Consider the following 138,447-nt stretch of genomic DNA (forward strand, 5'->3'; position numbering starts at 1 on the left):
CGCCGCAGCCACTCCGGCGACAAGCCGTACCGGTGCGGCGAGTGTGGGAAGCGTTTCGCCCGGTCCGACCACCTCGCCAAGCACGGCCGAGTGCACGCACGCCGCGCTGCCGCTGCCGCCGCTGCTGCCGCTGCCGCGGCGGCCAACGTGGCCAGAAGACCTGCCTCTTACGGATATCGGACGCGAAGACTTGTGTGATTAAACTAACTAACGAATCTCCTAGGATATGGACCTACAAGTATTTTTTTTGCGCGGGCGCTAAATATTTATGTGAACTGTCAGATGTCGTTTTAAAATGTGTTTCTTGACTGATATTTGATTTAGACTTAAAAAGATAAGTAGCTTAATAACAACACATCTTAATGGATAGGTAGGTATATGAGATTGAAGTACCTATCGTCTGGTTGGCTATGTACCTAGAACTGTATGGACATAATGATAAGATTCAACTCATACCTATTTAGTTATATTATAGTTATGGTATGTGCTAAAATTACAGATGTTTAATTGATATTTTATTTCCATGTTAACATGGAACAAAACAAATGACTGATGGATTATTATGTCAAGAAGGCAAAAAAAAACTGGTTCTCATTGTAGTTAGGTACCTATGTGAATGTGATATATTACATACCTATGCCGAACATGAAAGCTCATGTCTAAATTCGGTCAAAATATTTCAAAGTTTGTTGTTGAAAAAATAATTTGGTATCTTAGATATAGGAAAGTAGATAGGTACTATATAGTTTTTATTTTTAATATTATTTTACGCGTCCCGTACCGGCGTAGGTAGGTACCTACTTCTATTAAAATGTAAAATAAACAAAAAAAAAATTGTTAATTTTTAATTGTATATATAATATCTATGTATGTACATAAATCTAGATTTTTTAAATCAAATTGATATAATGTAGTATTTTTTATCCATCAAATAGTCTAGATTCAGGGGTGTTAAGGTGAGGTGGATTTGAAATAACTTATTCTCGGAGATATTTACACTTTACAGACAGACAGCTAAAATAGTCATATCATAGTACTTATGCAAGGTTAACTGTATTAGGTATATGATCTATCTATAGGAATAATCCGATTAATACTTAATACTAATATGTGCAGATAATAGCGCACGTAGAGATAGAGAATTGTGCGTGAGGAGAAATTAATGATAAAAACCAAAATATCAAAAATTGTTTATGCAATAAGAAGATAACGCAAGGTGCCATGTTTAATAATACCTAGGTACCTAGTAAGGGCAACGTACTCCAATCAACAAAGTCATAGAGACTTGCTCAATAACATTAAAGTTAATTACATACTAAGTAAATCACAGTTCTTTATATAAACGATAATAAGTAAATGAAGACTGTTTTGATGCAGATTTAAAAGCAATAAAGTCGTGAGCCGGGGAGCGGGCGTCGGCAAGAAACTCCCGCAATCAATCAATTACCAACATTATCTACTAACGGCCCTTCCGCTTCATTCATGGATATGTGACGAAAACAACGCGTCTCACGCTCATGTTCCTTTCCTTTACAGTACACATTAACATATAGATATATGCCTATAATAAAGAAAGCGGGAAGTTTTTAAATTTGACGCGGTTATCAGTGTTATCACACTCTCATGCGAATCTGTGCACCGTTTCGGTGCGTGTGGACTAGCGAAAGACTGTACGCTTGTTTGCCACCGACTGACTACGAATAGGTAAGCCTATTACTTATAACATAAATTTATTTAAGTATAGAATAATGCGACTCCACAGTCAAACAAATGTAGTTTTGTGGAGCTTTGTCCTTAACAAAAAAGTTGTAACTATTGTGTAATAAATAACTAAAATAATAATAATAAGGTATTATAAAGTGCCCTTGCTTTTTGAAACAAATAAAATGGAAAATTTTCAACTTATTTGGCCTCCTGTTTGGCCTATTGTTAACTGGTAGATACTGCTTTATTAAAGCATTTAATCCACCGTTTGTACTTATTTGTATTATAATATTGTATAAAACCTTACCTTAATAAGTTAAAGTTAATACTACTATACTTGCGTGATTTAGTAACAACCCACGAATGTTAATAGGTAGGTACATAGTTTGTTATGTTAGGTAAACACGAAAGCCACAATAATTAACCTGTGTACAAAATATTCCAAAGAAATATGGTGATATTTTAGTTTATTTAATGATGAAGATGGTGAAAGGTCATGTTTTGGCCTAAATCGGTAAAAGCATATAGTATATTACGCACTGTTTATTTATTGTAGATAAAAATGTTCTTTATGTCATTGGTCTTCAAAATGGAAGAGTTGTCTTAATTGTTCGAATATAGCCTGTGTTCGTTTTTTGATAAAAATGAGAGATGAACTCAAATGTGTTTGACTGGGCCTATTTATCAATTTAGCTTATTTAATAGAGGACGGCACACACCCTTATCTCATAAGTTATTAAAATCTATCCTTTTTTGAACACTAAGCAACAAGATATCAGAAAGTGTTCACGAAAGAATAAATGTATTAATTCGTACCTATACGTATACCAACAGACTAGTAACAGACCCTACAGTCCTGCAGCAATCCGAAAGCTCTGGCGTCTGCTAACGGACTATATCAAGAACATAACAGTTATAGCACGCCCAGGGCGCCTAGCCAAGATGCCAATCGTTTGCGCTACGACGTCGAAACGCTATCAGTCTCTCTATCGCACTAATATGTAAGAGTGACAGAGAGGCAGAAAGCGTTTCGTTATCTTAGCGCAAACGATGTATGCGTTTAACCCACGTTTAACCTTTATAACGGCAGAGGCGATTTAGCGACCACATACAATTACTTAGAAACTGAGTCTTAGTTTCTTTGTATCAAAGTTAAAACTCAGAAGAGTTTATTGAAAATATGGCTTACTTTAATGTATTCCCCAGTATACTACAAATTTAAGTGAGTGTATTTAACTTTCATGTAGCATATCTATAAGACTGGGGCTTTCCTAAGGGTTAAACCACGTCTTCGCGGCGGCGGCGCCCTTTGGCCAACATAGATAGAGAACGGTAAGTAAGTACAGTCAGCAGCAGAAGTAGCTAAACGGGCGAGGTGTTCAAAATTACCTTGACGCCTTATTCTCTTAACAATTAAGTCGCCTCAAGATCATTTTGAACACCTCGCCCGCTTAGCAACTATTGCTGCTGACTGAGTGTGCTCGTATAATCAACTTATACCTCTATCTATAATCAACTCGGTTGATTTAGGGATAATAAAAGAGATGGCGCTGCCATCCATATAACTAGAAAACAAATAATGATTGAATACTTACCTACCCAAATTATAAAATTATAAATTAGATGCCCCTGGCCTAAAAAACATAACAATAGCAGCTTTTTTGTACATAGTATATATAATTTTTCGAAATGCTTAAAAAAAGAAAAATTAACCCTCAACCATGGAGGGACACGAACTCACCGCTCTGGAAACCGGCCCACTGGTTAATACCAAAAACCTACTAACATAGCTATCAAACCTTATTCGATTTCCATTATATATTGTATGTAGTACCTAGTACCTACTCAAGTAGGCGCCTATTGAAATCTTATTAACTTTGTAACGTCGTCGTGAGCATATTATAGCGTCGCCGTGAGCATATTATAGCGTCGCCTCCAGGTTTCAAATTTACAATTAATTCTATGAGAGCGTGGTAATTTAAGTACATATCGGTATACTTACCTATCTTTATTATTTTCATAGCCAAACATCCATCTGCGTCCCTTCTATTAGACGTTTGTGAGACGTTTAGAACACAAATATCTATGTTTAAAACCAGTCCGGTGAATTCAATATTGTACCATCTTCGATACAGTTACCACACTACACTAAAACCGCTTGAACACTGACGAATGGCTCAAAGAGAATTTACTACTAGAATTCCCAATGGAGTTTAATCTGATTTGGTTGAATTTATTCTTTTATTATAATAAAAAGAGAATATAAATATCCGTACGGATTGTGCTTTAAAATGGAGTCTGCTTCGCGCGCTTGCGCTGTACATTATACATAGGTGTTGCCATGTATGAAAATGGTATGAAGCGAATACACCATAGAAGGTAAATATACTTGGTCAACCAGATCTTGACAGTAGAAAAAGGCGGCAAATTTTAAAAATGTAGGCGCGAAGGATATCTTCCCATAGAAAATTTGAATTTCGCGCCTTTTTTACTGACAAGATTTGGTTGACCAGCTATACACACTGATACACACACTTGGAAGACGACAAACAATTTCAATGATAATGATAATATTATAATGAGAACTTGAAAACAAGCAAGTTGAATTATAGATGGTCAAGCAGATCTTGTCAGTAGAAAAAGGCGGCAAATTTGAAAAATGTAGGCGCGAAGGGATATCGTCCCATAGAAAATTTGAATTTCCCGCCTTTTTTTACTGACAAGATTTGGTTGACCAGCTATACTTTAAATGTTCAATGTTCATTTATTTGCGCATTTATTCAAAACAAAGCTTGAAAGAACTTTTGATATATATAGACGGTTAAAAGCTTTGGATTCCTCCGAAAACGGTGCCGTCATATTACGGCCGCTATATAGCGTTGACTGACGTCACTAGAACGTTGTCTATGTAAACAAGATGGCGCGGTTTCCTAGACGGCGTTACGTTACGTTGATTGTCAACGTAAAGCTTTGGATTCCTCCGAAAACGGTGCCGTCATATTACGGCCGCTATATAGCGTTGACTGACGTCACTAGAACGTTGTCTATGTAAACAAGATGGCGCGGTTTCCTAGACGGCGTTACGTTACGTTGACTGTCAACGTAACGTAAGATGACGGCCGTCATGACCTTGTCGATAGTTTCGTGAACGTTTTATTAGATAGTGGTGACGCCATTTTGAATAAATGACACGAGATTTGAATAAATGATTCCGTACTACGATTATTTTCCTCTTCTGATGATATTTCATCCTCCAAGTAAATTATAGATGATCAAGCAAATCTTGTCAGTAGGAAAAGGCGCGAAATTCAAATTTTCTATGGGACGTTATCCCATCGCGCCTACATTTTTCAAATTTGCCGCTTTGACCTTGGTGGATGACGGTGTGTTATGACGCCGTGGTACTTTCCACATGTCGCCACCGTAAAGACGGCCGTCTTTTGCTGCCGCTATATGACGGCCGTCATATGACGGCACCGTTTTCGGAGGAATCCAAAGCTTTAACGTAAGATGACGGCCGTCATGACCTTGTCGATAGTTTCGTGAACGTTTTATTAGATAGCGGTGACGCCATTTTGAATAAATGACACGAGATTTGAATAAATGATTCCGTACTACGATTATTTTCCTCTTCTGATGATATTTTATCCTCCAAGTAAATTATAGATGATCAAGCAAATCTTGTCAGTAGGAAAAGGCGCGAAATTCAAATTTTCTATGGGACGTTATCCCATCGCCCTACATTTTTCAAATTTGCCGCTTTGACCTTGGTGGATGACGGTGTGTTATGACGCCGTGGTACTTTCCACATGTCGCCACCGTAAAGACGGCCGTCTTTTGCTGCCGCTATATGACGGCCGTCATATGACGGCACCGTTTTCGGAGGAATCCATAGCTACCAAATCTTGTCAGTACAAAAAGGCGCGAAATTCAAATTTTTTATGAGACGATATCCCTTCGCGCCTACATTTTTCAAATGTGGTTGACCAGCTATAAAATAAAATGTATATTATAGCTGGTCAACCAAATCTTGTCAGTAAAAAAAGGCGCGAAATTCAAATTTTCTATGGGACGATATCCCTTCGCACCTACATTTTTCAAATTTGCCGCCTTTTTCTACTGTCAAGATCTGGTTGACCAAGCATATAAATAAAGTAGTGTAAAACTCCCTACACACTCTCGTTCGTGTCTTCGTGCCGTGATCAAAGAGTAGTATAATATATATAGATGGTCAAGCAGATTTTGTCAGTAGAAAAAGGCGGCAAATTTGAAAAATGTAGGCGCGAAGGGATATCGTCCCATAGAAAATTTGAATTTCGCGCCTTTTTTTACTGACAAGATTTGGTTGACCAGCTTTATACAGTTTTATATATGACAGCCGTGATTCGCGCACGAGTGTGGAGGCGGCTTAAGTGTAGCGTGTAGTAGTAGCATTACAGATACAGTAAAATATTTAAAAACATTTAACTCTATTTTACGTAGTCTATGCTTGACTCTATGTAGTATTGTCTATGCTATAATACTACCAAGTACGAATGCTAAAACAATGTGACGAATGCCATACATTTCAAATGCACTTTGAAATAATAACATTTAGGATACACGATTCAATTCTACCAGACACAAATAAAAATGGTGGTTCTGTAGTTTTAGATTGGTCCAAGAAAACAATTTCTGCAACTTGGAGTATAATATTAATGATAACTGAAGCTTTATAAAGTGAAAAACGTTTTCATGGTCATAAAAATTGCAGAAGTTCAACGGGTGCGATTACGTGGTGTGTTAACAAAAGTCGTGTTTGACAAATAACAGGTTGTTGGAGACACCGATTTCGCTGCACTTTTATATGGTGTTATTTTTATCTGTAATGCGATTATTTTATTTGCATTAACGTGTGCTTACCAGTGGCTAATTCGTCCTTTGAAGCGTTTACCGAGGAGCTACACTCTAGAAACAAGAAGAGAGTTCCAAGAGACCATTCCAATCAGCATGTGACCCAAATCTAAGATTTCTCTTCTTTGTGTTCTACGGGTCCGAGCATTTTACAAACTGAGAAGCACCAGGAGATCAGACAAAGCGTAGCAACGCCGCACGAGGCCAGTATTTGTCGGGATATGACATTTTATGGACCTGTCACGGTTGAGTTCAGCTCTCTGGGGGTCAGGTGCACTAGACCCGCTTTTCAGCAATATTGTCTAAATATAACATAAATGCACGCTCCGACTTTACTGCAGTCAACCTTTTTGCGATAATAAGTGCTCATACCAGGAAAATAAATACCTTGTGTTGTTTGAATGCCCATTCTCATGTTTGTGTGTGCTCAACAAGTGTACAGTGGAAGTGCAACATGAGGATCAAGGATTCACCGCTGACATCAAGCTGCCAGCATTAGGATGCCACAGGATGGCTCACGCAGAAAATCACAGATACATTGTGCAGGTCAGTGACATGACATTTTCAAGGCTAGCTGCCACAGGATGCTCAAACAACATTTTGATAAGGTTTTTGTGATATTGCTAACAGTGGTATGAAAATTTGCTCTCTAATCAAGGACTAATATGTTAAATTGTAATTTCTAAAGTATTTATTTGACAGACAAATCTTTGTCAAAATACCAAAACTATTTTGAGCTATGAAAATACAATGCCCATATGCATATTTTAACCTTTTAACCGCTAGCAATTTTTGATCGAGCATTCTCGTGTCGTCACCAACAGTAATTGTACCACACAGAGTAAGGTTGGCATAGTTACGGGAGTTATAAATGTGCTGTAAAAACCAAATCAGATCTTTGTCTTATTTATCAGACTGTGGCGAAATGACCTGGATATGTAATGTCTTATATATCAGACTCTGGCAGTTAAAGGGTTAAACAATATAAATCATTCTATAAAAAGGCTTAAAAAAAATTTCAATGTACAGTTAGTAATACTGGGCATTTTCCACAAATCAACAATCAATGGCCTATTTTTAGGCCATTGGGCTTATTTAATTATATAGTTCTGTGTATTTAATATTTTAGTGTCTCAAAATATTATTTAAAAAAATCTAAAAAGCGAGTAGTTTTTGCTTGCTACCGTCGCTATCATATATCTAATACCTTTAAACGAGCAATTCTTGTTTATTTATTTATTTATATATATATATTTCGGCGATCTCGGAAACGGCTCTAACGATTTCGATGAAATTTGGTATATGGGGGTTTTCGGGGGCAAAAAATCGATCTAGCTAGGTCTTATCTCTGGGAAAACGCTTATTTTTGAGTTTTTATATGTTTACCTTCGCTCGGTCTACCAGATATTATATAAATAAAACAAGCTGATGCTATGCTAGTCTAAAGCCCGTCACAGCAAGGCATCTTATGATATATTTTACATACTAATTGAGAGACTCCACACACTCCATAATTTGGCATATTACGATATCTTATAGCAAGGCATCTTAAGATAATATAGCTCGGTATATTACGATATATTTTGTTATATTTCGTCTCTCTCACAATGTAGATGCTAGTAGACACTAGACAGACAGCGATAAATTTTGGTATTGTTGTTATGTGTGATGCTTAGCTATACTATAAGGTTATAAGATATATTTCAGTATCTTATGGTATATTAATAAATATTATTGCTCTGTCTGTGACAGGCTTAAGAGTCACAAAATAGTAATAAAAATAATCTACTAATATTGGAAAGATGAAGAAAAGGCAGGATCCTGGTGTACTTTGACTGGTGTACCTCATATCTGTGTATGAAACTTGTCTATAGGGCACAGAAATCTAAGCTAACTGCTGATAACTGTTGATCAGTCCGGTAAACGTGGTTGGTGAATGGTGCAACTAGAAATCATGTAACTAATCCAGTGTAGCACACTCTGCCTGGCTACCCCAAGTTTTACCCGAGTTGGATGCTTTGAAATGGCCATGGTAGAAAATGCTAAGTAGCACACAGTCAAAGAGAGTATTTTAATATTTCTTTTTGTAGAATTATATGTATAACTAGCGACCCCCAACTTCGCACGGTTTAACAAATTATATGTAAACCTTCCTCTTGTATCTATTAAAAAAACCACGTCAAAATCCGTTGCGTAGATTTAAAGATCTAAGCATACATACAGACAGACAGACAGCGGGAAGCGACTTTGTTTTATACTATGTAGTGATAATGTATTATGAATTTGTTTTTATTGTTTAGGTGTTTGTGGGTGCACTCTCAGCACAATATGAGGCTCTGTCAGTAGAAGCGTCCAAACAGACCAGCTCCGATGAGATAGTTTGTTGCATTGCTGACAAACTAAACCTAAACAATGGCTCGGGAGGACCATTTGAACTGGCAGAGGTATGTAACCATCATTTAGTAAGTTAATAGGATTATTGTATTTCAGACATAATGCCAATTATTTTTCTTATTTATAAGAAGACTTTTACAAAACTTCTCAAAAATGCTGCTTGATTTTCCAAGAAACTTGAAGAATGATACATCTGCAGTCAGATAAAGAGAAACTTAATAGCCCAGCAATAACAACACCCAGAAAAATTTCAACTATTAGAACTGATCCAATTACTTTTGCTGCAAACAAAAGTTATCTTTCCCATTAAATAAAATCCATTATTATCCATTTTCGAATGTTATCTTTCCCATTAAGTAAAATCCATTATTATCCATTTTCGAATGTTATCTTTCCCATTAAGTAAAATCCAATATTGGACAGACAGAGTCTCACCATAAGGCTTCCTTTTGTACCTTCTTGGTAGGGAACCCTAAAAACTATGGATGCGTGATTGTACTCCAATACACCGGACACTCTAGCATGATATAGTACTCACGCACGACTCCATACTTGAAGTTGCGCTAGATGTATTTAGGGTCTGATATGTTTCAGCAGATTTGTTAAGGTGTAACAGGAAACAATGATAAACTTTTTTGTCTTAGTCACTCTAATAGACATCCTTATTGTTTGTCATATTACATCATTAGTCACATTAGATTCCGAGATGCATTCCTCGCTGCACCTGTGCCGTGGGCTGAGTATGGCCTTAATTATTAAATGTAACACTTGACTCTCTAGCTTGTAGGTGTTATTTTGTTATGCAAAACGTGTTGATTAGTTTATTTGCTATTGTAGTGCTACTTAGAAAATTTCCATGTTCAATGCAGTGCCAATACATACATACGTAATATTGAAAAGGGATGAGTGGTTAATCATTTGGAGCTACGATACCACAGAGCAGACAGATACACATATAAATGATATCAATTAAACGTAAATAGATAAACGGATATATTTTCGTCAAAATACCAAGTATCACCTGAAATTAAAAGTTATGTATATTGTATAGGTATAGTTAGGTATGTAAAATTGTAATTCATACATATCACGAGTACATTATGATGTAAACTTTTCGGTGGAAGAAACTATCGTGAGAAGGCCAGCCTGATTCCAAGAAGGCGTGTCTAGGTCCTTTTCCGAGTTAAATGGATCGACTACGAAACGAGCAACTGTTGATACCTTTATATTGAACACTTATGTACCTTACACAGTTTACAATAAATAAATTACTTGCTTACTACAATCGCATTCGTAAATATTTGCATGAGTACAAACGGAAGGGGCTAAGATGAGGGTTATTTATGTGATGTATACCATCCAGGTGGTGGGAGACGTGGTCAGCGGCGAGTGCAAGGAGCGCCGGCTCGGGCCTAACGAGTCGCCCGTGGCCGTCATGCTGCTGTGGCCCAACAGCACCTCCGGACAGTACTATAGGTAAGCCTTCGATATATAAAAGAGTCCCGTAAAACTAACAACGCCTAAATTCTTGCAGACAAGACAGGATTTCATTTAAATTTATCTTTAAGGGGGTGAAAATAGGGTTGAAAGTTGCCAATGACTTCTATGCGTACCATCCCTTGTATACCTAGTACATCTTGTAGTCCTTCATGGCAAATAATAATATTATAAGATGAGATGATATTTGCTCAAATTCTAATACACTCCATAACAGTTCAGATTCGTTATTATCATTTTAATTTGTTTCCTAAATTCGCAAGAAGCACGTAACACACTAAATTAGAGCTAATACATTGTTGAGAGATTACCAGTTTATCTGTAAGGTCAAGCTAAATTCTCAAGTACATATTTAAATTAGACCCTCAGTGGGTGGGAGCCAGCTATATGTGTTGCTTTATTCAGGAAATCCTAGTTTATGATATGATATTTATATTTATTTATTTCGGAGTTAACACAGAAACAGTCATTGAACACACATGCGATACGTTGATACGATATAAAGCCGCCAACTCTCGTCGTAGTTTGTTATTGTGTTGCGTCACTTTCGTTTAACATATTGAGAAAAATAATACAAATAATGCAACCCGAATCTAACCCATGAATTGAGCCAGCGATAACTATGATTTTATTTGTCTTTTTTCTCCGCATGCCGAATATTTAATACATACTAGTCATATTATATAGGTTACCTACTAGGGTTTTGAGTGTATGTATTTTTATATTCGATCTACAGCCTAAAGGAACTTAAGGATATTAACTCGTTAGGCGTCATTTGATTCGGCACTATTTAAACAAGTGACTTAAACTGAAATGTAATATGTAACCCATCGTGGTTTCCATATATTCTTTTATATTTGTTTTACGTGTAACTTGTAGTTTTTTAACATTGCAATATGTACTTAACTTTAACTACACGAAGGGTATACAGAAACGTTGTAGACAGCCCGGTTCATTATTGTTAGCCTTGATATTTCTTGCAACGCGTAATGACACTAGAAAGGTAATTGCGGCCCATATGACTCAGTCATATTTTTATTATTATCCTACTACATTGTCCCACTGTTGGGCAAAGGTCAGATCACTTCTACATCTATATTTACTTAACTGATGAATCTTATGAAAGGCGTGAAAATGCAACTTCATACCTGAGTCATCTCGACTGGGATTTGGTTATAGTTTCCCGAAATTGTCGTCACATGGGGATTAACTCGGAATGCTCGCACCGTATTAGTCATCTACCCATCATGGTTGCCGTCATAAAACTAATTGAGCCATGAGAGGAATTTATTTAGTAGGCAACCTAATTTGTTAATTATTCAGGGACCAACGGATTGCTTAGATGCCGAGACCTTTTCCCACGTTATTTTGAAAATGTTCATTCACATCATCTTCTATAAAGGCGCTTGCGGTATTTATTTTGCTCCTATGTTATGTTAAGTATGTTTTGCTAATCACAAATTAGGTAGTCCTTTGTGACAACTAATGCACTTCCGAATATTTCTTTTCCGTGGCAACAGTTCCGGAATCGTTCTTTGAAAGGTGTAACGGAGTTTTCATTAGGTATGCCATCCATCTCAACGTGACATTCGATCGTATTCATTGATTATTAATACATATCAGTCTATACCTACGCAAACGTTTATTTACAAATCTAACGTACACGCGCGATCGCATGCCTAACAGAGTACCGAGAGAAGTAAGGAATAATAAATTCCATTATAAATAATTCCATGCTTAATAGCTATTTGTCCTGAAGTTAGTAAAATGTGAACATTTTCCCCATTAACGCGGTGTAACTGCAGTGGCGCCGGAGCCGCGCACAATCATGGCCCTCAATAATTACCGCGCAAGTGCGTGCGTTCAAGAGACCTTGCTTACACGCTTTTGCATAACTACAGTTTTGTTTATGTATCTGTTTGTTTAATCGCTTTGTTGCCGCGACACTATTTATACCGGAGCAATGTCGACAATGTCTAGGTATGAATCATACTCGCTAATTATAGTAATTAATCTCTGTATATGGTCTCTATGAGTATGAGCATATTAATTAAGCCTAATAATTAAGCGCTCTTTTAAACTCGCACAGGGTTTTAAAGGAACAAGTCGAACAGTGATTTGAGGATAATTTAATGTCAGGCGGTGACGCATGTATCCTGCTCCGCGCCGATAACGCGTACTCCTTCCTGCCCGAGCGGCCGCGACTGAAAGTCGCCGCCAAACGACTAAAAATATTCTGCAACACAAATGTTTACATTTCATCCCGCTCTTATGACTCATAAGTAAATAAAATCTATATATCAGCCTTTGATGATCACTCAATTGAGATAACTAATATTTTATATATCTATTTTTAGGTTCTACCTGCGTGAGAAAATACCAGACGAACCGTGGATGGAGAACTTTTCGGTCGACCCGCAGCTAATAAAAGACTACTTCCAGAGGTTTCTGTATCAGCCGAAAGACCGTGAATATCCAGACCTATGCCAGCTACCGGAACTAAATGAACAGACGCTATTGGACAACTTGAGAGCGAGATTCGCGGCCGGATACATTTACACATATGTCGGTTCTATATTAATAGCTCTGAACCCTTTCAAATTCTATCCTATCTACAACCCGAAGTATGTGAAGCTATACCAGAATAAGAGGATAGGGTCGAGTCTTCCGCCGCACATATTCGCGGTCGCCGACGCAGCTTACCATCATATGGTCCGCGAGAGAAACAACCAGTGCATAGTGATCAGTGGCGAAAGTGGTTCCGGGAAAACAGAGAGCACGAATTTCCTGCTGCATCATTTGACGGCGCTCAGTCAGAAGGGTTCGCACGGTAGCGGCGTCGAACAAACGATACTAAGCGCGGGGCCGGTGTTAGAAGCGTTCGGAAACGCGAAGACTGCCCACAACAACAACTCCAGTCGTTTCGGGAAGTTCATCCAAGTGAATTACAAGGAGAATGGCATGGTTCACGGTGCCGTCGTGCAAAAGTATCTGCTGGAGAAGTCGAGGATATGCAGTCAGGGGCGCAACGAGCGGAACTACCATGTGTTTTACTACTTGTTGGCGGGTGCTTCGGAGCAGGAGAGGGAGCAACTGCATTTGCTCAGTGTGGACAAGTACCACTACTTGTCGCGCACGGGCTGCAGCGTGGTGCCGGGTGTGGACGAGCAGTACGAGTTCTCGCGGCTCAAGCAGTCCATGGAGATGGTTGGCTTCACCCTGGACAAGCAGCGGAGGCTTTTCGCTGTCCTGTCTGCGGTTCTACTTCTAGGTATGTTTCCAGTTTAGTTTTTCTTGAATTATAAGACGTCGACAATTTTAACCTAATAATGACAAAGTTAACTTTACGGTTATGTATTTAGCAGCCTATGTATTTATTGTCCACTAGATATAGGGGTGGGGGGGGGTATAACGATAGTTGAAGGGGGCTATTCATAAATTACGTCATTTCAAATTAGGGGGGGGGGGTCTGGACATCGGATGATGGTAGCATGACGTAGGAGGAAACGGGGTCATTCGAAGCATGATTTTTGGATGATTGTAGTGAGGGGGGGGGGGGTCAAAAATCGTCTAAAATAGATGACGTAATTTATGAACAGCCCCAAGGTATGAAGCCCATTTTGATGATTGAGGTGGCAATCCTTTCGTACGAAGTGTAACCTTCTAAACGTAAGAAAACATGATGTATACCAAAAACAATTCCTTATAAAAAAAATTGTGTCAATCGTATTCAACATGACGAATTTAATGTTTCTTTATCCACGCGCGTTTTGCCTATCTGTGAGATAAACATGATAACTCCTTCGATAATCACTTACTCGTATATACTTACCAATGATATCTACAATGAGTTCAAGGTATCATTATACAAACGAATTAGTTTATTGACCCGTGATTTATCACTTAATTACTTAATATTTATTATAATAAAGGTAATTATAATTAGTTAATGCTTTAGTATGAAATTACTAAATAAGGCTCGATAATATCATTATATCATTTAATAATGCATTTTTTAAGCTTGTTACATATATCTTGAATAAATGTTGCATTATGATGACATTTGCAATTGGAATGAGATAATTACTATGCGAATTATAAATATTTAGTTGAAATATTTGGTTCAAAGTCACTTCAAGGTGTTTTGGCATTGTACATAATAATAAACCGACTATTTTTATCACTTTCCGAGGAAAATACGCTTCAGCGAAACTAAAATGTAAATAGAAAAGAGGTCAAGAAATTTATGTGTTCCATCCATTATTCTAACGGATTTATTCCCAGAACAACAAGTCACAAATGTTCCGTTTAATTTGATCTGATCTTCAAGGTCGCGGATAAGACACAGTCAATTTAATCCCCTTTGTTAAGAAGCCTTCTTACTGCTAAGCCGGCAGTACAAGTATTACAAGTTACATATTGCTTATATCTGTAAAAAACATTCAAGGATGTATGTAAAATTCCATTGGTAATATCACATAGTTCTCCAATACTGATGTATGATTTAGCAACCTACACTTTACTGTTCTCTGGTGAAACCACGATTATCTATTCCTGTAATATTACTGTCAGAAACCATAAATTAAATACTGTGAACCAGATGTAATTCCAAACTTAAGTTATCACTTTCCTTGTCAACTAAGTGGTAGGGTTGTAGCTTCCATCCCATCAACAGTAGCATGGAATACCACTTTTACTGGTTCTTAACTGAGTACTTTGGATGGTACTGAACCATTGAAGTCTGTTATTACTATGTTATTATTACTAAATTCAACGATCTCCTTGCTGGCTGTCTGGCTGGAGACGGGGCACGACTTACAAGTGTCGAAGAGATTTGAACCTTCTGGAGGGTAGTTACAATCCATATTTAAATGACCATGAATGATGATCGTTTAATGTTTCCAGGCAACGTCGAGTTCCAACCTCAACGGAAATCATATCACCACGACGAGGCGGTGGGCGTGCGCAATCCCGAGGTCGTGTCGCTCATTTCGTCGCTGCTGCGCGTCAAGCAGGAGACGCTGCTGGCCGCGCTTACGTCCAAGCGCGCGCGCGCCTCGGGCGAGACACTAGTTATCAACTACAGGTGCAGTAGCAGAGATGAAACAGTTCCCTTATCTGTTATATCAGCACTGACCCTGGCAGCTGTTACAGACAAGAGTGTAACTTAAAAAATCTTTTAAACCTTTTAGTATTTCAGTAGTTACCGTAACCACAGAATAAATAATAGTACTAGGCTAGCAGAGATGAAACAGTTCCCTTATCTGTTATATCAGCACTGACCCTGGCAGCTGTTACAGACAAGAGTGTAACTTAAAAAATCTTTTAAAGCTACTTTTAGTATTTCAGTAGTTACCATAACCACAGAATAAATAATAGTACTAGGTACAGAAGACTCACTCTCTAACAAAACGCGTCTGTTACGATCAGCACAGATATGGCCGCTAGGTGGCGACAGCGCCACGCGCGGCTCATGGCTTTCCCCAGAATTGGGGTCGAACGGATGTACTTTTAGCTACCTGTAGCAAAGCGACGAAATCGCGGAGTGAGACACGCCTGCCGTAACTACGACATTAGAACTTAATATCTCTAGATGGAAACCGAATGCTGTCTTCTTTCATTCTTTTCACTCTGGGATGTAGGGCTCGCACACTATCTGAAAAAACAATATTGTTTCGTTACAGAATGGGGGAAGCTATAGCGACTCGCGATGCAATGGCCAAGTGCCTGTACGGCGCGCTGTTCGACTGGATCGTCATGCAGGTCAACCACGCGCTGCTCTCCAAGAAGGATACGCTGCGGGACCACCAGGGCCACAGCATCGGTATGTAGCAATTGTCTCCCTGTTTCTATGAAACAAATACGCCCAATTGGCATATTTCTAGTCGTGGCAGGAGTGGTACAGAGAGCGTAGCGTACTCAGTTTAGTTCAATTGATTCCAATGCTAGCTGTGGTCTTGTTCTTCTGTTTGCGAATATCCATACAATATTAATTCGTCGTCGCCATATCTGCCAACTCACCACCACACGCTGTATAAAAACGTTCCCCAAAGAGGTAGGCTCTGCATGTTGGGATAAAACTGCTATTATTTTCTTATACATAGCTGTTTTAAGTTACGCTCGACGCGCGCGGTGTGTGTTCAAGAGCTACACGAGCTTATTCCACCGTCCCCATTCTACCATCGGACTTTTAGACGCACGGCCGGTTTCCATCCTCACTTGGTAGATATTCCACGAATCCGCACGAAGCGCTTTGCTTCCTCTTTCCTTATGCGCGCAGTGCGCATATAGGAATGGAATTCCTTGCCGGGGTCTATATTTCCGAGCTCATATAACCCGGCAACCTTCAAATCAAGGGTGAACGGGCACCTTCTGGGCAGACTCGCTCCATCGTAGGCCACGTATTCGCCTCGGCTAGTCTGTGGCCATGAGTAAGCCCATTTTTAATAAAAAAAAAAACGATTTGATCTGACCATTAAACTGTAACCATTCAAGGCGTGCTGGACATATTCGGTTTCGAAGACTTCGGCCCCAGTAACAGCTTCGAGCAGCTCTGCATCAACTACGCGAACGAGCACCTGCAGTACTACTTCAACCAGCACGTGTTCAAGTACGAGCAGGAGGAGTACCGGCGCGAGGGAATCCGGTGGACGGACATCGGCTTCTCGGACAACACGGGCTGCCTGCAGCTCATCGAGGGCAAGCCGGGCGGCCTGCTGTGCGTGCTGGACGACCAGTGCAAGTCAGTGTTCACTAATCACTACATAGTATAAAACAAAGTCCCCTGCCGCGTCTGTCTGTCTGTATGTTCGCGATAAACTCAAAAACGACTGAACGGATTTTCATGCGGTTATCGCCTATTAATAGAGCGATTCTTGAGGAAGGTTTTGGTGTATAATTTGTAAAGGCTTTGTGTAAATTCATTGAACTACCCGTGCGAAGCCGGGGCGGGTCGTTAAAGTCTATTTTTTTATTCGGTAGACTAAAATGACATTTCATAGTATGGAATGACAGATGATGTTCATACTATGAAATGTCATTTTAGTCTACCGAATAAAAAAATAGACTTTAGTTACCTATAAGTGGCGGGGTGTTAAACTAATCATTTTGTACACCGCGTCGATTGCCAACAAATATACGGCTCGCTTACCTTAGGGTAAGGGTTTACCGCCTATGAATGCCTACAACTCCAGAGGTGGTCGAATAATTATAGATGATTTTGTCACCTTTTTTTAAGAAGCTATGCTTTCATTTTATTCGTGTATTTAGGTTAATTGTAATACGGCGTTGATTAAAAATAAGGGAAGAGTTTATCTCGTCTATAAGTGACGAATTGTACAAACTGTTCGCACACTGCACTACGCTTATGTCAGTGTTATGACAAAATCTACATAGTTTTATTTTCAACACGTTTGACAGATGCTACTGACAAAGTATACAAATTGTATAACAAAATAATCAAAGCCTTGTATTTTTTTATTTCCAGTTTCCCCTGGGCGACGAACGACACGCTACTGCAAAAGTTCAACTCCGTGCACGAAGACAACCCGTTCTATGAGAAGCCGCAGCGGCGGGAACCGGCGTTCGTAGTGCGGCATTACGCCGGCAGAGTTAAATACCAGGTAACTTTACTTCCACTGATATTTTAAGGCTCATAGGCTTTTAGGATTCAACCGCGGATAATCAAAACAGTTAACCGCTAACTTACAGTATGGAACAACGCAACAACGCGGTTGCAGCTTAAAATATAAGGGGGGATTTGTTAACCTCTGTATTGTTGTTTACAACCCCACGGGTCCCGGCCACAGATAATGTCGACAACTTCTAAAACCCAGGAGATTTGGGCTATTGATTCATTTTTGTGTGCGATGTCACCTATGAATGCCTATAACTCCAGAGGTGGCAGAGGTGGTTGCATAAAGAAGCTGTAGATGAATTTGTCATCCTTTTTAAGAAGCTTGGTTTTGGGTAATTCATTCATTTTTGTGTGCGATGTCGCGTCTGTGAGGTCTGTTTACGGACAATGATTTATAACTCAAGATAGGTTATAGGCGGTCCAAAATTGAAGCGGTTACCTTGTGACAAATTGTACAAGTTGCCTTTAGTCGCGACTGGACAAGCGAAAAATGTGCACGTGCTAGCGAGCTTCCGCACACAGAAAGAGAAAGAGACGAGCTTATGTTTAACGAGTGTGACAAAGATGGGTGGAATGAGAAAATTAATCAAAAATAACAGATTTCTTCGTAGGCACAGAAATAAATATGGAAGTGTTTTTTGTGCTCCTCAAGTATGAGTATAACCTATCTATGGTTATATAATATCATTGTTTACGGAACTGTAGGGGTTAAATATTATCTGACAAACTTCAAAATGAAGAATGAATTTTCGCCGAATTAGAACCACTCTAACAGTCAATTTTCCTTCAATACTCAAGCATGAATATTTGCAGGCGACAGCGATGCGCGAAAAGAACTTGGATTTAATGCGGCAGGATATCGTGAGCGTGTTAAAGAACTCATCCCTCGCGTTCGTTCGTGAGCTGGTCGGTGTGGACCCGGTCGCCGTGTTCCGATGGGCCATCGTTCGTGCCTTTTTCAGGTCTGTACTAACTACGTAGATTTTAATTAAAGGAAGATTTTACTGCTTCGGGCAAGGATACGTTCGAATCTTGCCTGAAGTGGTGAAGTTTGTAAAATATTGTACTCGAATTCTACACTTCTTTATTGTAATAACTAGCGACCCACCCCGGCTTCGCACGGGTTAACAAATTATACATAAACGTTGCTCTTGAATCACTCTATTTTAAAAAACCGCATCAAAATCCGTTGCGTAGTTTTAAAGATCTAAGCATACATACAAACAGCGGGAAGCGACTTTGTTTTATACTACATAATATGTAGTGATGTATTTTCTTTATAATTGATTTGAAATTTTTGAAGGATATGTTGGTATTCTTAAAATTTTCCATAACTACAGAGACGATCTCGTCGTCATCGGGGTACGATCTGACGAAGGGATCGCGGAACGAGGAGTATTAAGATAACTTTTCAAATATTATACCACACCTACTGCGATATGGTTATATTTATAGTAAGTTGCTCATTCGCTATCGGGAAGCGAAATTACATAAAGCAGGAGTGTTGATGAAATAGTTGTAAGAGATTTTGTCGACACGTGTATAAGGGTCGGTTGCACCAAACTGTCATCGTCGAAGCGTTCGCAAAATTTTATTGCATAGGAAGTTTCATAGTTGACTGCGGCGTGACGTTGATCAATCCGCTAAATGAGGTTGGTGCAACTGGCCCTAAAGTTGCCGTCATTAGAACTTACGAACTATGTAAACAAACAATGTAACTTTGTTTTGTGACTGTTTCTCCTTGAATTTTCACACTACCCCATCAAACACAATTCAAACTATACACTATTGAAACGGTCCGTTCCGTAAAATACATAAATATATAACTGTATCTTGGATATTTAATTAAAAGTTAAAAATGGTTTCATAAGTTAGGTTATTAGGACCTGATGGAATGACGTTTTTGTTTTTTTTAAATTCTACAATTGTCTATGATAGGTAGTGTTGTGACTAAAGTTTGTGATATAAACCCGTTACACACTACCCAACTCACGCTCTGTACCTACCGCCGCGGTTGTAAAATACATCAATACATCATTCTTAAGTACCAATTTGTCTTCTGATCGTGATTAAACAAATTAAAAATAAGTAACTACTTGTTTTTTAGTTTTGGTATTTTATTACTCAATATGGTTTGACATTAGTAAAGTAGTAAGTAAGAGTCTTGCCCATCACTAGTAAATTCATCATTCAGAGACAATTTCAATATGGCGGTTTGTTTACATAGTTCGCAAGTTGTAATGACGGCGAGTTTAAGTATGTGTTCGTGTTGGGTCCCGCAGAGGGTACTTCGCGTTTATGGAGGCGGGGCGTCGGCACCGCGGGCTGCGCGGCGACGGCGTCGCGCGCGCGCGCGGCTCGCTGCACCACAACGACGGCCTGCTGGGGTCAGTACACTCACCACACCACACAACACCATCCATCACTCAATCTTATCATCACGCACTAAGGTTCATCAATTGTCAAAGTGTGGAAACGCCTAACGCTAAATTCGACATGTGTTACGTAACAAAACTCTAAAGCTTTGGATTCCTCTGAAAACGGCCGTCTTTACGGTGGCGATATGTGGAAAGTACCACGGCGTCATAACACACCGTCATCCACCAAGGTCAAAGCGGCAAATTTGAAAAATGTAGGCGCGATGGGATAACGTCCCATAGAAAATTTGAATTTCGCGCCTTTTCCTACTGACAAGATTTGCTTGATCATCTATAATTTACTTGGAGGATGAAATATCATCAGAAGAGGAAAATAATCGTAGTACGGAATCATTTATTCAAATCTCGTGTCATTTATTCAAAATGGCGTCACCGCTATCTAATAAAACGTTCACGAAACTATCGACACCGTCATGACGGCCGTCATCTTACGTTACGTTGACAATCAACGTAACGTAACGCTGTCTAGGAAACCGCGCCATCTTGTTTACATAGACAACGTTCTAGTGACGTCAGTCAACGCTATATAGCGGCCGTAATATGACGGCACCGTTTTCGGAGGAATCCAAAGCTTAATCGGAACGGCCGCGAATACCGCGCTCGACGGCGTGCTACGATATACGACGTGTAACTAAAATAACTAAAAACCTGATCGATCTCACTGAGACTAGGCTATACTATGTTTTTGTTTCTCGGCGTAGTTTTAATATGTTTAAAAATAAATAAACTTACGAATAGAGTTGATAATTCAGATTTAAAATGAATTTATTAATTTGATTTCATTATTTAAACAAAAAAAAACTAACTATAATTCATAACATCCCATTAAACTGATAAAAACAAGTAAGAATCAGGTTTAGTTATTTCCCTTACACGTTGTATGCACTTGCAGAAGCAACCTCACGTCACTCGAGGCGGGGAAGCACAGGCGAGACTCGCGGCCGCGCGGCTCGCTCGCCTCCTCTGACCTTCTGGGGTGAGTTTAGTGGGACCAGTGGCCGGTATAACTATCCCCATAGGCCATAAGCTTGCCGAAACGACACTCTTTTTTCACCCGTAATTCCTCAAGTACCGCGGATATCGAGTTGTCAGAAAAGTTAACTCCAATTCCTACGGACTCGATTTCATACAATAGGTATGAAAAGTCAGAACACCCGTGAGTCAAGAGGTTAAAAAAGTTAATTCCAGCTTGCTTTCACATTGGTGTGACTTCCCGCCGCTGAGAGATACCCTCCCTAGCCTTCATAGTCCTTGGGTTTAATTGCTTCCGTTATTGTAAAAAAAATACCAGTCAAAATAATAAAGATAGATTCAGAGCTAGAGCTGTATTGAAACTTATCATTTTTTAAATCTATGATAATCTTAATATGGACATGAGTTTTTGAATAATTTATAAAATAATAAATTAAAAATTGAAAACGTTTCCGCAACCTAAGTTACGGCGAAATAATCGAATAGTCACTCAAAGTAACATTGTAAGTACATTATTGTAATATGATGTTCAGCTTAAAAACGAAGGACTATAACATTGTGACTGTTATGAGGCTACAGGAGCATCAAATATCCAACACTAACCTATTAATTATACCCCCTATTTATTATTTATTTATTTATGTCTAACATGATAACATTTTAACTGGTGGCTAAAATGATCTATTTAAATATCATATTTAGGTGTTCGTTCCCCATTTAAAGTGTTATAAGCATGTCTGAAACCCCATGAATATAATTGTTCCCGAATATATCGTGTAATTTTTATGTAAGTATTGTAAGCTTATGCAATATTGTGACGTAATGAAATGTGTCTTGTTGATCAGCCAACTGGCGACAGTGTCGTCAATCAATCTAGCAATCAACCGCATTGCGTAAGTGACCGACCGAGGCATGCTTATATTATTTTGTTCTATGTGCACTCTAAACGCATGGACGTCGTTTTTACCTCCGGTAAACCTAGTCATAGTCACCCCTTTTATCTTTATCTAGATAGAATAGGCTGTGTTTAGATAGTATTCACATTTTATCCCGAAAATATCCTACGAGTGCGTCAGCTTAATGCTTCTACGCAGACCCATTGTAAATCTCGACGCTTTAAACACAGCCTGACGCTCTAACGTCCATTCGGATCGACTTTCCAGTACCATAATCACCACACCCGTAGATCCTGCGCATATATCACTCTAAACGGCACCAGTAATGCATGCGCGAAGCAATCTACTCACACTTTAACCAGATTTTAATTTGTATAGATTTTCTGTTTCATTAATTTTGTAATCGTCATTTCCTTTCCCACCGTCACCGCGCGCAGGACGCCGCGCGCGGCCGCCGTCGCTCGCGCCGAGCCTCCGCCGAGACTCGGGGGGAAAGGGACAAAACATTACAGACTCGCCGAAACCCGTACGCGCCGCCTCGAGCGCGAGCGGGACGAGCGCACGTTTGACGACACCGACGTCATGCAGCGCGCCAGCCAGATCGTTATGTACGTGCGGTGTCTCCGACTTTATGCCCGCTCTCTGTCTGTCTCGCACTTCAGCGTTCATCAAACAAACGTCCGGCGGCCGAGGGACGAATTCTATAATTTACGATTTCCTTACACATTCACATTCAGCCATTTACTATTAAATTTTGCTTACCGCATGAATAGAGAGTTATATTTTTTTGACAAAGCCTCTGTAGTACTTTAGTACTTGTATCTCGTTTTATCTTAGAATAGAACGTCGTATTTACTTTTAACTTGTTACAAACTTTAATACTGGCATCCATTAAATTTGACGGTTTTGTTTGATGAATTCGCAGCTATTGGTTGGGGGATCTACACTTGCTCTTGTTTTCCGGTGTCGGCTATGGGTTTTAATTTTCCGTGCATTTTGTGTTTCAATGTGATAACTCGTTTCTATCCAGGGTATCAGCGGATTTGTGTAAACAAATTTTGGGTATTATTAAGCTGAATAAATGTGTTTTCAAAGTAATTTTATCCTGCATTTATTAATTGGAATTATAGGATAATAAGACTCATAAGACAGTCAAGGGCTGATTTATACGGGGCCCGAACTAGTAGGTATACGATTTTAGTTACATTGCGGACCATTGAGGTTACGTCAATTCAGCCGACCGATCAAATGACGCAATGTAATGAAACTCGCATGCGAGTTCTTGCATCGTCTAAATGAGCCCTAAACTGTTGTTTTGTTACGCCTTTGAAAACTTTTCTTGGTAATGCAAATTTGGCACAAACTATTGAAGTAAAAATGAAATTCAAGCAATGTTTACAGTGTCATTTTCATTCATACAATTAGCATAATACAAAGGCATAGCTACCCTATATTCCAGCCGTAACCATTTTCAAAACACACTTATTCCTCACTGACCTTCAATGTATATTCGACACGGGGTCCCGTTGTTTCCCATAAAGTTTTAAGTCATAATGAATTGTTTGTCATATTATCATTAGTCATAAAACTGAAACCGTTATCATTTCAGGATTTTCGTTAGGTTATCCTATAGATAGGTTAGGTTAGGTTTGTTTTATGGGCCATAAATTATGGCAATCCTGAAAAGTGACGCGTTTCTGAATTAAATGAATTATGACTAACGAAAATTCGGGCAAACATAACATTATGGCTTAAAACTATTTGGGAAACAATAGAGACCCATTCGACACACTATCACTGCATGCGCTCGTACTCCGACACCCGTTCTGAATTGGCATAGCGTTGCAGGAAATACAAGTCGTTCAGGCCGCGCGAGCGCGCCAAGAAGGGGCTCAAGAACCTGCAGTCCGTGAAGACGGTCGCGGGCCGCACGGCCGCGCTGGCCGGCAAGCGCAAGCAGCCGCTCACCGTGGCCGCGCAGTTCCAGCACTCGCTCGCCGCGCTCATGGAGACGCTCAACCAGGCCAACCCCTTCTTCATCAGGTAATGTCCGCCTGATCTGAGGAACTAACCCTACCCTGCCAGGAAAACTTGGACAGAAGGGGCTCGAGAACCTGCAGTCCGTGAAGACGGTCGCGGGCCGCACGGCCGCGCTGGCCGGCAAGCGCAAGCAGCCGCTCACCGTGGCCGCGCAGTTCCAGCACTCGCTCGCCGCGCTCATGGAGACGCTCAACCAGGCCAACCCCTTCTTCATCAGGTAATGTCCGCCCGATCTACTATCCCGGAACTAGAGCAGTGGTTCCTAACCTTTTCAGTCCGGTCACCCCTATGACCAGTGATCGGGGATTTCTATGCCACTTGGGGTGAATGACCTCAATCATTATGCTAGTATGGATATGCCGCGGGATTCTGGGATTCGTGTGCGATATAGGAGAGTGTTTTGGCATGTTACTGTTAATCAATTAATCATGCATTGCATATATTATTAATAATAATAATTGAAAATTTGATTACAGATCAATTGAATATATCAATAAAACCACTAAGCTCGCATTACCTTATCAGTTTTGCATTGCCTTTCAACGACCGAGTCGAGACCCATGTTTTTTACAGTCCTTTATTTTATAAACGAATTACCAACACCGAAATAGCGTTTACTTTTCGAACAGTTTTGTTCCTATCGCGGGCCAAGTGGCGTATCCATATTACCATTTCGACTTGATATCCCGCGGTGTGGCATAGAAATCCCCGATCACTGCCTATGACTAACTAGGGAACCTGATTTTACCCCTCCTCCCAATGGTAATAAAAAAATAAAACGTGTACGTTTGTTGTATTGTTATATTAGGTTAGCTTATTACCCCCGTAAAATACCAGTTTTACCCCCACGAGGGTAATTACCCCCAGGTTAGGAACCACTGAACTAGAGTGTAGGTTCGTACATGGCGACCCCGCCAGGAAAACTTGGACAGTTCTAATATTTAAAAATGTACATATTTCACAAGGCTGAAGGTATAAATCATAAAAGGCTAGGACTTTGTAGGCTTGTCCTCACAGGGTCGCCATGTAGACACGAGAAAATTGAAACACCTCTTTCGTTACATATCTTATTGCATTGTTCTTGTGACAATACAAAACGTACCATGTGTTTGAATTTCTTAAATCGTGTCTGATGAGAGTAAATATAATATTAATTAATTATTTATAATGTATTTTAAAATTAGTATCTCTACGTACCGTAGAGGATTGCAAATTGATACATTATTTGTTATCGAATACTGGCAGACGTCTTAACTTATTCAAAAAACACTACAAAAGTTGTAATCGAACCATTTTTGAAAACAATATCTACTAAAATCGCCACACCACATCTTAATTTACCCTTTACCCCACAGATGCATAAAGTCAAACAGCGACAAAGTCCCAAACGTGTTCGACGAGGAAACCGTCCAGCGTCAACTTCGATACACGGGCATGCTGGAGACGGTCCGGATCCGGCAGGCCGGATACAACGTCCGGCTCACCTATGAGGAGTTCATACAATTGTACCGGATACTGCTGCCGAAGGGGCTGCTCAGCTCGCAGATTGATGTTAGGCATTTTCTGGCCAAGTTGAACTTGGATAGGGATAATTATCAGCTCGGTAAGTTGTTTGTTCGGTAATTCATTGTATTATTTAATATCGAAATATCGTTTGTAATAAAACATATTCTGGTTTTAAAATACCGTTGGTCATGGATCCTATGCTGCTACGCGAAAATGGTCTTAGCATCAATCAATTATTTTCTCTTTGTTTTCATTTTTAACAAGCTTTTATTAGGTCGACCTGTATGTAACTAACTATGTAATGGAATCTTGCAAGTTAAATCCATTGCTTGTTAGTTAGATCCACTTCCCGGTTTCCGATTGAGCTGAAATTTTGCACACATGGACAATGCAATATTATGGTACCATCGAGCTGATCTGATGATGGAAAAAGGAGGTGGCCATAGGAACTCTGTGATGAAACAACGCAACCTAATTGTGTTAGGGGTTTTTAGAATTGTCTCGATGAGTATTAGTTGTCTGTCGTAAGAAAAGTACAGTCAGCCATAAAAGCTTGTACCAAAAATGAAATTTTTGCCAAAAACTTATTAACATTTCAAACAAATTTGTCTCTGACTCAGGCGCGACCAAGATCTTCATGCGCGAGAGCGAGCAGACGAAGCTGGAGTACAAGCTGCACCAGCAGATCATGGCGTCCATCATCACCATCCAGCGCTGGTTCCGCGCCGTGCTGGAGCGCCACCGCTTCCTCGCGCTGCGCCGCGCCAGCCTACTCATCCAGGGCGCCTGCAGGTATACCGAACAGCAAAAAATTTACAGTATAAGGGTCGGTTGCACCAAACCGTATCGTACCGGTTGTTCGTATCGCTAAAGAGTTCGCTAAATTTGTATGTATGGAAAGTTTAATAGTAAAGCGCCGGGGCGCACTGGCTGACGTTGATCAGTCTGTCAAATGTGGTTGGTGCAACAGGCCCTAATACGAAAGGTTAATGGTGACAGGCAACCGACTGGTATACTGCACACCCTAAGGGCTGATTTAGACGGAGCGCGAACTCGCATGCGGACTGTTGGTTACGTCCAATTCAACCGACCGATCAAAACCCGCAATGTAATGAAACTCGCATGCGAGTTCTCGCATCGTCTAAATGGGCCCTAACACAGTATTTGTTCCCAGACAATGGCTCCAAGCGCGGCACGAGGCCGCGACGAAGGTGCAAGCGTTCTTCCGCGGCAGCCTCGTGCGGCGCTGGTACGTGCGGCTGCGCGGCGCCGTGGTGGCGTTCCAGGCCGCCTCGCGCGGCTACCTGCTGCGCCGGCGCCTGCCCGCGCCCAAGCCCAAGAGTGAGGTACGAGGCGTGGGGTATTGCCTGACGGGTTTCCACTTGCCAATCGATAAAGCGAGTACTATTCAATATTTTTCTTACGCATGAAACGTGCAGATGCATTCAGCGCCGCGATGGGCGGAGCATTTGTTTAACACGCGCTTCCCGCTGATGGTTCCGCTCGAGCGTCCACTCAGTTTGCAGACTTCTATATTCACACTGCCGGTTAGTGTTTTTTCAAAGAATATCTCGCTAAAGAATAAATTCTCAACAATGCTTTTCCTTATCGTCTTTGTCCGGGTTAGCCGACTGTTATATTTGACTAAAGCTTTGGTTTCCTCCGATAGCGGTGCCGTCATATAGCGGCCGTCTACATACAAATACTACGACATCCATATTTAGCCGTATTATTTAGTATGGAGACGGCCGCTATATGACGGCACCGCTATCCTAGGAAAACCGATCTTAACCGCCACTGTGAAATGTGATGTTTAAAAGACAAAAAAAAAACATTGGTTGTAATGGAAAGCCGTCAGGACGTATTGAACGTGTGCGAATATGTGGAATGGTTGTATGTACATGAGTTTGAGATGTATCAATATTGGAACAGCTAGTAATTGTAAATATGAAATTTTAACAGTTTGATTTGAAATTGTCTTCGTTATTTATTTTAAGATCAATATTTTAACATTTGAGTTCAATTCTAGATTTAGTTAAATCAAAGTATGCAACTTTTAATATAGGCCTATTCACCAAAGCTACATAAATTTAGTACATAGATTTACAATATCATCTATCGTAAATATAATTATTTAAAACGCGTATGATACCAATTTGAAAATTAGCGTTTCCTTAATGTATGGAAATCGTGAAACTTTAAATCCATATCTATCGTTGTCAGTGCCGTTGTAGTGTATTAACTTATTGTCGTGTATGTTGACATGTATTACTTCATTCATTCATGTTTGCTTCGGTGAATCGACCTGCATCTACATTGTGACTAAATCTCCATCTCATAACGCCTTCTAAAATTTCTGTAACTAATAGTAAATGAAATTCATACGAAAGTGAACTTTATGTGTTTGATTGTATGGCATATATTTGTATATACACCGTCGTGATCCATGTGTTGACAGCATGACAGAAAAGCGCCAATCGTGTCGGAGACCGACGGCTTCAGCAAACGGCAAAGCATCGACCAAATTAGGAATATTATTGATTTACAATTGTAAGTATTTCATACCAATATAAGCCTTACTTTGCTTCTATGTACGATATAAATAGCTTTCTGCCTCTCCAAACTGGTCCTAACGTAGTTTTGGGCGTTACCAAAATAGGCTATACTAATTTTTTTTTTATATTTATTAATGTTCGTAAAGCTTTGATAGCCAACTGGTATTTTTATTTCCTGAAAACAATATTACTATATGCAAAGAAAATTTGTTGAAATTTAAACGATAAATGTTCGCGCCTAAAAGGCAGCCGCTATTCTTGTGACGTCATCATAGCACAGTGCCGAAACGTCAAATGTGCAGTGCAATTTTTTCGCCGTTATTACAAATTGAACACTTGTTTTTGCTATAGTGACGTCACGCACGAGAAAAAAATGGTGGTTGGCATTTTCGGTTACGTAACATACAGATAATCAAACTACGACTTTAATTTTGAAATTAACAATAAAACTCATGTTTTTATAACAAAATAGTATTAATTATTATATTAGGTATGCCTAAATATAAGTATGACCCAAACTTCAAATATCAGTGAGTCGGCGTCTGACATTTACGACTGACATTAACTCGGAGCTCTACAACTTTGTTGGTATTCATTCACTCATAAACCCTGCCAGTAACTAACCTAGAATATATCTCACGTTCTCTGTTGCGTTTTAGGAACAGGCTAATACAGGAAGAGGCGGAGAGAAAAGAAACAAGAGAAAAACTAAGAGTGACGCAATCACTGCCCATTCCGAGGTAAATCATTTCGTGTGGTATAATAATAAATAATAATAATTCAGCCTATATACGTCCCACTGCTGGGCACAGGCCTCTCATGCGCGAGAGGGCTCGGGCTATAGTCCCCACGCTAGCCCAATGCGGATTGGGGACTTCACATACACCTTTGAATTTCTTCGCAGATGTATGCAGGTTTCCTCACGATGTTTTCCTTCGAAAAGCTAGTGGTAAATATCAAATGATATTTCGTACATAAGTTCCGAAAAACTCATTGGTACGAGCCAGGATTTGAACCCGCGACCTCCGGATTGTCGATTAATGTCGGAAAAATATGATTCAACACACATCTAAAGTAAGGACGCTGAACACGAAGAATTTATTATATTGACCCGCGATGACCCGGTCCCGCTCGCACGGTGACATCGACCACTGGCATCATGGGCGGGACAGCAATAGAATTACACACGTGCGACAGAGATGGGAAATGGCGGGACAATGTACGAGTTTCTTTGTGCTTAGCGTCCTTACAATATAAATAGTGATTAGCGCTATGGGGCACTACCGAGCCTGAACTGTAGGGGCCCCGTTTGAAAAGTTTGAACTGTCAATGTCAGGTTATTAATTACGATTTATGCCACAAGATGGCAGACCCTAAAACAAAGAGAAATCTAGCTACTAACTTTTTGTTTTGTGATTCTGTTCAAAGATAATAAATTTCGTCTAAAAATATTTCGTTTAAACTTTTAAAGGAATCAAAGACTATATATAGCACAATTTCATTTTGTTTTTTCGGCAGTTTGGAGAAAAAGCGCGAGATCCTAATCACAGACGCTACTACCACACAAGTGACTTACGGAAAGCGAAGAGTCTCCAAAACGCAGAATATCACAGAGCAGCCGTTAAAACAAAGTAACTCGAGGTAAGACAATCCTAATAAAAAAAAATCACACCGCCTATCCTATGATGTTCAACCATGCCATAGTTAACCATAACAACTTCTTACCAACCGTCATGAGTTTGTAGATTTATATTTTTGAAATATCCAAAATGAACTGTCAAGATAAGTATGTGTAAACAAATTTTACTGGATAATTGACTTGTAAAGAACCAACTACGCAATTGAGTCATGACCCTAAAACACAGTCAATAAATCATGTCAGCGCGTCACAGGAAACACACCTACATCACAACAATAGAATCGCGTCACTGGCGCCCGACTACTATAAATCCAATGCTGTACGAATTTAGTACCTATGTTTACGAGCTTAGGGTTCATTTTACTTGTCGGTTGCAGCGTCAACCAGTCGGAGGCGAACGAATCGTCCCCAGATGAGAGTTGGAGCGTGACCACGAACAAGTTTCCGCAGGGGGTCATCCCTCCCAACAAGATTACTCCCGAAGACCTGGCCAATGAGCTCCTCTGGCTTAGGATAGACCAGAATTATCTCATGGCCGAAAAGAATAAGGTATGTAATTTGTGCATCCTTTTTGTGTGTGCATTTACAACAAAGTAAAAAAAAATATCGTAAGAATTCTTAAATTTTAACGAGGAACGCTACTGTAGGAATCTTCTAAGACCCAGGCAAATTTTTGTGTTTTTGAATTTGGAACATTCTTTTATTTCTATGAAAGTTCAAAACTAGAATTTGTACTTGTACAAGTATGCGGGGACTTGCGAGGACTGCATGTGAACCCTATTGCATTTCAACGTAATCAGGTAAGATATAGTTTGACTCAATCTGCGCTGTAAGGAATCATAACTAATACACCCTTGCATAAATTAGATTAAGTATATACCTATACATTTACGTAGTATGCAGTGGTCGGGGATTAGTGCAGACGAGTGCACGCAGCGTCATTCCTTGACTGTCGGCCTTCTATAGTGGTCTCGTTCGCGTTTATTTTGATACATATTATTTGAGATGGTGCACATATCTTTGCGGACTTACGGACGTATTATACACTATGAAGACTACGCCAAACGTGTACAAGTGTGTTGTGTATATTTTAGCGTCATCTTCCTTATTCTTGTGTATATATTTATTGCGATTTTGCTGTAATTTTGATTGACATTTCCGATTATTTGGTAGAGGTCCTAAACTACTAGGTATCCGAAAACGCTATCAAATTTACTTAGTCAACCACAGTCTTGCATAAAAATGTGTTAACTAATGCGGTTGGAACAAACATTCAAATAATGAGCCGTTTAGATTAGAGTTTTGTTTTCAGTGTTGCTAAACTGCAATAGGGTGCAGCTTACTTACAATATTGAGGTTTTATAATTAAAATAACAGTTTTATTTGAAGCTAATAATATGTAATTGCCGCCGAGTTTCTTTTGCCGGTATTTTCTCGGGGCTTGTAGGGTAGAACCCGTGTTAGTTTCTGACATTCATAAGTACAATGTCATAGATATAGATTTGAACCCCTTTACCGCCGCGACAGTATTTCGTCACCTTCATATTCCCTTTGGTCCCTAGATTCGAGAAAGAGAATTAGCAGAATCGATAGCGAGCAGTAGTGAAGAGTACCTGAGGCACGCCGGCGACTGGAGTCCCGCGGACAGCTCCGACACCAACAGGAGCGGGTCCAGGTAAACTATAATACACATTACAGTAGTAGTAGTAGTAAACACTTTATTGCACAAAACAAGTACATAACACAGAGATCATCCAGTAAATGTGTACAAAGGCGAACTTATCCCGTTAAGGGATCTCTTCCAGCTAACCTTTAAGTAACTGAGAGATACATTATGAAATGGTAGTCAAACTAAGATAAATTGTACATGACGGCGAGACTTAAAAGAAGTAGCTAACCCTAGAAACGTAACTAAATACGATGCGATGCATTAGGTGCAAAGGCATATACATGTATAAATATACAAAACAATTATATATCCATAAAAATATTAATACATACATATAAATAAATAAATATGTATATATAAATACCTACAAATATATTAATATATATAACAGTATGGTTTAATGTGTACCATCTCCATCTCCCTTGAGGAAAACCTCTTTCTCAAGCATTTACTGCAGGACTGATTTTCTTAACCGACAAGTGAACCAATCACCTGTATTGCTTTGTTTCTGGTCTCGAATAGGCATTTATTTTAAACCAAATGCCTGGTGTCGGCCATCAATTTAGAAAGAAGACTGAGCTGGTGTTGGGCGTTTTTAGGGTTCCGTACCCAAAGGGTAAAAACGGGACCCTATTACTAAGACTTCGCTGTCCGTCCGTCCGTCCGTCTGTCGCCAGGCTGTATCTTACGAACCGTGATAGCTAGACAGTTGAAATTTTCACAGATGATGTATGCATAACAACAAATACTAAAAACGATCGAATATTTATGGTTTAATGGCTCCACACGATGGCAGGGGAACACACAGAGTGTAACCGAGCTTGTTTTTCTCCAAATGTTTGTATCACTCGATCGGGCATAGGTTTTGCGCCCGCATGAGAAGCGTGTGGCCTACCAATGATATTATATAACCATAGATAGGTTATACTCATACTAGAGGAGCACAAAAAATACTTCCATATTTATGTCTGTGCCTACGAAGAAATCTGTTATTTTCGATTAATTTTCTCATTCCGTCCATCTTTGTCACACTCGTTGTTAAACATAAGGTCGTCTCTTTCTCTTTCGGTGTGCAGGAGCTCGTTAGCACGTGCACATTTCTCGCTTGTCCAGCCGCGTCTAAAGGCAACTTGTCCAATTTGTCACAAGTTAAGCGCTTCAATTTTGGAACGCCTATAACGTATCTTGAGTTATAAATCATTGTGGCCTACACGATATGTTGACGTCGGCCGTTGTCCCCAGCAGAGGTTCCCCGGCGGTGTACCAGCGCAGCCTGTCGAGCACGACGCTGGAGCCGCCGGCCGCGGCGCCGCGCGCGCTGCTCAGCCTGCCGCCCGTACGCCGCGAGCCCCGGGACCCCGCGAGAGCGCGCCAGCCCACACAGACTAATGGTAACTACACGACACCCACACACCTCCTTCATACACACTCGCACACCTTTTAGAGCCCGTTTCATATTTCGCCCTGGTCATATAAGAAGCCCTAATTGCTGATAATGCCGTACCGTCAGGTGACAAACAAAACTCACTAGATGCAAACACTGACTTAATATAAAAGAAATAGACACACAAAGCAGAACAAAAACGTCAAGAAATGCCCACACAGGCTAATGGTAACTACACGACACCCACACACCTCCTTCATACACACTCGCACACCTTTTAGAGCCCGTTTCATATTTCGCCCTGGTCATATAAGAAGCCCTAATTGCTGATAATGCCGTACCGTCAGGTGACAAACAAAACTCACTAGATGCAAACACTGACTTAATATAAAAGAAATAGACACACAAAGCAGAACAAAAACGTCAAGAAATGCCCACACAGGCTAATGGTAACTACACGACACCCACACACCTCCTTCATACACACTCGCACACCTTTTAGAGCCCGTTTCATATTTCGCCCTGGTCATATAAGAAGCCCTAATTGCTGATAATGCCGTACCGTCAGGTTACAAACAAAACTCACTAGATGCAAACACTGACTTAATATAAAAGAAATAGACACACAAAGCAGAACAAAAACGTCAAGAAATGCCCACACAGGCTAATGGTAACTACACGACACCCACACACCTCCTTCATACACACTCGCACACCTTTTAGAGCCCGTTTCATATTTCGCCCTGGTCATATAAGAAGCCCTAATTGCTGATAATGCCGTACCGTCAGGTTACAAACAAAACTCACTAGATGCAAACACTGACTTAATATAAAAGAAATAGACACACAAAGCAGAACAAAAACGTCAAGAAATGCCCACACAGGCTAATGGTAACTACACGACACCCACACACCTCCTTCATACACACTCGCACACCTTTTAGAGCCCGTTTCATATTTCGCCCTGGTCATATAAGAAGCCCTAATTGCTGATAATGCCGTACCGTCAGGTTACAAACAAAACTCACTAGATGCAAACACTGACTTAATATAAAAGAAATAGACACACAAAGCAGAACAAAAACGTCAAGAAATGCCCACACAGGCTAATGGTAACTACACGACACCCACACACCTCCTTCATACACACTCGCACACCTTTTAGAGCCCGTTTCATATTTCGCCCTGGTCATATAAGAAGCCCTCATTGCTGATAATGCCGTACCGTCAGGTTACAAACAAAACTCACTAGATGCAAAACATAATTAAACAAAAATCAACCTTGTTTCATTACTAATACACAGCACTCTGAACTAATGGTAGTAATTAGACAACTTTGGTTATCACCTTACGACCCACTCTGGAGTACCGTAAAACAAAAACTTTTTTATTGAAAGAATTGTCACTGTATAACAAAACATCGTTGACATTGGGTGACCATAAATCATGTTATCCCTTCCTAATGTTATCACTTTCTATTTCTCAATCGAAGCAATCGCGAATCTATCGCTCTCAAACTTTCGTGTGGTATGCCAAGTATTGACCTATAGATTTCAAATTAGATTTATATCTATGATCTAACTCACTAAACTAAAGCGTAAAACAACAGAAACCCGTAATTACGAGCTGTCTTTTGAATAACACAACAGATTTCCCGTTCAAGTTAATTAGCAAATTTTGTTTTGCATTAAACTCATTAAACAGTCTTATCATCTGCAACTGGAAGTCAATCTTTAATAGATCCCTTTGCTAATGTGTTTACGCTCTACTGTTTTTTTTTTATGTTTTCTTATAATAGGTAATGCCAATATTCGGTCAGTATAGTAAATATTACGATGACAGAATGTCAGTGCGAGTAGTGCCAACGGACAAACCCACACCTGTTGAGAAATGTTTTGCATATATCGTGTTGTTCTCCGTGATTCTACTCTCGATGGGATATGTGAACGTGTGTATTAAGTTGCTACTTTATTACTTCGGTAAGTTGTGCACGCTACACGTTTTTGGCATAAGCTTTATGCCCTTATTCATAAACGTCGTCCACTTGTTTGTCGTCGTCTGTAATTTTGATGAAATGAAATGCTTTCATTGGTTGATCGATGTCAACGATTCTCCGTCCTTCTAAAAAGATTTTATGAATTTATTGAGCTAGCTAATGTTTGTTGCATAATCGCTTTGTCTCGCACGAAGTTTCACCCTCATTTTACTCTCGAGTCTAAGATAACGCCTAAAGAGACTGATTTCGGAGATAATTAGAAATGTGCCATCCTCTGCTGATGGATATTGAAATTTTTCCGCGAAACGACATCGTTATCAAAAGAAATTCTTGCTAATCTATCGCAGTGGCGTGCCTAGGGTTTTTTAGTAAGGCAAGCCGAAAGATATGTTTTCATAATAACTGTAATAACTCTTTGGACTCAAAGGAATGTGCTAGCTGCTAGCGTAAGTATCACGGCGAGCTATCATAGCGCACAGGGCATACTACTACTAGAATTCTATCGTAATAGACATTCAATGTCGTTCTAGATATCGACGTATTCATTTTGCCATTGAAGCTTTACTCGTCAGGTATCAACATGATCGTATATGTAGTGTATGTATGTGTGGGTGTTGCAGCGTGCGCGACGCTGACGCGGCCGGCGGGGGCGGAGGCGGCGCCCGGGCCGCCCGCAGTGCCCGCGCGCGCCGCGCGCCGCTCGCCGCGCCGCGCGCCCGACCTGCCCCAAGCTGACCACAACGACCACCACGACATCAAGCGGTAACTAACGAGACACATTACTTACCTATACGGGACACGACGTATTCACCAAGCGAGTGTTTCTAAACTTTCCAATAGGTCCAACTGTCCAGTCGTAAAACAGTCCAACTGTCCAGTCATAAAACCAAAAAAAGAAATAAGGTAGCAAAAATTTGTATTAGGCACCTAAGTACTCATACTGATACATAGACTAGGAATCCTCTAGACGGAGTTTAGAGCAATTGTTTCATGAAACCGATGCTGCCAAAAATACGGGGGTGCGGGGGGACGAGGTGAGCGAATCCCGTGCCGCGATTGGTCCGTTCAAAAACACGGACCAATCACGGCACGGGATTCTGACACTTTGACTCGAAGATGGAGTAAAACTACCGTATATAGTGGCAGAGGGGGTAGCGTTACTGTGCTCAGTCTAGAGGATGTCTTGTCTGTGTACTGATGTAAACATTTGTTATTTGTAACAACAGGGCGGCGTCAGAGATGATGGGTCCGCTGCTGGAGGCGCCCCCGCTGCGCGGCGAGGTGCGGCGCCGCAACTCCGACCCCGAGCCGCGCCCCGCCGACCCGCGCGACACAGACTACATCGGCCAGACCACCAACGGCCTCTTCCGGATCGCGGGGCACAGGTACGCTGATACCGTATTGGTAAACCGTGTGGCAAACTTTTATAAGGTCTCCTCCTGATCAGTGTGACAAATTAGCTGGCGCAATCGACCCTTTGAAAACGCAAACTGAGCTTGGCTCCCAGCGAGGCGTCTACGTTAAATAACAAGCAAAGAACTTGACGCCTCGCTACCTGCTCCGCCTAAGTGTAAGGCCTGAATGGACGCTTGGAGCGGAGCGTTCGGCGGGGCGTGCAGCGGGGCGTCGGGCTCACGAGTGATGTGAGCAACGTGCACTAAGACTGCTACTATACGTTTGCATTTGTTTAACATGCACGCCGCACGCCCCGCCCCGCTGCACGCCCAACTTGAGCGTCCACTCAGGCCTTACACTAAGGAGTGGACGCTCGAAGCGGAGCGTTCGGCGGAGCGTGCAGCGTGGCATCGGGCTCACGCGTAATGTGAGCAGCGTGCACTAAGGCCGCTCCTAAATATACGTTTGCATTTGTTTGTGTTTACCGCCCCGCTGCACGCCCAACTCGAGCGTCCACTCGGGCCTTACACTAACGGGCCGCTAGACGCTGACCCTGAAACCGTATGCATATATTTTGCTCGGCGCTATACGCCTGTCAGCTTTTTTTTCTGATGTGCCTGGCCGTTTCCAGAGACGCCCAAAAACTGACCACTTTCTCCATCTTCCAGGTTTCGGAAAGGCACCCGGTTCGCGAAAGGCGACAAGTGCGTGTACTGCCACCAGGCGATCGACGCGTTCGTGACGCAGGGCCAGCGCTGCATCGACTGCAAGCAGCTGTACCACACCAAGTGCATCCAGAACAAGGGAGTCATTACCATGCCCTGCTCCAGCCCCGTCGCCGCGCCCGGCCGGGGCAGGCACAAATACAGGTACGGGTGTGTACGCTGCATATAGCGCCAAAGAGAGAGTCGAATCGTATAGATTACTGGTCTATAGTCTTTACTAGAGACTTATGTTAATATTTTATTTACTTATTTAGAAATTTAAATCAGGCAACAATGCCCAGGATATTACAAATACCTAATATTGTCAGTGGCAGTTCAAGTCAGTGCAGATTTAGCATAGACGGGCAGAAAATTATTATTTTCACATTATTGTTTCTCTCAACTTGCGCGTCTCGAATATTCTATGTTGCTAGAAATTTTCTTCAAATCAGAATTAGTGTTTTTTGAATTAAAACAATTTTGCCGTATTGCTATCGTCTTCAAGTATCTATAGAAGGCAACATGTGAATGTGTTTAAAAATGTAATACTATTATTTCATACCACAGACAAGACATCTTCCAGACTGAGCATAGTAGCGCTACCCCCTCTGCCACAAATATACGGTAGTTTTACTCCATTTTCGAGTCTAAAGCTTTGGATTCCTCCGAAAGCGGTGCCGTCTTAAAGCGGCCGCAAAAGACGGCCGTCTTTACGGTGACGACATGTGGAAAGTACCACGGCGTCATAACACACCGTCAGCCACCAAGGTCAAAGCGGCAAATTTGAAAAATGTAGGCGCGATCATGGGGCGATGGGATATCGTCCCATAGAAAATTTGAATTTCGCGCCTTTTTCTACTGACAGGATGTGCTTGACCATCTATAATTTACTTGGAGGATGAAATATCATCAGAAGTGGAAAATAATCGTAGTACGGAATCATTTATTCAAATCTCGTGTCATTTATTCAAAATGGCGTCACCGCTATCTAATAAAACGTTCACGAAACTATCGACAAGGTCATGGCGGCCGTCATCCAAATGACGGCACCGCTTTATTACGTTACGTTGACAATCAACGCCGTCTAGGAAACCGCGCCATCTTATTTACATAGACAACGTTCTAGTGACGTCATTCACCGCTATATTACGGCCGTAATATGACGGCACCGTTTTCGGAGGAATCCAAAGCTTAAGTGTCTTTGTGTGACGCCCGTGTCTTTGAACGGACCAATCACGGCACGGGACTCGCTCACCTCGTCCTCCGCACCCCAGTATTTTTGGCAGCATCGGTTTCATGAAATAATTGCTCTAAACTCCGTCTAAAGGATTCCTAGTCTATGTTTCATACACAAGACCACAACATATACCTACATAACTAAAATCTATAAATCGTCACAGGAAACCACACATGGGCGCCGACCACAAGAGTTCGTCGAGCACGAACTTCAACCTCACCGGCACGTCCGAGTTCATGGACCGGACGGACAAGATCATCTCGGACGCCAACGAGCTGCACGCCATGCAGAACTTCATCACCAAGAAGATCTTCCAGATGGAGTCGAGCGAGAATGAGAAGCAATCAGAGGCGAGTACCTTTTTTTTTTTGTCGATGTGGGAATGCTGTTACGCATCGTCCCCCTGGCCCCGAAACGTGGGCCCATAATGGGGGGTATGTGGGACTCTCACCTCCCAGCTCTTTTCAGTTATGAAAAAAGGGGAGGAGCCTACCCACTCAATCCACACCGGCGTTTCCCACAATATGCCGTTTGGGGAGGCGTCCAGCCAGCCTATTATGGATAGCTTTATCCATCTTTATCCACGTGATAAAATAACTGTCACTGTTTAACACCGTGGGAAAGAAAGTGACGGACACCGTTTTATCACGCTGTCACGTAGACAAGAACGACCATCATATCCGTACTGGGATCGCGAACATTCTACCAGGACGCCCCCCCCCCCCCCCCGGTACCCCTGGCTGGCTTCCGCCGGGGCACCCGCATCTGAGGGGGAGGGTCAGAAACGCTTTGACTCTCCCCCCACTGGCCCTACGGCGGAAGTTGACGCGTAGCAGCTGCATACTGCGCTCTTCCTCTACGTCTGCGCCTTAGCGGATGCGCAGCTACGTCTTGTCAGAGGTGAGTACCTAAGTAATAAGTAGAGAAACGAATAGAACGCGTCGGAGGGTGGGTGTTAGTTAGTGCTTCTGGGCATTTTTCCGCAAATCGACAACCATTGTGCCTATAAAGGCCTAAATAGGCACAATGGAGGGTGGGTGTTAGAATTTATCTGCCCGCCGATAGCACTCTCACGCTCCCTTGAGCGTTTTAAAGGTCTTTGTGGCCTAAATCCGAATTAACAACTTGACATTGAAACGAAGCTTTGAAAATGTATACTGTACTGCACGTATGAAACGTATACTTTAGTCTTGGTCTTCGATAAATCTACAATTCACATTAAACTACTGAATTCGGAGCTATAGCTATAGCTGTATAGTTAGAAATCTAATCTTTCCGTGAGTGTGGCAACAATAAATACTTCTTGTTATGTATACTTGTATAGAGTTAGTCGATGGCCTTCTTGACAGTTCTGTTAGTGTCTCAGTTTGTGGTTTATGTTATGCAAAATAAAAGGTCTTGTGTTTTTCATGATGGTGTTTTAATTACACAAAAGTACAAATACAACAATAACTCACTCAATCCTAATGCTAAAACGTGACATCCGCAGGTGGACAGGGTATTCAAGCACGCGCTGCGCGAGTTCAAAGACAACCTGGTGGCGACGTACAGCGTGGTGGAGACGCGCGGCTCCGCGCTCAAGTACAAGGACCTGATCGGGAACTTCCTGCACGTGATGGAGACGGTGTGCGCGCGCGAGGGCTCCACGCTGTCCATCACCATGGGCGTCAACGCCTTCCGAGGGTTCATGGACGAGTTCATGAGCCAGCACGACGTAGACAAGGGCAGGACGAAGCGGAAAAAGGATAAGAAGAGAAAAGTGAGTACACTTAGCGAAAAGTTCAGACAACCTCCTACAAGTGTATAGAAATAGCAGCGCGGTTTGTTAACCTTTTCAACGCCAAGAGCCACTAAAGTGGTCGAGTGCTGTCGTGCCCATGACGCCAACAGCCACTAAAAAGGCTATGACGGACGCTGTCAAAGCAATTTTCCTGCTGACAGATAAGGTTTATTTTCGCTCCTCATATTGCAACCATTTGGCGTATAAGCCACATTTTAGCATGGGACGAAAAGCGTTGAAAAGGTTAAAATACATTCCAATAAACATCGTGACATCGAAGAGAAGTTAACTACGGCAACGAGTTACGACGGATTTTACGACTTAAGATCGGTTTTCCTAGGATAGCGGGGCCGTCATATAGCGGCCTTCTCCATACTAAATAATACGGCTAAATATGGATGTCGTAGTATTTGTATGGAGACGGCACCGCTTTCGAAGGAAACCAAAGCTTTACCTCAGCTTTCGGCGATTTTACTTATGTACTAAAACGTGTTTTTTTAGGTGGACGATCCAATACAGTACAAAGGGCATACGTTTATTCTCTCAATGATAAACATTCCCACGGAGTGCGAGATCTGCAAGACGTTCTTCATGTGGCCCATTGAACGGTCGCTGATCTGCCAGACGTGTAGGCTGGCGTCGCACAAGAAGTGCTACATGAAGGTAAACATCCCTTACATTTTTATTTAATATTCTCAAGCAATGAAAAGCACGATCGGTTCCTACAATAACAACATAGACGGCATCCATTCTTGAAAATAACACTTTTTTTGATCTTCCTTTTTGAGATCCAGTCGTGTCCATACATTACCCGTTTTCTTTGTAATAAAAAGCAACACAATAGGCTAGTTTACTTCCTAGCAAGTAACTATCAAAGTTACCTTTTATTTGTTTATTTTAAACGTGTTTTTATAACTTGTGGCTAGAGTCCACCGCCCGGCGAGCACGGCAAATCATTCGGTGTGCTCGCCCGGCGGTGCGCGAACATCTACCCTGCAGCAAATCATTTACTTACTTGGACTCTATTGCCTAGGTAATAAGGGTGACGACATTTTGGCTAAAATACCAATATCTCAGTTCTGCAATGGAATTCCGCTTGGTGCCCATAGAACAAAATGAAGTACATAGAAATACCTATCTAATGACCTTACTCTCATTTCTGGGTCCAGGCTCCATACAAAGTTGCCCATGATCCTTTGGGCATTTTCTAATAATAATCTTGTTTCGTCCTAGTTTGCTAACAGTGAACTTCATTTCTATATTTCGTTTTAGTTTTATAATATTATACTTTATTTAGAGTTCATTGTATGTATATTCATGTGATAATAAGTAAACCCACGAGCACGATTCGCGAACGCGCATCATCAACCCCCTTTGATCAGCATTGGTGTTTAGAGTAGTGTTTGTGTCGCAGGTGTTGCAGTGCCGCAAGGAGGCGGGCGCGGCGTCGGCCGCCATCGTGGGCGCCGTGGACGCCGGCGGTCGAGAGCAGCTCGGCGTCTGCAAGCGGGGAAAGGTCATTGAAAAATATTCATATATACTGGGCAGGGTCGCCATGTAACGAGCGGATTAAGTGAAACGCGTACTTGCTATATAAGTTGAGCGAGTAGCTGTAAATTATGCTATTTGTACAGAACCAGCTGTTCCCAAACTAAGCAACACCAGGGGCCCATTTCTCGAACGGTATTAGACTAATATTATTAGCCCACGAACTGTCAAATTGTATGGGTTACCATGGCAACACACTAATAATATTAGACTAATACCGTTCGAGGAATGGGCCCCAACTAGGCGCGCATCAGAACTTATTTACAAGTAATATTACACGCTTTTGCGCCAATCAGTTAAAACCTACGATTAGAAGATATTTAAAAAATGCTAATAATAATTTGTTTGTAGGTGTTCGGTGTCCCTCTAAGCGAATTACCGACGGGCGACAGCAACATCCCGATAGTGGTGGACCGCCTCATCACCACCATCGAGATGACCGGCCTCTACACCGAGGGGCTCTACAGGAAAAGCGGCCTCAGTTCCAAGGTACACGCTCATTTAATCGTTGAATGTGACCACAATTTGGGTAAAAGTGCTAATAATTGGGTATTATTAGCACTGTAAGTTACCCAATTCGTCTCAACATTTATTGACATAAGGTATTTAATTTAGGGTATTTGTTAAGATCTCAACAGGAAAAGTAAATGTGCAAAAAGTATTTTTTTTGTCTGTCAGTCGATGTCATTTTGGCTACTTTACTCTTTTTCACTCGTGACTTGAGTGGCATTAACTAGTTGGGCAAAACCGCTACTTGGACCGTCGCCAGTCAGACACTTGCCTTGGATATCAATTTATCGTCAACGTCTGCCGTTATTAACCTAGATCCACTTCGCTGGTCTCTCGGTTTAAAATTTCGTTTCGGGGATGCTATTAAATATCATCGATACTACTACTCAATGAAACAAAACAAAACAGCCAGTAGGTAATAAGGAGGTGTGTGATACCAGGTGTGGCTCACTCCGCGATTTCGTCGCGTCGCTACAAGTACATGCGGCCCACACCAATTTTGGTGTCTAGCCATAGAAGTTGCCGCGCACTGCTACGGAACGGACGGCTGCTCGCGCTTGCGCTTGCCACCTAGCGGTCATATCTGTCGTAACAGACGCGATTTGTTAGAGAGTGAACATTCTGTACCTAGTAGTATTATTGACCGAAGCGTAGCGAAGGTCTACGTTTTGACTCGGGCATTTTGCTTTTGTATGTTCGGATGTTCTCCTCTACAGGTCGCAATTGTTAACCGATTTTCGTGAAATTTTGTGACCGAATTCTATGACTAAATAAATTTTTTTTGTCGATCCGGTTTTTGGAAATTTTTCAAAATGGCGGAGTCGTGATAGCTCCCGCCTAAACAAATAGTCGTATCGGTATCATAAGAGTTTTTTCTTTTTGAGACATATTTACATAGTAAATGGCAAAAAATGCAGAAAAATTGTATTGCTGGTTTAGGCGGTATTTAGATATTTAGTTTGTACTCGAGAATGAGTAGCCGAATTTCGTCAGCTTAGCTAAGAACTATCATGGCGCATTTTGTAAACGTTCGCTTTTTTTGTTTGCACACAGAACCAAACCCAGACTTTTGATCCCCAGTAAGACATATAGCTTTTTGTATTTTTTTTTTCACTTAAACTTCGTATTTTTTTTTTTAAATATATTAAAATCTTTGTATTGTTGATTGATCAAACCGCTGTGTGGCGCTGTCATCGTGCACGGTCCCAATAAGCTCTGCTCGCGAGGTCTACAGCTCACAGAGCCACTAGTTTACTCTGTGGTGACCCGCAGGTGCGCGAGCTGCGGCGGCTGCTGGACGAGCGGCCCGAGGAGGGCGTGGAGCGGCTGGAGCTGTACGCGGTGCACGTGCGCGCCTCCGTGCTCAAGGGCTTCTTCCGCGACCTGCCCGAGCCGCTGCTCACCTTCGACCTCTACGACGACTTCATCATCGCGGCCGACATCTCCGACCCCGCGGTATGTCACTACACAAGGCTAGCCCTCTGTTTCACCGACAGACAGAGAAAAGGGTCGAGCCGGCAAGTCGTTTTACAAGCTATGTTTTAAAGCTATATGACAACAATTTTTCCTGCTCAATAAAGATCGGTTTTCCTAGGATAGCGATGCCATCATATAGGGACCGTCTCCATAGTAAATAATACGGCTAAATATGGATGTCGTAGTATTTGTATCGAGACGGCCGCTATATGACGGCACCGCTATCCTAGGAAACCAGAGCATAAAGCTTTGGTTTCCTCCGAAAGCGGTGCCGGAAGGAAACCAAAGCTTTAAATGGCGGAATTGAAATTTGTTGGCGCGACTTTTTTATTTACCGTCTTTCTATATTTTGATTCATCCCTCTTATCAAACTCTATGATTCGCCGTACATGTCTGGCTCAATAAGGTGGAATTATCAAACATGACTTAAAAATAACAAATGTCCAAAAGAGTGTTTACTTCCAACTCTTATTGAAGTATCTCTCTTTATATAATCTGCTGTGTTGTATTTTTACAATAATGATTTTATTTACAGGAACGAGTATCCAGTATATTTACGATTCTAAGAAAGCTACCCAAGCCTAATTTCGACCTGGTGGAGAGGCTAATATTCCACTTGGCGAGGGTAGCTTTAGGGGAAGAAAATAACAGGTATTCAATAGTTATTTCCTAATAAAAATAGATAAACATTTGTGAAGGAAGGGGAGGCCTAATGTCGAGAAAAACAATTTTAGGAAAAATAGACATTGATTCAAATCAGTTGTCAACCTTAAGCGGGTATTCGATTATGATGCGCCGTGTGATGAGCGAGAAACGCCATTCTGGCACGTCTTGTGTGTGCATTAGCGACGGTATGACACATTATCGCATTATCTGAGGCTATACCGCGAAAATCGAAGTTCGCATATTTCGGGCATTTTTCTCTGTCACTCTAATTACGCCTTCATTGGAGTAAAAGAGAAAGATCCCCGCAATTTGCGAAAAACGATTTTCACGGTAACCCCTCTGGGTCGCTCAAGCTTGGCGTGCGGCGTTATACGGGCGGGCCGAATGCACGCTGCACGGAGCAACTTGCCGCTGCCCGCCGGTCGCTCCACTACATGCTTGCCACTCAGGCCATACTCTTAGTGTAAGGCCTGAGTGGACGCTCGGAGCGGAGCGTTCGGCGGGGCGTGCAGCGTGGTGTCGGGCTCACAAGTGATGTGAGCAGCGTGCACTAAGGCCGCTCCTATACGTTTGCATTTGTTTAACATGCACGCCGCACGCCCCGCCCCACTGCACGCTCAACTGGAGCGTCCACTCAGGCCTTACATTTACCCAAATATGTATGTATGTAGGATGGGCCCGAACGCGCTGGCGATCGTGTTCGCGCCGTGCATCCTGCGCACGCACAAGGTGCAGCCCGCGCAGGACTCGCTGCACGACATCGCGCGCCAGACCGCCTGCCTCGAGGCCATCCTGTCCGACAAGATCCGCACCGTGAGTACACTCCACTGTAGAGATGGGTAACTCAGGAGTGATAGATAAAAAAGATATATATCTTTCTCTTTTCATGAATCACTCTTCTTGTCTTTACGAATCCGAATGTATCAGTATATCCGTACAGCTCTCACTCCCTCAGCAACAATTTACTAAAGCGATAAGCGATGTCTCGGTCGCGCGTTGACCGAAGTAACACGAACGAGCGACAGCGGTCGTTCGGGCGAGTTCGGACGCGTCATGCGCTATATATTCCGCGAGAAGTAGATACAGTAAGTATAGTCTTTCTCGCTCGCTACTACTACTACTACTCTCTCTCTCTCTCTCACTGATAAGATGCCGCGTAGTCAGCAAGTGCCGATACAGTTGCGAGCGGGACAACTGCGGATATAAAGATATAAAAGAGTGATACATATCCCAGTGACAGAAAGATATATATCACTCTTTTCTTTTTACTGACACATTTCGCCCATCCCTACTCCACTGGACACGTACAGGCAACTAAACGCGCCTACTAATACGTCACGTCCGACCTAATTAAATTTCCTGTAAGAGTGGGCGCGAACAACTCAAAAAATTATCTGTTCTTCCTATACGGCAGTGGTTCCTAACCTTTTCAGTCCGGTCACCCCTATGACTAACTAGGGAACCTGATTTTACCCCTCCTCCCAATGGTAAAAAATAAATAAACGTGTACGTTTGTTGTGTTGTTATATTAGGTTAGCTATTACCCCCGTAAAATACCAGTTTTACCCCCACGAGGGTAATTACCCCCAGGTTAGGAACCACTGCTATACGGGTTAAAAACGTTATAGTAATTAGTTTAATTTTGAAATTTTAATTACTTAGTAATTTTCTGGATAAAAATATTAAATTTGTTTAAATACTAATGCTTAAAAGATAAACAATGCCTTATTATTATAATATAGAAATGGTGGCCCCTAGGGCCCTTGTTGGAATCAGTTAGGTGTAGAGAATTGCAGTAAAATTTGTTATAAAACGTTGTGACCTCCCAAGATGATTGCTTCGCCATTGATTAGGAAAAGTTTGTCTAGAGATTTTTCTGGCTTCTTAATTTTAGGAAATTGCGGCGTTCATGTCAAACCAATCAAATGTAAACGTTTACAAGTGCATGCTGCTCAGATTACTTGGACGCTGTTCACTTGCCACTGAAGTACTCTTAGGCCCACTTGCACCATCCCTCTAACCCGGGGTTAAGCGGTTAAACCATTAACCTAGTGTCAAATTGTACTGGTAACCATAGTAACGCCAGATTTAACCGGTTAACTCCGGGTTAGTGGAATGATGCAAGTGGGCCTTAGTCTTCCGGATTGACGGCAACCGATTGAACATTGTCAGGTCCGCGGCATGCTGCAAGACATCGCGACGCTGGACACGGCGTGCCACACGGCCACGGACCGGCTGTCGTCGCTGCGGAGCGCGCAGCCCGACGAGCGCCGCGAGGAGCGCCTGCTCGTCGGGCACATCTGCGAGATACAGAAGGAGAAGGCCATACTCACCTCCAACCTGCCCACGCTTATCAGGTGAGGCTGCTTTTGTACGCCTAGTTTGCCTTTTGAACGCCACTAATAAGGTGATCCGTAACAATGTATGTAGATCAGGGGCCCGTTTCTCGGTACCTTGTAACTGGTTATACGAGCGGATGTCACTTTTTGATAGCTTTTGTTAGAAAGGGACTTCCACTTGTATTACAAGTTACCATGAATCTAGTATTAAACTGGATTGGGCATGAGTGGTGGGGATAACTGACAGAACGGGGTAGTCTTATGTATCTTTCAGTAGGAATAGCAGCGAAAGCGCTATTGGGCGTTTTTTTTTTTTTAAAGTTGTCCCCTACACTTTTTTTTTCAAATTTGGGATTTTTTATGTTATTTCTACTCAGAATCACGAGCTCTTTCTATCCTAATAGGAGAAAAAAGTGTCCCAAGGTTTTTATTTCCATTCCCTCACCATTTTTCATAGACTTTGTATGGCGGTCGCGGAATGGAAAGACCGAAAAATTTATGGAAATTTTGGGACACTTTTTTTCTTCTATTAGGATAGAAAGAGCTCGTGATTCTGAGTAGAAATAACATAAAAAATCCCAAATTTGAAAAAAAAGTGTAGGGGACAACTTAAAAAAAAACGCCCTATTATTGTTTGCCCTTGTCACAGTCTCACATTTTTTTTATTCCCCACCATAAATTAGTATAGATTATGGTGGGCAACAAATAAATTCGACAATTCGACCAATCATAGCGTCGCATTGCGTATGTTTTGTCCCTCACGGAGGCACGCGTACTTCTATAGAATGCTACCTTCTATGCAAGTTACAAGCTTTTGAGAAACGGGCCCCTGGCGAATAAACAGCTCGTACGCCAGTCGCGAATCGTTCGCGCGCTGCACTTCAGTCAAGGTATTAAAGTGTCCAAAATATGTACACCTTAATGTAAGAGTAATAAGGTCGTGTAAACGTATTTTTGGAGCTTTTCCCGTGTCTATATTTAATACCTTGAATGTACGAAAGAAAAGTTAGCGATCCTTTCGAAAATGGGTCGCGATTGGCACGCTATTAGCGGCGCATTCGCTAGATCAGGATTTGATTAAACATTGAGCTAATTTTGTTTCTAGCTCTCGCTTATTCATTCATGGCGTTCAAAGAGTTTATAATAGAAATAGTTATTTTGGCCGTCAATATGAAAACACATATTTAAAAGAAACGGAGTGGATAAGTGTTGGCATATTAATTGATGGCCGCTGGCTATTTCTAGCTTTGTAAATAACCACAAATAATATAAATATTTTTGCTTTTACAGGTTGAACGTCACATACATATTTTATACGTTTATCGTACTAGTGTTTATGTATAATATGCGATTGATCTGCGGATGCCTCATAAACTGTAGGTGTCGCCTCTAAACCCGTGTCGCTTCGTGTCGCCGTTATCTTGCATGACAGCTCCGACTAGCTATACGCTGCTGCCCGCGCCCGCCTTATAAGCTTTTAAATCGTACTAAAACCTCGTCTTATATTTAAAAGAAAATTAAGCCTTGTATAGGCTTTAAAGTTTAAATGATGCCTACTTGAAAAAGTTTCAACCCAAGCTAAATTTCTCCAGAAATTATGCCTCAGAAATTAATCAGCATTTACTTTCCTAAAATTACCTACTAAATGTTGCAATAGGGATGTTTCCTGTACTTAAAATAAATTATTTCAAACCGTGCACGAAATAAAGCACCAGATAATTATTAGAAAAACATAGACAACAGCTATTTTTATTTATAAATCGGATTGAAATATAAAAAGTAGGTGAGTTTACCGTGACGTCGCTACATTCGTTTTCATATAAATTCCATATTAGCAAATCGTTTTGACAGTTCTAAAAAAGAAGCTGATTTGACTAGTAGGAATGTAGCCTATTGTGCAAAGAATGATTTGATTACAAAAAAAACTGGCAAAGTCTAAAGCTTTGGTTTCCTCCGAAAGCGGTGCCGTCTCCATACAAATACTACGATATCCATATTTAGCCGTATTATTTAGTATGGAGACGGCCGCTATACGACGGCACCGCTTTCGGAGGAATCCAAAGCTTAATGGCGTAATTCATAAACGCATTACAAGCACGAATCAGCTGTGAATCGTTTGTCTTATCTGTAATTTTGACTTATATATTTGTAAAAAAGGGATAAAATGTAATTAACTAACTCAGGCTCGTAAAGTTTTATGAATATAATTTTATCATACTTTCCCAGTCAAGTAGCAGAAAAATTAAGTTTAATTTTCTAATCTCAATAGGTGAAATAAAATACACGTTTATCTTCCATAGTTACAAGATTGGCTTACATTGTAACTGTAAGCCTTACAGTGTTATAAGGCGACACCTTTCCTAAATACGACTAATTTCAGGACTATTTGGGAATGCGATCCCGAGCCCTCTCACGTGCTCGGCGCCACGTCGATCCCTGTCTGCTGTTACCGAAGATTGTCCTCGCAGGATTCCTCCGAGTGTCTAGTCGTTCAGAAGTCGCCGACCAAATATATCGACGAAGATTCCGAGTGTCTAGTCGATCAGAGGACAGAGACCAAATATATCGATGAAGATTCCGAGTGTCTAGTCGATCAGAGGACAGAGACCAAATATATCGATGAAGATTCCGAGTGTCTGGTCGATCAGAGGACATCGACCAAATATATCGAAGAATAAGGTTCCTCCGAGTAGACTAGACAGTCGGTCAGAAGACGGCGACCGAATATATCGACGAACTAACAAACTGTCTCATGTAATATCCCAATTGAATTTTACCCGGCGAGGCATTCACGGTATCTGAGGCTTTTTCCGATTGATCGTATATGTACAGATTCGCTAGTACTTTTACCTAAGTATATGGAATTATGATTACCATTAATTAAATAATTGTATATTTTAGTCAAACTTTCTCAGTCAATAGTTTACATCGTTTTTAATTATAATCGCTGATCGCCGCCGTAGAAATTATTTAAAATGTCCGATTCTGTTATTAAATGGTTATTGGGTTTTGAATCTTCTATTAAGGTCGGCAAAGTCGCTTTTTGCACGTTATACTTTGATGCAATTCGGACATTTTAGATAATCTCAAGTACATATATGTATTATTGTTTGTTGAACGCACGGTGACGTATTTGGTATGCAGGGCGACGTCGGACGACGACCTGCTGTCGGCCACGGAGCAAGACGGCGAGTTCGGCAGCACGGACGACCTGAGCGGGCTGTCGGCGCGGTCGCAGCGGCTGCTGCAGCGCCAGCTGTCATCAGACGACCCCATCATGGTGTAGCGGCCCGGCGCGCCGGACCCCGGCCGGACGCACCGCGTGATACACATGAGACTATACGACTTCCAGCTGAGTGCACATGAGCGTCGTAAAACCGCCTCTTGCCCGCGCAAGGCGCTATTATGACAAATAAACCTGCCGCTACAGCGAGGGGCGGGGGCTGTCAGGTTACATTTAGGTAAATATTTAAAAAACTTTATTTAGAGCAGGCAGGACGCTGACCTCGCTATTGTATTCGGAATGTACTTAGGCCTACTTGCACCATCCACCGGGGTTAAGCGGTTAAACCGTTAACCCGGTGTCAAATTGTACTGGTAACCGTGATAACGCCAGGTTTTACCGGTTAACCCCGGGTTAGTGAATGGTGCAAGTGGCCCTTAATGTCCGACGACTTTAATGTCGTTACATTGCAATGACAAAACTGTTCTTACTGTTGGTTGTTATTTCATAAAATGGGGTGACTTTACAAAATACCGGAATGCTTTGATAGAGACAAATTATATCTTATTTAGAAAATTATTAAGTAATCCACTGGATCAATTTTAATGGGCAGAAGAATATTGATAAATATTTATTTACACTGGTGCTGCAAGTAAAATAATTTTGGCCTAATAATAATTGTCATAGTCACCCAATTTTATGGTACACGACTGTTCAAATTTTATGTCAAGGTCTATAAGAATAACCCTAAAAAGGATCAGTCGATGGAGCTATAAAACTATTTTGAAAACTTGAGTTTTCAAGCTACTCGTCATTTAACTTGTTTTTAGGGGTTATATGGTGCGAAAAGCAATCTTTAGTTGTATCGTAGGGGTTGACGCCCAAAAGTGTACTATTTGAAATGAAGCCTATTAGGAGGTTGTGTACAAAACTCATCCGACCAGTTGCATCGATATTCTTGCCGTGGTACCTTACGCTATGGTAAGGGGATGTGTTAGTCATTAGTGTTGATGTTTACTAGTACGGTGAAATGTGATCATTGTGTCTTTATTACGTTAATGTTCAAAGGGCGTTCAGGTCCCGAACGGACGCGCCATGTTCAGTTCCTCGGTTTGTTAGTATATTGACATGAGAATGTCTTCATGTTCGGTTCTGTTATTCCTACAAGATGTTGATGTTTCTCTCGTTATTGAAGTTACTATATTCTTGCCAGTAGTCGAGCCACGAGCAGTCAAGGCCGAAGGCAATCTAGACGAGTACTTAAATAGTTACAGTGATCTCATACAATAATTTAAAAGTGTATGGTAAGACTTTGACATTCCGTTGTGCATTGACCACACGCGAACATTCCAAATTTCACATATTAGAGATTTGAGGCGAAATGTATCCACATAACTAAGTGGAAGGAAACGAATTAATAGTTTGTCTCCGGCCGGCAGCGAGCTGAGCTCTGCGGTGAACGTTCTCGAGTGATTCTTTATTTTTTTTAGTATAAAACTCTTACAGGACTTTATACGTGCATTGGGAGTTTTTTGTTCTTCAAAATTGTTATCATATTTGAAGACGAAACGCACTAAAACAACAAATACAAATTAAAAACTATTTGTTAAAACGCTGAGTTCACTCGCGTTGTCGACTGCCCCCGTGTCGCTGCGGCTGACGTAGAAAGAGCTTACTCGGGGCGGCGCGCACGTCGTCCCGCGCGTCCAAATGATAATTATGAAAAGTATTTTTCATACAAACTTTATCTTTGCTTATATTTTAAGATATATTTTCTGGCTGTACATATGTAAACCTTTACCGATTAGCAATATTGAGTTATAGTTCGATGCGAGTATGTTGGGAAATGTTCAATTGAGATTTTTCTTTATTTAGGCGATAGTGTTTCGATTGTGATTTAAATTCAGTAATCGTTATAAGAAATAACTATTTTTATCAAATACTACAGTCATTATATTTTTTTACTCTAAAACTTGTTTTAACTGTGCCGTTTCCATTTTTAACATGATCATGCTTATATTAACCATTTTAGTTCTGTATTTCCGCCATGACATACGAAGTCAGGTTGCCATATACTTACAAACAGATTACAATAACTAGTAAATGTACCTACTTCGCTTTATACTTTTAATTTCACTTCATTATCTAAAGACTGTCTATTAATAAGCTATTGAATTTATTATTAAGTCACAAATATTTTACCTGCTTTCTATTATTACTTAGTCAACTATTATACAACGAATATCTGAGAAATTTATCATTTAACTATATATTTATATATTCATGTTGTACCTTTGACCAAGACGAGGTATGTCGCTCAATTATATACAAGATGGCGCTTTCTATTAAGTTTAATTTGCATCTGTAATACAACGTATATTATGCCATAATATCCGTTTAGAATCTCAAAAGGGCAATGATTTTTTTTTTATAAATTAGTAGAAAATAATTCTTCAGACACTTGTGTTAAAAATTAAGTGCAAAGCATTGGGGTCCGTCCTACGTTGCCAGGGCGACGCCGTCGAAATTGCGTGTATTTTCTGTGCCTTTTATTATTATGTGAGAATTGCAATCATTTTTGTTGTTGGTGCTCGCTGTGGTGTCGATACTCTCAGTAAAATTCTATTTTATCGCTACCCTGTTAAATGGATATTAAGTTTGATTTCTAGATATTTTGTAGGTTTTCCCCAATTTTCAAACTACCTTGAGCAATGGGAACATAATCTACTCATAGGTCTTTTTAACATAAGTTATGCGTTTTGTATAGAATTATAACTGTACGATTAAAACCTATGGACACTTTAGAAGTGTGTGTAAATTAAGTTTCTTTTAGCATTTTTTAATTATGTAAATATTTTTATTAGTTTTAAAACAATTTTAGCAAAGTACCACATTTTATCTAAGAAACTGCTAAAACTCTTTATTACGTAAACAATTTAGTTTCTAAAAGTGCCTACCAATTTTATTGTTTCAATATGTATATGCCCTTCAGGTACCTAAAATATAAAAATATTACAAAATTATATCAGAATATAGTCATTAACGAATGTATTGAAAAGGCATGTTCGGAGGCGTTACGTCGTTGATCCTGTTGCTGTAGTGTTACGTATGGTCTGTGAATGTCTACTACGAACTTATCATGTCTAATGTAAATTTAAAACACGCTTTGGCCATTCTATCGTGTCTATCGCTTTCGGCAAATATCATTACATATATTTAAACAAATATATGACATGATATTACTTTGATATTTTACCAATTATAAATATGATCTAGAGACGTTCGTTTAGTATGATTAGTGTGCTAAGGACCAATACTATGCCGTTCAAGTTTGGTTAGATCATATTTATGTATGCTATTTGACTGTGAACATCCTATGTAATTGTTAATCTTGTAATATACGAAAAGCATGTATATTGTTCAATTTATTATTAGGGATCCTATAATGTGTCAATATAATGAATGTAACCAAAATGTTATACTGTATACAAACTATGAAAAAATAAAAATTGCTGTGGAATCAAATGTTTTATTCAGTATCCAAAATTAGAGGATCCTATTGATTAACACGTATTTGCCAAGGCAAAATTCCAACAGGACATAGGGACCAATTGTAATTTGAGGAAGCTCTTTGCCAAATACCTGTTTGAAACTCTTCTTCACAAACTGTGGTATTATCCAATATTTCTTCCTCACATATTTCCATGCAGTCAGAGTCTGGATCCTGAGCCACTACTCTGCTAGTTTGACCTGACTGCAAGTCTTCAATGGTGTATACTTTAGTTGAATGTGCAGGACCAGACTCTGGTGTTGAGATGATTTTAGCTAAATTACAAATTTTGTCAATATTTATTTTGGGAACACCTGGCTCCACCAAATCAAGTAGGGGTTTTATAAAGTAAATCAGATATGGGTTGTATGCTGATATGATGGGTTGAATGAATTTTATATCCATCCATTCACTGGGGACACCTTTGTGGAGGTCCAACAACAGTCCACTTTGTTTCTCATTCGGGAACCAATGTTTATATAAGAGTTTCAACTCTTTACTCTTCTTATTTCTGGTTTGATCAGGATCAGATCTGAAAGTGAAAGTAGCTTTGTTTGAAATTGTAGACATAGAGTGGATTTTAGTGATGACCCTCTTGTATACATTATGGAATTGCAATACTGTTTATACATGTCGGCGGCCGATCGTAAGATCAGGCAGATCGTAATGTTCCTGTGTAATGTTTTGACGATAGTGACATTAAACCGATATATAGGTAGGATAGGTTCATTAGGTTGCTTTAGATGCCCGAAGGGCAAACTGCCCCGAAATAGGAGCCCCGCTCCGTCAACTCGGGGAACGGGTCAAAGATTTTCACGTTTCACGATATGCCTAGGAATTTCACGATATGCCTGATCTTACGATCGCCAGCCTACATACATATAAGACCACACAAAATCAATTTATTTTGTTACAATAATGACCCAACTTGTACAGGAAACCATGGAATACACCTAAACATGATAAATTGATTATATTTCAAAATGCAAGAATTTACTCACCCATTTATTTTATGACTGAATAACACTGATTTTTTCAGTGCTTGTAATATTTCTGAAACCCACAGAGCTGCAAGCTTGCGTTTTTCACTATCATTTTCTTCATTAGTAAATTTAATTAAATCTTGGACTAAGTCCATTAGCAAATCATTTGTTTGTAAGAATGTGAGCAATACTTCAAAACACTGTACATACTGAAAACTGAGCTTGCTTTTGACATAAAAATCAGTTTCACACAAATAATGTAACAGGTCCGAAGAAAGGAAGAGTGAGTCCTCACTAGTCAAAGCTTTGTTCACTAAAGCAGGAGTATTTTTAGATTTTAGCAACCTCTTAGCATTGATATTTAGAGTGTTGACTAAGGATGCAATAGATACAGTTTTGAGGTTGGAAAAGTCCATACTATTAGTAAATAAATCCCTTGCATCATTTATTATTGCTTCCTTCATGTTGTTGTCAGCAATGTCGCTTACATTCTTTATTTTACAACTGGGGCTTGCACATATGCTCAATGTAGTACAGAAATTAATTAGAACTGATATTTTATTTTCATCTGTACTATTTATTTCCTTATGGCCGGATACAAAATCTTTTATATATTCTCTATGTTTTGACCAATAATTATTGTTTAACCATTCCAGGCCTATTAATGATGCTTCTCTGAGTATCTCAATTGATGGTAGAACATTATTATGTGCGGTGTCATGTCTCAAATCTATGATCCAATCCGGAACATCAGAAACTCTGGCCGCCTGATGTAAACTAGTGCCTTTGGCTATTTCTGCGTCAAGCATGTGATTCACAAACCGCATCATTGCAGTGGCATATGCCAAGCGAAGCAGTTTTTCATTTCCTTGCGTAGAATCCTGAATGTGAACTTCCAGTAGACCAAGGGTTGACTCGATGCCAGCCGGGAGAGAGGGACATCTAGCTTTCCACACTAATAATATTTCAAGTGCTTCTTGTTTAGTTTTTAACGAAGGCGCAGAATAAATCTTTTCATACACCTCAAACCACTCTTTGCTATCAAACCAGGGTACAATTTGACAAGACTGACTCATTTTTTTTAAACTTAATTGTATGTAATTAATAATGAAGGCGCCTGTAAGTATATTACGACTTTCTGAGCAATCCAAATTATCCAGAAGCCAGCATTTTGAGCATATATTTTGAGGTTAGTTTATCTTCATCTGTCATTTATTTTTATGTCAAATAGAATACGTTCAGAAACCTTTGCGATATCGATATACGCCAGCCCATCGACACCATATACGCTTCATTAGAAAATATATTTTGATCAATAACATGAAGCCCCCTCCACACTCGTGCGCGAATTGCGGTTTCGGCACAGTCTGGAGGGCCTTGAGGAAAAAACAAAAAACACGCAAACCCTACATACCCTTTCTTAAAGTGTAACACATTACCGCACCGCACCGAAAAAGATTTCTCGCTCTCGCGTGACCTTGAACGGTGCGGTAATGTGTTGCGGCTTTTACTTGACAATAGACAAAGGATTAGCCATTCGGGGCTTTGAGTATATAGCCTAAGGAGATGTGATACACGGGCGACCCCCTCCGGCAAAGTACATTGGTCAACTGTTCAAACACGTTATATAAAACTACTTGAAGTCGCTTCACCGCCATTTTGCATCGTTCCCTGTCGCGAGACGTTTCTCTTAAAAAATTGTGACTTGTGCAGTATTATCGTGTAAAAGGCGATCTGATAGCTCAAATTCGCAACAAGATCGTGTTTCCTATCATAAATAAGTATTTATACTAACTATTAAATGTATATTGAAGTACAATCTCCATTTAAAGAAAAAACCGTTGCGATACATAAACGACAGAAAAATGTAAACATGAATACAGTGGTACGGGGACGAATCGGTCTTAAGGGATGTGACAAAGTCAAAAAAGCGACTCAACATTTGAATGATTGAATGAATCATTCATTCATTCAATCACTGCAGTTTGTTTAATATAGCTAATCAAGCAAATAATGTCAGTAAAAAAAGGCGCGAAATTCAAATTTTCTATGGGACGATATCCCTATGTATCAGCCCGGAAAACCCGCGGGCGACAGTTCATTCCACAGTTTAGCCATACATACAAACAATCATTTTATTGGCTACCTAATATCTTCAATGTACAGAATTTTCATTTTTACAATAAATAGTATAAGACAATTCAGTTCATTCATCAAACTGATTTAACTCATTCTTTAGATGTGACCCATCACTATCATGTTCGTATGTATGCTGGATAGTTATGTAAAACTCTGTCTGTGTGCGTGTAATTTTTGACGTGTTGAAATTTTTTGTAGTGTGCGTTTGTCGCAACAGCAAAATCTGTGTCTGTTGAGTTACTTATCTTTTGGTGGTGTGCTGTAGGTGTTTACCTCGCCCCCCGCTTAAAGTGGTGAAAAAATTTGTTCGAAGAGTTTACGTTATCACATCTCCTTAGGCTATATACTCAAAGATTCGGGGCCAGCTACAAATCGAAAGAATAATTATACCAAAAAGTAACTATACCCACAACACAGCCTCTGCCTTTTACTATTTATTTATTTAGCCATCTGCCATCTGTCTCTTCATCTGTTCATGATTTCATGATGTGAGCCCCTGTCCCCTAATATCTTTCTATTCTAGGAACGGGTCTGGCACGTAGATGAGAAAATAAAAACGCAGTCCATAAGAATTATATTTTTTATTAAAAAATCGATTCCAAAGCAAATTCATGTTTCAATTCGCATGCAGTTAAAATGCAACATCCAAATTTATATGATATTAAGGCATGTGGCGCGCTCTCGAGCGTACTCGATCAACAGTTTCATTCTCGGCATGGATAAATCATTTACACGGATCGGTTACTACTATAGGACGACAGCTTAGTTTTCAACTGTACAGCTTATAAATACCTACTTCAATTGGTACTTTTTCATTATCGACCAAACAGTGAATAATTATTAATTGATTACACTTAGGCTACAATGTTGTTGGCACAACAATAACAAATTGATGTCTTAAATTTTAAATGAATGTGGCGTTTTCACTGCTTGCGAAATTGGACAGTTCAGTTTAAATGCACATTTTACTAAGTTTTCGGACACATAGACGACAATTAAATATCATTTGAAAACATTAAGCTCTTAAGGGAAATTAACAGACAAGAGATGTAACAAAGTTCAATGAAATTAGTAGAAAACAACAAATGCAAAAAGAAAGAATAAGAAGCCGATTCGAGGAATTATCATCGAGATTATAGAAGGTATCGTGACACTACGACTAATATTGTTCTAATGGATTGCGACCGGTCACCGGGACCGGAACTAATGAAACGATACCGAACGATCGGGAGTGCTGCGGAACGGAACTAGGTCGTCTAACACGTAAACAAATATTACGAAATACTACGCTTTCCGATATAAAAGAGTAATCTTAGCACGTACCATAATAAATATCTATCAATATATACTCTCGATCAACAAATATAATTTAATATAGGTAATAATATAATACGAAATTTAATTCTAGTAACGTTATCACAATATGAGTCGCGACGACATTATGCCGTCTATTTAAAAAATTATGGTTCGTTCGTAACCCTCTCAGTATTTACAAACTTTACTCTCGATATTATATTGTACATTTCGTCTTTTTAAGGAAATCACGGCCGCCCCGGGCCGAATAAATATTAAAGTACAAAAGGGGCCCTCGGCCCCGAGATCGCACGGGTCGCGTACACGTACAGCCCGCGACGTTACTCGCACACACGGGCACTAGCGAACTACAGTCCCGCGGGTCGGCGGCGGCGGCGCTCATAAGTCGACGGAGTCGAGGTCCTGCTTGGGCGCCCTGGGGCTGGGCGGCGTGCCGGGGGAGTTGGGGGAAGTGGGGGAGGTGGGGGAGGCGGGGGAAGTGGGATCGGGCTCGGCGGGCGGCGTGCCGGGCCGCGCGCTGAACTTGCCAGGCAGCGCGGCCAGCGCGTGCAGCGCCGCGTCCGCGTGCGGGATGCGCCGCATGATCTTGCCTGACGTGATGAGGCGCCCGAAGCCCTCCTGCACGATACAACGTATTTCCGCATTAGTAAAGGATAAAAAATGTATAAATGTTTTTATTATGCCATAAAGTATATTTATTATACTGCCCTCCTAAGGTAAAAGGCCGTATTTTCAAAGAACACTATATGAAAATACGGCCTTTTACCTTAGGACGGCAGTATAGTATTTTATGCAACCGTTGTTTAAGAGAGGTCAAAAAAGGCGAGTGGCGTGAGTAAAGTAAAGACGCCACGAGTATTTTTTGACTCAGTTAAACAACGTTGCATACAATACTTTTTCTACGACCAAGCACTTATTTTGAAATAAAATTGTAAATTTAACAAATATTTTTCATTCATATTTTTGAATGAATGAAATAAAAAAACATGTCTATGGTTCCCTCATCTGTCAGAGATGACAATTAAAATTAGGTTGGCGACAATGTATTTCATACAATATTTTTCAAGTGGTGATTACACGAAGTATCGTAAAAGTGCCAAATAGATACTGCGTGTGTATGCACAAATACTCTTTTGGGGAATAGACTAAAGACTTGTCTTAACAACTATAAGATAGGGGTTTAAAGATGTGTGCACAACCTTTTAAATGACAAATAAAAGTACGGGAGTAGAAAAAAAATTATATAATAGATGTTATATCTTGTGTGTGTGTACCTGGTGCGCGAAGGCGTACCCGGAGCGCATGGAGCGGCGCACTCGGCGCGCGGAGGGCGTGCGCGGCGCGGGCGCCGCCTCGCGCCAGCGCTGCCGCGCGCGCAGCCGCTCCGCCAGCGTGGGCCGCGTCACCGACCACGCCAGCCGCCACGACACCACCGGCACCATCAGGATTATCATCTGCGACCAAACCCGACACGAGTTAACGGTCGCCTCGAGGATCGTTGCCAAAATGACAATCGACAAGTAAACATGTATCCGTACGACAGATGCGACAAAAAGTGACGAGTTCGTTCCCATATTACGATGACGTTTTCTACAAACGATAGTTACTCGGCTAGGCCGAGCCCCGTAGACGACATGCCGATCGCTAACGCTCCGTAGCGAATGAAACGCGACTGTCCCTGTCACACTGATATAGAAGAGTGATAGAGAGACACGAAGCTATTCGAAGGCGAAGCGCAAGTAATCGTCACCTTGGCTAGGCCGCCAAGTGTCTTATGTATCGGTATAACTGCACTCCCAGGTCGTGGGTATTTAAAATTTAAAATCTTGGTGCACTTAGTACTAATTTTTAACCCCTTCCATGATCGAAAGAAATAGAGAAACTGACCTTAATTTATGTGCAATACAAAACTATGAGGAGCGGAAATATAATGTGGGTATTCATGCCGTGATTCATATCTTATTGACTAATATCACAAAAATGACTCCGCAAGGAGAAACATCATATTACAACTTCTGCACATTGTCCGGTAATATCTATGTAAAGATCGGTTTTCCTAAGATAGCGGTGCCGTCATATAGCGGCCGTCTCCATACTAAATAATACGGCTAAATATGGATGTCGTAGTATTTGTATGGAGACGGCCGCTATATGACGGCACCGCTATCGGAGGAAACCAAAGCTTAACAGGACTGTTTTAGAATATGTATGTATAGTTTCACAATACAGTAAAACCCGCTTAAGACGATTCCGAAGGGACCTAGCAAAAAAACGTCTTAAACGGGAAATCGTATTAAACGTGAATTTTTTTTTAGTATTATTTCATGTAATTTGTTTATTTAGAATGGAACTCACAACAAAGATTATAAATCAACATTAGGCTGTCAAGGAGATGGCATCGCATTCTCAGGCCGCTAAAGCTTTGGATTCCTCCGAAAACGGTGCCGTCATATTACGGCCGCTATATAGCGTTGACTGACGTCACTAGAACGTTGTCTATGTAAACAAGATGGCGCGGTTTCCTAGACGGCGTTACGTTACGTTGATTGTCAACGTAACGTAAGATGACGGCCGTCATGACCTTGTCGATAGTTTCGTGAACGTTTTATTAGATAGCGGTGACGCCATTTTGAATAAATGACACGAGATTTGAATAAATGATTCCGTACTACGATTATTTTCCTCTTCTGATGATATTTCATCCTCCAAGTAAATTATAGATGATCAAGCAAATCTTGTCAGTAGGAAAAGGCGCGAAATTCAAATTTTCTATGGGACGTTACCCCATCGCGCCTACATTTTTCAAATTTGCCGCTTTGACCTTGGTGGATGACGGTGTGTTATGACGCCGTGGTACTTTCCACATGTCGCCACCGTAAAGACGGCCGTCTTTTGCTGCCGCTATATGACGGCCGTCATATGACGGCACCGTTTTCGGAGGAATCCAAAGCTTAAGGACCCGACAAAAGATATTAGCCAAAACAAAAAACTTTAAGGTAGGTAATAAACATTGTACTTACAGTGAGCACAGCCGTGAACCAGAAGGTGGCCTGCGTGAGCGCGACCGTGAGCGAGCCGACGTACGGCCCGCCGATGGCGTAGTTGTAGAAGTAGTCCAGCACGAAGTAGGACACCAGCGAGCCCCAGATGGTCACGTGGTTGCACACCGTCCAGTACGTCGTGTCCAGGGCGATCTACATACCAACCAAATTATTAAAAACATTTTTTTTTCAACAACTAATTTAATAAATAAACAACAAAAAATAATTGTACACTAAAGCTTTGGTTTCCTCCGAAAGCGGTGCCGTCATATAGCGGCCGTCTCCGTATGGTAATAATACGGCTAAATATGGATTTGTATAAATACTACGACATCCATATTTAGCCGTATTATTTAGTATGGAGACGGCCGCTATATGACGGCACCGCTATCCTAGGAAAACCGATCTTTATCGACGTACTTCCTAACAACTATTTTCATAAATTGTAGTGATAAACATAATTTGAGTGACAAGGAGTGAAGAAGAATAGTCGTTTTTTTAATTCCTCGGGGCGTTCCAGGGTCCGAGACATAGACCACAGATTACAGTCGCTTTCGTGGTTAAAGATCGGTTTTCCTAGGATAGCGGTGCCGTCATATAGCGGCCGTCTCCATACTAAATAATACGGCTAAATATGGATGTCGTAGTATTTGTATGGAGACGGCCGCTATATGACGGCACCGCTTTCGGAGGAAACCAAAGCATAAGCGAACTCTTGACATTGGGTATTCGAAAGGCCTTTAGGAAACCCCAAAAGATTGAAAAAGTAAGTCGGTTAACTTTATAATATGCTATGGGTAAACCTTCTTACCTGTGTCGTGTTGTCTATGATTAGTATCGTAGCCACGACGCTTCCCAACAGCATGTGGTCGGAGAGGATCTTGCCGTCGGGCGCCAGTCCATCCTTGTAAGTACCTGTGGAGGAAAACCACTATTCAAATACATCTAATGGAAAAAAATAATTCTAATTTGTGATACAATACGACACGTGAGTATGAATATTGTTCATTAATAGAGAAAGTGGTGAATCTGGGTCTCTATTATTGTTTCCCAAATCGTTTTAAGCCATAATGTATTGTTTGCCCGCATTTTCGTTAGTCATAATCCATTTGGTTCAGAAACGCGTCACTTTTCAGGAATGCCATAAAACAAACCTAACCTATCTTTAGGATAACCTAACGAAAATCCTGAAATGTAAACAGTTTCAGTTTTATGAGTAATGATAATATGACAAACAATACATTATGACTTAAAACTTATGGGAAACAACGGGACCCCGGTGAATCTTCCTTACTCTCAAATATTTCCAACTTTTAGAATAAACATTGTTAAGGAACCCTAATCTCACGGACATCCGAGGGGAGTGCACCGCGCGGGAGGGGCAGCCGCATCTAATTTGCATATCACTCTTCGACGTTCGCTGTTGACGGGCGCACATATACTTACGCCCTTTTTAGAACTCAAAATCAGTGTCAAAATGGTGTAGTTAATAAGCCTAGATACTAAAAACTGCATGTACTGAAGAATTTGATTAAAAAATAATTGAAAAGTTCATCTACTGAGTATTCATTGAAGTTTACGATCCAAAAAGCAATTGACGCCAAAGTCTACAAACATAGTCGTTTGAAGTTTCAATAGCCTTTCTCGACTCCTACCATAGGGGATGAGGAACAGCACTAGCGAGGTGAAGCAGCCGTGCAGCGTGGACTTGATGAACTCCGTCTTGTTGAACAGCTGGGACGTGTGTCCGGGCGCGTAGAGCTTGGGGAACTGCAGCGACGTGGCGTCCGACACGTCCTGCTCGAACACGCCCAGCGCCAGCACCGGCAGCGACGTGTAGAACAGGTTGTACACCGAGATGAACATCTCGTCGAAAACCGTCTGGAAATTAGCACTGACGTTACTGAACGTTGTATTGTAAGGTGCTTAACCCTTTATAGGACACTTAGATATTATAATTCAATAAAGCTTTGGTTTCCTCCGATAGCGGTGCCGTCATATGGCGGCCGTCTCCATACAAATACTACGACATCCATATTTAGCCGTATTATTTAGTATGGAGACGGCCGCTATATGACGGCACCGCTATCCTAGGAAACCGATCTTAAACTGTTCCAAATTTTAGGTACCTACATCAAACGGTCTTTGAGAAAAACGCATTTAACCGATTTGCAAGACCGAAGTGATCTCATAAGTGCTCCGCGAACAATTTTGCTCGGAGCTAAAAACACACACGTATAACATCATCTTCTTGTATTTTTTCATATGAAGAATATTTAGGACTTTATAGAAGTGATGAGGCTTTAATAGTGATTTTTTTATCTGGTTAACAAAAGATTTATGTTACATGTAGCTTGCGCATATTGAGGCGCGGGCTCAATTTATACGCATTGGTTACTCGCGTGTGTTTGTCCGTCGTGCAAGTTACCTGCATGTGCTACTTGCGCAGTAACACAGAGCGCAAGAGTTACTTGCGCAGATGGCTCGCGCTGACACATGCTTTAGTCGTTGAACCATAGTTCTCAATACTGTTGTTTACACGATAACACATTTACAGCTAAGTGAACTAACCTGCGCGCTGAACCCGCAGAAGAACGCGAACCAGAAGTGGCACACGGTGAAGGCGAAGTTCTTGTAGAAGAAGTATCGCAGGAACTTGCACATGCGGTAGTAGGACCAGCGGCCGTGCACCAGCAACAGCCGCTGCAGGAAGCGGAACTGCGCGATGGAGTAGTCCGCCGCCAGCACGGCCTGCATGCCCTCCTGCCCGGAGATGCCCACGCCGATGTGCGCCGCTGAAACATTTAAGAGCCAACAGGAGCTGAGATTTAAATATTTTAGGTAAATATACCCGTCTCGCTAACGGAAGCGGCTCCTAAAACTAGTGCGATAAGGACAAGGCGAAAAATCCTGCGTATAAATCTCTAAAATCGAGGTTTCGTACTCGACTGTTTCCTCCTCCAAAACTTAACCAATCGTAACCAAATTTGGAAATCTAAATGATTATGACATTATCTGTGTCGGACCGTTTTGCTTTTTTGGCTAATTGATATAAGTTTTGAATAGCGCGCCTCTCATTGCGGCATAGTCAATTAGGCCATTTTGGCCATTTTTAAAGGGCTCTAGCGCCTTAAAAAACAAAAATATCAAAAAAAGCAAAACGGTCCGACACAGATATTGACAATATTAATCTGTGTTGAAAAAATCATTGCTCTAGCTTCAAAACCCACGGAGGAAACAGTCGAGTACGTTTGTATGGAGAAATGACCACTCCTGTTGGCTCTTAATCATTGTTAGGCCTTCGTCTTCAGTTTAAAGCCGTGCGCTGCGTATAAAGGAGTATACATGTAGTTTTAGTTTTTCGATTCCTATTGCTTTTGTATTTTCTCATTTGCGTATTAGAACAAATTAAATTATTTTCAGAAACCTGCACCTGCCGCGATAGCAGAGGACGCTGGTTCGATTCCAGCCTGGGGCACTGGAGGCCTTGGTCACTTTTTCTTAGTATATGACATTTATTCAAAGTTTCTCATTTGCCTTCATTTTGCATTCGATATCGTGTCTTCACTATGTTCTATGTTATTGGAACTAGCCCCGTTTAAGACGCACCAAGAGCGCACGTTTACCCCTACAGTATTTTTTTTATAATTGCAATTTACTTGAATATGATAAACGTACACGCAACTGAAATGAGCGCTTGCGTTCTCATACGAAATTACGGAAGCCCCTGTGTGTGGTGACCATGAGTTGCTTTACAACTTTTATCTTGTAGTTGAAGTAATCTGTAGGGAGCGCCAATGTGTGGTGACCTCTAGTCATGTTATACGCTCCACCTAGTAACTAAAGTGTGTACGGTAGAGGCACGCACCTTTGATCATGGAGACGTCGTTGGCGCCGTCGCCGATGGCGAGCGTGACGGCGCGGCGCGCCTTCTTGATCAGCTCCACCACCATGGCCTTCTGCAGCGGCGTCACGCGGCAGCAGATCACCGAGCGGCAGTGCAGCACCACCTCTAGAAACCTGTGCCATAAAAAACAATTTGATTTGACAACACAAACTTAGTTAGTTCATGATTAGTGCGCTGGAACATGCGCCGCTAGTGCGCCATTCGTGAATCGGTCGCTGTTCATCATACAACGAAATGCATGCAAATTGCGAGCAGTTCGCGATCTTGTCGCAAATGGCTCGCGGCTGGCGCGCTACTTTTTTTTTCTAGTGCTTGTAACTTGTAAAACAAGATTGAGTCCCTTTTTAATAATATTATGAAGTCTTTCGTTTGTAGTACAAGTTACAATCGTTTAAGAAATTGAACCCCGGACTGCAGCAGGCGAAAACAGGTTCACTACAAACTAAAACGCGCCATCAACGGGAACCGCGAACGTAGTTATACTATATCATCATCATTGGCCTTAAAGTCTATTACAGACTATTGAAAATAGTGTCAGGTAGGGCGACAACGTTTTTCGTGGCTGTGTAAAGCTTTGGATTCCTCCGAAAACGGTGCCGTCATATTACGGCCGCTATATAGCGTTGACTGACGTCACTAGAACGTTGTCTATGTAAACAAGATGGCGCGGTTTCCTAGACGGCGTTACGTTACGTTGATTGTCAACGTAACGTAAGATGACGGCCGTCATGACCTTCTCGATAGTTTCGTGAACGTTTTATTAGATAGCGGTGACGCCATTTTGAATAAATGACACGAGATTTGAATAAATGATTCCGTACTACGATTATTTTCCTCTTCTGATGATATTTCATCCTCCAAGTAAATTATAGATGATCAAGCAAATCTTGTCAGTAGGAAAAGGCGCGAAATTCAAATTTTCTATGGGACGTTATCCCATCGCGCCTACATTTTTCAAATTTGCCGCTTTGACCTTGGTGGATGACGGTGTGTTATGACGCCGTGGTACTTTCCACATGTCGCCACCGTAAAGACGGCCGTCTTTTGCTGCCGCTATATGACGGCCGTCATATGACGGCACCGTTTTCGGAGGAATCCAAAGCTTAAGCCAATACGGGAGCGGCAAACACGACCGCAGGCCTGGCAGGCGTAATGTACCCGTGGCGAACAGGTGCTCTGATGGCGCTTGGCTCGCTCACTTGCGAGTGTCGTAAACCAAGCGTCGTCGTGAAATACTATTAGTTGAAATTCGATAAACTTACTTTTCCTCGAGCTTGGGGTGCAGGCAGTGGACTAAAGAGTGTCCGTTGATGACGATGGCGAACCCGTTGGTGTCGTCGTTGCCGTGCTCGTGCGAGTCGGCCGACGCCGGCCCGCCGCCCGCCGCGTACTCGTTGCTGTAATGGCATACTTTAGAACACTGCGTACGACACAGGGCAAGGGACTCGGGCTTGGAGGATACAACTAAACGGAGTAGCCATTAACAAGCTTTCCCCTCTGTCGAAAATAGGCGGCCAACGGTCATACACAATGTATGGACTGACGTTTATCTGACATGGCTATTTTTACGTTACGCATACATTTGACGTTCCCCTCCCCCGCAAAAATCGGCGACTGTTTTGTACAGAAAATTACAGACAAGGCGTCTCCGTTTGATTATATCCTCTAAAGACTCGGGTAACTACGACCACTGATATAAGTTACGTCTCGTTACCTGTTACTTTTACGCTAGGTATATTGTTATAGCGATCCTACATTTTTTGGTAAACTGAATATTTTAGTACTTAAGTATGTAATTTAATAGAATAGATGGATGGGATATATTTGAGATAACTTTGTCTGTGAGATAATGTACAAAACATTATTTAGAACCATTAAAGAAAACGTCATAAAACGTCGATATGAAGGGTTACAATGTGGTAACTTATATAAGTGGTGACGTGATACATTGTCAACATTTTGAAGGGTATTTAGAGTATTTAAATACTACAGTGGGTAAACAATCATATTTAATCTTAAAGATCTACGGTTTGCCAGTGGTATTAAATTACAGTCGTTACTTGCGAGGGTCTGATTTCCGGACTACTTCAACGAGGATAGTCTGGCAATAATTATGAAAGTTTATAGCATAGGTAATGTCTAAACGAAACAGTATGGAAATCAAGAAAAGGAGAGACCAACATTCGACGCGTGAGGTATAATTCGCAGAACTTGCATGTCTTAACAAAATGTCTAATAAAATTACAGGTTCAACTGTTTTATTTAGGCAATACGCTACTAGGACTACAATAATTGTAGCGATGTATTATGGCGAAATTTTGCACACAATAATTTAGAAACTAGTCTAGCTAATAATGACGACAAATACTGCACCAATTTACCGAAGCGCCAATAGTAGCAACCATCAATATCACAGCGTAAATAAAAATAAAATAAGAAGCCAACGCACGAATACATGATACACAGATATGCTACCACTGGACTTCACGTGGTGCTCGACTATGGTTCTAAAAACTGCGTGTTAAGGTTCAATATTAATTGTGTTATTAGTTTCTAGAGGTTTGTGTAGGTTAAATAGAAATGCCGTACAGGTTAAAGAGAAAAAGAGCACTCTTACTGGGAGTACGGGGCGAATAGGACAGACTGGGCCGTGTCTCCGCTTGACCAACGCTCTAACTCAAACGAAACGTTTTCTGCCACGGGGTTTGAAGCTGAAGCTCTAAGTACAAAGCAAATAAACATGAAATGCGTTTGTTTTGGAGCGGTCATCCAGGCGTCGGGGTCTTAAGATTGGTTTTCCTAGGATAGCGGTGCCGTCATATAGCGGCCGTCTCCATACTAAATAATACGGCTAAATATGGATGTCGTAGTTTTGTATGGAGACGGCCGCTATATGACGGCACCGCTATCGGAGGAAACCAAAGCTTTACAGAAAGGTGCTATGTCACATGGTTGAAGCAGGTTTAGTAGAATAGTGCTGGAAACATCATTAGTAATGTTAATAATATTTATCATTGTTTTAATTTCAAATCTAATAATTATATTCCAGTTTTACTTATTACAATACCTTAATTTGTTCGTTTAAGATAAGTAATAAAGTAATACAATTCACAGGCATAAACAAAATACCCATTACTGCCTTAATATACATAAGTGATACGAAGCTTTAAATTGTAATAATTATGTAAATACAAGCAGGCCCTTCTTTATTAAAAAAAAATATTTGAAGACGTTCCATGATCTTATCCATATTTTGTGTATATTGGCAATAGCGTTGTACTCGTGTTCCATAAATAACAGGTCTGAAACTAAAAACTTCCTTGATAATCATGTTAAACTTTCATCAGTTCAGTACTTTATAAATTTTTGCCTTTATATCATATTACAGTGGCAGTCAATGGAAAAATATTCCTCTGATGACGACTATGCAAAAGTTACTTTAGTTTTTACATCTAATTTTAGCTAAACATTGGACGCAACGTGATTCAGATTATATGGTATAATAAAGCGATGCAGTTGACTGATCTACAGAATGCACAGGTTATTAACTGACAATGATCACTAACACAACACCGATCGTGAATGGATTCGCAAAAACATTTCAAAGTTAATTTTTAATCAATGTAATGGAATTTTGATATTTTAAACCATAAACCGTGTTAACATGATACATACTCGAATTAAGACTAAGAAAAAGTGTTCGCGTCTTGTTTCATAAACAGTGCAAACACTAACAAGTATACATTACAGTTCAACAATAGGCTAGATTTTAAAGAAACAAATATATGGAGGCATTACAGAAGTATATGAAATTTATTTTTGCGCTTACCGATTCATTTATTTAATTGTCAAAAGTTTTCAGTTGCACGTCATAATTCATAATTTGACTCGAAAGGACAATGATGTAAAAGTGTTTCTTGTGGCGCAACATTTTAAAGTTCTAAGTTACCGGTACCAAAAGAACGTGCCCTTAGTTTTAAGCTCGAACCAGATGGCGCTGTAATGCGACAACCAAACGAGTTCTGACAGCGCCATCTGTCAAATTTGCATCACGATATTGTCTGACACTTTACTCATCTTAAGCTTTGGATTCCTCCGAAAGCGGTGCCGTCATATAGCGGCCGTCTCCATACAAATACTACGACATCCATATTTAGCCGTATTATTTAGTATGGAGACGGCCGCTATATGACGGCACCGCTTTCGGAGGAATCCAAAGCTTTACAGAATGAATGGATCTTTGGCGGTAGGTATCAATGTAGGCACTGGGTAATACAGTTTGCGAATCCATCCGGCGGTAGATGGGGATGGCTCGGCGCGGGAAGGGCCGGGGTGGCGACATGCCGCGGTACCGGTAGCGGTGATAAGGTGTAGCTCTTGTTCTCTCTACCTGTGCTCATGCATGTTATGTTCCCACCTAAATGTGACGACGGAGACGGCGGGCGCGTTGAGCTTGACGCCGGCGGCGCGGCCGGGCGAGGCGCCGCCGTTCAGCGCGCCCGCCGCCGGCGTGCCGCCGCCCAAGCCTGCCGACAAACATCACTGTTAGCCATACACTAGGAATCATAGTAACGCTACCCCCTCTGCCACTTAAGCTTTGGATTCCTCCGAAAACGGTGCCGTCATATGACGGCCGTCATATAGCGGCCGCAAAAGACGGCCGTCTTTACGATGGCGACATGTGGAAAGTACCACGGCGTCATAACACACCGTCATCCACCAAGGTCAAAGCGGCAAATTTGAAAAATGTAGGCGCGATGGGATAACGTCCCATAGAAAATTTTAATTTCGCGCCTTTTCCTACTGGCAAGGTTTGCTTGATCATCTATAATTTACTTGGAGGATGAAATATCATCATAAGAGGAAAATAATCGTAGTACGGAATCATTTATTCAAATCTCGTGTCATTTATTCAAAATGGCGTCACCGCTATCTAATAAAACGTTCACGAAACTATCGACACCGTCATAACGGCCGTCATCTTACGTTACGTTGATAGTCAACGTAGCAGTTGGCAGCATAGGTTTTATGAAATAATTGCTCTAAACTCAGTCTAGAGGATTCCTAGTCTATGCTGTTAGCTTTCGACTATTTACCGTATAGAAAACATTCATCAGTCAAAGTTTTCCCTACATGTTCATCCACCTGCCTTGGATCGGAAAACCAGTCAGATAACATAATCTTAAGGTTTAAATCTACACACAAGCAAAACAGTGTTTAAATACGACTGCGGTAGATACGTCTCTGTGGTCTGAAAAAGCTCTAAAATTGACGAAATAATTACGACTTACGAAGAATACAGTACACTAAACTTCTTCCTATTAGGCCTTGGAGTCAGGTTGCCTGCGTTCATTGAGGTAGACTGTGGTAACAATAAATACTTCTTGTTATGTATAGAGTAAGTCTAAGGCTTTCTTGACAGTTCTGTCAGTGTCTGTTTTAGTTTATGTTTTGCAAAATAAAAGGTCTTGTGTTTTTCATGATGGTGTATTAATTAATTACCCATTCACAAAAGTACAAATACAACAGTCTGGCCAGTCAGGTTCTATACTATAGAATTGCCGCGCTATAGTTCGTTTTTTTTAGCATTAGAAAGAACTTGGAAGAAGGTAAGCGATTTTGACATGTCTTTTAATTGAAAAACACTTTTTAAAAATCAATAACTGTCACTTATGAAAGCAGAAGACTATAAAAGATCGTATTAGATTCATAATTGTTACATATTTACCGTAACTTATTTTTAAAATGTGTTTTTCAGTCAAAAGACACATCAAGATTATCTTATTTCTAATGCTAAAAAAAACGAACTATAGTGCATCACAATGTTGACGCAGCTTAGGCTTACCGCAAAACCAATGCGTAAGATATTCTCACGGGTCTCTATTGTTTCCCAAATAGTTTTAAGCCATAATGTATTGTTTGCCCGAATTTTCGTTAGTCATCATTCATTTGGTCCAGAAACGCGTCACTTTTCAGGATTGCCAAAAAACAAAACCTAACCTAACCTATCTATAGGATAACCAAACGAAAATCCTGAAATGTTAACAGTTTCAGTTTTATGACTAATGATAATATGACAAACAATACATTATGAATTAAAACTTTATGGGAAACAACGGGACGGTCCGAAAGCGGTGCCGTCATATAGCGGCCGTCTCCATACAAATACTACGACATCCATATTTAGCCGTATTATTTAGTATGGAGACGGTCGCTATATGACGGCACCGCTATCCTAGGAAAACTGATCTTTACGAAGCATACAGTACACTAAACTCTTCTTCCTATTAAGATCGATTTTCCTAGGATAGCGGTGCCGTCATATAGGGGCCGTCTCCATACTAAATAATACGGCTAAATATGGATGTCCTAGAATTTGTTTGTAGACGGCCGCTATATGACGGCACCGCTATTGGAGGAAACCAAAGCTTTAGACCTTGGAGTCAGGTTGCCAGCGTTCATTGAGGTAGACCTTCAGTCACATTCTATACTAATGTCGACGCAGTTTAGGCTTAACGCACAACCAATCCGTAAGTAATTCTCACCGGGCGGCAGGAAGGTGTTGACGACGCGGATGGAGTCGCGGCACTTGGCGAGCTGCCGCTCCACGTCGTCGTGCGCGACGCCGTCGATCACGAACACCTCCGCCATGTCGTCCGTCAGCAGCTGGCACGAGTAACCGATGTTTATCGCCGTCTCTGCACATCAAAAGGTAAACAATCTATACTTATCTATAGTTCAAGTTATGCTTAACTTGTATATCATGTTCTTTGTCATATAAAGTGAGTGATAAAGAATATTTGTGTAGTATGAATTATCTGAGATGATTTTTTCGGGCTCGGGCCCTAGTCTATTAAACAAAAGGTATTGTTTCCTTTATGCAGTGCTTACACCTGTTTACTGCTAATAGACCCTACTTAAGTAACGGGAACAAACCCGTTTAAAAAGCAAATTCATCATTCTATTTATATGGTTCAAATTCATGAAACAACCCATTTGGAGATAACACGTTTTGTTATCTCCAAAGAAAAGACCACCCTGATTGTTCTCAGAATGAGCCGTCACATAAATTTGAACCTTAATACTATCACGTCACGATAGTTGCTTTTTAAACGACATGGTGACTTTGGCACGTGCTGAAGACCGCTCTTAAAAGAAACAAAGGCTTTTGTTTAACAGATTAGTGCTCGAGCCCGAAAAAATCATCTGAGATAATTCATATTACATATATTGTATTGTATTGTTATTTAGAGCTCGTCCACAGTGCACACTAGAGGCTAAAAAAATAAACTTGAACAGATGGGTGCGTTTCAGCTATTCGACAAAGGAGCGTTGTGTTAACAGTAAATTGTGGAATATAAAACAATGTGTTAACTTTATTGATTAGGTATCGTTCGTACCTTGCTTGTCTCCAGTAAGCACCCATATTTTGATGCCCGCCATGCTAAGGTTCGCTATCGTTTCAGGTACTCCGTCTTGTAATTTGTCTTCAATTGCTGTAACACCTGAAGACAACAGGACACGAAACATTAATGCGAAATTCAGCATTTCAATAACTGTCGATAAATGATTTCTCAAGCTTGATTTGTAAACTTTTTCGTAGTCGTTTAATTGTTGTTCGCGTCTAAACCGTAGGTCTTGCCCGTACCAGGCGTGGCTCACTCCGCGATTTCGTCGCTTTGCTACAAGTAGCTAAAAGTACATCCGTTCGGCCCCAATTTTAGGGAAAGCCATAAGCCGCGCGTGGCGCTGTCGCCACCTAGCGGCCATATCTGTGCTGATCGTAACAGACGAGTTTTGTTAGAGAGTGAGTCTTCTGTACTTAGTACTATTATTTATTCTGTGCCCGTACACTTGCACGAGTGTTACAGGACCCTCGCCTGCGCAATAGTACAAGTATTTTTTTAAATAATTACAAAAAAAAAACATTTTAAGTGTACAGAAAAACCGTGGTTAGAAGTCTGTGCTAATTCTTCTTTTTGTGTGCCTATGTGTTTCTTTCTTCTTTGTGAAACTAATTTTACAAGTAACACAAACACAAGTATGACTTACTGTTACTGTACGGGTCAATAGTTTTTACAGTTTTATTGTGGATCAATAGTCTTAATAATTTAACTAAATTATATTTAATTTAATTTGTATAGCTGTAGTATTATATTTAATTTAAATTGTATAGCTTATAGTTGCGCTCTCTCGAAAGGGTTTCCACGGAAGACCAGCGTCGGGGACTTCAAAGGTTTCTTGACATGAAGCTGAGTGGAGACCATTTCAGGAACGCTTTATAACCAATCTATGTCAGTGTTTTTATTAGTTTAAATTAAGCGTTTTTGAATAAAGCTTTTTCTATTCTATTCTATTCTATTACAGAGGTCTGTGAACACGTACCGAGCAGTAGCAGGTCGGTCTCGATCTCCTCGTAGATGGCGTCGAGCTGCTCGTCGCGGTCGTGTAAGGCCAGCGCGGCTGTGTGGTGCCGCCGCTTCCACTCCGCGAAGCCTCGCTCGTCTAGCGGCCGCCACGCTAACGCCAGCGTGCGTAGACCCTCGCCCGCGAATTTCTACAAACGTTACAGGATCTGTTAATGCTGGTATTCATTAAATACATTATTTAAATACAAATGTTGCATTAAAGAAAATCATTGCGGCACTGTAAGTGGCAGTTGACCAACTGGTTCAACTGCATTGCGGCAGACATCTTACGATGCAAATATATTTCTGTTAACAGTAATTATAGATAGCAGTACTTCAACTAAATCGAAAGAAAATCATTGCGGCACTGTAAGTGGCAGTTGACCAACTGGTTCAACTGCATTGCGGCAGACATCTTACGATGCAAATATATTTCTGTTAACAGTAATTATAGATAGCAGTACTTCAACTAAATCGATCGAGGGTACACTCGCTGTCTGTATTCACAATAACACACATTGGGCTCTATTTAACACAAATTACAACAGAAGTGGACTTACATTCAAATGCTCCTGCGTTCTCGACTTGACTCCGTCCTGGTTTCCTTTTAACCTTTCATATATTACGTTATCAGCACCTTTTGTATATAACCTAATTTCACCATCCTTCCTCAATATCACGGACATTCTTTTCCTAACATTATTAAAATCTAATATACACAACAATTCATACACCTGGAACAAAAAATATTGATTAGTTTCGAATTAAACTAGGACATTAAATTACGTTGAAGCTTTGTTTGTAACTTAATTATACTAAACTACCAGTTATAGATATTTGAATAACCTTGACAATAATATTAAAACTTCAAAATAGTGATAGCCAGGCAATTAACCAAAATGTCAAATTCATTACATAAATGATCTAGTTTCCGTTTTCTTTGAATACATTTAGTTACCTACCTATTAACTACTAACCTTATGTTTAAGATTTTTATTTTATTTAATAATTGAGTTGTGTTTGTATTTATGTGTTGTATGCTTATTGTTTTGTATATCTACATATGTGTGTAAATCACATGAAATAAATAATTTTGAATTTTTGAATTTGAATTGATACCAAATGAACTCTCAGTCACACAACATAAATTCGATACTATGGTATATAAAATGTGCTCACCTCTGTCTTACCCATAACTTCTATAGTAATACTATTAGGCGCGCGTTCTCTGAACACGAAACCGAAATTCCTAGCGGCGGACACCAGCGCTGACTCGTCTGGTGATTGCGCCTGGAAACAAAGCGCTTCTTTAATATTTCATCATTATCTAAAATTTTTGTCAAGAGGATAAGGAAGGCTGATATTAGTACCAGTCAATCAAACGAGATCGATAATGGGGTGGGTAAAAATGTCAACTGCGTAGTTTTTCTTCACGCTACAATGCATCTCAATGGCAGATTCCATACCTAGGGAAAAGATGACTAAGGTAATACTGAAAAAGCCCTACAGTCCTGACGACTTTAAAATTTATTGCGTCGAAAGAGTTAAGAAGTGGTCTTCAAAGTCTATCGATGCACATCGATATATATTTGCAGTAGCAGTACCGTTTCGCTCACACCCTGGAGCGCGATGCTTATGCGCATCAGTATGACACTGATTTGTGGGTTATCTTGTACCCGGACAAAGTGACGGACAGAGGCTAGTATAGTTTGTAGCTTTCTAATAGACCCCGAAGGCTAATCCTATTGTCTATTGTTAAGAAAAACCGCTCGTGCCACGTGCCACAACCACCTGCATAAAAAATCGGTACTTCGGTTACTGAGTGCCGGCGAGTCGAACGCTACAGAACCAGTCTAAAATGTGTCATCGAGATGCGTAACAAAGGCGCGTTATCGGAGAGCGCACCTACACTGGTTTTTTGAGCGGTGGACTAGCCCGCGCTCAGGTGCCAAATAGAATAATTAGGACCCTTTTTGCAGGTAAGTAGCACGTGCGGTTTTACTGAACAATAGACAATAGGATAAGCCTTCGGGGTCTACTAGAAAGCTACAAACTATACCTGATACTCGAGCCGGCCGTTCTTCTGGTCCGGCATGACGGTGTGGCACAGCGCGAGCAGCCGGAAGAAGTCGTGCACGTGCTGGTCGCCGCGCTGCACGGCCAGCAGCAGCGACCCGTCGAAGAACTTGAAGTCCGCCTCGTGCTCGGGGTTGAACGAGAAGTCCAGCGGCTGCGTGCTCTGTGGGGTGGCATGTTCAGATTGCTAAACTTGTTTAGCGCGACTACGTCAGTACTGTCACTAGCTGATTAAGCTTTTCTTGTCGAATTGTTTTAAAAATGTATACTTGTATAGCAGAAACGTTTTAGCATGTCACCGTAAAATTGTAAACACTCGTCATATTATAATCTCGCTAGTTACATTATAAACTAACGGTAGGGAGATTATAATCTAACCTAACCTAACCTACGTTAGATTATAAACTAACGGGTTCACAATCTTACGGTGTCATATACAAAAACAACGGGAACAAGTAAAGGATGATCGACCGCACATATTTTTCTTTAGCTGAATCCGTAATGCGATCCAAAGGAAGGTGTGTCACGATCGTATCTTTTTTTAGCAAGTCTAATATACCTATGGATTTCGAAAATACATTACATACATTTGAGAAAATATAATAATTACATATGTACAATAGCGGGGACAACCATGTAAACTGTGTTAGGCGAACTAAAATACTCCAAACACAAAATTAATAGATAGGATAGGTACACATCGTAACATATCCAACTACATATTTGCCAACCTCAGATACGATCGTTCGACAGATTTACGTCCCCGCCACCGGTTTAATGTTATGCATGTGAATGCATTTACAATCAATCCATCGTTTAATTTAACTTAAACACAGAGGAAGATTGATTTTATGATAAAAGTAATAAAGTTGAGCCATCGATCTCGGGGACGTTTAGAGCAAATTTGTTTACCCATTACCTCGGCGCCGCGGAGCGAGCGGCGTTGCAATATATACCTCAATATCAAAGTTCAGGCACGAGCGCCAGTTCCACGGCCCGGCGTAATGGGTGTGAAGCAGACTTTACCACAGATCGCGCTAGTCATCTAGTCCGCTCTGAGTATAAGCACGATTCAACGCACACTAGTAACATATAAGCAGTACCTACACCTGCGTGAACCAACTTCAGACGGAACTAGATGTTCGGCGCGATTATATTAAACAAACACAGATGAAATTGTACATTAGAGAAGCTTTCTACGAGAACAACAAAATGCAAAGCGCATGCAACACAAACAAAAACGTTATTTACACATTCACCAACAGGTACAGTAAGCTGGGTTAAGTTTATTCAGTTTGTAGAAGATACTAGCCCTCAAATAGTTTACGTGTTGTCAGGATTTTGTTGTGATTTTCTATGTTACTTAGATGATAACGAAAATGTTATCGAAAGAGAAATTCAAAGAACACAAAGTAAACGTGTTAGCCCATAACCATTCCAGTAAAGAAATAAAAGAGCGTCGAACTACTTCGAGATGTGCTGTGGTTATAAGGACGAGGTTCCGAATCCAACATCCAATAGGATCATTGCATCCATTAGGATTCTTGCTCAAATATCCAATATGATCCTTGCATAAATATTATTAATTTAGGATTTGTTTTGGGTATTTGAGCTTGTGAAATACGTATACGGATATGTTTTTGTATGTAGTCACGTGTCATGTCAGAGTCAACTCTTTCACTGATTCGAATTCAAACCGAGAATAAAACAAATAACTGTTCACAATATTACCGATACATTATCTGACGGCATATCTAGCATTCACAGTTACGCGTGTCATTCTTTATTGCTTTATTACCGGCATGCATACAATCGCACAAGCTTCAATGATTAGGACGAGCATTCAAAGCAGAATCAATTAATATAGACTACACACGTAACTCTGAATATATTAGGCAACATTGCGGCTAACGAGATTCGACAGTTCCTTTCTTTAGATGATTATACGTATTTGTTTTCTGATTCTGTGTGGAGCATCTCAATTCAAAATCGAGCAAGAAAAACACAAATGTAGTTTCGCGACGTCAAACTTTACTATTTGACGTCTGGTTTGTATATGTTTTTACCTTTGGCCACAGTTGAGACAGACGCGCACGGTTACAAAACAATATAGACCTTTATGCATTTCAATAAGGTATACGATGGCGCGTTATATACATAATAACTAATAAGCGTGGCGTACCCACAAGGTATCGTACGTGTAAACTCCATAGATCTCAAGTAAAACAAGGATTGAATCTGTCGAGTCTCTTTTGACGCAGAGTGTGTCGTGTTCGTGTAGTGTAGTGTAGTGTAGTGTATGGTGTGTGCGCGTACATGCGGACGGGCCTGGGCGGCGGCGTCGGTGGGGCGGCGCGCGCCGGGCGTGCTGCGGCCCTGCTCGTGCTCCTGCTCCAGCAGCCGCGCGCGCGACGCCGAGCCCGGCCCCGGCCGCGACCCGCCGCGCTGCCCAATACATCTCACTATTTATGCCACCCTGGTACTGGTACAATATCCTACCTACTTAAATATGGTGCCCTAAATATTCTTGTCACGCTTTCTATTACAGCTTGTATATTTTATAAAATTTAGGATGATCGATGCCGAATTAACACACATTACTAGATTTACATCGTTCACATTTATTTTAATGGCCTCGACTTAGGTACCTGTGCGTTCTATGATTTCACAAATATTGATATCTGTAGGTATTTGAATTATTTTTGTAGGACGACCACGATGGGATGCCATCCCATCTATTCTCTGCTAAATGCAGCTGCCTACAGCTTGGCTTATCGTACGTATCAAAATATTTTCTTCACTAAAATGGATGTCATGTTCTCAGCCAGTAAAAAGCGCGAGGCATTGATGTGGAAAGAAAATAATGACGCGGGAGTACAAAAAATTTGCGCTTAGAAATATATTAATAAAATATTCTCAAGAACCTGTAGGCGAATTTACAGCCTTATATAACTTATAATAATTGCAAATAAAGCTACTAAACCAAATTGCATTGTGTGTACATGCAATACGTGTGACATACTTATTGTGACCGGTGGGTGGCAAACTGTAGTGTAAACAACATTATGTGATGTTACGCATCCGAGGATACGAGTATCAATAAACACAAATTATACAAAACCTGTGCAGTAAACATGCACAAACTGGTAAACAAAACAGAAGTAAACTCAACATTAAAGGTTACGGTTCAGACGAAACACCCCAAAGCTAGACGGGGACAAAACATTTCAATTCACAATCTTCACTCGAAAAATTCAAACTTTATGAAACCAACTCCATGCAAAACAAAATGATGGTCGCTAGGTGCGCTGTGCAGTTGCAGCGCACTCAATATATGAATGCCTACATGCTCGTGATGTCTATTATGATCAATGTGCTTGACTACAGTCTTATTGAGAGAGAAAAAATGTTTACAATCCTTATAATGAAAAATGCAAAACTTTCAAACGCAGTCATAAATATAATTATAAACTGTGTGAGTTACATGACTAAAAAATATAGCTACATTTCATCGTTAAACTTATGTAAAACGTCACTGTAGGCTACAAGTTTCGGGCACGATGGAAGCTCATATTCAGGTAGGCGGACTACCAGATTAAAGGCTCCTAATATGCCCGAGATACTTGCATGGACAATACGTGACCGTAGGTAACAAACTGGAGATATATATTGTAGACATAATTTCGAGGTCTGAACTAGACATCGCTGCATGTGTCTTCGAACATTTAGCGTTAACTAGGTAGCCAACCATTTTCACAATCCAGTCATCACTAAACTAATACTACGGCGTTACCTAATTCAGCTGTCAAAGCCACGCCTACGACTGCTCCCCTTTGTGTATCTTGTCACAAGTAGTGTAAGGTAAAATCTTAAATTTACGAGTGCGTTTTCAAGTCATGCGTTCTTCACTAGGATATCATAGGTACTAAGAGAGTGGTGCAGTGATATAAATACCTCGTTGAGCTCTAGGGCCTCGCCCGTCTGCTCGTCGACCACGTCGCCGTAGCACACGCCCGCGATCGAGCACTTGTTGAACGTCATTATGTTCTGTGTCAACGTGCCCGTTTTGTCCGAGAATATGTATTGGATTTGACCTAAAATAAAATATGTAGATTGCAATATCTTCTTTTTAACTAAGCAAAGCAATCTCGATGTACGTCGTACGCAATGAACCGCAAATATTTCCAATAGCGTCGGTTAAAAGGGTTGCCGCGGCCCATATTGCTGCCGTAAGGTGAGCATACAACCGCCTGAACTCTTCGACCGCCAAAGACGTCAACTGTCGCGCGCGGCTACAGCCCAATATCAACCTTCATGCATTGCGACAAGGTTCACGATGACGCGCCGCACACGATAAACGTGGCTTTCAAAGTGAAACCGCGAGTTGCAACCACTGCTTTGCCTTTGCTAGTGCGTACGAGCCCATGTGCATAGAGAAATATAGTAAGACAAGAGTGCTCACTCCATACATCAGTTAGACTATTAATTTCAGTGTCTACATCTAGCATCGAGTAGCGGAACTATCAGTACTGCTACTTGACAATAGATGTAGCACCGACCGGAAAGTCTTATGCTGTTGAGATAAGACTTTCCGGTCGGTGCTACATCTATTGTCAAGTAGCAGTACTGATAGTTCCGCTACTCGATGCTAGATGCTAATAGTCTTTTTTGTACTAAAACTGATGTATTGGAGTGAGCAATCTATGTATCTTTTTATCTATGCCCATGTGTGACAGAGGCTTATTCGCCATTTTCACCAAGGCTCATTATAGCTCGGTCACATTAATATCTCAAGTTAACATGAATGAAGAGGATCTTACCGAGCTCCTCGTTGAGCGTGGTGGTGCGCGCCTTGGCGGCCGTCCCCGTCTTGTCGTAATACATCTTCTCGTCCCAGTTGATGAGGAAACTCTGCGCAAACCTTATTACCTGCAACGGGACAGTGGTACTTGGTAATACATATATTCATACTCTTTGAGTAGTGACTTACGGTTATTGTTAATTTCATACAAACAAAATGTATGTAAAAAAAGCATAAAAGGTTTTTCATGTAAACCAACTTTATAACTGTAATTTTCAGTTATAATACCTAGTCATTGTATAGTAGTTAAACCTCGCAGATAAGAATGTTAATTAACCCTTATCAGAGCAGAGGCAATTTAGTGAAAATTTTATAAGCATGTGACAAACAAGCATGATTTATGTCAGCCCTGATACGGGTTAAACAGTAAAGTTAAATAAATTAGAATTGTACTTACTTCGACGGAAACGTATAGCGATATAGGCACAACAGTGTTCATAACGATGGCGTAAGAGAAGAACACGAGGAACGCGATGACCACGGTGCCAGAGACAGGCTCCACGGGCACCAGCGAGTCCCACGGCAGATACGCTTGGAAATGGCGCCCCACTAGCCACTCCCACACGCCGCACGCCACCGTGCAGAACACGCACATTGACAGCAGGAAGAACACTATCTGCAATGACAAACGTTCATTCATTCACTCGTTCACGGCAGGTATGTTTGGAAGTGCCGCCCCACCAGCCACTCCTACACCAGTGCAGGACACGGACGTCGACAGCAAGAAGAACACTATCTGCAATGACAAACGTTCATTCATTCACTCGTTCACGGCAGGTATGTTTGGAAGTGCCGCGACACCAGCCACTCCCACACCAGTGCAGGACACGCACATCGACAGCAAGAAGAACACTATCTGCAATGACAAACGTTCATTCATTCACTCGTTCACGGCCTGGCTGTGCCGCCCCACCAGCCAATCCCACATGCCGCACGCCACCGTGCAGAACACATGGACAAATTTTCATTCATTCACTCGTTCATCCATCAACAACTGCGACTGCTCCCACGACAGGTAAGTTGAAATGTATATGGTTGGCATTCATCCAATTACCACTGTATAACATTATAAATATATTTCATACATCATCTTCCATTTAAATACATTGTATTTACAATTTAATGCTGATATTCAAGCTTATTCATATGTAAAGAGGAAATAACTATAGTTATTACTCCCATACGAGTACATTATGTTATGTTGGACCTTGACATACTAGCGTCTTTCATAATATATTTATTATTTATATTTTGTGGGACAAACCGCTGCTTCGCCGCCGGTTAGCAACGAGTGCCAAGGCCACAGAATAAATAATAGTACTAAGTACAGAAGACTCACTCTCTAACAAAACGCGTCTGTTACGATCAGCACAGATACGGCCGCTAGGTGGCGACAGCGCCACGCGCGGCTTATGGCTTTCCCCAAAATTGGGGCCGAACGGATGTACTTTTAGCTACCTGTAGCAAAGCGACGAAATTGCGTAGTGAGCCACGCCTGCCAAGGCTTTAATTAATAAGTAAAACGTTGTCTTTCTTAAACTCAACAAGTAGGTCACCGGGGTAATTGAGTTAATGGCTTTATCCCGTCTATTTGTTAATAGAAAGGTAACGTGGCAGGGCATCAATCGCGTTCGATTCCCATTTGGCCGAGCACCAGACACCGCGACGTGTTTGTTTACATTCAGAGCCGTTATTTCTATTGCGGACTAGCCGCATGCGAGGAAGCGACTGAGGTAAACCAGTATAAATGTGGCTTTATGCGTAGTAGGGTAATATTAAGTGATTTGATCGCTTTTGGTTAGGTTTATTAGTTAAGAATTAAAGGACTAGTCGCAACAACGAGCAACTTTATCAAACAATAGTCTGTATTTTTAAACTATGCAGGACTGCCCATAAATAGTATGGAACTGTGTGACGCAGCATAGTGATATGATAATTGATACGTTTGCATAGTGATATTGATTGAGCAAAGTTTTTTTAACATTTTTTTAGAGCTGGTTAACCAAATCTAGTCAGTAAAAAAAGGCGCGAAATTCAAATTTTCTATGGGACGCCATCCCTTCGCGCCTACATTTTTCAAATTTGCCGCCTTTTTCTATTGTCAAGATCTGGTTGACCAAGTATAGTTTACAAAAACATAACTTTGGAGCGATGGATATTAAGGCCGTAGCTCGCGCTTAGATTATCTTGAGTAGGAAAGCGGTAGCAATAAGGCGCAGTTTAATACAGTTTAACCTAAAGATTACCGTCTGTATAATATTTCAAGATGAGGCAAGGCCAAAAATAACTTAATCAATACATTGACTCGCTACGTGGACTGTGATTTGGAATAAACAGTTCACTTTTATGTTTGCAAAGTTAATTAGGTATCCTTATTCTTATTACGGGTGGGAATAATGTTCCTGAGCTTGCCAATTACAGCCTTATTTGTCAATTTGTTTAGATAGCTGTAAAAAAAAAACAAATAATTTATAAACACGAAAAAATTGTGGAATTTCATTTGAGGTAAGCACTGGAAATATACAATTATTTTCCTTTAATGTTCCTTTTCCTTTATTAAAAACCCGTGATATATTTAAATAGCTTGCCATGTACGCAGAGTATACTGCTATGCTTAATGAAAAATTGCTATTAGAAGTGTGCGTCAACCCAGCCAGGCTAAGAGTATCCGGCACGGCACGGGCGCAGAGTGCGCAAACACGACATTTTATCACGCAAGGGCTATTTTTTACTCCGATATCGCACCATATCACAATATTTGAGCGGGCATTCGCCCTATAATTGTTTTCGATATGCGGTTTTAATAGTATTAACAGTTCCTAGAACAAAACTTATCGACCATAAGGGCCAAGCACAAGTAGTGTAGGTAGCTGTAGGGTAGGTTCATTTAAGGGGAGACCGGGTAAGGTCTTATATACTAACGTAATGAGTTCATCGAATCCTTCTGCTGTTTGTTATGACTGCTGTGACAACCAACCTGTCAGACGATCATACTTGATACTGCATTAGCTTTTCTACTATGCGAACACTTACCCCTATAATAAGAAAATTAAGTAGCCTATCTATGCTGGTGCGCTTGAACTTGGTCTTGCCGGAGTTCTGCATGAGCTTGGTGTCCTTGCCGGCGAACACGACCACGCCGTAGCACCACGAGGTGTTGCGCAGCACGCAGCCCCGCAGGAGGATCTTGTCGTTGTCCAGAGAGAACACTCGCTCGCGCCAAGTCAGCGTGCCTGGAATTAGTCACAATTTAACATAAATGTCATAAATGCAACCAGAGATGTACTCGTAACAATAGAGCGCTGACTGGCTGACCGGAGCTGTTCCTTTTTTACCTGGGGCCAACCTTTGGGTACCATACCAAAGGTTGACCCCGCGTGGCTAAGGCAGGGTTTCTCAAATTAAATAATAAATAAATAAAATATCATTTAAATCGCCTACTCCCTAGGAGTTAGCCAGTAATTGTAAAGGGTTCGCATATAATGCAAGTATATGACAAGACAAGAATGGCACCCGTTTCCAAGTTCATTTTTTTAACTTGACTTTTGTGATTTGGAAATCAGTGAAGAGCAAAGTTCCAGTTTTCAATGTAGGACCTCTAAAATCGATCAGGTAGATGTTTGATGTACCGTACCTAGTTAAATAATTCCTTTTGAATAAAACATGTGTGTGAGAGAGAGAGAGAAACTCTTCTAACTAGTTTACCCATTTATTATTCAAATTTCTTAACAAAGTTTAGTTAATTGGGTATAATTTAACATTCCTCAAGCTTCCTTTCACATTCGTTTATAAACGAAGGTGCTAATTATAATTAGAACTATTTTGTTCAATGAACTTCATATGTTGGTGCGATAAAGATGCCTACGAATTATATCAACAGTAGTTTTGTAAAAAAAACTAATACATAGTCCAGTCTTGTCCAGTCCAATAGTAGCAAGTTAAAATTCAATTATAGCTTACAGCTAGTTATAGTCGTAAATGCACACATCACAATAGTCGGCAGCGGCACGTTCGAGCCAGCATGTATTATCAGGGTATGTACCATTACATTACCCAACATCGTCAACCGTTACGACATCCGCGAATAGCGCTCTTCCCGCCGTTTCGCAAATACTGTTTCGAATGCGGGTGAACAGACTGAAATCAACTCGTATCAACCCATGACTATTTATTTTTGGATTCGTTCACAATGTTCTAGTATGTATCGGTTACGGGCGCGATTGTAGGACCCTCCCGGAGCCTATGGCTCACATTCGTTATTAGCAATTGGCATAAACATACATAATATGAAAACTGGCACACCAAAGTTTATATATACCTACCTATTCATACCATGGCGCAAGTATCGCTTACAATGTAAACGGGGAACTCCCCGCACTTCGCCGACAGTTAATTCTTACAAGTCTTTGTCATAACGCTTTTGCATCCTAAAGCAATCCCGTATCCGCATGATCATTTGATCTAAAGAACTTGCATAGAAACTAAAATTTACGAAATTTTCACCTACGTCTGGGGTCTGGGGTCTATAATTCGGTTACTGTCCATTTAACTAAGGGCTGATTTAGACTGCGCGCGAACTCGCATGCGATGTTAGTTACATTGCGGACTGTTGGTTACGTCCAATTCAACCGACCGATCAAAACCCGCAATGTAATGAAACTCGCATGCGAGTTCTCGCATCGTCTAAATGAGCCCTAAGTGTCATAAAATCAATTACTATCATAATATTCAACATACTTTATGTCATCATCCTCATCATCCCTGTTCAACAGCACGCAACCTCGTACTTTATATACTACCGCTCGATATTGAATTAGCTGAACGAACGATAAAAATGAGTCGCATTTAATTAATACAATTTGCGAAGTGGCCTACTAAAATAGGTAACTGGCCCACCGAGCCGCACACGCCTCGAAAGAGGCCGCTCCAACATATAGTTCAATCAAACTAATGAATACCTTGCACCTTGTTATTTGGGGTCGAATGAGACATCTTTACAATCAATCTGATCTAAGTAGTTTCCTAGTTTCTGATCCAAAAAGACGTAAGTCTTTTATACGAACAAAAGTTCTTAAACCTTTCGGAATTGGCAGAAATCGACCTACGGCCTATTAGGCCGATAAAAACCTTTATACATAAAGCCTATGATGTAAGTGTGAATATTTGAGTCGGTTACGTAAGCGTAGTTTTAGGACTTCATGGCGTCATGCGCGGGAAGTTGAGTACTTGGTCAATATTTGTTTTAGGTGATTTACGAGCCTGACGGTCAGTTAAAAAGTCATTGGGTTCCCAAAATGTACCTACGCTTGTTTGTGTAAACCACAACTTGTATAGGGACAACTACTGCTTGAACTGATTTATTCAGGTAAAAGAAGCCCCTAAACAGCCTTCCGTAATAAATGTAATCAACTTTCAAAAAATTAACTATATAACCACTAATTTGTACACAGTACACTTATTTTTGTTATCTGCTAGTATGTATTATTGTTGGTTGATTTACTCAATGGGTGCCGCTAACAGTTAGCCTACGTTCAACTTATAAGTAGGTGAATTGTTGGGTAGCTCGCCGTCGATGACACCCAGAAATCTTGGCCCACCGCGCAGTCTGTAAATGGCAAGAAATTACCACTCAGTATCCTCTTAAGGCCACTTGCACCATCCCACTAACCCGGGGTTAAGCGGTTAAACCGTTAACCCAATGTCAAATTGTACTGGTAACCATGGTAACTCCAGGTTTAACCGGTTAACCCCGGGTTAGTGGAATGGTGCAAGTGGCACTTAGCGCCTATCCTACCTTCAAACCTGTTAAGTAGTTTGGTGCCTCGCCGTCGAAGGCGCCCAGTTGTCGTCTTGGCCCAACGCGGCTGTCTCCACAGAGCTAGAAATGACCGACCAGTATCCCCACTGTCCCCTTAGCGTCCATCTTACCATCAAACTTATTAAGTAGGTTGTTGGGTGTCTCGCAGACGATCTCGCCGTCGAAGGCGCCCAGTTGTGCGTCGTCCTGGCTCATCGCGGCCGTCTCCAAAAGGCACTGACGACATTTTAAATTCGTCTCCCTGTAACAAAACAAAAGTTTAAATTTAAATAGACACTCATCACCGCCACAGAATAAATAATAGTACTAAGTCACCGCCTTTAAAGTTTACAGTCAAAAAGCGATTGTAACGATCGCATAAGGGATTAATAATTTATGATCAACGAAAATAAAAAATAAGTTAAACTTGTATTCGCCTACAATTTAGATTTTAGATCATTGGCATTGCGTAACAAAATCTTGTCATACAATTTCATGGCTAACTTTTATTTGATTTTCAACTTTTTTATCGGAAATTAAATTAATTAAATTGACCCAAATGTCCATTCTTAATTGTACTTAATAAATTCTAGAATAGGTATACAATAAACCGTAGTTTTTATAGTTGAAATAACACACCTAGTATCGTCATTAGGTCATTACGGTATTATAAATGCACCTTTACTCGTAGACGTAGTTATTAATTACTTCATTATTTAATAAATTCTAGAATATACAATGCCAAAACCGGTTTTCTTCAGTAGAAATTATACATTATCGTCATAATCAATGAACAAAGGTTGTAATTACTTGATTGGTGTAATTGCTATTACCACCACTTTGCGCTATAGTGTCAATGCATTCAACGGATAGAGGTCGTGACATTCAAACAATTTTTCATCCATATTAGTAAATAGAACTGAAATATTTAAACTGAAGTAGACGTATAGTTAGCTGCAGAGAAGAGTGACCCCCTCCTGCATAGAAGTTTGTATGCAAACGTGCTAACCGAATAAATAGTATTGTTGACTTTACATAGTGAAAAATATATCGAAGATATTTTATCAACTCCAACTAGGTGGCGTTTAGGTACTGCATAGCTGCCGCACATTTTGTGCATATTGCGCAAAGTGACACCAATGATCGAGCAGTCAACATCTCATTCCTAATACATAATGGTCAACATTTTAACTTATATTATTGGAAATTAGATAACTATAGACAGCTGTTTGGTATAGAAACTTGAGAATCAATGTTTTTTTATGCCATGCAACGTTTGGCATGATGGAAGAACGTTATAGTAGTACCTAAGTTGTCAAAAGCTAATGTTTCCAATTAAGGAACTAAACGAATGGTGCCATAACTGTCACAACCGCTCCACGATATATTCGTCAGGTTGGTATTCCACCTGACCTGTCCTATTTCTTGGTCCAATGTGAATTGCGTCTCACTCTCTCACTAAGCAAAATGTGAGACTCAAATACACGTTGGACAAAGAAATTGGACAGGTGGAATACCCTCAACTATATATGTCTACACCGTAATAATTATTTTGTTTATAGCAAATATGTAATAGCTTAGAGTGCTAATACCTGCCACAATGCCACATGGTAATATACAAGTAATCAAGCTGAAAGCATATTACGCGAGTAGGGAAAATCTCTAGCTGCCACAAAGTATGCATACGAGATTGCGGATTGACGGAGGTCACGCAATGGCTGCTTGGTAAGTGAAGCGTTGAAACAGGAAAAATAAATAACAAATAATATAGATGAAGTATTAATAGTACTAATAGTAAGGATAATCGCGCTGAATAGTAACGCGTATAACCTGTATAAGTAGAGTTTAATTTAGTCATTTGGTAAGAAAATTTATAATATGGCACGTTTGAGTAGTTAGATGTTTGTCTGATATTTTTGTAAGACACCTAGTAATAGGGTACTTGACTAGTTAACTAGTCAATATACTATATTTTTTCGAACTGTCAAAACGATTTGCCACTATCGAATTTATATGGAAACATTACACAATGACGTCACAGTCAAGTTACCTTCTCATTACAGTTCTATGCGATTTAAAAATATCTTCAGTCTGCGGTTCTCAATTAATGTTTTGGTGCTAATCATGCTAAGTAGTTGCGCTGACTGTACATGAAATGTGCGGGAAATATGCAACAATTGCAACATACAAACAGAGGGAGAAAAAAAAGGATTGTCGCACTACCAGTAGTACAAATTACCAATGAAGCGTTGCATGTAGGTAATGAGCGAACACTGTTGGTGTAAGTATGCGATTTATCACTTGTGCACAAAGTTGGCGTTAACGTGTCATAACTATAAGACACCTATATTTTATTTATCGCTGTACAGACGGGATTCCCCGAGAGCGGTTGCGCTCCTAATTATCCAGTTATTGGCATTATTATAAGTATATCGACTGGTTGTATGTTTTTCTACCGAAGGTACATTAAAGTTATAAGCATAAGCTGCCCGCATAAGTTCAGCGCACGCTAATTAAGACGTAAAAAACTACGCAAAAAGAAGTTAATTAACACGTTCAACGAACGGTTATCTATACAGGGAAATTTGAAGTTTTTTGCGTAACTTTATTAAGTTACTGTAATAATATAATATTCTACTTAATAGAGAGCGGGATAACACAGAGTTTATTTCTAAAAAAGCCACACCTACATAAAAGTTTTTATGTATTAATTTTTTGCTTGAATTGTCAAGTTTGAGCGCAACGATATGGACAATACGGAACTAAGAATAAATACAAATTACAGTAATAAAACGTAACTAGCTGAAAAAAGCGATAGCATAGGAGTTACTACGGTTAACTGTAGCTAATACATAATTTGGTACTATTCATGTGTAAGGCCTGAGTGGACGCTCGAAGCGGAGCGTGCGGCGGGGCGTGCAGCGTGGCGTCGAGCTCCCAAGGGATTTGAGCAGCGTGCACTAAGGCCGCTCCTATACGTTTGCATTTGTTTAACATGCACGCCGCACGCCCCGCCCCGCTGTACGCCCAACTCGAGCGTCCACTCAGGCACAGTACACTAAGAACAGTAGTGAATCTAAGGCCGCTCGGCAAGTTATTTACCTACTCTTGCGTTGGCGCTTAGGGTTGTCACTTTTATTTTTAGTTAAATATTACTTGCGTATTATGAGTAGCACTAGGTTTCTATTTATATAATATAATGAAATGTTCTATCAATTCATAAATGAGGTATAAATTAAGGCCGGTAAGAGCAGGCAAATGCGAGCGTACTCGAATGCGCGCGATCACAGTCGCGGCACGGCCCACACTGCCGCCACCGTATTCCCCCGTATATTATGCGAATGTGTGCGTGGCAGCGCGTGCGTACACGGCGCCCGGCGCGCACGCACACATTCAAGCCAGCAGCGGCACATTTCTATGAAGATTCACTACTGTTCTTGTACTGTGACTCAGGCCTTACACTAAGGTGGGTACAAGCGCAATTAAGAGGATTAGGTACACAGGCCTATTTAAAATGAACACTTACCCATCCAACTCAGCAGTCTCAATGTAGCAGAGCCCATTGGGCTCCGAGCTGCTGAGCAGCAGGATGTCGGCGGCCACGAACTGGTCGTTCTCCAGCCGGATGACGTCTCCGACCTGAACAGACGCCCACTTCTCTTCCACGAGCTTGCCATTGCGCAGCGTCTTCGCGCGCCGGTGATTCACCTGGGAATCGTTTTGGTGACGTTGCTGTGAACAAAATAGGACGTTATATACTGAAGGCTCTTCTTAGGCTTTCTATAAATAAATAAAATAATAAAAATAAAAATAAAAAAGCCTTTATTTCTAGTCATTGGAAAAAATGTAAGAAGGTACATCAATTTTATAATCTTAGCTAGTTCTTTTTAATATTACATTGCATTGTTTCTATGTCAAAATTATGATTAGGTATGTCGAAAAAGCTTACATTTTATTTAGGTATTTACACTGATATAGTTAGTCTCTTTTTTTCGTGACGGACCAGAACCCCTCATCGGGTGAAGGCCTGAGTCCAAGGACTTCCAAGTTTCCCTATTTAATGCAATATATTTCCAGTTGATACCGGCTATTTTCTTAATGTCATCCGCCCAGCGACTATTTGGTTTGCCTTTACGGCGTTTTCCTGTGGGTCCCTTCCAGGTAGTAACTGTTAAGGTCCATCGAGAGTCGGAAAGCCTGGCAACGTATCTTTTATTCTCCCTTACTGACCAGGCCAAGCGAATTCCGGTCATCGTCAATTGTACTAGGGTTGGAGTAAATTAAATGAGAAATAACGACTATATTGAACAAAAAAAAAAGCAAATAGCTCGCAGAAACTATAACAGCTATTCCAAAATTAATAAATGAAGGGTCCACGGAAAGAACATGTCTAGTCACATCTTTCGGAAAATGAGATTTTTATCTCAAAATGAAGCGCTCTTAATGAACTATTACTTAGTTATATCTTTTGCTACCACTTGGGCCGGATCTAGGGTAGAGCGAGTGGAGCGGCCGCTCTAGGCGCCGGGTGGCAAGGGGGGCGCCAAAATGGCAAATGAGAAAAAAAAAGTTTTAAAAGACGCGAGTGTAGCGAGATGGGGGGGGGGAAATACGCTTAAAAATTCCAACGAAGGGCGCCAAAATCCGATTTCGCTCTACCCTGGTCAAGGGCACGGGCCGGCACTGGCACTTTAGTTTTAGTTAAATAATACCTGGTCACGGAATTACCATACGTTTTCACATTGTTCCAAATTTTAAAACCGCGATTACTCAAAATGTCACTAGTGTGACTAGACATGTTCTTTCCGTGGATCCTTAAAATGTCCTTGTAACATTAACTCCTTATTGAATCGGTTTTGTGTCCTAGTAACACAAGGCCGATTCAATAAGGAGTTAATGGACAACTGTTGTCCAAATAAACGATACTCGATATATTTACAGGTATCGATTGGCAAGCGATTCGGGGACAAGCTTTTGACCTCAGAAGCTCCATTTCGGACAAGGTTAAATCAGGTATGAAGGTCGCGGTCTGCGGACATCTGCTCGATAACTCATAGCCACTTACGTAACCACTGGAATAAGTAAACTACGTTAAAACTGCCTTCAAGAAAGGCTAACTTATGTACTAATGATTTTTGAATTGTACGGTACACACTAACTAACAGAACTGTTAAGGCTAATTGTAGGTAATTTCAGTGACAATACATTGACATACGTATAGGTATAAGACAGTTTGAAGTATACAGGCACTTAGCAAATGGGGACACAAGTAAACTAGATAGTGCGGGCTTTATAATAAAATACTCGTATATCTATCGATTTTGTATCGAGTACTTTACTTGGTTTCCACATAATGCTGCATTTATAACCATGATCTATGTACATCACTACATAGTATAAAACAAAGTCGTTTCCCGCTGTCTGTCTGTCTGTCTGTCTGTATGCTTAGATCTTTAAAACTACGCAACGGATTTTGATGCGGTTTTTTTAATAGATAGAGTGATTCAAGAGGAAGGTTTATGTATAATTTGTTAACCCGTGCGAAGCCGGGGCGGGTCGCTAGTACTTCATAAATAAAAGCACAAGACTGAGATGATAATGAAGATGAGATGTTGTGATTGTTGAAAATTATCCAAACATGTCTTCTTTCCTTGGCATGTAATATGTAGGTGCTTTTATTAACGCTAGGTCTTTCTTATTTATGGATCAAACACTACAAACTGCCAATAATGTATGTAACTTCTATTATATTCTAGTGCGGCCGATATTTTCATATTTTTCATATCCAAATGCGTTAACCGGATCATATGTACTTGAACTAAGATAAATTTAAGGCCCCGCTTGTAATAGTCTGGGGGTCTACCGCGCCGCTTTTGCATCTATACAGATGAATCTCATGATAGAGATAGACGACCTTCGAATGTCTATGTTCGCGGTAGGAACTTTGTGTAATAGATAGATTGTTATAAAGTAACACCTACTGACATATGTAAATTTATTAATTTCCGCTACCCAAAGGTTGTCTGGAAGAGATCGCTTTTTAGCGATAGGACCGCCTGTTGTTTACCTCTGCTTGTATTTCTGTTTTCTTTTGTATTGCCTCCTTGTGTGCAATAAAGAGTATCGTATTGTAATTTCCGGAACAAAATGTAATAGTGACGTGTTAAATTGCTAATGTTTATATTCACGGTTCACTGACTGACGATGTTTGACGACTGACTCACCCTAAACTAATACGATATTAGTTAGACTACCCATGAACCTATAATATTACGGACAGAGTTTCGCTTACAACACAGCTGTGATTCCAACATCCACCAGTTTCTAAGTATTTACGCGTGACACACACACATTGACAGCCCACATCCACCAGTTTGCCGTCAGACGAATCGAAACGTCATTGAAGTAAACATGTCGAAGAAAAATATAAAATATGCCGGCATGCGTAGTTAAATCCTGCTAGAATTGTACCGATCGAAAGAAAAAAAGTCACGGAATAACTTTTCATACTTAAGTTTATCAATCAGTACGTAAAATCACGATAATTTGTTGTTTTTAAATTATCAAACTGCAAAACAGGAGTGTGACCAGTAACATGAATAGGGTAATTTCCCGAAAGTAGGGTAATTGATACCCTTCTTATTAAATCATTATTTATTAAGAGATCATTTAGGTAAATGGTTAAATTATTGATTGTGCATTTCAAACTAGGTCGGTATGGTAATTTCCCGATACTAAGGAGCGATACTTAACGTTTGTTTGTTATGTATTATAATTTTTTTGTTGAAAACCAGATATGTTTCAAGTTAAATGAAAAAATAAAAAAACATGACGAACTGATTTCATTACGATGCTAAATATCATTAGGTATTGAAAATAATGTTTGCACAAAGTAATTGTGCGATATTGCACATTTTCAAGACCTATAAAATCAGATACGTACACACCTTTTTTATGGTCTAATGTAAAACTGTCCTAATTTTTTATTTTAAATTAAAAAAAAAAACTAGGACGATATTAAAAATAATTGTTTCACCATTAGGGGAGAATTTGTGTTACATGGTAACACTCGTCTACACGCACACATTCAAACCGTCCGCCATTGCAGTGTCACAGTTTGTCTTAGGTGACAGTCCGTCCGTAATATTCTAGGTCCATGAGACTACCTATGTAATGCGAATGACTAACTGATATTGAATTAGTGAATATGGCGTGACGTCACGCGCAGGATGTTGAACCAAATCTCATGCGGCCTGCACGTAAACATAAAGCACGCCAAGTTTAGACCATACCTATTAATGAAGGCGAGCCCATCTGGAGGTTATTTCCTGTTTTGATTTGCTACTTTTGTAAGTGATACTTACCTACTTAAATTCATGTGTGTTGATTTTATTATAATTAGTCAGAGAAGATATCACCTGTAATTTTTTGTCAAAAATAGGCCAGATATGGTCACATGATTTCTGGACGACCCCTTATGGTTGGTTGGACTGAATTAAAGTGACAGATATATAGCACTACGGACTTAAGAGGCTTGCTTGAGCAATGAGAGGGTATAGAAGCAACGCTTATATCAAATGATTTGTTATGTAACATGTGGCCTTACGAGGGGTATTCAAAATATTCTCGGTATGAGAATGAAAACAAACAAGTACGAAAAGTTTGATATTTTTATTTTTCAATATACTCCCCCCCTATGTTCATACACTTAAAAGATCGATCAATTATTTTTTTTAATCCCTCGTAAAAATATTTTTTATCTTTCGTGTAAAAATGCTCCTCCACTGCCGCCTTCAATGCTTCATCGTCAGAAAATTTATTTCCACGCAGATCCTTTTTAAGATTGGGGAGCAAAAAGAAGTCGCTGGGGGCTAAGTCCGGACTATACGGTGGGTGAGTAACAGTTTTAAACCCACGTTCAACAATAGCTGCCTTGGCAATATGAGCAGTATGGACGGGGGCGTTGTCATGCAGAAGCAGAATACCTTTGGTTAACTTTCCTCGCCTCTTTTCTTTAATTACATCCTTTAATTGACGTAGAATGTTAGCGTAGTACTGTCCTGTGATATTTACACCTTTTTCTTTATAATCGATTAGTAATACTCCTTCACAATCCCAAAATATCGTGGCCATGACCTTGCCAGCTGAAGGGATGACCTTCAACTTCTTGGGATAAGCTGAACCCTTAATGTGCCACTGCATGGACTCTTGTTTACTCTCTGGGTCATAATGATGAACCCAGGTTTCATCTCCAGTAACTATTCTTTGCAGCACCTCATCAGGATTTTCACCGCACAGGTCAATAAAATCGGAACAACAAGCTACACGCATGTCTTTTTGAAGCCGAGTCAGCATTCGCGGAACCCATCTTGCACTTACTTTTGACATATTAAGATGGTCATGTATAATATCATGTACGGTACCAATAGAGAGATTGGTTACTTGTGCTATAGATTTTACCTTCACTCGACCATCTTCCAATATAAGTTTTTCCACTTTATCAATATTTTCTTGTGCAGTAGCTACTACAGGCCGGCCAGGTCTAGGGTCATCTTCAATACTCTCCCTTCCGCGTTTAAACTCGCTTGACCACTTTTGAATGGTAGATAAAGAAGGAGCAGACTCACGGTAAACACAATCCATTTCCTCTTTTATGGTTTTTTGATTTTTACCCTGTTTTGTCAAGAATTTTATCACGCATCGATGTTCTAATTTAGTTAACATTGTCAATTCGCACAGGATGTTCATGTTTGTTCAGCAATTGCAGAAAAACAAAAGACTATCTCGGTTCGAATTATACTTTTTTTTAATGTCAATGAATAAACCTTAGCGGCCAGTAACGAAAGAAATTTTAGAAGAGGTCGTAAGATATCAATACCGAGAATATTTTGAACGCCCCTCGTAGCTTCAAGCCATGTTGATTGTATAAAGTATTTTAAAATCTAATTTAAGTAGGTACCTACATATTTCGTTTCTGTTAGTGGTATTTATTTGCATGAAATACTATAAAAAGATTGACCATGACGCATTTATTACATTTATTAATAAAACAGAGATTAAATAACAAAATAAATAAATCATAAATCTAGCCCTATATTTGCCTGAGGCATTGTTCCCAGGACGCTGGCCGCGTTCCCCCTCTGCACAGTGAGGCTGAGTTTTTGAGCTGACGCATATTGTAAGTACATATAGCTGGTCAACCAAATCTTGTCAGTAAAAAGCGGCCAAGTGCGAGTCGGACTCGCCCATGAAGGGTTCCGTATTTAGGCGATTTATGACGTATAAAAAAAAACTACTTACTAGATCTCGATCAAACCAATTTTTGGTGGAAGTTTACATGGTAATGTACATCATATATTTTTTTTAGTTTTATCATTCTCTTATTTTAGAAGTTACAGGGGGGGGCACACATTTTACCACTTTGGAAGTGTCTCTCGCGCAAACTATTCAGTTTAGAAAAAAATGATATTAGAAACCTCAATATCATTTTTGAAGACCTATCCATAGATACCCCATACGTATGGGTTTGATGAAAAAAAAAAAATTTGAGTTTCAGTTCGAAGTATGGGGAACCCCAAATATTTATTGTTATTTTTCTATTTTTGTGTGAAAATCTTAATGCGGTTCACAGAATACATCTACTTACCAAGTTTCAACAGTATAGTTCTTATAGTTTCGGAGAAAAGTGGCTGTGACATACGGACGGACAGACAGACGGACAGACGGACAGACGGACAGACATGACGAATCTATAAGGGTTCCGTTTTTTGCCATTTGGCTACGGAACTCTAAAAAGGGCGCGAAATTCAAATTTTCTATGGGACGATAATATCCCTTCGCGCCTACATTTTTCAAATTTGCCGCCTTTTTCTACTGTCAAGATCTGGTTGACGGTTGACCAAGTGTATGTTTTTCGATTTTTTTCCAAATATCGCGACGATAAGGTAGACTTAAGGTTTTATGTTACTGTTTTCCTTTGGTGTTAAAAATTTAAGAGAAGTTTAATATAAATTGTGTGCCAAGTGAAGCCCGCCTAAGGATAACGCGTCGTCCTTGGTAACTATGCAATACAATGGAGTTCTCTTCATGCAGTAGGTAGTTTCCAGCGCACATTGCAACAGTCGATTGACTGTGCATGAATCACGGAATGATAACTGCAGCTTATAATGAAGTGGATCATTCCATTCTGCGATAATGATCATACTTATTACGTAAGTGACGCAAACTCGCTTTAAGAGTATATATCTACATTTCGATCAGTCTATCTTTAATCAAGTGGTTTTATAGGTAATTGTAATGTATATTACACACATCACACTTTACGAGTACCTATCACCCACAGACCTACCTACATCTACGAGCTTTTTACCTGCTATTTTATACAAATTATGTTAATATTTGTATTTATAATTGAATGAGTAGGTTTTAAGCGTGGTCGCAAAATGTTGACCGGCAACGCTTTTTGATTAAATTAGCATATAGTAAGGGAGCGCCAATATTTGCTGAACACGAGTCATATAAGTTTTGTATACTCCATCTTAGAGGTAGCGAATTTAATTTAGGGCCAAATGAAGGTATTAAAGGGGCGGCCCGAAGTCTGCGCCGGTCCGTCACCGTAAACGCAAGCTCCTGATGACACTTCTCGGTACGAAGTGAAAAATGTCGAGCGTTTTTCGACTTAAAATACGTGAGTGACCCGTTTTAAATATATTTAATATGTCTTTGTCTCACGAAAGTTTTATTATTAAAATTAATATTAAAGGGGCTCACTGATTACCAGTCCGCCGGACGATATCGCATATATCGGCCTGTCAGTTGTTCGGAACTGTCACCTTTTGCGTTTAAGTGACAGGCCGATATCGTCCTCGGACTGTTAATCAGTGGGCCCCTTTAAACGATTTACCTACTCGTCCAAGTCTAATCACTACTAATTATTACATGAACAACTGCAATATAAATATAACATGATTAAGATAAATCATTAAAAATAAAAACCGTTTAAACACATAAAACTAAAGAAAATGTTTTACGAAAAATATAAGCAGAATAATACTTACATTTCATTAATATAGCGTATTTGAATTTGAAGTTTTAAAATTATCAATACCTATTTACATACCTAAAGGCCGAAATATTTCCGGATTTCTATTTGTACTTATGAAACGTCATTATTATGAAACGGTTATAAATATAATATTTCAGCTGTCAGCAGATTTCTTCCACCAGCAAAACAACCGTTTCATAACAAGATTCTACTGTTCTAATCGCCCTCTCGATCTTTCTGTTTCTACTTTTAAAGCAAACCTAGCCTGCTATTACAATATAATAGTCCATAGTATCAGTGTGTATATATGTCGATATGTGTCGAATTAGGTGGAGACCCTTCGAAAGTAGGCTTTGACTACGACCACTAAGGTTATGAGGGCACTCCAATTAGCCGCAAGGAGGCTGCGATGGCGGTCTGCAAGATCGGCTCCGGGGAGCATGGCAGAGTTTTGCTACATTTTTAGACAGACTATCAATGTTCTATAACTATATGATGTTGATAATAGTTTTTCTAGAACAGAGATCGTCAAACCGCGGCTCAGTAGCCATACGCGGCTAATTTCGACCTTTAATAAAATTGCGGCTCTAAAAGACACCCCACATAATTTACACTTATACCAGTCAACTGTTGCGGTTATTTGACATTCCCAAAACTGACGATTCGCCGAACCCTGTTCTAGAATAATCGTTTAATATTAAATATACTCTCTGCCGTGCGGTTATATAGGTATAGTGAAGCTAGGGCTAGGGTAGGCCCTATCACCATTAAACTAAATATAATATATATATTTAGTTGAACACGAGAGACATGGTTTAAAGTCGTGGAACGCGTTTATTTCCTTCACCAAAGATCATAACCACTTAAATTTGTGCATTTCCAGACGCTTTTGTTTATTTTAGTAGTGTGAATTTACAATCAATGCAAAGTACCTACTTGTATGCCAAATGCCAACTAAAGCAATAAAACGGAAATATCTATCGATATTTGATATGTGCGTGTTTCTGACGCTTTCAATATTGTTGTATGTGTTGTTACAACGCACCATTAAAAATTGTTATTGTATTTCCAATTTTAATTGGATTGCACTCAATCTCTCTTCGCAGGACCAGACACAGGGAGTAAAGAAGTTAACTACGAGGGGTGTTCAAAATATTCTCGGTATGAGAATGAAAACAAACAAGTACGAAAAGTTTGATATTTTTATTTTTCAATATACTCCCCCCCTATGTTCATACACTTAAAAGATCGATCAATTATTTTTTTTAATCCCTCGTAAAAATATTTTTTATCTTTCGTGTAAAAATGCTCCTCCACTGCCGCCTTCAATGCTTCATCGTCAGAAAATTTATTTCCACGCAGATCCTTTTTAAGATTCGGGAGCAAAAAGAAGTCGCTGAGGGCTAAGTCCGGACTATACGGTGGGTGAGTAACAGTTTTAAACCCACATTCAACAATAGCTGCCTTGGCAATATGAGCAGTATGGACGGGGGCGTTGTCATGCAGAAGCAGAATACCTTTGGTTAACTTTCCTCGCCTCTTTTCTTTAATTACATCCTTTAATTGACGTAGAATGTTAGCGTAGTACTGTCCTGTGATATTTACACCTTTTTCTTTATAATCGATTAGTAATACTCCTTCACAATCCCAAAATATCGTGGCCATGACCTTGCCAGCTGAAGGGATGACCTTGAACTTCTTGGGATGAGCTGAACCCTTAATGTGCCACTGCATGGACTCTTGTTTACTCTCTGGGTCATAATGATGAACCCAGGTTTCATCTCCAGTAACTATTCTTTGCAGCACCTCATCAGGATTTTCACCGCACAGGTCAATAAAATCGGAACAACAAGCTACACGCATGTCTTTTTGAAGCCGAGTCAGCATTCGCGGAACCCATCTTGCACTTACTTTTGACATATTAAGATGGTCATGTATAATATCATGTACGGTACCAATAGAGAGATTGGTTACTTGTGCTATAGATTTTACCTTCACTCGACCATCTTCCAATATAAGTTTTTCCACTTTATCAATATTTTCTTGTGAAGTAGCTACTACAGGCCGGCCAGGTCTAGGGTCATCTTCAATACTCTCCCTTCCGCGTTTAAACTCGCTTGACCACTTTTGAATGGTAGATAAAGAAGGAGCAGACTCACGGTAAACACAATCCATTTCCTCTTTTATGGTTTTTTGATTTTTACCCTGTTTTGTCAAGAATTTTATCACGCATCGATGTTCTAATTTAGTTAACATTGTCAATTCGCACATGATGTTCATGTTTGTTCAGCAATTGCAGAAAAACAAAAGACCATCTCGTTTCGAATTATACTTTTTTTTAATGTCAATGAATAAACCTTAGCGGCCAGTAACGAAAGAAATTTTAGAAGAGGTCGTAAGATATCAATACCGAGAATATTTTGAACGCCCCTCGTACATACGTACGTATTCGTTAAAGTTACGCGTACAGCACGCCGGATCAACTTACGAAGTCGTCGTAGGCGTCCTTGACGGCGGTGAGCGCTAGCACGTCGATGAGCGGGATGGCGGTGGTGATGGGCGTGAGCGACGAGATCGCGGGGATCAGCTGCAGCACCAGCAGGCACAGGAAGTAGTCGGCTAGCCGCTGGAGCAACAAGTAGGATCAACTTACGAAGTCGTCGTAGGCGTCCTTGACGGCGGTGAGCGCAAGCACGCCGATGAGCGGGATGGCGGTGGTGATGGGCGTGAGCGACGAGATCGCGGGGATCAGCTGCAGCACCAGCAGGCACAGGAAGTAGTCGGCTAGCCGCTGGAGCAACAAGTAGGATCAACTTACGAAGTCGTCGTAGGCGTCCTTGACGGCGGTGAGCGCGAGCACGCCGATGAGCGGGATGGCGGTGGTGATGGGCGTGAGCGACGAGATCGCGGGGATCAGCTGCAGCACCAGCAGGCACAGGAAGTAGTCGGCTAGCCGCTGGAGCAACAAGTAGGATCAACTTACGAAGTCGTCGTAGGCGTCCTTGACGGCGGTGAGCGCGAGCACGCCGATGAGCGGGATGGCGGTGGTGATGGGCGTGAGCGACGAGATCGCGGGGATCAGCTGCAGCACCAGCAGGCACAGGAAGTAGAAGTTGGCTAGCCGCTGAAACTGCTCCAGCAAATTCAGCGGCAGGAACGTTATGATCGAATACTTCGATGTTTTGATGTAGTTGTTCTGGAACAAAGCGGTGTACAGTCAATTTAGAAATACTTTCAAGAAATGTTGCTTTGGCACGCGACAGCCATATCGGCTCACTCATTGTTCTATTGTAATAAACCTATTTAAATTGATGTATTTTGTTATATATGTAACACCTTCCTGTGCCATATAAAACACTGTGTAAAAGAATACAAATTCAATATTTTGATTAGTAGTAGCTAAAACATTAAAGTGTAAGTAATGCGCATTAGTATGTGTAACGACATGGTAACGACTAAGGATATGTGTTGGTTGTTTGGTGTCAAATGAGCAAATTTGCATTCAAGTGTGCATATTATTTTTTATTTCTAAGAAAAAGGGGAGGGTAATTTTCGTGGACTTAGAGTAGTTAGAATGTACACTGTACAGAGCACAACTTTTTTCTTATTGTAGGTTTCTGTTCAGTTCAAAGTTGGGTCAAAAACATAATACAAGTACAATGTGCTCGAGTTTTTTTTTTACTTGAAACAGGAAGTTGCATAATTTTAGCAGTGTTTCTCATATCTTCCTAAAATAAAGTAGGTAAGTATCTAATAATATGGGATATGTAATGTTTTATTTATTTAACATTAAATTAGGAAGCAATGGAAATGATAAAAACTATAAATGATAAATTACAACAAAATTAAGGCTTTACCGAGATACTTCCGGATCAATCAATGAATTGATCTCGTCATGTTGCTAAGCAACTTTCGTCCTCAAGCTATGCAACAACGGTCTGATGTAAAGAAACAATCACTTCAGCTTTATTTATAGTTCTATTCATTACTAGTTATAGCCTTTTTCGAATGCAGTCATTTACAATTGTATCTTTTTGTTGACTTTACATCAAAGACTGCACCTCGGTGATTTACCTAATAACATTTCGTCTGTAAAGTGACAATCTGATTTACTAAAAGCGAATGAAACAAAGGAGCCGGCAGTGCCTTGAAAGAATGTAGGGCTGCATTTTGTGTGTGATATAATATAAATAGACTTACAGCGTAACGGAACTGGGCATTGTACTCCCTATTGTTAGCTTTGATTCTCCGTTCATTCTCTGAAACAAGAAAACAGACACATTGTTAGATATTTATCAAATTCATTAATACTATTAAAGATCGGTGTAGCTAAAATTAAGAAGGGCCATAATGTATGTAAGTTGTACACAGTTAAGATTCATATGTATACAGGTGTTTCCTGTAACAGGAGCAATAAATTAAACTGTAGGCTGTACTCCTCAATTTGACCAACATTTGTTCAGCAACTTTTAATTAAAAATAACTTGTTTTGATTTTTATAACACTTTAAAGTTTATTCTAAGACTCAATGTACTGCAAATTTTGTTATGTTTAAAGCGTGACAAGCAACGTCAAACACACTGATGTCAGCGTACATTGAAGGCAATATTTATTTTGTATGAAAAAGAGGAAGTCTAAAGAATTCATATAATAATAATAATTTGAGCCTATATACGCCCCACTGCTGGGCACAGGCCTCCTCTCATGCGCGAGAGGGCTTCACACTTCACTTCACATACACCTTTGAATTTCTTCGCAGATGTACGCAGGTTTCCTCACGATGTTTTCCTTTACCGAAATGATATTTCGTACATAAGTTCCGAAAACTCATTGGTACGAGCCAGGATTTGAACCGGAACCTCCGGAACCGCGACCTCCGGATTGAAAGTCGGACGTCATATCCACTCGGCCACCACCGCTTTTTATATGTTTTAATTATTTGCTCGTGTTACGGGCAACAGCCTGTATAGTATATGTAATAGATGCTTAACTTCTACAATACCTACACCAGAGATACTACGTAAAATTTTGACCTATACAAATATGATATCTAATAACTGAGAGTTCATACATTTACAATGCTAAATTATAACTACAACAACAGTTTTTAAAATTATTATAAAAAATCTGACAGGAATCTCAGAGCAAGTGTCATATATTTTGGTGTGCTTCATTGTAGAACGGAAAACGGGCAACTTATTATATCAAAATTTGATAATTTACGGGATATTTAAAAAGATCAACGTAGACAAATACATGTAAGTATATAGATACTCGTACATTTTTAATCACCCCAGCATCAGGATCTTATAATGGTTGAACTCTCAGGGAAGTGGTAGCCAAAGCCTAGTAAATGGGTATAAAATAAAAGGTACATTTGCCCACATACAATGCGCCAAGGTGTTTGACACCTAACTAGCGCGCTGCAGCAAGACTAATGTACTTACTTATTGGGCTTCCCCATCAGCTCACTTTAACTTGCATTTTGTTATGTGTTCTTTTCTATCTATGGTGTCTTATGTAACCGCGGAATAGAAATGCGTCGTATTTTAATGAATTTTTCACAAACGGACATACGAATCGACATATTGTTTCAAGCATATTACTGGCGCAGTGGCTCGCGATCTCTACAAGGGGTTCGCGCAGGGTCAGGAAGGAAAATTATTGTACAGGTGTACCCATGTCAATGTAAAGCTAGTTAAGCTAGTACCTGAGATATTGCACTAAGATTTATACGGACAAACAGACAAACATGAGGCCAATTTAAACGTCTCATACGCGCGTATATTTCGCTCGTACTTCTTTTATACATATATTGAAGCAAGCGAGACGTGTACGAGCAATTTATATCAAAATGACATTATGTTGAAGTATAAAATGTAAGTTTCAATTGACCTGCGTGGCGAAACTATAAGGATTTATTTTTGACTACGGAAGAACAGTACGGAATCCTAAAAATTGTAAATACAAACAATGAGGGTGATTAAATCAGTAATATTGATCCGGTCTACAAATATTTTCAAGTGGTTGTTATTGATCATGATCACATTCATTAAAAGTTTTACACGTTCACGGAATATCATTAAAATGTAAAATATCAGTATGTCTTTTGTGTAGAGATCAAATTAAAGTAGTTTCAACAAGTCGATAGCAAAACTTTTTATTTTTACTATGTATAACCATGAGAATGTGTTTCATTGAGCTTCCTTCTATTAGCAATATTTAGTTATTATTTTTTAACTTGATATAAGTATTTAAATTTAAAGACTGTTCAGTGTCTTTAAATTGGGACATGGGATGTTAGTACATATTTAACTACTTAAATTGGTTGCACCGCCGAGTGACTCTCTTATGCATTGCACTTGTGCATGTTGAATGGTTTTAGTTTAATTAATACGATTACCAAATAAATGCTCATACATGTACTTATTAAAAAGGTACATGTGTAATCATTTTATAAACAAACAGTCAATAGTCCTTTACTTATCTTGTTTGGTTATTTAATAGTTCATTATCTTGTGAGCTATAAACGCAATTAAATCCGGCATCTTTCTGGGTTTTTTTGCGGGTTTTCCACCTTAATTGGTTATTTAATTTACATATTTTCCATATCGTTTCAATATCTAATATTTGACGTATCTTAAAGTTCGAATATGGCTGTAATTCTTCTGATGATAGTGAAAATCAAAATCTAATGAGGTATGAGGTGCATTAACTAGGAAGTTTCAAGATAAGTAATAAATATTAGTTAGTGAGGATTTTTAAATAGTTCATGCAATAGTTCATCACGTGTCATGCATGTGATAATATTTAAGTAACAGCGTTCCCTATACATAGGCCGGTGCAGTTACATCGTGAGCTGCCTTCGAATACTATTAAATGTACGTGTCCTTATTCATCTTCATAAAGATCAGGAAGTTATTAATGGAAGCTTAAGCTCAAAGCTTTCTAAAGAACGGACATAATACAGGCTATGTCACGAACAGGAGAGTTATTTCAGTTTACTTAGCGAACGCTCAGCTAGCCAAATAAGTAAAGAACTGGCCTCTGATTATGAATAGTTGTTGCGGATCTTAAGGTCGCAGTTACACTGGTCGAATGAGTATTCAACTCGGTAAGGAACGGGATAGACGGGCAGGGCAGCTCGAGTAATTAGCCGTGCTCTTAAGGCTTTCTTTTGTTTTAGACTTTTTAAACATGACTCGCCTTGCTAATACACACAAAGAGATAAAAAATCTCTAAGAATACATAGGGTTATCAAATAAAAAAGTATCGTGAGTGACTAACAAAGAAAAACCCTGTCACTACAGATGACACTCATCGCGTGCGCGATTTTGTGATGGATTTTAAGTTTTAAATTACTAAGAACAACTTTTACTTGATTCGTTATCATTAACCCAAGTATTTATTAAGCAATAGTAGCAAAAAAGAACAAGTACATATTTAATTACATAAATCTTCAGTAGGTATTTCATTAGTTATAACTTTAAAAGAAACAAATTGCACTTTATCGTATTCAAGACAAATGGGCAAAATTCTTGGCAAGAAAACTTAACGCCTGGCTGGTACAATACATCGAGATTCCCGAGAAGGAAAAAGTAGTTAAAATCTCGGAATACTTTTACGAGTACGTCTGCATGTTTGTACAAGAAATCGATTGAGTGCATTTTATGGAGCCGTTGTTATGACGGGCCCGCGGGGCGTGGCGGCGGTTTGTTGCTATAGCGCCCTCGCTGAAGTGTTAGACGCGTCGCTCGGGGCGGGCGCCAAGCAGACGCCGATCGATCTTTCTCCCGGTTTACGACTAATCATGTTTTCATGGGCACTTCGCGCGTTAGCAGTACGCCCGATAAACTACAGCTGCGTATCTTCCAGACACGACTGCGAAATTTCATTTGTAATGCGTGACCGGATTAGATGAAAGCAGCAAAATTGTATTTGTAGGGTCCACGGAAAACTGTCTAGACGAAAGAATAATTAGATTCCTCCTAACGCTTTCCCGGTTGCATACTAAAGGAGTCCAGGTCCCTCTTTATAACTTAATCCTAAGAATTAGTACAGGCATTAGGTTTTACGAATACAACTGCCATCAGACGTTCAGGCCCAGAGGGGAAACTAGGCTACTAGTTTCCGCACGATGCTGTCCTTCAACTCGAATAAAGAAACCCAAAGCAGAGTACATCAAATTGTTTGATCGTCGGCAACTAGTAACCATAGCAAAAAGTCATCTGTTCCTTGCCTATCGTAAATGAAAAAAAAAAAACAGTTGCAGTGCAGCTTTGGTCAGGCGAAGTTTAAATTGAGCAGTGCAGTTTTAAATTTTTTCAATTTCAACTTTTGTTAATTTTCTTTTCCTACTTATAATTCTGGATACCAGCATTGTTCAGCTTAATATAGGCAGAAATATCTCTTTCAGACAGAAAAACTGACAGATGCGAAAAACGTTCCGAGTTTTTTTCTCTTTGAAGTAAAAATCCCTTCATACAGGATCAAAGGTTTAATTTAACATCACTTGACCCATAAGTAGATAGGATACAAACGTAAATCGTTCGAAACTTAACGAACTGTGCCTAGTCAGTCATATAATCAAGTGGCGGTACGGGACATCGATTTAACGTATTCACGTATTCGTACGGGATATCCAAAAAGGGAGAAAATCAGTCATGATGTGGGTACTAGCTTGGATACTATACGGACATTTTTAATAACGAATAAAATTCGATTAAATCTACCCAAGATATGACATTTCCTTATTTTTGCAAATAAATGCAGACTTTCAAGTTTTACGTGTTTGCGTAGGTTTAAAATTCTAAACGTGTTCTAAACAAAATAAATTTGATTTATCCTGTTTCTTTGAAAGACATTAAATAATACATTCAAGGTATTATTTCAGAGCAAGATGGGCAACCGCCTACACGAGATGAATGAACACTGATTGAGCGCTCCACTTGTTGCTTATGGTTGATATTGTCTGAGATTAAACTTTTTTAAAGAAATAATCGACCTTAATGTCTTAGGTAAGAAGATTCAAAATGATTAAGTGAAGTTATTTTCATTCATTTTAAAGAATTTGTTACTCAAACTAAGAATAATAGGGTTCCTCAACGTATTTACTCGTACTCATTTAAACTGTTCCAACTCAATCCATCAGGCTTGTAGAATGAGTTCGATTGGGCAGTCGTACTGTCATTTTATATAGTATCTGGGATATGAAAATCGAATAAATTATTCTAAATACCACATTTATTAAATTAAGCTTATTAAAAATTAAAATGACATTAGATTTTTTTGTACTTTGAATGGTATTTGGCATTGGATTTCGCGGCTTAGGCGTTAATGGCTAACATAACAAAGAGTCACCTTTGAATGTCACCTTATGCTATTAGTGTATAAATGTGCATGAAATAAGCTTTCAGTGGTTTGATTTCCGCCGCTGTGAGTTTTGTTATAGCAACCGCGGCTCGATCAACCTACGCGTTGACCTATTTGCTAAAGGGAGAAGTATTCTGTTCATTTGTTCCACGTTGTTAACATTGTAACGTGCATATTCTTGTTTCGTCGTTGGAAACAATGAAAAACATTTTCCGTTTATAAACCTTTACGTATTTCGCGGCGTTTTATAAGTTTCATTCGCGTTAAATGGCGATTATTATTTTGTAAAGAGATATGTTGTGTAAACTTGCTCAACGACATCATTTATGCGTGGAGGTGTAGCATTGGAAAATGTATTTCATTGTTACAACGACAACGTGTAACAAAAGAACAGATTAGATCTTTACTATCGTAAAAGTCACGAAAAGGGTACAATGCCGGTATTTTCCTGCCAACTGTCGGGTTTGTTAAATAGTGAACTTTATTGTGAACCTTTTGTATTTACATATATTTAAGATATTGTGCGTACTTATCACGTGATAAACGCAACCATCATAGACCTGCTGGTCTCAGTTACCCATGAGTTAAAAAGTAAAGTAATAACAGGAAATATAACAGGATTATGGTAACTTGCACAAACTCGAAAGCCACTTAATAGAATTGTTAAACAGATTACTTGAACATTATGCCTAAACTGTAGTAGTAAGTGAAACAATATCGCTAAGAAGAACGTCGGCGGTGAATCGATAACAAACAGCGACGGCGGTTAATACTGTGCGCACCGAAACGCTCGGCCGTTGACCGTGCGGGGGCGCGACGCTAACCTTGGCAAATCTGTGCCAGCATCCACTCCCTTTATATTTCCACGCATTGTGAAGTATCAACAATTCGGACGTTCAAAATAATTCAACATTTCAGTCTGAAAACTCATGACACGCACAAAGGTCGTGTAATAACTATTACCTATCGCTACATAAGTGTGAATAGGGTTAGGAATCAATAGACGAACCGCAGGAGACGAAGGTGCGGAAGCGATGGTTGTGCCGGTTGCGGCGGTGCGGCGGCGCGGGCTCGCGTCGCACCAGCTTGCCCAGCAGCTCGAGCAGGGAGAGGCGCAGCGGGCGCGGCGGGCGCGGCTCGCCCTCCGCGCCCAGCACCTCCAGCTCCACCGCCTCCGAGCGCGCGCACATCCGCGCCGCTACCGCCGCCCCATGCCGCCCGTCTCGCCCGGCCACGCCGGTGCACCGTACCACCGAGCACTAGCAGCGACCGCACGCGCGCTCCGCCGAGCCGCAGGGCCGAGACTCGCAGCACGCACTAGCGCCGCCCGACCGGCGCGCGCATCGGAGACCTGTGTTGCCCTCTCATCTCGGTGTTGGCCGCTACTAATCGAGAAAACTCTACGTTTTTCTGCATTGCCGTTGGAAAACCCGAGATTTTTCCGGCTACACAACAAGCAACGTGCGTATAGTGGATGTTTGATGGCTTCAGCACACAAGATTATCGCGCGTTATATTTATTTACATTTACAGTCGTGAACGCTTTAAAAATTTACACGGCACTTATGAAGCTCAAAATCTCAAATGTTATATTTTATATGTATATGTTACTACGTATGTACTCAAATGGGATTGAAGTCGTAACCTAGTAAACTCATAGAGTTTTATTCGATTTTTACGTTCGTTTCCTCACTTCATTGTCCGTGAAAAGCTTACAATGTCAATAACACAACGAGCTCAATACGAATGTGTGTAATGAGTGTAAGTAATGGAATAATTTTGGTTAGTCAAAATGTTAAGTCATTAAGTAAAGAAATGTGCCATCTAAATAAAAATTTCGATTATTGAACTTTATTTAACATTTATATCTGCCACTAAATTAAACTTTCCTGCGGAAAACGTAGCGGAAGCAACCTGTTGTAAAGTTTTGTATTCATTGGTAATTTGCGGTAAACGGCGAGTTAATGTGTGTGATGGGCTATAACCATTTTTTTCATATAATCTTAACAAAAAAAAATTATAACAGTTAACATTTATATAATACTAATAGAATTAGTATTTAGTGTAGTTTATAGAGCCGAAACACGTCAAGGATACATTTCATTATGAAGATCCTTGACCATTGACCTGTTACAATTTATTTTGGGAGCATAGCATAAGTTAAAAACAATTGAGTAAGCTGGTCTGAAGATGGAGACTAAAAGGTATTTAGAAATTCTGGAATAAAATTTACTGTAACCCCATTATTGCCTAATAGTCTCTATCATTAATCTGTATCGTAGGTACGTAACTTTAATTATTACTTACCAATTTAAGTAAGACTTCAAATTGGCAATCTATCAAAAAGTTCTAAAACCTAAACAAATAAAAGGATCATAAATGTATCATTCACTTTACGTTTGAGCCAGCCCTGCGGGCTCAGCACGGATCCATTTTTATCGACTATCACCTTGCCCGTCACTTTCGCACTTATATACTTGTTAGAACGTGACAGGCATGGTGATAAACGATAAAAATGCGACCAACTATTACCTACGGAGAAATCAAAACAGTAATGGTATTTTGGTATTTTCAAACGCAAGAAATTTTACTCTATGACCACGGGGGCAACTGAAACAAACCTTTATGCATATTATTCTTTTGTTCATTACTTTGACATGATGCAGTGTATTTATTGATTTTTAATAAGTAGGTACCTAGTTACTATCAACGGCAATTTTAATTATTAAGCCTGCATTTATTCTAGGTGTATACGTATATAGTAACGTATACTTTAATGGACAGTGAATTAATCATTAGGCACTAGAACATAGAATATATAATTCGTTCTTACGCGTTAAATGTTGGATATTAGAGCTAAGCGTTTTCTCAAATACTAGCCAAGTTAAGTCGTTAGGCTAGTCGTTACGTAACCCTCTGAATTATACACTACACGCAAAATTTGGATCTAAGCTGGAAGTTACATTGAACAAGTGTCATTAAAGCAAACCTATCGTCCAAGCCGAAAGTTCAAGAACACAAATACAAATTCAAATGAGCATAATAATATGTCTACAACAGTACTTTAGTCAAGCTTACCGCAATCATGGCATGTGTACAATCAGATACACTATTATAAGCACTCCTGCATACAAAAATGTATGCAAGGGTTCTAAGCTAATAGTTTTGATATATGTATAAGATTAATCCTTATTCATAAAACTTAACAAGCGTTTGTTGCGTTGCAGCCATTCTCAAAGTGTGTTCCGCGGAACCCTAGGGTTCCGAGACACCCCTGCAGGGGTTCCGCCAGAATTTAGAATAATTTAGAATAATAAAATAAGCATAATTATTATGCTTATTAATAAAAAAATACACTTCTAAAAACTATTGTTTTATTTTAGGGTTCCATCAAGTATTTCGCTTTCCAAAAGGGTTCCGTCAAAGAAAAGATTGAGAACCGCTGGTTTAATGTATGTTTTATTTCATCCCATTCTAATCTAACAAACACTTAGGTATGTCAAAAGAGACAGATAAGGACTGCAATAACTGTTTGAGATTGTCTGGTGAGTCGTTTATGAATAACGGCGGCGTTAGTTCTTATGTACAGCCCTTCATTAAATAGACAGCCAATATATCGCAACACACCCTTACTACGAAAGAAAACATATGCTGCGATAAATTTGGCCACTTTGGCTGTCACTTTTTATTGAAAGCTGGCTGGTAAGTATTTACTTAAAAATCTTTGCCCAAGGCCGCACAATTTTTACTCCATGAAAAAGTATGTAGTACGTACGTCTTTTCCTTTCTACAATCTAAATCGCTAATTACTACAACAATAAGCAGATGACTGAAGCAAAATAAATAGACTTAGAGTCAGCCTTGAGGACAAGTGCCGAGGCCGAACGTCACTCACCTTGGCCATGTGTTCTCGCCGAGGACTTTCCCATGTCGGCCGCACCATCCACACTTACACACGCTCACTCTACACACTTAACACTTTGTGCGTACTTATACTTAAAGGTCGGTATAAAAGCGGCGTACAAAAAGTTACACGTTATATTATGAAAGGACACTTGAGGGTAATCTAGGTCTTCTACGTAGCGGGCGGTAAGGCGGTATTGTGAAGGGCGGAGGACCGCGCGGCGCGAACCGCATCCTGCGCGCCCCCGGTGCACGTCGCCTTCCTGGAACAACATAAACGCACATCACAATATTGCTCGTATGGTACAAACACAATCTGCAATAAAATTAGGTACATAAGACTATAGAACGGGACAACTTTCAAAGAGCCGTACACCATGCATTTAAGCCTATGGATTTGCAAACGTATATTCTATAGTTAACTGTTACCTGACGGTCTAGTCTAGTGTGGTGTGTTATGAGACTTATGAGTTGCGTTCTAGCGTGCGACTCCATATACATACATACATCAAGCGCGACTTTAAGTATGGACTCGCGCGCGAGAACGAAACTTATACTAGAGCTAGACCGCCTGTTATGTAGGCGGGTCGATTTCTGCCTTAAGGATGCCTCAGAGTAAAATATCACACTAAGGATTTGTCACTGACTTACAATTTTGTTACATATTTGTGTGCAGGAAAGGCCAGTGTCGGCTAATACGGGCATGTAAGTATTAGCTGTACTGGTAAAAAAATCAGGGCTATTATATAGTACGGCCCTTCTGAGGTGAACTTTTCCCTTCAAACCTTAATCTTTAAAACAAAGGCCATTGTCTCTATTATCGCAAAACCGCTAGCTCCAGACTTAGCACGTGCCAGTACAACATTCATTTTGAAAAACAACCGGTATCGTCATAGTATTAAGGTTCAAATTTAATGTCACTGATATTCTAGATATTACGTTTTGGTAGTGTAGGACGATAGACCGCCCCGAAGCGATACGGCACTCATATTATTTCGATACTTAGTGTGGTGTTAAAAATGAAACGTGGTTATTTATTATATTGTTTTATTTAAATTATTAGCTTGCGGTGGTAAATGTAATAATTTACAAAGATGCAGCTGCAAGCAGTGCAAGCATTGTTATTTTTTATTATCTTAAAAATACTGTGAAATTAACACCTCTGATGTGATGCCGACGCATAGTGACAATAAAAACACTGATAAGGATTTGCGACCTGACCACTATTGTTTTCCATACCTAAATACAATAGGTTTATGAGAAGAGCGGTGTCCAAGATCCGTGTGCATGAGAAGTGGGGCACATTATTTTATCATTTAGCGACCCTAAATCAGGCTTTAGTCGGTTTCTAATATCGTAACCGTGTGCTTCGTGTTATTTATATAGGTAAGTACTCTGCCCGATATTGTTAAAAACTTCGACGACCTGCTTACGTGACCCTGGATTATGATTGCATACTGTTTGGATTTTTGTGCGACAGAGAGAGTTGAATAACGACTAATTTAGCTGTCTTTTTCTTGCTATCCCAACTTTATTTGCAACAAAAATCATTTTCACTTGTAATATATTATTTTTGATTGTTGAAACTTATTAATGTTAAATTTACATTATTACCTTAGATTTTGTTATATAACAAATATACAACGCTTTATCATAAATAACCGTGTTTCATTTTTAACACTACACTAAGTATTAAAATAATATGAGTGCCGTATCGCTTCGGGGCGGTCTATCGTCCTACACTACCAAAACGTAATATCTAGAATATCAGTGACATTAAATTTGAACCCTAATACTATGACGATACCGGTTGTTTTTCAATATGAATGTTGTACTGTCGCGTGCTAAGTCTGGAGCTAGTGGCTATGCGATAATAGAGACAATGGCCTTTGTTTGGAAGATTAAGGTTTGAAGCGAAAAGTTCACCTCAGAACGGCCGTACTATAACTGCCCATGGACAGGATTTTTCGTGGAATAAGCTTTGAACATGATTCCTACAACAAACTGAATCTTGGTCCACCAAGAAACACACCCTGTGTTTTTGGCAAAACACGTGCCTATGGGATTAAGTTTCCCCGTCAATTGAGTAGACGGCATTCAATGTAACTCGTAAAAAATTAGACCGTCAAATTATTATCCAATGGAATTTTAAATTAGGTATCAGATCCCGTTTTCCGATCGGGTAACTGTGAAAATGTCAGTTTACGAACGAGATCACTCATAACAACAAAGTATAATACAACTGCTTTATTTTTTTTAAAGATACAAGTTCCGATCATCTTGATTGAAAGAGGTATGTTTTCATTTACAATAATAACTCTTTTTTTTTTAAATAATAACTCTTTTTTTTTAAATAATAACTCAATTTTTTTTAAATAATAACTCTTTTTTTTTAATAATAACTCTTTTTTTTAATAATAACTCTTTTTTTTAATAATAACTCTTTTTTTTTTTTTTTTTTTGCTGCAGCTGTCATAGAAAAAGTAATGTATGCAACAGCTCATAATTGGTTCTTAAAATTCTCGGGTCTTTTTTTACAAAACTCGACTACGTCTCGTTTTGTAACTTCGACCCTTGAATTTTAAGAACCCTTATTATATCACTGTTGCATAAACTACTATAAAAATTATGTATGATGTCTTAATATAACCGGCTAGTCGCTCGCTTATCGCAAAATCTTAGTCTTGACAATAACCTTATCGGAGAAATCTTACAATACAACCCATTGTTGTTATGACTTATCTGAACGTGTTTTATAATACGGTGACAGGATTAAAGCATTACGGGTAGGTATACCCGGACATTTAAGTTTTACGAGACGAAAATCATAGGTAAAAATATCAATATTTACAGTCATAAACATATCAATATTTCATAATAATCATAGGTCTTAAATACAGGCGGGCGTAGAATCTCGGTTGCATTTGATTGTCGTTTCGACTGACATTTTAATAACAAGTGGAATATGAAACTAGTTTGCATTACACCCTCGTGACTCTCGTGAGGCACCGCATTTGTACCTCTCGTTTTGTTAGATTGATTTTCTCAGTATTTCACACCGCAAATATGTCCCACTCATAGTCTAGGACCATGGTCCCACTTTACTCCTGTACTCATAGCACTCATGCGCTCATCGTAAACATCTCTTATCTTACACCTACAGCCTTGCCACGAAAACTAGTCTTGGTTCGATCACAGGTCTGGGAACTGGAGGCCTCAATTTTCTTTCGTATATGACATCTGTTTCAGTTTGGTCCTACAGTATAGCAGTCTTACTCGCAGCTAAACGAAATGCATAAAGGTATTACCCTAGAAAAGCGATTATAAATGACGAAAAACTATAAAGTACTCATTTTGAACTACTTCGCCAAATCTCAGAAGGCGTTAAACAAGCATGTATATCGTACCACCACCGTATATTCGAATCAGTCGGTTAATACGTCCCGCCTAGAGACTGACCGTCAAGCAGTGCTCCTGATGAGACAAATTAGACTTCATTGGGTGAATTGAGATGCGCTGCTTGATAGCCGTCACGTGTCATGCCATACGGACATGGAATTTGATTATCCGCCCTAGCGGCTTTCATATTGTTTATCACTGTGAAATGTGAAAAGGTATGAAATGGTACATACTGGAAATGCTATGACTGACATACCCGTTAATATTTCATTGTCTGCATGCATAATTATCAAGAAAAAAGCTCTAAAAAATAAGTTAATATGGTCCTACAAGAGTCTATTTCAAGGGATATTAAAAAACTATAAACAATAGGTATTGCAATAAATTACTGAAAAGTACTTATCACAACGTGACCAATGTTTTATTTATGCCGATAAACGATATAAATGCGCATATCAAATCTGACACTGAGTGTGTATAGTACCAGCTAATAATCGTGTATACATGAATCGTGTTACAATATATTGTTGTTTTTTCTTATTACGAATAAAATATGTAATACAAGATATTATGATCTGAAAATATTCTTTTTTTAAATGATAATAAATAATATAAATGATATAATACCTACATCACGCCTCGTATTTTCGAAAATGGCGGTGTATCTGGGGGCGGTAATTAATTGGTTCAGTTTCAGTATGATTAAAATTGTGGGCTTTGTAAATATTTGTGGTGACGTATATATTTGTTTATCACGGAAACATGCAGTCATCTGTTCTGTAGCCGAAGATAGAGAAGTATTATTTTTTATCTCTTAATGCAATAAGTTATTTTCCCCTTGGTAAGTACGACGCGACTCGCGCGACGGCTAAATCAATCAATGAGGCTGTTTTTAATCATAGCTTATTTAAGCTACGATTCAAAAGAGCTTAAATTTCAGGTTGCGCGTAGGTGGGAAATGGAGTAAAATATTGCAGAGGGCCGCTAGCTAGCTGCATTAGATACAATCCAACCACTGAATTAATAACGGGTCTGACGTACCGGAACTTGAATTAAAAAACCTGCCAGAGTTTGAATTTTAAAAAAAACCAGCTGTACTGGCCGTCAGTTTTAAAACTTTTAAACAAGACGTAAATTTGCGCTAGCTAGTCGCGTTGGCGCTTTTATAGGTTTCCTATTATCATAATCGCAACGCAATAACCTGCTCACTAGTGAGCAAAGTTTTTAAACCCATTTACCACTCGTACAGTCATTGTCAGGCAGGTGGTGGTGGTAGGTATTATTCACGTATAATATTCCCTCGCCCTGTCAAAAGTGGGTCAAAGCGGAGGTTATTTATTCGCACAGAACTTAATCGCACCTGTAAATTCTTACACTACGCAGCAGAAGAGGCCGTGGCCTTATTTTGATGTTATTGTGATGATGTTATCCGGTTCCACGTAAATGCCACTTAGTTTAGTGAACGTGCTCAGTTACAATTTGAAGAATTGATGTTTTTTATGCATTCAATGTTGTCAATCAATATGTTGTGTAGAAAAACGCGCGTTTTCTTTGTAGAATAGGATTACGAGTAGGTATTTCAAGTTATTTTTTCAAACTTATAGGCTTTTCTAAAACCTTTTTGTAGGTAAGTACCTACTTCTATTCCGTGAGTGCCATATGAGGTGGAATGGGACACATTTTTTTTCTCCAATCGATGTCAAATAAATAGGTAACTATGGAAACTTGTAATAGGTATGTAAATAACGTTATTCCATCTGTAACGATGGTATCTCAATAACGGTTATAAGATAATCAAATGTCTAATAACCAGTATGTTATTACGGAATATAATAAAAACATCAAATTACATACGACAGCAAATGATCAACCAGCATACTCGTATCTATGACATCATCACAACTGGATCATAGCTTTAAGACCTTCGCACATAATTAACTCACAATTTAGTTTGCAACTGATTTGAAGAACAGCTTTAATTTAATATTACTAGGAAAATGATAAATAATGTAATTGATATCTTCCTGATTGATATAAACCTGCTATTAGTAAGTGTCTAATAGATAGTTAAAGAGACATTATAATTTGGATTTGTTTGTCATGATTGCTCTAAAATGCTTTGATAATGGTTTCTAAATTACAACCCTGAATAATTTACATGTATTAATACTGATTTAATTCACTGGCTAGGTGATTATAACTTGTCAAATCTACTACGAAATCTAATCTAATACGAAACTAAAAAACGATTTGCTACTGTAAAGTGAATAGAAGAACCGTTAACTATAAGCTATAAGGTTTAGTGCAGGTCCATTTCAAATGTTGAAGAAAAAGAAGTAAGAAATAAGTAGTTTTTTGTTATTTTCGTAAAAAAAAAAAACTGTTTGTGGTTATTATTTTAAAAACACTTTTTCACACCTCCTATTCAGAAAAGAGCTTTTTCTTCCCTGCTAGGAGGGATCAAAGTGGCACTTTTCTGTCCAAGCACACTATTTTTAAATTTTTTTGCACATTTTTTTTTAGCTTAAATAATCTGTTAAGCATCAGATTGTGTCAACACTAAGATTTTTTTATTTTCCTCATAGTTGATGTGAAAAGCAGTATGTGTCACACGGTATCAAAATTATTTCGTCTTGGGCGTTACCACTGAATTCCCTCATTACGCTCAGGATTCTACTTTAGAATCTATTGTAGAATCCATCGCTTCATTCAGGATCCAATGTACGCCCTTGACGGAAATATATCATTTTGATCCCTTGTAACACAAACTACTATTTCGTGTTAGCATATTTTTATTATTTTTCTGTGGCACATAACTAGGATAATATTTCGTGTTAGCATATTTTTATTATTTTTCTGTGGCACATAACTAGGATAATGTAGTAATAATGTGTAACCTTACTCGGAGGACATTACGGTCAACCATGTTGCACAAGCAATAGCATAAACCGGTCCACCGGCGCTCTAGTTTGCAAATCTAGTCTTAAATTTAATCTTTTTGCTTTAAACTTTTAGTTTTTTAGTAAATATATAACTATTTATCCCTCCTTTATTTAATAAGTAATTTAATCATTTTGACTTAATTCAATATTTGGAGCGGCCCTGAATGTTTAGGGAAATTGGCATTGCACAAAGAATACATAGTTACAGAATTTAGCACTAACGTCAGGTATTTGTGCATTGTGAAATTCGTGAATTACTTGAAAGAACCAGGTGCTGTTACAAAATAATTTCAGTCAAAAACAAAAAGAAACAAGTTTTATGCAACCGTGAAAGCTTATACGTAACTCGAGAAAACGCAAGCGGTTGTATAGTTAAATTTACATTAGGTACGTACGAATTAATCATCAACGTTAATTCGTATTTCAACTGTTTCATTTAATTTAATAAGCAGTGTATAAACAATATAGACTATAGACAAAGGCTTTTAACAGAAATCAACAATAAATTGTCAAATATTTAAATGACCATGAATCCAGAAATAGACCACACAATCTTTGCTATAAGCACTTTGCAATACCTACTTAATTATCTAACTAATTAGCTGGTTTGCTTTTGTGTGAACCAATTGCAACAATTTTTCAAGATGTGATTATATTTTTCCTGTAGGTAGTATTTGGGCTTTTTCTAAAATAAATATCGAAAACCCGATTCTTTCAAATCTGGACGTTCTTGGGCTCATTCTACTCAGAATCGACAGCACTCTCCATCCTACCATTAAAAAAAGATGTCCCAAAATGTCCATTCCATTACGTCACGTTTTTCATATGAGAAAAATTTTCACTTCTATGTAACGTGACGTAGTGGAATGTACAATTTTCATACAAAATTTTGGGACATCTTTTTAGGGTTCCGTAGCCAAATGGCAAAAAACGGAACCCTTATAGATTCGTCATGTCTGTCTGTCTGTCTGTCTGTCTGTCCGTCTGTCCGTCTGTCTGTCCGTCCGTATGTCACAGCCACTTTTCTCCGAAACTATACTGCTGAAACTTGGTAAGTAGATGTATTCTGTGAACCGCATTAAGATTTTCACACAAAAATAGAAAAAAAACAATAATTTTTTGGGGTTCCCCATACTTCGAACTGAAACTCAAAAATTTTTTTTTCATCAAACCCATACGTGTGGGGTATCTATCTATGGATAGGTCTTCAAAAATGATATTGAGGTTTCTAATATAATTTTTTTCTAAACTGAATAGTTTGCGCGAGAGACACTTCCAAAGTGGTAAAATGTGTGTCCCCCCCCCTGTAACTTCTAAAATAAGAGAATGATAAAACTAAAAAAAATATACGATGTACATTACCATGTAAACTTCCACCGAAAATTGGTTTGAACGAGATCTAGTAAGTAGTTTTTTTTTAATACGTCATAAATCGCCTAAATACGGAACCCTTCATGGGCGAGTCCGACTCGCACTTGGCCGCTTTTTTAATGATAGGATGGAGAGTGCTGTCGATTCTGAGTAGAATGAGCCCAAGAACGTCCAGATTTGAAAGAATCGGGTTTTCGATATTTATTTTAGAAAAAGCCCATTATTATGTTAAAAAATCATAATTTTTCGTTCGTAAACTTCAGAGATAAGGGGGGGGGGAAGGGATATTTCTTTTCACATTTTCCTTTATAAGTCAATATTTTGTAATGTTCAGTTTGAGCTAAATATAATATCCCACTCGACCTAGTAACAAGACTTTGAAATGTTGCCCCCTCTTTATATTGAGCATTTCGCATAATTAATTAATTAATGTAAAATAAAGAAATTACACTTCCAATGTGTCTGGGTTTTAGCGTTGTTCATAATTGCTCCAAATTTCAAATCGATAGTTTGTATGAAAACAGTGTACAGATGTAGCATAATTGTTTTCCATCGTATTTTCTCGGAGACATTCTTTTTGTACCGAGACTGACTGAAATAGCAAGACACACTCGTAGGTACGTTTCCGTGAAAATACGATGGAAAATAATTATGCACTACCCACATCTGTACCTCATAACTCATAACTTTGCATTTATTTAAGAACGTTTGTTTCTAAAAATACACTTCTATTAACGCTACAAATAGTTATTAGTTAGTGTAGCTTAGATAAAACATAGTTAGAAATACACACTAACGTAGGATAACGAAACGATAAGAAGTTGTATGCAAATACTTTGTGTTGCCTTGTAGGAAATAGGTACTTACCTCCAAAACGACAAATGAAGCTCAATGACAAGCCTTGTGCAATTCAAATGTAAATAGCTTTCTATTCTCTAAAATAGTCTAAATCTTAGTATTACTAATTAATACATTAAGAAGTTATTTCCTTAGTAAACCTCCCCCTGCAAAAAATATTAAAGCGCAGGTGTTAATTTACACCTGAATACATTACAGATAAACCACTAATCTGTTCAGTTTTATGTGTATAAAACTTCAAATTAGATACATTTTGCGGATTATTAACCATCAACAAAATATTACAAATCGTTAGTTAAAGTCAACCCAACCTAGTTTGTTCAACATGTTCAGGTTAATTGACGATATTGACGGTATTATCTACAACGGCAATTAACTTTAAAACTAGGTAAACACACACTAGCATACACTAGGCACTTACATAATTATAATTTTGCTACCGAAGATAATATAAATACATATATAATACAATCCGAATCAGAAGTTATTTTTTTATTCATCACACCATTCACACGTCACTTTTACTCCAAAAACAGTTTATTTCTCTTTGTTAAATCTAGTTTTGTTAAAAAAACTACACACACATTAAAGGCACTTGATTTAGAATGTCTTCTAAAGAACGGTCGGTATTCACGCGCGTTATTAACGCGTTTTATTTGAACGGCGTGGCAGTGGAGCGTGTGCTCGGCGCGGCGGACGGGACGCACTGTTTCATAGTTTGTGTATTTAGCGTAAGCAAGCCCAAGGTGAGCCGGCTGGGTTCCGCCGTACTTTCATACTTTCATTGAAGACTCATTTGCCACCTGCCACGGTGGATGTCTTCACACCACACTACCCACAGACTTGTGATACTACCTAAACGATTACTAGGAAATTACTAGCAATTATCTACATATTACTTGCGACTTGCTTTCCTGGCATTTTTTTTTACATATACATATTTAATATTCATATACGTACATATGTTGATTATAATACCTACAACAATAACAAGACGACGAAGCACTTAAAAATCTTTATGTGTGACTTAAAAAAACCTGTAAACAAATTTTTTGTAAGGGATATTAAAAATAAATATTCTTTACAAAGTAACTTCTTCAGCACAACCTAATAAAACGCACTAGCCATAATCCATTCATTACGCGTCATCCACACCATCCACTAATGTTGCAAAATTCTCGTAACAAAGGTTAGCCTACAATCATCTAATCCCTCCTAAATCATTCAAAACAAGGTCAAAATAGGAATCTTCATAGTTGCGAAACGTATCGTATTAAGTATCGTTAATGAAATTCCAGTAACGTTATGAACAAATCAGGTTTTTTTGTCTCTTTCCTGCTAGCTGTACCTATTTACAAAGCAACTACCTTGGCGATTAGCAAAACCCTATTATAACTTGAACCAGACATTCGTAGCAATTATGTGTAATCGCAGGTCAGACTTAAAGTTGTTTCGTTATGATTAAGCGGCCGGTAAGTGTCGTGAAGGCGGGCATTGAGGCCGAGTGCAAACCGCGGACGCGTGCACCGGCGGCGCACTTAAAGAGGTCCAAGCAGCTCGTAGCCCGACTCGCTACGTGACCGTTGCGTGGACCTTATTTCATTGTAATAAGGTGTATGGATTGTGAAATGTCATTAATACAACGGGACTGGTTTTTCCGAGGGCACGAAAAGTTACGTTAGTATAGTAAGTGTATCGCACCGTCCTATATTATGAACATAAAGAATGATAAAGCCCAGAAACTGAGTTCTGGCCACATGACAACTTTGGTGAAGACATTTAAACTCTGCAATTCTGTCACAGTCTCCATAATTCCATACTTTGCCGTATCACTCATTCACTCGAATACTTATTGTAATAGGAAAGCGGTAGAGTTCCATCCATGTATTTAGCTGCCATCTAAAAATACATTAGTCAGTTCTTTTACACAGGCGATTATGTTCTAGAAATTGCATAGGTATTGCTTATATGTATATATTATAATTTAAATTATAAACATTATGTGGTTTTCACTGTTGTGTTAAGGAAGGAAACAAAGCTTGAGTCATCATCATCATCATTGGCCTTTGCGTCTATTCCAGACGATTTATGGTGTAACGCCGGAGAAACACCTATTTTGGTGGCTGAATAGACCGATGCGAGACCGACATGGTCTACCAAAGCTTGAGTAAGTACATAATATAAAATACATAGCACTAATGCTTATGTAATGTGCGAGGTGGATATTTCCTATTTATTATTCACCTACCTAATTTAATTTCTGTCATAATTTTAGTAATTAATACATATGTGCCTATTCTATAAGTACTTATACAGAAAATATTTAATGATATTGAAAAACGATTTACGACGATAAAAGTATATTCTCCTTATTTAATAAGAGGCGGATAATAAGGAGAGACATTTATTATTTAAGAGATTTAAAAACTGTTCCATTATTCCGTATCCGTAACATCATTTATACTGCATCTGTTCCCCGTGAGAACGTAAAACTTCATGGGGCGGTTTAGGTAAACTTTGTAAATATTGCTCAGCTACATGTTACATCAAAAGACCTATTAACGTTAAAGCGTTTTAGAACTCGGGATGTATCCGTCGCGACCATGACTTCATTTCGCGCCATATGGGACTCGATAATATCGCCCAGACAATGTAAAAAAATAATTCTGTACTAGTGACGTCATACACGGAAATCACAGAACAAGTTAGAATGGCGATGCGAGCAGGGTACGTGTTGCCGCCGGTTTTGAGCAAACGCTCGCATGCTACTCGCCCGCGCTGACCGAAAAACGAGGTAAACATGCCTTTTGCGCCACAATAACCTTCAGATTAAGAAGCCAGACATCAAATCTGTCTAAAGGAGGCGTATCCATTCACCACGCACACACAAGTTTTTACTACCGTTGCGCGAGTGTTAGTAAATGTGGAGAGGAACGAGCGGCGACACCGGTTCCGATACTATCTGCGCGCGATAGCCATTCTAACCTCTTTAATATGTTCTGTGACGTGTGAATATCTGAAAATTCAGACGTTTTCCAACTGATAGTCTCTTCGCAATTTTACGAGCGCAGCTGAAGCACTATGGCTAACTGCGTCAAGCAGGCTTCCGGTACACTATTTTTAGGGTTCCGTAGCCAAATGGCAAAAAACGGAACCCTTATAGATTCGTCATGTCTGTCTGTCTGTCTGTCCGTTTGTCTGTCCGTCCGTATGTCACAGCCACTTTTCTCCGAAACTATAAGAACTATACTGTTGAAACTTGGTAAGTAGATGTATTCTGTGAACCGCATTAAGATTTTCACACAAAAATAGAAAAAAACAATAAATTTTTGGGGTTCCCCATACTTCGAACTGAAACTCAAAAATTTTTTTTTCATCAAACCCATACGTGTGGGGTATCTATGGATAGGTCTTCAAAAATGATATTGAGGTTTCTAATATCATTTTTTTCTAAACTGAATAGTTTGCGCGAGAGACACTTCCAAAGTGGTAAAATGTGTGTCCCCCCCCCCTGTAACTTCTAAAATAAGAGAATGATAAAACTAAAAAAAATATATGATGTACATTACCATGTAAACTTCCACCGAAAATTGGTTTGAACGAGATCTAGTAAGTAGTTTTTTTTTATACGTCATAAATCGCCTAAATACGGAACCCTTCATGGGCGAGTCCGACTCGCACTTGGCCGCTTTTTATTAAACTGACCAATTATATAAATAAATAATTGTAGATTTCCAGTGAATACAACTGAATTTATTTAACCCTATTTCGAGGAATATGGCTTGCTAAATTCCTATGCTGATTTGTAATGTTTCTGTTATATTGGCGTGTCATCTGTCATCAACTAGGTCACGGTTCCTAGATGCACTAGTATGCGAGCGGGTGTTTGTCTTTGTAGTTTAATAAATTAAAAAAGAAATTTAGGAAAAATAAACAAAATTACGGTCTTAAGTTATCCAATTTCATATAGGTATGGGGCTATTCATAAATTACGTCATTTCAAATTAGGAGGAGGGGGGGTCTGGACATCGGATGATGCTAGCATGACGTAGGAGGAAACAGGGTTAATCGAAGCATAATTCGATGATTTTAGGGGCGGGGGGTCAAAAATCGTCAATAATAGATGACGTAATTTATGCCCCTATTTAGGTATTTGGGTAATAAAAACGAAATCTCTTCAAAAACATGAGAGCCCGTGAGTACCATGAGTCACTGACAGTGTCAAAACTGACATATACGCTATCAAGAAGGTAATTTACTTTCTATACATCGCGTTTGCACTTATATGCGAGCACGACCGAGATGTATAGAAAGTAAATTACGTTCTCGATGGCGTTTATCTCAGTGCCAAACTGATGGTAGCCGTACTGATGTAAAAAGATACAAGTCTCTCAACGCAGTTCTACAAAAAAGCTTTGGAGGCCGTACCGGGGGGGTGTCCACAGAACTCGATTTCCAAAGAGTTGTTTATTATAAAACCGTCTCAGTATTATATTGTTTATCTTAATTAATTTTTCATACATACAATGACAGATGCTACGAAAACTCAAGTAACTATTTTCATACATTTATCATCTTGGCTAGGCCCCATGAAAGCAAACGATAAAAGAAATATTCTCCTATACTCGTAATTGTCCGACTGACAAAAGGTGAAATCACTTGTCATGTATTGTGTATTCATTCAATTCAATTCAAACAGTGCTATATTATGTATGTACCTATACTGAAGGATATTGATTTCTAAGCTCGCACTATTACCTTACCTTATTTGGTAAACGCTTTTTCATTCGTAGGAGTTAAATATCATTAAGTAAGCAGATAGTATTTAATTACGGATCAAAATAAGTACATAGATACGTTCTAAAATGTATGTAAACTATACATTCAGAATTAACATGAAATGAAACGAAAAGGTGGTGGTAGAGGTGTTTACTTGCAAATATTTCTAGAAAAGTACAGTACAGGTACAGGCACAGAAACCAAAAACTACTGTTTATTTTTATTTTCTGTGGGTATAAGAACATTATACACGTAGCACACAAGGCCAAAACATTAATCGTATTTCATATCACTTTATACGTATTTTTACATAATTAGTACTATATTAAAAATAAATCGATGAATAATCCGTCGGGCAGTCAAACCATTTGGCAACTGTCCAATCATCATTGTCTATGCTTGCCTCCGGAAAAACGCGTTTTATGACAACGTTAAGTAGACGATTTTTTAATAACAACATTTAAAAATCTTCCAGGAAAATAACATAAAACAAATAACTCTATAATATTTGCTTTAGCACCTTTGATCTAATGTTCTGGTTATTTTTGCTTTCTATCGACAATCGAATTAAAATCACAATCGTGCCAGTTGACAGACACGGCGCGGTCGTTCGCGGGCAACGAAATTAGGTCGAGTCAACAAAGGACCCCCTAAACTAAACTAAACAATCAAGTTCGGGGCATCATCAGCGATTTTATGACTCTCCGAACACAGAGCTACGTCCGCTGGAAGTGTGTAAGTAGGTCAATTAGGAGAAAAGTCTCTTTAGCCGTTAATTATAACAACATTTTGGACGGACAACTAACTTTAAAATAACTTCATTCTTTTTGACTTCGACTTCGAAAATTTCACATATGGCGGCTCCAAGGATTTTAGAACCACGGTATGCTACGAAAAGTCCTTCTTCCTCGCGTTATCCCGGCATTTTTGCCACGGCTCATGGAAGCTTGGGGTCCGCTTGACAACTAATCGCATGAATTGACGTAGGCTCCAGTTTTTACGAAAGCGACTGCCATCTGAGGGCCTACCGCGAATGTCCGCGAACCACGCTCGACGTGTTGCCTCTCTGTCGCACTTGTAAACTCATACGTAAGTGTGACAGGGAGGCAACACGCCGAACGTGGTTCGTGGTAGGCCCTCAGACCTTCCAACCCAGAGGGGAAACTAGGCCTTATCGGGATTAGTCCGGTTTCCTCACGATGTTTGACTTTAAAAGATACAAGTATTGACCAAATACTTTACAAGTTCCGCTTCTTACTAAAAGCAGTCTAAGACTCGTTAAAGCGACCTGGCTCTACGTATGTCGTGATTCGTGATAAGTTTAAGGTGCGGCGCCTAGCACGCGATTCCGCGATCTCCAGCTATGGCACTATGCGATATATGGGCTCCTAGATCCGTGGAAAGAAACAATGAGCTGATTGAATTTAATCGGGTCGCCGATCGAAGCAGACGGTTTATTGCTTATGGGGCCCTAACGGCTAGCCAGCTTTTTAATAGTAACGGCCTCACGTTTGTAACGTGTTGACACGTCTACAATCCGTACAAATGACATCACCCCGCACACTATATATAATTCTGGTACTAAATATTAAACGATTTTTCGTAGAACTAATGTTGTGACACACCCATAACCCATAAGGCGAGCAGTGTTAAAGTTCCCATGAATTAAACAACATGAGATTGCGAAAATAACATCGGAACTTTCATGGCAGGTATTGTAACAGCGGTCATAATCATAACTATTAGAACAAAGTTCCAGAGCAGTTAATGTGAAACCATTAGTGGTCGTTACAGTCAATTAATTGTACATCGTCCACTTGTTGGAAAGCAAATCAATTGTATGTATGGTCTCTAATTATTTAGTTCGATCCGTCACGGCAACTTTTAGTTAAGTATTTATTAGTCTGTGTTTTGTAGGTTTAGACAGTTAGGTATACACTCTAAAAAATGAAGACCAACTAAGAGCAGTTTTCTCTTAGTTGACGTTAAGTTAATTATAACAATAACGATCTTACATAAATCAAAGAAACCTGATTACTTAAAACAATAAGTGTATCTGTGATTGAACTAATAAAGTAGGTATGTTATTAATCCTAACAATTGTATACTTTGCATCTATCATTAACTTGTTGGCATAATTATGTAACGTAGGTTGATTCAATCCTTAACAAATTAATTAAAACAGATAAATATGTTAATAGTTATGAACATTTTAATAGTTTATGTGATTATTTTCTCTTTGTTGATTTACATAAGACTTGGTATTTTAATCAACTAAACATATAATATTTACAACAACAAAGATAAAACATTCAATCCCATTATGATCAAGTTATTGTATTAATTACGAAACTAATATTCCATTCTATTAAGAATTATTTGTTAAATCGATTTTCTTCATAATTAAATTATATAATCAGTTAATCCGTTCAATCAAGAGATAAGTAGGGGGGCGCCGGTGCACCCGCGGTCCTCCCCGCCCGCGCCCCTGCGGCGCCTGTGGCCGTGCGAGTGGGGAGTCAGTCTCAGCCTCGACGTTCAACATTCAACTACTTAGTCATTCAAGTACGCGTCAACGAAATAAACTTTACTTGTGCCTTTATTTCACGGCAAGCCTGGAACAGTGAACGTTTGCTTTGTGTACCTTATGTATAATAGTGTATGTGCAACATGGAGCAAGTGATAATCGCGGCGACGGGAATAAAAGGCGCGGGGACGGGCCGGGATGGTTATGTGGGAATCCCTGTTGTGGACTAATGAGACCCCAGGTCTACCCAATAAAACCCCTGTTGGCCGCCTCAAGGCTTTAAGGCGAGGCACGGGAAACGATCGGGACCATGCTTCCGAAACCCCGCCAGCGGCTGTCCGAACTGCGGACTCGACTTCGGAGGAACTGTTTCCCTTTACTTCTCTAAGAGTGCGCCATTTTTTGCGCATTGGCCATCCCAGGGACCCTCGTGTAGGCGACAGACGTCCCCGAGCCTGCCGCCAACGGGTACCCATAAGGGGGAAATCGACGGTTGTACGCCAAACGGTCATTATATTTGTAGCCCGTTTTAAATGTTAATATATATGTAAGGTATGTAAAAGAAAGTTCGATTTTTAAATGTAAAACGTTTAGTTTTCTAAATGTTTAGATGAATAAATAACATCTTATTATATATATTTTTTGTTTTATTCATTTACCCCCTTTTCATAAAACTTTACTTTGTTAAATTTGAATCTCAATTGTTTAATCAGTTCAACTATGAAGCTTGTTGTTTGTTGTTGTGTTTTATTGTACTAGTACAATTGATGAAGAATGGTATATTGTACTAGACAAGCTTCATAGTTGAACTGATTAAACAATTGAGATTCAAATTTAACAATTTCTTAGTTCTGGCTAATAAGATGCATAAGTCGATGCAATCATGTTCTTAGTTGAACTTATTAGGGTCAAATAGTTGATACAGTAATTCTTCATGTTAACATTGATTTACATCTTAGTTGAAATGATTAAACAATTGAGATTCAAATTTAACAATATCTTAGTTCAGGCTACTAAGGTGCATTAGTCGATGTAATCATGTTCTTAGTTGAACTTATTTGGGTCAAATAGTTAATACAGTAATTCTTCATGTTAATATTGACCTACATCTTAGTTAAACTGACTTGTTTGTATTAGTTGGTACAGTAACTTATCATGATAACAATTATCAAGCCCTTAGTTGATCTTGCTAGGATCAATTAGTTAGCATAATTATTTTTCGTGTAAATATTGAACAAGATCTTAATTGGTTCAGTTACATAGATATAGTAATAGCAATCAGAATTACCTTATTTGATGTGTCTAAGTTCTTGTTAGGCTCGTATGGAATCAAGATGCTTGATTACGACTATCAAGATATTGATAGGGCCAACCAAATTTTTTTTAGAGTGTATGCACACACTTGCTCGATAAAGACGAATGGTTTTACCCTTCTGACCTCGGCCGGGCCCACAAGACAATATATATGAACCGCAGTATTCAGGTCGCGCGCCTCAAAAAGTTAGCATCATCATCCTTCAAATAAAACAAACAACAGACACGCGAACAATGAAGGGGTGGCTTTTTTGCCTTTTTCCGGACGAGCGGAAGACAATTAACAAATTACGCAGCGGGCTAGGATTGATGGAGTGGCAACGCTGGTGGTAATAGTTACGTGAATACATAGTATACGTACCCAAAGCAAATCACAGTTCCAGCGTGTAGTCTGCCAATTGACCCATGGTCGCCCACGTCTTAATTACCTGGGAACAATATACCAAGCTAAGCCAATATACAATTTTTGAAATTGCAACAAAAATGGATTATACTGAAATTACTAGTGGCTCTGTGAGCTGTAGAAGTGTAGTAGGCCTCGCGAACCCCCATGGCTCTCCATTTCGTAAAAAATCCAAAAACTGAATCTACAAAAAAAATCTACATAATTATCGAGCCTGCTCACCAAATTTCACGACAATCTGTTGAAAAATGCGACCTATAGAATAGGGGAGAACATACGAATTAACTTTTGTCTAAGCTGAAACGCAAACTTTCGCTTTCGCTTGGTCAAATAAATGTAAATTTGGACATAATGCGAATGTGTGACCCGTCCATTAATAGAATCCCACGCGGAAGAGGTACTTAAATTACGTGTTGTAGTCGATCAGAAACAGAAAAACAAACAGTGGTATAGTACGGCTCTTCTGAGGTGAACTTTTCGCTTCAAACCGTAATCTTTCAAACAAAGGCCATTGTCTCTATTATCGCAAAAGCGCTTGCTCTCGACTTGGCACGTGCCAGTACAACATTCATATTGAAAAACAACCGGTATCGTCATAGTATTAAGGTTCAAATTTAATGTCACTGATATTCTATATATTACGTTTTGGTAGTGTAGGACGATAGACCGCCCCGAAGCGATACGGCACTCATATTATTTTGATACTTAGTGTGGTGTTAAAAATGAAACACGGTTATTTATGATAAAGCGTTGTATATTTGTTATATATTGTTATATAAAAAATAAGTTTAACATAGGTATAATCAAAATTTTTCCGTGTAGGTATATAAACAGTTATACGTACTACTAGATAAAATCGTGTCATAAAAAATCAGATATAATCAATTTCTTTCTTATATTATAACCGACCTTTCTTCTGACCGTTGACACGCGACGTTTTGTTAGAAAAGCTGTACGCTTCAAAGCTCCACGTTTGCCTTATCAGTGTTTTTGTTGTTACTATGCGTCGGCATCACATCAGAGGTGCTAATTTCACAGTATCGTTATTTTAAAGATAAGAAAAAATAACAATGCTTGCAGCTGCACCTTTGTAAATTATTACATTTAGCACCGCAAGCTAATAATTTAAATAAAACAATATAATAAATAACCGCGTTTCATTTTTAACACCACACTAAGTATCAAAATAATATGAGCGCCGTATCGCTTCGGGGCGGTTTTTCGTCCTACACTACCAAAACGTAATATCTAGAATATCAGTGACATTAAATTTGAACCTTAATACTATGACGATACCGGTTGTTTTTCAATATGAATGTTGTACTGGCACGTGCCAAGTCGGGAGCAAGCGCTTTTGCGATAATAGAGACAATGGCCTTTGTTTGAAAGATTACGGTTTGAAGCGAAAAGTTCACCTCAGAAGAGCCGTACTATATCAATCACACGAAGATTATCTCTTTTCAGGACTTGAACCGCGAACTATACCTAGGTTCGTTCGTAGACGGAGTCACTACCGTACCGACTAAACTACCATGTCTTCATCGTTTTTAATTGTTCGATGTTAGGGACAATACCTACCATTCCGCCACGTCAGTAATAAAGTCAGCCCAAAGGAGAATTTAATTTAATGTTTTTACAAGGATTTGGCGTATTTAGAGACCTTTTTTTACATCCATTATATGATATATAACTTGCATAGGTGGGGTTGGAAGGGGTTGTATTGGCCTCATGTTCAGAAGAGAACACTCTACCCTTTTTAACTCAACTCTAAATCCGCACCTTCCCGAAGGCAGAAACGCCGGGTGAACCCTGTTAAGCCAAGCAACATAGTTGGGCGGCTACCAACGCGGATGGGGGGCAGGTAGGATCACCTCTTCCATCCCTACCTGTACAATAGAACCATAGAACAACCGGAATGAACATATTTCAAGGAATCACATACATCAACAGTAACACATTGTAATAAAATAAAAAAATAGCAACTACCAGCCATCTAACCTAAAATAGATACCAACTAAGCCTGTGCAGAAGGACGTGGGACCCCACTGCACTAACTAAAGTCCCAAGAAAAGTCAACATGCAAAGTCTATCGAAAGAAATAACGAGTGAGCAATGTGATCCGGCCAGCACCCGGCGTCACTTGGGTTCCGGGCCCAGTGATGTTAAATATGTTACCGAGGAAGAAGAAGGAAATCCTAAATCTATGAAGTTAAAACTTGCCAGACGGAAAAATGCGACCTGGAATGTAAGGGGCCTCAAAAAAGCAGATAAATTAGAGAACACAATACAAGAAATGACAAGGCTGAAGCTTGATATAATGGGGCTCAGTGAAATTAAATATCCGGATAATGGTACTATAATTACAGACGAGGCTACTTTATACTACTCGGGAAACCCGGCATCTGATAAAAACCACCACCACGGTGTCGGAATCAACTACCTGCCCTTTTCAGAAAGATACATGCTTCTACAAATCAGTGGTCAACCTTTCAACATCAGCTTAATACAGGCGTATGCACCGACTGCAGACAAAGACGATGAAACAGTAGAGGAGTTTTATAGACAGATAGAGGAAATTACTAGAAGTATAAAGTCGCAAGATATAGTAATAATATTAGGAGATTTTAACGCTAAGGTTGGGAAAGGATCAGTGGGAAGGGTGGTAGGAGAATTTGGCCTGGGAAATATAAATGTCAGAGGGGACAGGTTAATACAGTTTTGTGAGGAAAAAGAACTTGTAATTGCAAACACATGGTATCAACACCCATCGCGACGCAACACAATACGGATTAAAAATTAATATATCTAAGACTAAATATGTGAATAAAATATAAATATGTGAAATATGATAATTAGTAAAAAACATGAAAATTATGAACCCCTGAATATAAATGGCAAACTAGTGGAAAGGGTCATCAAATATAAATACTTGGGATGCTGGCTCAATGAGAAATGGGACCCAAAAATGGAGATCCGCATAAGAATAGAATGGCCCGGAGTGCCTTCATAAATATGAATAAATTATACATAAATAAAGATATAAATTTAAACCTGAGATAAAGACTAGTTAAACGTTTTGTTTTGCCAATTTTGATGTATGGAGTAGAAGCATGGACCCTAAATAAATCTATGTTCAACAAATTAGATGCATTTGAAATATAGATATACAGGAGAATGCTAAGAATATCGTGGGTAGATAAAATATCAAATAAAATAGTATTAGACAGAATGAAAAAAACAAAGGAAGTCGTATTGACAATCAAAAGAAGAAAAACAGTATATTTTAAAACGGCTGAATCGACATAAAACAATGTCAAATGAAATCGACAACGACATCCAGGCAACGTAAATAAACACAGTCTCAAATTATTGTAATGCAAGCATTCTGTCGAGCTTAATGCATGTCGCAACGTCTGCTATTGGGGACACAGTTTGAAAAGTCAAACAGTAAATGTTAACAGCAAAGATCAATGCTAAAAGCGATAAAAAGAACGTAAGCAAAATCTTAAACATAACAATAAAAGGTTGCTATTACAATCGTTCATAATAGCTCGCCTCGGGCATAAATGTAGCCTTGAGATCGTATTAACTATTAGTAATCAGAGATCAGACTGACTGGTTTTTCGGAGAGTGATTATTACACGAATTAGGAATTACAGTTCTGTAAGCCAAGCGAAGCACAACGGTCGCTTCTAGACTCGTTTTAAATTAGAAATGCTACCCTTGGGTTCGTTGTATTTTCTCTTCGATAAATGACCCTTGTCGTGTCCTAAACTGGAAGACTGGAACTTAGTACCAAATATGATGGTAAACCAGTTGTGATGTTTATATCTTAATCGGAGGTATATATCCACAACAGACAGACAGTGTTTTATTAATATTTAGAATAGAATAGAATATAATTTATTCGTAAGCACAGACAATACATAATATGAAAGAAAACACAAAATAAGAATATCTATAATAAGAATATTTGAATAGCTATACACTTCTGGAAAAGAATATGTAAACTTTTACTACTGAATATTTAAACCTACAGCAGTATATCGCGTTAAATATTTAGGCAACAAAAAAATTGTCACTCAGAAGAAAAAGATAAAGTTTTATGTCAAGGATTCATGATTCATAAATACATAATGTTTCATGGACAAAGCTGCTAATTGTACTTAGTTGAAGAACGAACAGCTGACCCCCCAGTGTTCGTTGGAAATTCAACCCTTCACCACGCGGATCCCAATAAACTCGTTTAGGATGCAAGCACGGAAGCGAGCTAAGATAAATAAGCATCGTAGCATACTCGTAAGATTGAAGGAAGGGTTCTCGAAATCAAATCTCCAAAAAAAGGGGTTATCTCTAAATAAAAATTCGCCTATTTTATTTCGAATCTGATATTCAAATAATTAACAATTTCTTAATAGAAACCTATGGTTTGAGAATGGAAAGGAAAGGGCCAACGTTTAATCACAGTGCAATTAAAAAGAAATATCACGGGATTTACTCAACTTATAGACCACGAGTAAGACACAAACAGTGATAATAAGTGCAATAAATCGCGTGTTTCGACCGACACATGCAAATGGCCTAAACAGCCAACACTCGCTACCTGTAGGTACACATTGTGCAAATAATGCGGCATCTAATGCGGCAGAGGCTCCGCCAATCACCACACGCACGCGTGCAATTTGTTTATGGACATCGCTTCCGCAACACTTTTCTTTGGACGGGGACGTCCAGGGCTACCACTAACCACCCTGTGTTATAGAGCTAAAAATAAATTTTTTTCTATGAACAGTCATGTATTCACTGAGGCGATTCTAACAAACCCGAACTTAAAGAGGTTGCGTTGTTTTATTACCTATTAGTTCCTATGGCCATCTTCGGTGTTAATAATCAGATCAGATTGATTATAATAATTGTCCTAAATTTGAGCCCTACCGAATGTCAAGATTGGAATTTAGCTTCCATTCCAAGATTTGACCCAAACTAACATAGGTTTGTATGGAGAAGTATCCACTATCCTCTTAATTGATATATTTTCACTGTTAACAGTGTCTTTAGTAGCTGTATATAGAAAAGCGGTCAGATGACTTCGTCCCCTGGCCCGTCGTCTTAAGTCGTCGTATTCACAAATCATAATCGTCAACTTATAGGTTTTGAGGCTGCCTATTAAGAAACGCACAACGTAAAAAAAACTAATGTCGTGATAACGACATGACAAAATCGAATGTAAAAACTGTGCTAGAGCTGAAAGTAGGTTAATGCGTACGAAGTACTTTAAAGGTATTTACAAAAGTGAATGAAGCATTGAAGACATCGCTTCAAAGGCTTTGAACACGAAGGATAATCAGATTTTTATTAGCCTTGTAGTTTTCACTGTTCGTGCCCATGCTCATAAACATAGTGTGGTTTACGGGTTTACGTCTACCTACTCGAAAAATTTGTGACCATTTTTAATCATTAATCAAATCAAATTACGGACATATTAGATTTGTTCTTAAATCTCAAAACTATAGTGATGAAAGATGGCGCCTTTCCTCAGTAAGTATATTTTGGAGTTTTCATGCGATATAATAGTTAGGTACATAAATATTTGTTTTACAGGGGGGCAAAGTTGTTGTTTAAGCTCTCGTCTCGAGCTAATATTGATATTGATACCCGACCCGAGTAAGCGAAAGATTCCAAAAGTACGAGTGTAGCGAGTGGTTCGAAAAATGTAATCATGAGCGTTGCGAGGGTTTCAGGGCACGTGGGTTAAACAAATTTTGCCACCGAGTGAATCACAAAATTTTTGACCACACCAACACAAGGAAAATACTAACTGCAAAAAATCAAACAAAATCAAAGCAAATCTATTCAAAATGAATGTTATTAAATATTTATCATTCAAAATCATAATTTAAAAGTTAATTCTACCAGCAAACATAAGAAAACAACTCATAATTTGCATTTGATTACTTTGCCTCACATGTGGATAAAATGCAATTTTCTTATCAGTTTTTGAACAATCAAGAGCAGGTAAAGGCTTACCAGCTGGTGTGGTGAAAATAAAATTGAAGTCTTGAATGAAAGTTGGCATTATAGATTTCCGTCATCTCACTTTTAATTCCTGAAAATGGTGTTTTGAAAATGTTTTGAGCGGAGTAGCCAGCCGTGAGACGATTAATTTGTGTAAATAAGTAAATGAATTACCATTAGGTACCATAATACACTTGCACAAAGTAAATCAACACAAAGAAATTGAGTCTTATCTTTGACGTTATTGTTGCTATGTCTTATCTTTTCGAGCCGTTAACTCTTAATAATGCGATTAGAGTTCCAGTTATTAACAACAGGCATGTGCAGTTTCAGTACCTACGTGAGTTTTTGAGTTAAAAGCAAATGTAGCGTATCTGACACTGGCACTATCATGACCATAACACCACCGCCGGGCAATGTTTTTTCAGGAGTGCCGTTATGTAAAATTCTGATGCAGACAAATTAGGGTGAAAATCTGTGACATTAGGAGAGGCCGACCTTATCAGCGCTCCACTTTTTCGAGATTAAATGCCAGAGGAGGCTCGAGGGAGCATATTGTAGGCACTTGGGCAGCCCTGCGGTGATAAAGATTAGGGTGGGCTCGCGGCCCAGGCGTGGCGGTCGCAAAGCTAAATGTCGCGCCATTTCACCGGCGTGACGTCACGGGCCACGCCTGACATTTTGGCTTGGCAGTTTATTATTATGTTGCACGAGCGAGGGCAAATCTATTTCGCCGAACCAGTTTTACTTGGCCTCGAGAACCGTAACAACTATGCGTTTATCCGATAACGGTGAGAGCAGCCTTCAGTAAGCTGTTGGAATGATACTCTTGAGCAACAAAGCCCAGCCCCACCTTCCATCACCACTGATAACTGGAAGCTTTAATAACTTTCCGTGCTTTTTCGGGTTATTCGCATCGCGAGCCGCGTCTTGCCTTGGCATTTAGAAATGCTGTTAACTGCCGATATACTTAAATAGTAAATACACAGCGCCCTTTGTCTAGACGTTCTTCACGTTCTAGACGAGGGCGAGGGGAAACATTGATTGTTGTTTGCAGTTGCTGTTTGCGGCGCATTATGGGATTGAAATACGAAAGCAAAGCCAACAAAATCATGGTCCGCTTTTACCGCGCTTTCGAAATATATGGTACAGTTTATTCGGTGTCAGAGAGTGACGAGAGTGACCGTAAATTCATGCATACAACGGTACAAGTTGTAAAGTATCTGGCAATGGACCTGTTTCGTACACCACAATGTAAGTATGTACCTGCAATACCTAGGTACTTACCTATAGCGAGATTCATTGTGATTGCAGGTGACTTTACCGGAAGGCCTAAAAATCTAATGAGAACCAAAACACACTTTTACTTTTGCTTACTAAACAATTAAATATTATCTTTTATTGATTATGTACTTATTCATAATTAAGATCTATGATTATGATTTAACGGTGCTAATGCTAACATGCCTATTGAACGCTTCTGCAACGATTCAACGAGCCACTGAACGTTACGTTACGATATTCAAGTGAGAACAGGTATTAAAAGCCAGTTTGATAAGGTTTTAAAATCCCTTCCAGTAGTTAAATTGCCAACCCTGATTAGTCAATTATAATCGCTACAGCAGTTGCATTTTCTACACGTGGAAAAGAGGACCATCAACATTAAATTGAAACCCATCCAATTAAACTGCCAATCAGATTACCTTCGTAAATTGACGTCTTTGCGTCCACACTACACGATTTCATGGGTCACAATTGAATAGAGATAGGTAGCGATTTCGTCCAACTAATATTCCATCTATATAAATTGCCAATCCAATCTAGTTAAAATATAGAAAAAATGTATCGTCCGGGCGGGGTATAAGAAGACTTCTTAAAGAAGTTTTTGGTTATCATAGTCGTATCGCGGATTCGCAGTAGGTTACGTTGAGAGGAAAGTAAAAGCGGTGACAATGCACGTCATGGCAAAAATGTGAACTTTCGTGGACTATCAGTCCCCAAGAATAGAACTGCATTACCAATGTATCGCACCATGATCGTACCTTTTTTGCTAACGCTTCGCTTGAAGAGTTGTCTGGTGTACTAGAATTAACAGTTTTTTTCCACTAGCAGGCAGATAATATTTGCTCACGTCGGTAGTAAGTGCATAACTATAATTGCTTTGTTATTTCTATGTTCTCTAACCTAACAATTATTACAATGTTGAAACTGATCGCGTGTATGGAGTATGGAAAAGTATAGGTGTAAAGTAAATGTTAGTTTCATTTTAAAACCCGTCGATAATGAAGTAATCGGTTTTGAAAAGCTGTGATGATGAGTTGCAGTTGTAAACATCACATCACGCACCATTCAGTCAGGCAGGCCCATCGCCAATGAATGAATGATAACAAAAAAGTAAATTCAAGGGTAGCATTAATTTTCGGGGGGGTCGAATTAAGGCTCCGTTAACGATTTTAGAGCCAAAATGTAAAATTGATAGATTTAGTCGTTGAAATTGTACTCCTTTTGTTACGTAATATCTAAATAACAAGTATTGGTTTCTATTAACACGTCTTCTCATCTTGCTTTTTAATAATAAGGTCCCGAGCGTGCGTCACCGGCAATATATGACGAGAAGGGGCAGTTTTTAAAAATTCATCAAAAAATTATAGTTATAAATTATAAAAAATAATGTATAAGAACAGTTTCAGGAAATGTTGTAGATTGTTTAAGTATCAAAATTACGTTGAAATTAAGTCGATTTTCACGAAAAATGTTCACTTGTTTTGAAGTAATTTCTGGTGAAAATTGATTTCGTCTAACTTTCATTTACTCTTGTTCAATATCATATAACAAAAATGTAGTCTATGAAAGTTGGAGTACAGGATATGTGTAATACAAAATTACCATTTTTAGCAGTCCAAACTTCACGAAATTTACAAATAAGATCGACTAAATCAGTGCTTTACGCGCGTTTACCTAAACGTCCATCAGAAAAAAAAAACATTACTAATTTAGTGAGTCAGTTTTCAAAAAAATGATCTGTACAAATGCAAGATAAGAAGACGTGCTAATAGATACCAGTACTTATTGTTTCTATTACGTAACAAAAGGTGGACAATTTCATCGACTCAATCTATCAATTTTACATTTTTGCGACTAAAATCGATACCGGCCTCTTAAAGGTAATTTTCTAATTTCGGCACTTTAAGTGGATTTTCAAAACAATACATAGTTTGAAATGGTTTCAAATATCCTCGATAACTTTTCTTTCTTTTTATCGCTTGTGCAACTACAACTTATTAAGTTGCACTACATGTAGGTATAATAAGAGAATCAATCAATTCTCGCCTCAGGTGTTGCGAAAAGAAAGTTCAAGGGTAGCATCGACTTTCGCTGGGGGTTGAATAATTTAGGCGTGTAATTGATTCCACGGCGTCCACGCGTGGGAAGCGCCGGCTGGTGTCGCAGCGGCGGCTGGCCCTTCCCAGGGCATTCGTGTCACAACGGCCAATGCCAAATGTCTGTACCTACAGCTACTCATTAACATGTGTACACGTGGTAACTGGTCATTTATTTATTAAATGTTTCGTGCCATTTTCAATGAAACACGTTGGTGTATCCGTCTGTTCTAATTCTCATTCCAGCGACTGTCAGTCCCAGACCGAGACAAAACGGCCAATGTACAGATTCATAAATATATACATTTATATATTACTATTATAATATGTACTTCGGTTCATCTCAACAGTACAGGAAACATTATGTCGTGTCTGACCGTCTGTGCTTTATGTTGCAGCGGCATATCTCTAGCTGTTGTAAATTATTTAGCGTTCCGTGCCATTTTGAACCATGGAAACACGTCGTTGGTGCTTGGCGTCTGTTCTACGTGTCGCGGCGCGGCAGTGGCGAAGTTCCCAAGCAGGCCAAGCAAGACCTCGTGACAAACAATCAATGCTACTTTGATAATATTTATTAATTGTTATTTTTACTTGTGGTAACATATTTAGCGATTCTTGCCATTTTCATTTTGGATTGGTTCAACATAACATTATTGACGGTCTGTTCCCAATATTACGGCAGCTGTGGTTGTTCCTAGAGCGAGGCATTCGTGTGACGGTTAATAGTAAAGTGACGTTCAATTTTAAAATAATTGTATTACAAATTTTGTATTTTCCCAATACTGGCCAATAAGATTTAATTTAAGACTTAGAGACTAAAGAGACTAAGGCCGCGGACTGGACGCACGCGACGCGCGATGCGGTGGGCGCGGGGCGGCTGGCGGCGCGGCAAGCCGCCGCCGCCGCCGCTGTCGTCCAAAATAGGATCAATCCAATTCTATACATTTTGATCGTGCCGAGCGCCGCGT

The 138,447-nt window shown here is 39.7% G+C and overlaps 4 protein-coding genes across 4 annotated transcripts in view; 2 read left to right on the forward strand and 2 right to left on the reverse strand.

Moving 5' to 3' along the window:
- Positions 1-341, forward strand: part of LOC134656227 (Krueppel-like factor 6) — a 1,403-nt gene extending 1,062 nt beyond the window's left edge. The window contains exon 1 of the mRNA XM_063511729.1: positions 1-341. This exon is cut by the window's left edge and continues 1,062 nt beyond it. Within this exon, the coding sequence (XP_063367799.1) occupies positions 1-198 (198 nt within the window). The 3' untranslated portion in view covers positions 199-341.
- A 5,786-nt stretch (positions 342-6,127) lies between these two features.
- Positions 6,128-50,180, forward strand: LOC134656606 (unconventional myosin-IXa-like). The gene is made up of 36 exons (XM_063512162.1): positions 6,128-7,143; positions 8,898-9,041; positions 10,355-10,467; positions 12,846-13,759; positions 15,394-15,574; positions 16,173-16,312; positions 16,984-17,230; positions 17,975-18,110; positions 18,938-19,086; positions 20,407-20,511; positions 21,455-21,538; positions 22,868-23,038; positions 24,279-24,473; positions 25,826-26,073; positions 26,597-26,768; positions 27,151-27,317; positions 28,346-28,365; positions 28,435-28,526; positions 29,191-29,271; positions 30,050-30,172; positions 30,548-30,719; positions 31,733-31,845; positions 33,082-33,230; positions 35,840-35,981; positions 36,446-36,604; positions 37,283-37,483; positions 38,719-38,905; positions 40,045-40,314; positions 40,837-40,998; positions 41,750-41,851; positions 42,235-42,372; positions 43,666-43,848; positions 44,405-44,520; positions 45,207-45,348; positions 46,708-46,892; positions 50,019-50,180. The coding sequence occupies exons 1-36, from the start codon at positions 7,108-7,110 to the stop codon at positions 50,158-50,160; spliced, it is 6,081 nt and encodes a 2,026-aa protein (XP_063368232.1). The 5' UTR covers positions 6,128-7,107; the 3' UTR covers positions 50,161-50,180.
- A 3,426-nt stretch (positions 50,181-53,606) lies between these two features.
- On the reverse strand, positions 53,607-55,730 carry LOC134656418 (uncharacterized). Its single transcript, XM_063511942.1, has 2 exons — positions 54,649-55,730; positions 53,607-54,179 (listed from the first exon to the last, which is right to left on the reverse strand). The coding sequence occupies exons 1-2, from the start codon at positions 55,704-55,706 to the stop codon at positions 53,654-53,656; spliced, it is 1,584 nt and encodes a 527-aa protein (XP_063368012.1). The 5' UTR covers positions 55,707-55,730; the 3' UTR covers positions 53,607-53,653.
- Positions 55,731-58,402: 2,672 nt separating this feature from the next.
- LOC134656450 (phospholipid-transporting ATPase ID) lies at positions 58,403-107,886 on the reverse strand. Its single transcript, XM_063511983.1, is given in 25 exon segments — positions 58,403-58,701; positions 59,358-59,537; positions 61,104-61,277; positions 61,936-62,039; positions 62,780-63,005; positions 63,696-63,919; positions 64,993-65,144; positions 66,294-66,428; positions 69,428-69,483; positions 70,906-70,909; positions 71,468-71,729; positions 72,432-72,536; positions 73,417-73,588; positions 74,000-74,173; positions 74,619-74,729; positions 75,499-75,678; positions 79,470-79,609; positions 80,336-80,444; positions 80,774-80,992; positions 83,410-83,609; positions 86,305-86,435; positions 89,700-89,905; positions 100,201-100,413; positions 101,418-101,476; positions 107,599-107,886. Coding segments are annotated over 25 exon segments (3,957 nt in total). The 5' UTR covers positions 107,780-107,886; the 3' UTR covers positions 58,403-58,461.
- Between the last annotated feature and the right edge of the window lie 30,561 nt (positions 107,887-138,447).

Source organism: Cydia amplana, chromosome 18, assembly GCF_948474715.1.
Source record: "Cydia amplana chromosome 18, ilCydAmpl1.1, whole genome shotgun sequence".
NCBI lineage: Eukaryota > Metazoa > Arthropoda > Insecta > Lepidoptera > Tortricidae > Cydia > Cydia amplana.

Coding starts and splice junctions, on each gene's coding strand:
- LOC134656606 (XM_063512162.1), top strand. CDS start 7,108: ATGGCTCACGCAGAAAATCACAGATACATTGTGCAG. Junction 28,527..29,190: donor AATATTATTGATTTACAATT/GTAAGTATTTCA, acceptor GTTGCGTTTTAG/GAACAGGCTAATACAGGAAG. Junction 31,846..33,081: donor ACCAACAGGAGCGGGTCCAG/GTAAACTATAAT, acceptor CGTTGTCCCCAG/CAGAGGTTCCCCGGCGGTGT.
- LOC134656418 (XM_063511942.1), bottom strand. CDS start 55,706: ATGAGTCAGTCTTGTCAAATTGTACCCTGGTTTGATAGCAAAGAGTGG. Junction 54,180..54,648: donor TTCAGTCATAAAATAAATGG/GTGAGTAAATTC, acceptor TTTCACTTTCAG/ATCTGATCCTGATCAAACCA.